Source organism: Puma concolor, chromosome C1 (genome assembly GCF_028749965.1).
Source record: "Puma concolor isolate L17-30 chromosome C1, mPumCon1.1.hap2, whole genome shotgun sequence".
Taxonomy (NCBI): domain Eukaryota; kingdom Metazoa; phylum Chordata; class Mammalia; order Carnivora; family Felidae; genus Puma; species Puma concolor.
In genome coordinates, this window is record NC_141674.1 from 209274718 (window position 1) to 209396613 (window position 121896).

The 121896-nt window shown below is 39.2% G+C and overlaps 1 protein-coding gene and 1 pseudogene across 3 annotated transcripts; both read right to left on the reverse strand.

Annotated features, from left to right (window-relative positions):
- Positions 1 to 16848: 16848 nt before the first annotated feature.
- On the reverse strand, positions 16849 to 113869 carry CUL3 (cullin 3). Of its 3 annotated transcripts, XM_086719773.1 has the most exons (16): positions 113389 to 113869; positions 91053 to 91250; positions 70347 to 70460; positions 48765 to 48925; positions 47400 to 47514; positions 45188 to 45416; positions 40426 to 40571; positions 39265 to 39441; positions 37900 to 38070; positions 37156 to 37263; positions 33215 to 33339; positions 32663 to 32759; positions 31045 to 31179; positions 24458 to 24644; positions 19944 to 20089; positions 16849 to 17316 (listed from the first exon to the last, which is right to left on the reverse strand). In XM_086719773.1, the coding sequence occupies exons 1-16, from the start codon at positions 113452 to 113454 to the stop codon at positions 17185 to 17187; spliced, it is 2307 nt and encodes a 768-aa protein (XP_086575899.1). In that variant the 5' UTR covers positions 113455 to 113869; the 3' UTR covers positions 16849 to 17184. The 3 variants fall into 3 exon arrangements, with proteins under 3 accessions (XP_086575899.1, XP_086575900.1, XP_086575901.1); XM_086719774.1 differs by lacking the exon at positions 91053 to 91250; XM_086719775.1 differs by lacking the exons at positions 91053 to 91250; positions 113389 to 113869 and adding an exon at positions 89713 to 89863.
- Positions 50228 to 51846, reverse strand: LOC112862284 (small ribosomal subunit protein uS5 pseudogene; annotated as a pseudogene).
- Positions 113870 to 121896: the final 8027 nt, after the last annotated feature.

The following is a 121896-nucleotide window of genomic DNA, read 5'->3' on the forward strand; positions in this document are numbered from 1 at the left end:
CAGTCTGTGGGTTCAAGCCCTGCCTCGGGCTCTGTGCTGACAGCTTGGAGCCTGGAGCCTGCTTCAGATTCCGTGTCTCCCTCTCTCTCTGCCCCTCCGTCACTCACGCTCTGTCTCTCTCAAAGATAATAAATCGACATTAAAAATTTTTTTAAAATTTTGAGAGGGAAGGTTATCTGGGGTCATTAGTATAGGCCTGATAGGATTACAGGGTCCCTGTAAGAGGGAAGCAGAGGCATCAGAGTCTGAGACAAAGGGGTGACATGATAGGGAAGTGGGGTGGGGGGAGGAGGAGAGAGTTTTGAGGAACTTCCATGCTGGCCTTGAGGGTGGGGGACTGTGAGCCCCCCAAAAGAATGTAAGAATTTCAAAGACCACCACGGGAACGTAGGCATCCTTCAGAAGCTAGTGAAGACAAATAAATGGATTCTCTTTCCTAGTGGAGACAAGGACACAACCCTGCTGATGCAATGGCCTTACACCAGTGACACTGATTTTGGATTCCTGACCTCCAGACTATAAGGTAGTAAATTTGAGCCACTATATTGTGGTAATTTATCATAGCAGCCATAGGAAACTCATACCTCCAGGCAAACACAACCCACTTAGTAGTAGTTTTCACTCTGGAACAAATGGATTTGAAATGAAGAAAACAACAATAAACAACAACAAAGGATGTGTTATGTGTGCACGCGAGCATGCACATGAAAATACATGCAGTCGATCCGGGGACTCCAAGAAATTGAAGGTCTACTAGGGAAGGACTAGAAGATATCTAGGAATCTTGGATTCTACATCAGGAAAGAACTCAGATCCAACCAAAAAGAGTTGATTTATAATGACTGGACTTAGATCAAAATCAAGAAAAATGCAAATATTTGTGATTCTTTGTAGATCAGACTTTTTATTTTTTATTTTATTTTTTTTTCAACGTTTATTTATTTTTGGGACAGAGAGAGACAGAGCATGAACGGGGGAGGGGCAGAGAGAGAGGGAGACACAGAATCGGAAGCAGGCTCCAGGCTCCGAGCCATCAGCCCAGAGCCTGACGCGGGGCTCGAACTCACGGACCGCGAGATCGTGACCTGGCTGAAGTCGGACGCTTAACCGACTGCGCCACCCAGGCGCCCCTAGATCAGACTTTTTAAATGTATTATTATTATTTTTATTTGAGAGAGAGAGAGAGACAGTGGGAATGTGGGAGAGGGGCAGAAGGAGAGAGAGAAGCTTAAGCAGGCTCCACACTCAGTGCAGAGCCCAATGCCGGGCTCAAACTCACGACCCTGGGATCATGACCTGAGCTGAAATCAAGAGTCGGACACTCAACAGAGTGACCCAGGTGCCTGTAGAGCAGAATTTTTAAAGGACAGTGCCAATTATTGGAAGAATTAAATGTGACTGAGACATCAGATCCCACAGCTGGAGGCCAGGAGACTACATTTGACAGCTGTCCCCTTCACACTGTAGTCAAGTCTCAATTTCGTTTTTGAATGGTGAGAATGGACATATCCAGCCTGCAGAAGACGTCTTGTCAGGGAGCTCACTCCCTCAAAAGGCACCAATTTCTTCTTCTGGTTGGAGACAAAAGAAATATACCTGACCTCAAGTTCAGTAGGTAGGAGAAAGGAGAGAAGCAGCAAGAGAAAGTTTCGGTGTGGAAACTGTACCGGGAGGGTTACAGTAGGTGTGTGATAGAAGCAAGCAGAACCTTGTAAGATGAAAGGGTGCGTCGGACTCGGACAAGGAATTGAAGGATCCAAGCTGGAGTCAGGCTGGGGTGAACCCCAGACACTCCTTCACTTAGGGCTCTGCCTCCAGGTGACAAGTTGCTTCCAGACATCAGCAGACTCGGAACTAATTTTCTTGGTTCTGCTTTGCTTCCGTGTATGGTGTGGCCACACCCCAAGACAAGGTAATTGGTGAAGGCTTTTGCTACCGAGGAGGGAGGTTGGAGAAGGTTGGAAAGAAAAGCAGGACTCCTTTTCAAAGAACGAACATAAAAAGGAGAGAGCCCTCTAACTTTTAAGAACTTGATTTGCTGGTATCGATTTTCGCAAAATACAGTTAAGTGTGTGAATCATTAGTAAGATGCACACTGTATGTGTAGCTCATAAGCAAATTCTTTTTACGATAAAAATTAAAAGGACACACGTGGGTTAACCATTTTTCCAAATACAATTAGTACACCATGAAAGACAACGAGCTCGCGGTAGAGTTTGAATGTCAGAATCTTGGGGGTACTAAGATGTTTGGGGAGATAAGAGAACTCAAGGTGTGAAAGGAGGGTCAATTGCTGAAGATCGACACAGTGAAATTATCTTATTTAATCTCCTTACTGATTATAGTGAGTGCAACTGCCATTCAAAATGCCTCCTCACTGATGTTTTAATTTTGCTCCAACATAATTTTAAGTATCTTCTGGGAACAGGAATGATGTAAGACTTCACAATGATCTACACTACACTAGATCTAAAAGAGGAATCTTCCATTTACACAGCTGTCAATTGTCGAAATGCTGGTTTCTCTCTCAAAGCTTTAGTAGACCACAGAGAGAGTGAACTTCTCTCATTGCCAAGTTAGGAACGTCTGTATTCAACTACAATAACAAAAGGAGCGTGTATATAAAACATTATCATTTATCTGGCATACACAGAGCAAATCAGACAAAATTTGGCTTTCACCTTCTGGACTTGGCCTTCCCCTGGTCTTTCCCATCGCAGTAAAGAGCATCATCACCCTCCTCCTGGTCCAAGCCCTTAAAATACTGTCTAGTTCCATCCTTGGCTTCCATATCCAATCAGCAAGAGTGCTCGATCTACCTCAAAAACATATGGCCAATCCACCTTATCATCTGAGTTCAAAGCCACCATTATCTCTTAAGGAGAATACTGTAAAACCCTTTAAATTAGGCTCTTGTCCCTCATTCACCACACTACTGTTTAAATTGCCACTTAAAATTTCAAGTTATCCCTTCCCTGATTAAAACTCTTCATTGGCTTCCCGCTGATTACATATATATATATTTTAACATTTATTTATTTTTGAGAGACAGAGCATAAGCGGGAGAGGGGCAGAGAGAGAGGGAGGCACAGAATCCAAAGCAGGCTCCAGACTCTGAGCTTTCCTCACAGAGCCCAATGTGGGGCTCGAACTCACAAACCGTGAGATCATGACCTGAGCCAAAGTCGGATGTTTAACCCACTGAGCCACCCAGGCACACCCCGCCCCCCCATCCCCTGCTGATTATGTTTAAAATGCAAGCAAGCCAAACTCTTTATCAAAGGCTGAAAGACGTTGAACTAGCCCTTTACCTAATGTATTTGGAAAAATTAGCTTCATTGAAGCCCAATTTACATACAATAAAACTTACCAATTTTAACAGTACACTTCAATGAGCTTTGACAAATATACATAATTATGTAATGTCTACCACACTCATGATATAGAACAATACCATCAACCCAAAAAGTTCTCTCCTGGTCCTTTTACAGTTAATCTTCTCTTCCAATCCCCTGGCAATTTTTCTCTGGAAAGGGCTAGACAGTTAAAGAATTTAGGCTTTGCACCCCATATAGCTTCTATTACAACTACTCAAAAGCAACCATGATATGCAAATAGTGCATAAATGAGCATAGCTGTGTTCCAACAAAATTTTATTTATAAAAGTAGTCATCAGGACAGATTTGGCCCACAAGGTGATAGTTTTCCAACCACCGATTTATAGTCACGAGATTTTGAAAAATGTAGTTGATTATTTCTTCGGTATAGTTTCAGTTCCTCTCCCTGGCTCTCCTACTGGGACGTCAATTACACATATTTTAGATCATTTAAAATTGTGCTGAAAGTCATTGATGCTTTGTTCTTGTTTTGTCTTGTTTTGTTTTTAATGTCTCCATGCTTCCTGGATAGCTCCTACCCCTATGTATTCAAAGTTGAGCTTTTCTGCTTTAATCTCACCCAATGTGTTTTTCATTTCAGATGCTGTATTTTTCATCTCTAAAAGTTCCATTAGGGTCTTTTTCACATCATCTGTTTCTCTCCCCTTTAGGATCTTCTTTTTCTCTCCTTTCTGAATACGTGGACTGGATTTATAAGAGCTGTTCAAAAGTACTTGGCTGCTACCTGCATCATCCCCACATTACAGGTCTGTTTCTTTTATTTTTCTACTGATTATGGGTCAATATTCTATTTCTTGGCCTGTCTGGTAATTTTTTTAAGATTTTATTTTTGGGGCACGTGGGTGGCTCAATCAGTTAAGTGTCTGACTTCAGCTCAGGTCATGATCTCATGGTTTGGGAGTTCGAGCCCCGCGTCAGGCTCTGTGCTGACAGCTCGGAGCCTGGAACCTGCTTCGGATTCTGTGTCTCCCTCTCTCTCTCCCCCTCTCCCCCTCACACTCTATCTCTCTCAAAAATAAACATTGAAAAAAAATAGAAAAAGATTTTATTTTTAAGTGGGCACCTGGGTTAAATGTTCAACTTCTGGTTTAGGCTGAGGTCATGATCTCACAGTTCATGAGTTCAAGACTCGCATCAGGCTCTGTGCTGACAGTGTGGAGCCTGCTTAGAATTCTCTCTCTTTCTCTCTCTCTCTGCCCCTCCCATTCTCTCTCTCTCTCTCTTTCTCTCTCTCTCTCTCAAAATAAATAAATAAACTTTAAAGACTTTATTTTTAAGTAATCTCTACACCCAATGTGGGGCTTGAATTTACAACTCTGAGATCAAGAGTTGCATGCTCCGCTGATTGAGCTAACCAGGCGCTGCTCTAGTTATGTTTTTTATTGGATGCCAGATATTGGGAATTCCATGTATTGATTGCAGAATTTTGTTGTATTCCTTTACACACTGGTTCATAGTTAAGGTACTTGGACTTAGTTGGTAAACTTTGAGGTTTACTTTTGATCCTTGTTGGTGTTGGTCCAGAGCAGCCGTTAGTCTACAGCTAATTTTGCTTTTCCTTTAAGTTGACATCCTTCTGAGGATTCTATCCAATGCCTTTGTTTTGTGAGACTCTTCCATTTGGCTGATGGGGCACAGATGATTCCCAATCTGTATGGGCTCTGAGAATCTTCTACATTCTCCTTTCTGGTGGATCTTTCCTTGGCTTTGGGTAATCTCCTCTCATGAATGCTCAGGTCAATACTCAGCCAAAGACTTGAGAGGACACCTCTGCAGGTGTCCAGGGCTTTCTCCTCTGGACCAGGACCCACAAATTCCATCCAATCTTTGACCACCCTAAACTTTGATCTTGGACTCTTCAACTTAGCAAAACTCCCAGGGTCTGTTGGGGTTCCCCCGTCCCTGTACTTAAGCCTGGAAACTGCCACCCCATCGTGACCTAGCGCAATCGTAGGGATCACCTTATTTTTCCCCTTTTCTCAAGGAACACAGTTATAAATACATGTTTTCCAAAATCTGAAAACCAATGTCTTACATATAATTTGCCTAGTTCTCTAATTGCTTAGGGCTGGAGTGTTAATCTCACCCCTGTTGCTCCATCGTGATGGAAACTAGAATTCCCCCTGCCTGTCTTTTGACCTTATCTTCTACTTATTTCCCAGACTCCACACTGCTTGAGGTCTTGCTCTCCTTTGGCCCCTTGAATCCACATCCTTCTCTCTTTCTATTTGTCACACACTCTATCCAGCATGCTTTTGGTGTAGATTTTTGTTCACCACTCTCTTCGTATTTAGATCTTAGCTCAAATGCTACTTCCTTGGAGAGGATTTGTCTAACCACTGATACAATTCGTACTCCTCTGGCACTCTGCTCTATTTCCTTCATTGCACGTATCGCTCTGAAAACACCCTAGTTTATGTACTTGTTCACTAGCTTACTACCCGTGTCTCCCATCAAAATGGAAACTTCATGATGGCAGGCTCTTTGCTTTGCTATTTCACTATCCTATCCCAGTTCCTAGACCAATACCTGAAATGCAGTAGACACTCAATAAATATTAGTTAAAATAATACACATAAGGAAGCACTGGAGTACATCTCAATATCCTACGCTTTCTACATAATAACTGATGCCTCCGATTATTTGAAAACAACAGAAAGCCCTAAAGTTCATAAGTAGAATAATGTAAGTAAATAGTGATACTGTAAGCAAATTAGGATGTTTATCAGGTAGAAGATCTGTCAAGGGCACCTCAAAAGCAGTCTCGCCTTGGGCAGCAGGTTGATAGACTCTCTAGATTCCGTCTAATGTTTCTGCTTTTGTGAAGGCAGCTGGTGATGTTCATGTTGCTACATCCTGATTGTCATGCTCATTGCTCGTCATACATGACTTACAGTTTTTTTACATAGTCAGTAATTTCCTTCTTTGTAAATACGTTCTTTGCGTGGCTCCGGTGATACAATGCCACATTCTTTTGATGGTCCTCCCTTGGAAGCAGGCCACTTGCTTACCCTGACTCATCTGAGTCCCTTTCCCAACCTCTGAATGGCGAGGTGCCCCCAGAGCTCAAACCTCTTGACCTTTTCTTCTCTCTCTTTACTATCAGCTCTTCTCTCTCAGTCTGGGTCCACTCAGGTGATGGATACCATACAGTAATATAAGTGAAAGAAGTTTAAAATAAGGAATTAGAAAGCCATCTTGGAAGACTATGGAGATTTCAAGGGAACTCTAATGGGCACCTTAGCCCAAGGGAGAGTGCTTGAAGAAGGACAGGCTTGGCAGGGGTTCGGCCCTCACCGAGGAAGGCGAGGCTGAGGCCCACTGGAAGGAGGAGAAATTTGCTGGCCCACTGTCACCGGACAAGCAGGAACAGCCCTCTGGGATGCAGGTGAGCTGAGGCTGACGGGTAGGTGTGCTTTGGGGGCTGGGTGTCTATGTTGGGAAGGTCAAGGGAAACAAGACCCCCAGGTGCAGGAGAGCTGTGGTTGATGATGGGATAACAGGGAATCAGTAGGACAAAGGGGGTTACAGGTGCAGAGCGGGTTGGGCCACCAGGCACTGTGGGGGCCGGGAGCTGGAGAGGCCTGGCTCTGCTGGGACCCGGTGCACTTCTGTGCCAGGCGCAACCCCGACGGGCTGGACTATGGCACAGGAAGGCTGTCATGTCTCCCAGCACGTGTGCATGGGGCCGGGTAGGCTGAGGAGGGTGTGAGGTAGCCGTGATCCGTGCTGCAGTATCGGCCCAGTGTCTGGGGGTCTCAGCCAAGCTGCCACACCTAGGTCAAGGGCTTAAGAAAGCACTGGAGCCGGGGTGGGGCAAATGCTGGGGAGAAAGAAGTAGGCCCTGGGGCACCAAGCACCGGAAAGACCACGCAAGCAGCATGAAATGGTGGATGAAAAACACAAAAAGTGCCCTCCCCAAACCCGGTGGTGAACTCCAGGCCCGGGACAGGAAACCACTCCTCCCGCGCTGTGTCATCAGTACCTCTAGGGACAAAGCTCCACACCGTGTCAGCCGGCAGAGGAAGACCATCCAAGGACCCAGATCCGATGGCAGAGATGGAACGGGGTGTTGGTAACTGGCCGCGACCTTGGTGAGTTCTTCCAGTCTCACCGCTAAAAATACCATCTACAGACTCACAACTCCGAAATTCGTCTTTCCAGCCACACCCCTGCCCTAAACCCCTGCCAGGCGGATCCAGGTCCTGATTGATGTCCACACTTGCTTGTCTACTAGACTGACACTTAAGTCTCTAAACAGAACTCAACTTACCCCTTCCTCAAGATGAAATGACCAATTCTGCCGTGAACCTAAACTTGCTCTAAAAATGACTATTAATAACTAATAAACTAAGTCAAAAACCTAAAAAAAAAAAAAAAAGAAAAGAAACAAAACCGCCTTACTCACCCTGACTAGGTAATGGTACATCTGTCTTGTCAGTTCCTCAGACTAAGAGCCTCGGTGACGTCTCTTTCTCTCAGATCCCACACACTATTCATCAGATGCTACGGGTGAAATACAGAAATACATGCAGAATCTGGTCACTCAACAGCCCGACCATGTCCACCATCCTGGTCCACGCGCTCATCGTCCTCACCTTGGGACTGTTGCAATAGCCATAAAACACAGTGGCTAGAGCAATCTTGGGAGGGAGGGAGGTCTGTGTCATTGCCATGCTGATGTCCCTGCGACGGTTCTCCAATCCCCTCAAGTAGAAGTCAGGCTGACAAGTCCTGCAGAGCCCTCCAGGTTCCCGTCCCCTTGGGCTCCCACATCTACTTCTCCCCCCTTCCTCCTCTACCCCCCGCCCCCCCATACCAGTGATGTCAGCCTCCTCTCTGTTGAACATTCTGGGCAGGTCTTTGAACTGTCCTACTTCTTGGCCTGGAACTTCCTTTCCTGACCATGGCATGGCTTGCTTGTTCCTTTGCTTCCTTCAGGCCCTATCTAGCTCAGCTGTAACCTTTGGAAGAAGGCCTGGCTGATCATCCTAGTTAGGACTGCAACGTTACCTCTCCTCCACCATACCATTCCTCATGCCCTTGAGCTGCTTTATTTTTTCTCAAAGTACGCATAGTCTGCACATTATATAATTTATCATATTTGGCAATTCTCCCCAACGTATTCTTCTTTAGGGCAAATCTGTGTGTCTATTTTTGTTCACTGCTGAGTCTCCAGTGCCTAAAACGCTGTCTAGCATATAGAAGGTATATAGATAAATACATATGAAGATACATATTAAATACGGTTAAATATTTAAAGATATATAATAAATGGTTACCCAAACGAATTCCATGAAAAAACATTATTCAATATAGTTTAAACATTTCATTACCTTCACATTCTTTGAACATAGTAGGTTATACGTAATATACAGACTATGGAACAGATGGGGAATGTTCATTTAGCAACGACATTCCAACTCCACCTGCGGATGAATGGGAATTCCCACCACAAATATCATTCACTGCTGAAAAGATGTGTATCTTATAAATTGCACACACTGTGTCTTGAGTAAATCAAGGAATAAACTAGAATTCTTTGTGGGATTTAGTATTGTCACCCTATCCTCCATGGTCCCTTTTCAATGCCTTTACTTCTTTGTAAAGAAGTCTTTTGTTTGTTTTCTTAGTAAAGCTGGAATGACTGAAATTTGAGGAATCGGAGCGCAGGGTACAGAGGCAATTTCACACTACACGCTTACGCGTTGTTATTCTGGAGGTTAACCCAAACCCACATTGCCTCCCAACATCTAAGCAAACTGTCACAAAGTCAGGTCCTTTACTCCTCCCCAACTTGTGTCTTAGCCTCATTCACTCCTCGACAGCAAATGGGCTCTGCAATTGTTTTGTTTCCTCTCCAGTACAGGGGAAGCAAGGGGGCTATTAGAGGTGGGCACCCTGAATAAGGAGGCAACTCACAGCCAGACTGGGAGAGAGGCCAGACGATCCAAAAGGCACAGAACTTGAACTACTGTAGTTGATGCCCATGGATCCAGTCATTAGATAGATCAGTTGGGCATGCACCCAACTCTTTTCAAAAAGTTGTAGACATGTGTAACACTTGCAGAAAGCTGACATCTGAAATTATAAAAAGAATATAAATCACGTATTTGGTTGCGCTAGATAAATATAGCATTTTTGTATATACTGTAGACATCTCTATACATGTATTTGCTTCTAGTACATTTTTTACCAAAGAAGGAAGTTATTCACATCATTATATCTGACAATGACACACTTAACCATGGGGAATTAACTTATAAATACAACTTTATTTCTTAGTCAACAAACTTTCTAAAGAGTTCCATCTATGTAGGCTTGCATGTACGTGTACATTTTTTTTGGCCTAACATAGTTTTAGTGATATTTAATAATACACTGTTTCTCAGCAAAGGTAATGAAATAAAACAAGCTTAACTCATTTTATTACTATGTCGTTTCCCATTTGATAAACTATGTATCTAGTAATTTCTAACAGAAGTTATCAATCTACACATCAGCCATCTCCTACTTCTAAGATCTAACGTCACTCACCATGCATACACAAATGTGCACACACACGTGCACATGTACACCCGTATCCATATGCACACATACATGTGCAGATCATTTGCACAAAACTGGATTTCAACAATGTGATCGGATTGTAACTGTTTTAGTAACTCACTTTTTGGTCATATTGATTGCAAAAAATAAATAGGAAAAATGGGCCTTTTAAAGAAGGGCTGCAGGAAGTTCATAATGAGTAAGCATTATATTTTTAGTTATACGGGATCAAAGGAGAGGGAGAATAGTATGAACTAATTTAGTTTATAAACGAAAGTTTCTAGGCAAAAAACTCAGTTGATCAGAATATGATGCATTTAATAAGGTTAATGTAACAGCTTGGGTTAATATGCAAGGCTATTAACTACAGAAGGGGGAATGCTGTTACTGCCGGGTTGGAATGAAGTTAGCATTTATTGAGAGCGAAGTTAACAGGCATGCTACCAGCTGCTCCTTCGCTCGATTCAAGCTCCAAATCTTCCAAGAGACCCTACCGAGGCAAATCCCCCTCAGGAACAGCAATGCTGTTTGTCACCCAGATCTACCCCTGGATTCATAGTTGAGGCCTACGGAGAAGTAAGAGTAACAAAGACAAGCGAACACTGATGGAGTGCATCTGCACTCGGGTCGAAGCAGCAATAATCGTGGCCAGGGTCATGAGCACAACAGCGATAGTGAGTAATCTCCAGAGGGCACCTTCAGAGACCCAAGCACCGGCTGGAAGGGGGCCCTCCCTGTTTTACTAACCTTGAAAATTGGATTTGCCTGTGGAGGAGCTTGTGGGTTTCCTTACATACTTAAGTCTTGCTGAGTCTACACACCAATCTGACGGAGCTATTTTTACGGGTCTTAATTTGGTTTTCAATAATGAGCAAAACAAGCAAACACACGTATCTTGCTTAATTACTAATACGGGAAGAAGAGGATGCGGATGATTCTATGAAAGCTCATTACTGAGAAATTAACCCCAAAGTCAGATTTGGGCAACAGGGAATTGGGAGCATTGTGTTTTTAAGGGAGTCACCTCAGGTCAGATTGAGTGGATGATCATCAGACCAAAGACTGAACTTCACCAGGAGCACCTCACACCATCGGGATCACACCGATGACAACCAAGACTACGGCTTTGTGACCTCACGAAGTTGCCAGCACAGACACACCGATTTTTGTTACCCAGATCTCACTACCTGCTTCACAATCAATGGTTCTTAGACTAGAGGCATAAAGGCCCCTGAACTTTGAATACTTGGTTTCTGGATTCAATTTCTCCCGGGGGGGGGGGGGGGGGGAAGGGGGGAAGGCCTGATTATAAAACCTTTAAGACCGCAGGCTGCTCTTCAACTATGAGGACACTATTACTGACTCATCCTCCCCCCCCCCCCCCCCCCGCAACCCCCACTCCTAGGAAGATCCACTGATGACCTGGCAGGCTGTGATTAGTACTATGATCTGTGACCATGACTACCTTGAAATTAAGCAGCTCGACTTTGTGATCAAACCTCTTGGCTCGACCAACATGTTACCTTAACCAGCTGAGGTGTTAATTATGTGTAAGACGTTAAAGAAAACCTCACAACTTGCGTATCAAGTGAACTCAAACTGGGAATTTATAAGCTTTAATACGTATCTATAATCAAAAGTAACAGTTCCCAAATTTAGCTGAACAAAAGAAATCACCTCAGACCTACTAAGTAAAAATCTACAAGAGGCATCAGTTTTGTTGTGAAGCTTCCCTAGAAAGTCCTGGTGTGCAATTAGGTTTTAAAACACCAGGGAACTTGCGGCTCCTCTTCTGGTGACAGTTTTTGGAATTCTGTGGCACTCCTCCTGTGTAACCTTAATGATTACAACCCTTCATTTCTTTGAGAATGGACTGCATTATTTTTTAATTGGCTCAAGTCAGTTGTGGTGAATATGGATGCCTTATTACAAATTTGGATAATACCAATTCTGGTTAAAAAAATCATTAAGAATGCTTTTCTTAGGAGTATTGGAAAATGGGTTTGCAGGCAAACTTAAGAAGATTTTTAAATGGGATGAACACAGTGTGCCTAGATTTCTTACTTTGAAGGCCATTCATTCCCCTTCCTTCCACTTCTTGGTTTAGATGTTTAAGTTACAGGTTTTCAACAGACTTACTTGATAGTTACACACACTACACTGGGTGCCTATTGCGAGAGCTACACGGGAACAGGATGCACATTCTGTCCTACTCCCCACCGGATCCCATGCCCTTCAGATAAACCTTCTGTCTCTTTTGGCCTACAAACCCATTCCATTTAAAAATTAGTCCAGTGGTTATTTTTTAATACAGAGGATAGCATCATATAGGAAATAAGATTAATTCTACAGATATTGGTATCTGACATCAGTTATATCAACTTAGTATAAACACAGTAATTTGCATATACCATATATACCAATACACACAGCTAGTAATACTGATTTTTCTCTTACGCACAGTCTATGTTTCACGAGATCAAATTCTCCAAGGAACACTTTCTAATAAATCAACACAAACTGTCACCAAAATACACACACAAAAAATCTACTTTCAGATTCCAGTTCAGTTTATAAAGTTCTGTCCATAGTTTACCAAATCAACCAGTTACTGGGAACACATGAACACTCATTAAAGCGTAGGTTTTGGAATCAGACAGATTTGGGGCCAAATCCCCACACCCTATTAACTATTAGTAGGATCTTAAATGGGTTTTTATATCACTAAGTGTGAGTTTTTTCATAGCGTGTTGTGGGAGTCGAGAGGGCTTTAAAATCAGTGTTAAATACCATCTGAACCAACAATTAGTCTACATTTTCCACTTTTTCCCTAGTTGAAAACCAAGGATGAAATCCTTTCCATTTATAGAAGTAAAAAATATAATGCTTATACCATGGATATTGTCATGCCTCCAATAATGCAGTACAAATTTCAATTTATTAAGTTCTTTTAAAACTTTCTTCTAAGACACTTAGTGATCATTAAGCACATTCATCTGCGACTCACCGAGTGCCTACACCCACCGCATGCCAGACGTGCTGAGGCGAAGAATTGTAACTGCAGGAAGTTTTGAGACTTAGATTTTTAATTTTCTCACACTGCAAGAATTCTTGGTTTCATGTATTATTCGAACTATACTTTGTTACCCAACTATTCAAATTTGAGAATTTAAGTTACTAAAAAAGATACAAGCCTACCTGGAGCTCCTCAGATCATTACAAGGCCACTTTTGCATGGTTCACTGGAGGTTCAACTTAAGACCCTAATATTGGACGATCAAACATTTAAATGACACGATCACAAATTTGCTACTTGTCAACTTTTTCAATGACTTTCCAGGACTTTCTAGCTATTCATGTTCTCCTGAGAGCTAGCTTCGTGATGGACCTCTGCACTCCCACTTGCTAAATTCACGGTCTCTCTTAGGTCTCGCCTTACTTCTGGCTGATTTGGTTCAGGGAAGGCACACAATAAAGAAAATGTTCTTTAGAACGCAGGATTTGATTTTGAGTTAAGCATCTATCGTCAACCACTAAAGTATGTAAAAGTTTCACTAAGATTCCAGAATAGGAGGCATTACCTCCTGTTTCCCTTCCTACCCAAACTGATTATCAGTAAAATATGAAGATGAACTACCTCAAGTTCCACTTTGAGATGTTTCATGTATTATCTTTTAAGTTTAGTTTGTCACACATCATTCTCTAACCTTCCTTCATGTGAATAAGATACGAAGAAAAATAGTGAGTTTATAAACAGAAAGCCATGTCAATCTACAACACGGAATTCAGGCTCAGCAGTCAGAACACAGGATCAAACCCAGGTCCAACTTCACGGCTCTGCCATCTCCCGGCAGTAACCTTGGGCAATGCTGATACAACGAACAGTTCTCATCTCTTAGAGCTGATGTGACAACTAAGTTAAATAATGCACAGAAAGCGCTCAGAACAGTGCCTGGCACATGGTAATAAGGACTTAAATGTTTTTAACTGTTTGCTTAACACTAATTACCCCTGCTTCAGAGAATGGAAATAATTCATAATAATTTTGCTAACCTGGCACGTCCTATCCATGGAGTACAAAATACCAGACTATATGCACCGTATAAATAAAGTGTATGCTCTTCAATTTTGACACCTAACAGTTTTCTTCCCAGTAAATACCAGACAGCTTATATAAAATTAGGCTTTAAAAATTGTCTTAAGTGACAGTAGACAGGCAAAAATAATACCCTGTATATTCGAAGGGAGTCTCTAAAACTGTGAACAAAAGTAGCATTATCTGGATCTAACTTATCAGAATTATTTTCCAGACTGAGGAACTAAGTAACATTTCGAAGGCTGAGACGATGCCAACCCAACAGCTTCCTAGGGATGTAGGTGTAATCTTAAGATCACTGGTTGTCTCCTAAGCCTTTCCTGTTACTTACACAAACACTGTGGGGAGTGGACCATCAACAGGGCTTTACTATGACAAGGATTCTTACCCAGAAGGTGTATCAGCATCTTGGGGGTTTGGGAGTGGTACGTGTCTGTGTGTACGAGTCTACACAGGTGATTCTCATATCCTTTACAGACAGACATCTCTTCTGCCATCCCCTTTTAAAATTCACTGACATAAAAGAAATCCTTGCATTCACAACCACATTTTATTTTGTGAGGCTGTGTTCCCTAGTTGCAACGAATGTTCAATCTTATTAAATAATATAGCTATATAATAACAGTTCAAAAGAAACACCGTCCTGGGTTTCAAAATGATAGCAGAGAATTACAACTCAGCAAGTGAACACAGATTACATCATTTTTGTAGTTAGAAAACTATGTATCCACCCTCAAAATTCTTCAAGTCAGTCATCAAAATTTATTCACATCAACAGGATTAGTGGTTAGGATGTGTTCCTCTTTAAAATTAAGACATTAAAAACCAGAAATTAACAGCATGAATAACCTCTTGCTGAAAAGAAGGTAATGTCAGTATGTACCGTTATGAGCTAAAATAATACGAGTTAAAACATAAAACTGTTAGGGGACCCAATTTTGTTTTTCAATGCAGTACCATTCTGCAGCCATTCAATTCAACTGTAGCTCAGAAATGTGTTTCAACGTATTTGTAAGCATTTAGAGTATCAAGCCGGTGCTCCCAAACTGACAAGTGTCTCTAAGCTCTAGATTTGATCTGTACATCCATTCTTGAGAAAAAAACATAAATTTAACTCCACTGATTTTTAGTACTTTAAGATGGCACTTCAACTTTTGCTTACTGAGATTTCAAATGAAGTTTTTACCCCTTTCGTATTTATTAACTTGACCATCTGAGCTGTTCTATTTCCCGAGGTGTTATAATTATTTAATTAGGAATTGAGAGCAGTAAGAAAAGCGGTGGCATCTCAAGTACCAGTATCTTTCCGCAGACAAACACCTTCCCATTACAGAAATCCAGTTATGTAAACATCAGAAGGCTGAGCCCGCCAGCTTTCCATTTTACACCTGCCCTACTGTCACTCAAGTGTGGTAACAGTACCCTGAGAATAATGCTCATGGTAGTTTTCATCTGCATCTTAACTGCATCATGTAAAAGTGGAAAATGTAGAGATTAAGAGCATGAGGCTTGCGATTCTACAGTCCAAAAGGAGACAGAATTCAATGCATTGCCAACTCTAAAAGGAAAATTATAACCCAAGACGCACGGGGAAAAATATTTACGTGGAGTTTTTAATCCATATTAGAATTCAGTTGTTGTAACTTGACCATAAATTTAAACAGAAACCATCTTCCGAGACATACATTCTAATAAATGTATCAACAGTACTGATAGTCAACCAAGAGTCTGTTATTTGAACTCATTAGTAACATTTCGCTTTTCTATCAGACAGAAACCTATAGTGGTTTGCCCCGATTACACAGCTGAAACATTGTCTTATGAAAACAAAATGAGACAAAATTAAATAAAATTGAAGATAAAAATACTCTGAAGTTAAAGCAAACTATAATCCTTGGCGGATCAATCAGGTAAAAAACATCGGTGAAAGTTGGAAGCACAGGATAACTGACATGAATCTTCAGCACAAAGTACATCTTTGAGAACATGAAACGATGACTCTTTGGAGGACAATAGCTGAATACCCAAGAATCATCAGGTTTGAAAAATATTGCTTATCACTTCCCAAAACACAGCTGCAAGAACTGAAGATCTCATTAAAAAATATTAAGGTAATCATATTTATTGCATCTTGAGAATGCGTTTCAAAACAGAAAATTAACAGTGCACCCCAGCTTCACCAAAATATATATTTAAGAGAGGGGCAACCTAAGATATTTATAAACAAAGTATAGGCTGCATGTGCTTTTCAAAGGGTCTGAATTAAATACAACCAGCTGCCAACTTTGTGCTCTGACATACTTGAGTTAGTGGGTGTGTGTATACGAAATCATTTATTTTTGTCTACAATAAATGAAATAAAAACACTGCCCTATACAATCCACTATTAGTGAGTACAACAGCAAAAAATTATTGTACAATTTATACATACTAAAATATTTTCTCTCTCTAGAGATAATGCAGAACAAAACCTAATCATTATGACTTAATGTGGGAAATCTCAAATTACAATAGGGAAAAACGAAATCAGGGAGTGTATGGAGCCCAAAATAAAGGTTCCTGGTCATAAGGCTATAAGATTAGTAAGTGCAAGTGGTAGAATAAAGCATGCTCAAATGTATGCTTGGGTCTTTGTATATCAAACCTTTAAATTAAACAAGACTAGCCGAAGAAATGTCTTAAGCAGAGCAAGATAACTGGGGACTGTTGTCATTTCTTTTACCATTTTTGTTACCCAACTTATACAATGCGCAAAGTGCTAAGCAACACTACAAAACACATTTACGTCAACACTGAAGACCTGGGGAAATGAAATCCAACAATTTTATTTTAATGAGCTGTATTTTCTAAATTTTTGTTTTATTTTTTCCTGTTTTCATACAGTATTGAAAACAAAACGCAGCACATTCACATTTTCCCGAGGAACTGTAAAGATGATCTCTACAGGGATAAACGTAAAGCCTGAAGCTCAATCAATTGATGTTGAAAACTCTCAAAGGGAGTAAAGGCTTGATCTGAATGGTCTAGAACATGTACTGTAATTTAATAGCAGAGATGGCCGTCTTAATATTTAATGATTTAAAAGAACTTCTCAGTCCATGCGAAAAGTACAGTCCAATAAATCAAATTTCTGAACGCATTTTATGCTACATATGTGTATACTTTGCGATCCTCAGGTGTTCGTGCCAAATATTCTCTCTCAATAAGTCCTTCAATACGTTTCTTAATAACAACTGGACTTGGTAAGAATCGAGCCTTCAACTGCTGAGTTACCTAGAAGAGAAAGTAGAACAACAAATTCCTACCAGAAATTTTAAAAAATATTTAACATTTCCATGTAAACACACAAAAATTCTTACCTTTGAACAGAACTGATGTGTCATTTTAAGATTCGTATCAAACTCTACTAATGTGATTACTGAAGTCAAAAATTGACTTTGAAAATCAAAATAGGTTTTATTTGAAAATGTGATGTATGGGTTAGAATATACCTCATCAGAACATGAATGTTAAGGTGGGTCAGTAGTTGAATTAGGTGGAATATATTAGCATGAATGTATACCACACCATGGCTTAACCATTTTGATGCTATCATCTAAACTTCTGGGTTATTCTCCCATTCACAGAATTTCGGAATCATGACGTCTTTAAAAGCACAGACTCTGAACCCAGAGTATCTAGATTCAAATCCCAGCTCTTCCATTTACTAGCACTGGGACCCTGGAAAAGTTAACTTAACCTCATGAAACTGAAGGCAATGTCTGGTCCGTTGTAAGGGCTACTGCTGTTGTTCTTTTCTCCAACTGCTGTCAGGATTCTAGGTATTGTCACATCGCTAATAATAAAACAGTAACGACAGCAGCAGCCGAGGTCTGACTGTGCACTACGTATCAGTCACTCTGTATATGTTAACTTATTTAATGCTCTTAACCCTGCAAAGTGAGGAAAATAGCCAGGCAGCAAGACTGACATAAAGTGAAAGTAAACCGAACCAACAGTTAGAGATGAGAATCTAAACGTTTCCGACCCAAAGTTCATGCTTTCCCCACTGATCTACCCTGCCTCCCTGCCTCTCTTGCAGAACACCTATCCACCCACAAGCCAGTTTCCTTTTTTTACTCCTGTTGGATCATTTCCCCAAGACTACAATGGATTGACAATTCTTTGAAATCTGAAACTTCAGTACTTTCCCCCTCCAACTAAAATCTATCTCCTTTCTAGTATTATCACTCCACTATCAACACACTTGTTCCCAACCCACCTGAGATCTCTCACCCTCTGACCCTTCCTTATGAGCTACTAGTAATTTCTTCTGACCTTACCTCCTTCTTGACAGGGTCTGGATCACTTCAGCTATACTGTCAACAGTACCCTCAACTCCCAGATTCCTTTGGTTCTCTTCCACAAACATCCGTTCCACGTTTACGACATCATTCAAAATCTACTACTCAGTTCCCTGCAGGGTAAAGTTGTTTTTACACCTTTTGGGCAGACCAGGAATCAACGAGATGTAGCCCACAGGCCAAATACAGCCCCACTGCCTGTTTTTCTAAATTCTTCCCGGAACACAGCCACACTTAACTGTTACTGGTGGCTGCTTTCGCACTACAACTGGCCATTGAAAAAAAAGTCTGCCAATCTCTGGTACAGACTGATAACACACATTTAATGTGTTCTAATTCAGCAAGTTCCTGAGCACCATCCCCTCACATCCTGTTTCACGCAGGGAAGAGAGACCACTTCAGCATACAGTTCCTTCGACTCCCACCTCCTTCCACATACACATTTATTCACGCTCGTATCCACCCTTGATTAGCACACACCCTGCATCCTGCCCTGGGTCCCAAGAGGGGCACATTCAGTAGCATCGTTGTTAACACATCTACCATCCGCCTGTACTCTTTACACAGCTCGCTCTCCTTTGCTCTCCTGGACTCTGTGCGTCAACTGTCCCTCAATCCCATCTTCTTTCCCTTCCTTCCTTCACCTCAGCGTTTAGACGCGGGGAGTATCTTCCCGCCAGAAAAACAAAATCCAGGACGCCTCAACTCAACACCCAGTCCTCCAGGTTTGCTCTGCGCCCTTCTCCCATGAGCCAACATCTTGAAGGACAAGGCACTCTCCTGGTTTCCCCTCCACTTCCTTCCTCTGGCCCGGGCAGCAGATGTCCACTCTACCAGAGCAATGCAAATGCCCGGGAAAACCCACGAGTTACCTAATTGCCAACAGGTCTTAAGTGTTTGACTTTTTTCACTTTTTGAAAATTCCTGACTGATCGCTCTTGTAATTTTCTTCCTTTGCCATGTGATATAAACTCAGCTTGTGCAAAATTCTGCTCACGGACATGAAGAACACAGCGGCACACGGTCCCTCCTCCTCCTTAGCCAGAAACCGACGTGCACTCGACTCCTCTCATTTCCCACGGACGGCGAGTCGGGAAATGGTGACTTCCCATTTGTCTTCACACAGCTCTCCCCCCTCTACCAATATTTATTCAGCCCTAATCATTTCAATGGCCTTTCAAGGAGGCTTCCCCTTCTTTATTTCCAGATTTATAATATGTAAGCACTCAATAAATGGTAAGTTTATTTATTTTTGGAAATAAAAGTAGACTGTTTAACATCAAAGCATTAAGTAGCAGCAAAATTTTTTTATTCTTCAAGTGACAATATTCTATTACTTGTATTACAAGGACATTAGTTCTCAAAGTGCACACGTATCTGGATGTACCCCTGTGCTCAGTTATCAAGTAAGTGCCATACTTTATAAGTGTTACCTGACTATGGTTTCCTTATTCTAAAATTAGATTTTAAATAACGTGAATATAGTTCTTTCCTAAATTTGAACCGTTAGTATTATTTTGCCTTTTCGACCCTGATCTAGCCCCGCAGCGCCCTTACCTCTGCTACTAATACATTGTGCTGCATCTTCTTTCTGGACTTCATTATCCGCACTATAGCAGCTTCTATCTCATGTTTTCTGTCGTCGTCTACTTTCTGCCTCGTTTCTTTCCTTTCTGGGTCAGATTCACCTTGTTTGGCAGCAACTAAAAGACAAAGACATTTACCACGTAATTACCACGTAATGCAAAAAATGTAGTTTAGAGACAAAGATAATTTAGTATTATCCACAAAGACCCATTTCAACCTGAGTATACACATACACTTATTAATTCTAGAGAACACTGAAGAGAACATTCAAGAAGAACATTCAAAGGGGCCTACTTCAACGTTTATTTTCACAAATATTTAAATAAGTAACGATCACTGATATAAAAATTCTGCTTATTCTTTTTAAGTATTAGGAATTTAATTTTACAGAGATAATAAAACCAATTTTGTTTTTATTAAATACAATGATTCCTCTCCTGGAAGAAAAATGGTAGCTGGATGTATTTAATAGAAAAATTATCAGTAAATAATTTTCATTGCTGTGACTTCCAGAGGTCAGCTCGTACTTTACCAACATAATGCCAAGATATCTTAAGAGGAGGAAAGAGTTCTATATTGCCAAGATGTAGTTAGCTCAATTTAAATAATGAGAAAGCACCACTGGCATGTCAGCTGAAAGAACTCCAGAACAAGTACTTTATTTGTTCCTCTCACAGATTATCTAAACAATTTATCGTATGTCTTAATTTTTCTTTATGTGTGATCACAATCTCGCTATCACTAATGCATAGTACATTCCAACCTTTCGGAGAAGAGAAGTCTTACTCTGTTATTGCCTACTGTCTTCAAGGCAACTACTCAGGAATAAATACAGAAGTCCCTTTCTCTTAAAACTTTGCTCTCACTGAAGTAGCAGAAAAAGAAAAGTAACAGATTTTTTGTTTATCTGGTCATCAATAAGAGATAATGAAGTTTTGGGAGGCAGAAACTGGAAAATTACAAAGAACCGCCTAAGACACTGCTGGCTTAGGCACGGGCACATCCACAAGAGAGCGGACTGTACAGTTCAGAAGATCATTCTGGTGTGTATGTCCACTCAGCGGTTTCTAATTAGAATCCCTTGGTTAAGAATTCTTTCAGTACCTTTTTCCAAGTTAAAGATAATCAGTATCTTAAGAAGAGAAGAATTAGATTAAAATGACCTCCTAAGAAAGAATAATGCTTTTACTCAAAAAAAGCCAACGTCATTAAAAAAGAGAGAGAGGGGGAAGGAGAGAGAGAGAGAGGGGGAGGGAGAGAGAGACACTTAGAGTAAATAAAAATCAATGTAATGGGGAAACCTTAACTGAATCCTGGACCTAAAGAGTAAGATATGAAAGGCATTTTATTTTATTTTATTTTTTAATGTTTATTTTGGAGAGAGAGAGAGTGTTGAGCAGGGGAGGAGGAGGAGGTGGGGGGGGAGAGAGAGAGAGAGCTGGATGCAGAATCTGAAGCAGGCTGCAGGCTCTGAGCTGGCAGTACAGAGCTTGGCACAGGGCTCAAACTCATGGACATGAGCTGCGAGATCATGACATGAGCCGAAGTCAGACGCTTAACGGACGAAGCCACCCAGGTGCCCCTAGAAAGGCATTTTTGAGGCAACTGTGGACAAGTAAGTGGAGGTGGTATAAAATATTTATTTATACAAATAAGTATTATGGAATTATTAATTTTCTTGGGTGTGATACAGTATTACAATTATTTTGGAAAATACCTTATTCTAAGGAGATAAAATGTATGCTTAAGTATTAGGGTGGGGGAGTCTAATGTTTGCAGATTAATTTAAAATGCTGTAGCAAATATATACACATATGAAGGGGGAGGGTGGGGTCAAGGGCACCGGAGCAAATGGGACAAAAAATTTAATGACTCATAAATACAGGTGACGGCCATACATACCTTTGTCCATTATCGTGTTTCTCACTTTTTCTATGGATTTGAAAATATTTAAAATAAAAAGGTGGAGAAAAGAATTTTTTAATTTTTTTTTTAACGTTTATTTATTTTTGAGACAGAGAGAGATAAGAGCATGAACGGGGGAGGGTCAGAGAGACAGGGAGACACAGAATCTGAAACAGGCTCAAGGCTCTGAGCGGTCAGCACAGAGCCCGACACGGGGCTCGAACCCATGGACCGCAAGACCATGACCTGAGCTGAAGTCGGACGCTTAACCAACTGAGCCACCCAGGCGCCCCAAGAATTTTTTAAAAAACAATCTATTGTGTTCTGCTAGATGTGACCACCTAAATAGGTATATTCCAAGATAAATGGGAAGGCTGTGGTGATACACACTGGATTAGGAGGTTTTTTAAAACGTGAGGGCAGAAGCTCACTCTCAGTCTCACACAATACCCTTCCCTTAAGAAGAACGTAACAGAGGCACATGCTTGTGTAAGGGGGTACAGATGTATCTAGCTATATCTGGGAAAGGGTTGGGGAAAAGTGGGATGCAGTGGTGGGGAAAACTGTTAACTATGGAAATTGCTGTAGATTACAGTGAAATCTAATTTTTTTTTTTTTTTAACGGTTATTTATTTTTGAGAGAGAGACAGAACACCAGCGGGGGAGAGGCAGAGAGAGCAGGAGACCCAGAATTCAAAGCAGGTTCCAGGCCCTGAGCTGTCAGCACAGAGCCTGACGTGGGGCTTGAACTCACAAACCATGAGATCACGACCTGAGCTGAAGTCGGACGCTTAACTGACTGAGCCAACCAGGGGCCCAGTGAAATCTAATTCTTCTCAAAGGTTGTGTTGAGTAATATTTTTAACTCCTTTGTCTAAACTTCGATTCCTGACTATAGTAAGAGCAGAATAATTAGGTTAGGACAGAGTCTTTGCATCTTCGATTATGAGCCAAGAGGCAAGGATGTATTTTGACAACTTAGGAAAAACCCATGTGGTCACATACTTATCACCAGAAAGAAAATTTTAACTTCTACAAAATATATTTAAGAGCCATGATAATTTAAGTGCCATTCCTAAATGAAAACATTATTTCTTCCTAGAATTTTATAGCTGAAAAGAACTTTGAGAGATCTAGCTGAATTCCTTACCATACAGAACTGTACTCCTATTTTAATTAAAGTGTTATATACGCACATTTAACATCAAAAATAAAAAATTCTATTTTCATCAGATCTAAAATTCTACACACACACACACACACACACACACCACTGCCACCCCAAATTAAAAATCCAGAGAGAAGACTATTTTTTTTTTTTGAGAACAAAAATAGTATCTGGAATTATTGCTGGACATAATGGAATCTAGGATTATAAAGAGTTACTTATTTAGGGTAAAGCAGGGTGAGGTTTGGTAATTCACATTATGTATAACCATACATCTTCCTCTAAATCTAGAATACAAACAAGTCCTGAAATCCAAAACCTGTATCTACCTAAACCTGTAAAGTCTTATGCCCTGCACTGGGGAAAAAAAGATATTTTATTCCATGACTTTTTAAGCATAGTTCTGTTTTTATTTTCAATTTACATCTGTGTCCAAACATGAGGCTATTTTTGGTGATGAAGGTACAATGATACGGTCTGCAAATAAGGGACAAATTAGGCAATGCTTTAAAAGAGACACCACCCTGCTTCAGAAGGCATACAAATCCAATCAGGGTCATAAAGGTCAGTAGAAGTGTGTATACAATGTTTTTTTAATGTATCCTGGTAATCAGTTACAGATTTAACATTAAAATAATTTTTAAAAGACTCATAATATAAACACAATTTTTTAAAGTTAAAGAAACTATAGGCATTTTAAACTTATTTTAAAATACTATTTTTCTACAAAGACTACAGAGCTGTAATGGATGAGTCAGTCCTGTGAAGCTTATCTAATAGTAATTTTGAAATCAGGGAACAAACTATGTTAGAGGTTTAAACATGAGCAAAGGTAAAGTGCTTTTTTCCCCTTAAATACATAGAAAACACGTTGTACACTATGTTAAGTATATAATAAACAGGATGCTCATTATTAATTAAAAATAAACACATTAAAAATTGTTCACAATAGGGTCATTTCTAAGCTTTTAAATGAGAGATAATATGGGTTTTTAAGGTTTTGCAATTTAAAAAATACCCATCAAAACATAAATAGCTGCATCTAAAAATCAAACTTTAGATAAACAACCCCCAACTCTGACAAATTTGTAAATCAGTTTAAAAAAGATGTCCATCATTAGTTAACTCAACCAATTAAAAACAATTATTTTATAAATACTAATCTATAACAAAATTGTATTTACCTGTTGAAAACCAAATGGAAATAAATACCTTGTTCACACTACAAATTACTTTTTAAAACGCTCACCGTACTTGGATTCAACTGTATTTTGACAGGAACACATATGAATAGAGCTGCTTTAGTCCTTAAACCTACGTGTCACATAGCATCAGAAACGCAGTACTGCTTTTGAAGAAAGAAATCCAACAGATAATAATTTTTTCAGAGGAAAAATATAATTCCAGATACCTGTTTGAATCTTGACTCTGTGTAGTTTGGATGTGAACTGATCATTAACTGTAAATATGTGACCATTTTCTATTTCCTTTGACTTGGGTTCTTTTGTGAGAACCCGCTGGGTTGGTTTACCACAGGCGAGGGACTGCAAGGCTCGAACAAGCTCTCTTTCAGGAATATCGGTCTCTTGTTGAATTTCCTGAAATTTCACCAGATTGACAGAATTAGACTTTTTGAAAGATTAAAGCAGATCAGTTAATTACTAAGTAAAATCAACCGAACAGGAGAGAGAGATAATTACATGAAAGAAATAATTTACAACAAAGAATTCCCTGATTAGGACACTTCACTAAAATCTCACTTATTTGAACAAACTAGAGGAAAAGGTGATTCAAATCACAAAATATTGAAAAGACATGTACTTTTTTATTTCAGGAGATATAAGGCCTAGTCTAAAAATGTCATCCAGCAGAGATTATTTGGGACCTGCTCTACTACTTAAGTAAAAAAAACCGAAACAAAGTGTTAACAAACACGATTGCTTTGGAAAAGCTCTACGATCCTACAAGTGGACCCACACTACTTCTGCTCAGCAACTTCTTTTATAGAAAGAAGCAAAGTCAGCCCAAAGCTAAGGCACTCTACCATACAATCAAAATTCACAATCCGTGCTGACCATTTACTGCCTGTATGACCAAATGAAAAAAACGTTAAGTTCCTGGTAATTAACATTAAACATGAAAAAAAGTAAGAAATGTTTTCAATCCAGGTGATAATTTTTGCTTCTTACCATGGTATGAATAAAATGCAATAGTAAAAACAAAAGCAGTTTAGAGAAGAATGAATGTGTAATGTCTTGATTCATCATGCTCCTCTTTGGTCCACGGGACAGTAAGGGAATTGCACATGTACACGATGTAGTTCCTACATGTCTACAGATGTATGATGCCACCCAGTCTTCACAGCAGGGCAGATCGCTTTGATTTACTGTGTAAAAGCTATTCTTTCTCAAGAGCAGCTCAGGAAGAATAGGCATATTGATCGTGTAACTGATCTGGAGAGAGTCATTCTCTCTTTCACAGGAGTCTGAGCACCAGCGTGGGTTTCTCTAAAGGACTATCAGTGAGGAGTGAAAGAAATGCAAATTTTAGTGATGATGAAGCACACTCCTTTGCCTCAAATGATCTCTGTATGTCTCCATACTTTAGCCATTTCAAATACTATAAATGTTAAATCCTGGCAAATTAAATAGGTGTTATTATTACAATGTTGATTATAATTATTATTATGTGTGACAAATGACTTACTCACATATTCTATTGTTTACTCATACTGAGAGAAAACTAGAAACCCCTTCTTAGGTGATATTTTACAATTACAGATCATTCCCAGAGGTGACTATTGCAATTCAGTGTGCATCCTTTAGGACTTTTCCTATACATCTACATATCCACACAGGAATACAAATCCATACACACATGCGTATGTACAGGAACATGCCCACTAATACACCAGTATTAATGTTAAATATAAATGGGATACCTCCTCTGTAACATGTACTTTTCCCATTCCGGCACATGTACCCTTTCATTTTCTTTTGCTTTATTACCTTTTTGGTAGAAGTCTTCTACCTTTCTCGCTAGAATGAGTCCTAGGAAACGATTATGATTCTTATTAAAATATTGCTTTCCTCAAGTTATTTTCTGATTAACTGATTTTTATATAAAAGTTAATTTTTCATCTGAACTCTTCTATAAGAATGTTCTCAGGTGATTATCATAGTTGACAATCACCCTGCCTACAAATTTTGTCAACTCCTGGTATTTTATAAATTTCACTTTTTCTTAGTGTTAGGACAGGACCTGCAGAACAATGCTGAATAATAGTAATAATTAGGCAGATATCCTAAAATCTGTTCCTACCTTTCATGGGCAGAGGTCTAATATTTTACTACTAACTACTGCTTGCTTATTAGGTCTCTCGTTAGATATAACCTTATGACATTAAGGGGATTTCGTTCTATTCTTAGGTGGCTGAGAGTCCCCCATATCCTGGAAATATGAAATGGAGACTGACTACTACAAATGCTTTTTGTGTATCTATAGAAATCATTAATTGATTTTCTCCTTGAAATGTCTGGCAATACAGCAAATGCTCAGTTAACTTTATGATGATGATGATGATGGAGGAGGAGAAGAAACCTTAATTATGTTAACAAATTCCTTCTTTGTATTCCAGGGATAAATCCTATTTGGACACATGGAATCATTCTTTCAATATGCTGTGGAGTATGACTTGCCAATATTTTATTTAAGATTTGTGCATCTTTTTTTAAGTTTACTTATTTATTTTCAGAGAGAGCACAAGCGAGTTGGGGAGGGGCAGAGAGAGAGAGAATGCCAAGGAGGCTATTCACACAGAGCCTGATGTGGGGCTTGATCCCACGAACCATGAGATCATGACCTGAGCCAAAATCAAGAGTCAGACACTTAATTGACTGAGCCACTTCAAGCGTCCCAAGATTTGTGCATTTAAAGTTGAATAACCTATAGCTTTTTCTTTTTTGTATTCTCCTTGTTCACTTTTAGTAATAAGGTTATGTCAACCTCACATATTTCCAAGAGCAACAGGTGTATTTTGCTTTCTGAGGTGAAAGTGCTCTGTATGGCTTTCAATTTTAATTTGCTAATTATATTATTCAAATCTTCTAGAAGATCTTTTTTATTGTCTTGTCAGGACATTTGTGAAGGATTTCTGTGATTGCAAATTGTCTATTTCACCTTGTATTCCCAAACACTTTCCTTTATATGATGTGAAATTATGTTATTAATGATGTTAGCACTTCTTCATGCGATACCAATTATCACTGGTTTTTAACCGATTTCTATTTAAGTGCTACTGCCTAACATTAATTTTGCTATTATCCATAACTAGTTTTTATATTTCAGACTCACTCTCAAGAAAATTTAACAAGTATAATATCAGAAATATATATATTAATTAATATCTACATGCCTTTCAAAAACCAAATGCTAGTTACTATAATCTAGGGTAGAAACTACCACTTTATGTATTTCCTGATTTTAGCTGTTTTAAACCATAACAAACTTCTATTCATTAAAAAAAATACATAAAAAGAGAAAAAGCTTCAGCAGCTTGACTATCATGGATGAAATGGGACACAACATATAAATGCCACCTTTTGCAGGCAGCTTCTGAGATGGCCCATAATGATCCTGGTATGTTTTAGCCTTGTGTGATCCCCTCACAGTATTGGGGCTAACTTGGGTGATCAAGAAAATAAGAAGTGACCGTATGCGACTTCAAAGGCTAGCGTCATAAAGGCATGCCAGGTTCTGCCCGGGGCTCTTGGATGGCTCGGGTTAGGGAGAGTTTCCCACTGGTATGCAAGGACAACTGAACAGCTATGTGGTAAGGGCCACGTGAAGAGACACGGAGACCTCTTTTATCAAGAGCTGAAATGAACTTGCCAGCTACGTGGAAGGAAGAATATTCCAACAGCTTAGAAGTGTATTTTCCAGGCACAAACATTAGATGACTGAAGCCCCAGGTGACATCTTCACAACCTCATGAGAACCTGTGAGCAAAAACTCACCAAATGAGCCCCTCCTAAACCTCTAACCCACAGAAACCAGGAAAGATGATAAATTGTTAGAGGTTGTTTTAAACTTAAGTTTTGAGATATGTTATGTAGCATTAAATAACACATACACCATTTTACTGAACTTATAAAGAGTACTCAGAGTTAAAAAATCAGCCTCCTTTTAAAGTATTACTTTCAACTATCCTCTCTAATTTGTGGAGGTGAGTTGTGTAAAAGAGCCGGCTAATAACGCTTACACAGCAGACTAGAATGCAACATATGGTGTGAGTAGAAACTTCAAGTGCCTTCTCACAATGCCCCCTGTTCAAGATGCAAGCAGCCAGAAGGCTTTGGAGCCACAGGAATGGCATTCTACATATGCCATTTATGCTCAGGCATCTGGTTTGTTACTTAGCTAACATTTGAAATATTAGAGGAATCTTCTGCCTAATTTTACCCTCTACTTAATGATGCTCATTAGTATCAGTGATCCCAAGTCGGATGGGAAAGAGAAGAGTAAGCCTTGAACCACTAAAATTACTAGCAATTCTAATAATGGCTTTAGAAAATGAGTTTATGTTTTTGTCTCATTATTTTCACCAGCTCTTTATAAAGTAGGACTGAAAACCAACATTAATTAGCATTTATCAGCAGTTTATTTTGCTTAAAATATATTACCCATGGTAGCTGCAGATTAAAACAGTCAAGCTGTTAGAGATCATTTAATTCCACCTCTGTTTGAAAAGGCTTACAACTTGAGCAAGGTACTCAATACTTGCTTAATTAATATCCTTGGGACTAAATCATATGTAACTTGCGCTGGACAGTTGAGGTTACTCCCCTAGGTAAGACACACCTGGAAATAGATAAGACCAAGACCTCTTGACTTAGCCACCAGACCTACAACACTTGGGTTTCAAAGCATTTCCTTTAGGTGTATCCCATAAAAACAATAATCTCTTAAATGCAAACATGAAGGTAGGTATAAAATAGGCCTACAGGGGTGCCTGGGTGGCTCACCTGACTCTTGATTTTGGCTCGGGTCATGGTCCCACGCTCACGCGACTGACCCGTGTCAGGCTCAGTGCTGGGACACTGGGCGTGGAGCCTTCTTAAGCTTTCTCTCTCTGTCCAAAATATCTACAATTCAATTCTGCCCTAAATTTCAACTGAACTTATTTCTATGTTCACGGTATCTGAAAATTAGCTTTCAATTAAGAATAAATATGGCAATAATTTTACAGCTTTTATCTTAAATTTACACTTAAGAATCACATGATCTTGGGGCACGTGGTTGGCTCAATCGGTTAACTGTCCGACTTCAGCTCAGGTCATGATCTCACGGCTACTGAATTCAAGCCCCGCATCAGGCTCTGTGCTGACAGTTCAGAGCCTGGAGGCTGCTTCAGATTCTGTGTCTTCCTCTCACTCTGTCTCTCTCTCAAAAATAAACAAACATTTAAAAAAAAGTTAGGAAGAATCACATGATCTTTATTTCCACTCAACGTACCTATTAAAGGCATGGGAAAAGACTAATTGCATTTAACGTAATCAAAGGTCTTGGTGGAGGAAAGAAAAAAAAAGATGGGTATAAAAAAGAAATTTGACACTACCAAGATAGTGTAAAACTAGCACTAGACATAGAAAGCGATCAGATTTGATTGCTCAGAGTGCAGAAACAGACCTACACATATATGGTCAATTGATTTTTTTCATAAAGGTGCCAGGTAATTCAAAGGGAAAAGAACAATGCTTTGGACAAAGAACAATGGAATGAACAACTGAATATCTGTGTGTGGGGGGAAATAATTCTTAATTTTTACTTTATTTTTTGTAAGTAAATTCTAACATTTCTTAGACAGGATATCAAAAGCCATGAACTATAAAAGGAAAGTGGCAACTGGACTTTTTCAATATTAAAAGCTACTGCTCTTCAAAAAATATCATTTAAGGAAAATGAAAAGGCAAGTGACAGTGTGAGAAAATATTCATACCACGCAGATCTGACAAAGGATTTGTATCCAAAATTTGTAAAAAAGCTTTCCAAACAACCCAATAAAGACAGGAAGAGGCGCTTCACCAAACAAGACATGTAAGTGGCCCAGGAACACACCCAGGAGGATTCTCTGCGTCTTGATCGCCATCAAGGAAAGGCAAGTTAAATCCACAGTCACATACAATTACACGCCAAATAAAACAGCTACAATTTAAAAGTATTAAATTCTGTAGACGATATGGGGCAACTGGAACTCTCCTACACTGCTGGCAGGAATGTGAAAGAGCACAACACTTTGGGACATCGTTTGGCTGTCTCTTAAAAAGTTCAACCCATCTTTCTCTTCCTAACAGCCTAAATCTGAGAATGACTCAAATGCCTATCGCTAGGTAAGTGGCTAAAGAAAACGTAGTAAATCCGTATAATAGAATATCATTCAGCAATAAAAAGGAACGAACTACTGAAACCATACACACACCAACATGGATGACTCAAAAATACGTGATGGACAAGCACAACACATATTCTATGATCCCATTTACAGGAAATTTTAGCAAGGCGAAACTCATCTATACTGATACACAGCAGATCACTGGCAACGTTGGGACAGTGAGCTGGAACACACTGCAAAGGAGTATACACATTTAGGGGGTAATATTCTAGATCGTGATTGTGATGGCACTTATACAAGTTCACAGATCTGTTAAAACTCCTAAAATTATGCACTTAGATGGGGTATGCTTTATCATGTAACACTCATGCTACAATAAAGCTGTTTTTTAAAAAAATGAAATAAAATGTGAGCCAATAAGTATGTGATGGTCAGATAGTTCCATTGCCCAATGTTACGTTGTTTTCTCTAATGGTACTCAAAGGTTACTTAATAAAAATAATACTCAAATGATAATAACTTTAAAGGTTATTCAAATAAAGACCCCTGGTAACTGGGGAGAATCAGAAACAATACAATTGCTTAAAATTTATATAAGCGACACATACCTCAAACGTGTATTTTTCTCTATTGTTAAAGAGCATTAAAATGGTCATCTGGAAAGTGGAGACCTGCAGTATGTGCTTCCGTGTATTAGAGCCAGTTACTTGGGCCCCTCCAACACCAACTTCGGACCCATCTTCCTGTTTCATTTTTTAAAAAATACAAACAACATAGAATTATCTCGTGGTAACTTTAACAGTATGTTTGAAAGATAAGCACTGTAATATCCAACTGTAATATCCCATAATAAAACTACCTAACTTATTCCTACATAAAAAAGGAAACAGAACTTAAAAAAAAAACAGGTACGTGTATATGTACGTATGCGCACACACGCACACACACACACGCACACTCATTCATTATTTAGGACTGTCCTTTTTTTTTTTCCCATTATGAACATTTTAATATATCTGAGCAAGTAATGAATCAACAATTCCTTATAGTGATAGCTAAAATTATTTTAACAGTTCAGGATGGAATAAAAGACTTAAAAGACAACACTGTCATCATACTCCTACCAAAAGTAATAGGGGTTTCTTTCTGTGTGGTCTAAGATCAAATAACAGCATAGGATGAGGGAAAAAATCTCTGCCATCCTTAAGCCTGTTTCTGCTCTATGATTTAAGTACAAAGTAGAAAGTTAAGCCTTCAGCAATTAACATGCGAATTGTTTTTTAAAACCCACTATCTATTTAACCCAACTTCAAAAGAAAACATGATTATTTAGGAAAAAACCCTCTCCTTTAAAACAAAAGCAAGCAATAATTAAAAGCTGAGTTCGTTAGTATCCATAACCTTACTACTTACGCTCAAATATTTAACAGTGTCAAACATGAACTGTAAAGAATATTTTCCATTTCATTTAAGCATAAAAATTAGAACAGGTGTAGACATTCACAATATTTAAAAAAAGTGGGGGGGGGAGTTAGAGTAACTTATATAAAACCATTAAGGACTATTCTTAAAATACGGAATAAAACTGTTATTTGCTGCCTAGATGACAGTTCAGGTATTTTTCTTTTAATGTTTTTCTAAAAGATTTATTATTTATTACTTTCTTATTTGAAGGCAAATGATTTTGATTTGAATGATATCCAAGCAATGCAAGCAAGTTATTAGTCTAAACTTCACAACGTTGGATGTAAAAAAGCTATTACGTTTTTTAAACAAAAGCAATTCACTTAGTGCCTTGCTAATTTTTAAAGTAAATACTTTGGTAGTATTTTGTACATCTCACAAATGCCATGTTAATTTTCCTGGTTTTGATTTACTGGAAACAAAGATTATAGGAGATGTGAGAATTCTGAAAAGGGACTAACAGCTTTGTATGCTCTTAAATAAGCTTTTATTAGCTTATGCAATACTGTCTCAAATCTAATCTTATACATAAAATGCATAATTATATTATTATATATTCCTGAAGGAAGGCTACCGAGTCTTCATAGTGTCCAATAAAGAACAGAAGGAAGGAAGTTAAAGCCAGTTTCCCCTTGTGAATATTTCAAACAGGTAGGAAAATAAGAGGAATACATAAATTACCCAGGTCAACAAAAATCAGAAATCAATTCCATAAACTAATTTCCAGTTACTTAATGTAAGTATGTTCCAACTGTCAGTTACCTTTTTAACTGGTCCGTAAAAGGTGGCATTGAGATCTGCAGAACCCATATGATGCTGGAGCGTGAGCTGTCGACCACTGTGTTTGGCTAAGTAAAACCTTTAGCAAATCAAACCAGGTTTTAGAGAGTCATGTAACTTCCATATTTGAAATTATAAACTACAGGATAATAACCCTTAACAAGTGTCTATGTGTAAGGGCAGTATTAATTGCTATTAGTACACTTTGCCCCTGGCCTGCAGATCAGCTGCTACTGTCCCTAAGACCACTTTTCTCCACAGTAACCCAACAATCCGTTTGTTCTAAGCCATGGGCAGACGTCCACAATACAAAATACACTAAGGATGAAGACATTAGTAAACTGGCCCTTTGAAAAGAGTTTACACAACTCATTCTCACACATTAAAAAGCATGAAGAATACATTTGCCTTTTGAACATTAGGTAAAACATGAAGTACAGTCATCCTCAATCAGGAACACCACTAATGCTCAAGTTCATTTCAACTTTGGACAATTACGTGTACTTACAAGTACAAAGTTTGATCTATGTTTACCTTCTGAATATCTCAAAAGCATGTCTTGGTGCTGGTGGGATGTTGCACTTTGGTGTGGCTGACTGAGTGGGCCAATATCCTGTTGTGAGCACCCGGACTGTGAGATCAACACCACCTAACGATACCTGTGTAAAAGATAACAAGATGTCCCCCACAAATTAACTAGGATTTGTTTTCCGTTCCATATAGACACTGTGTTAGAGTTATCCAAGTAGTTCGCTCCTTGTCCAATATCTAGCAAATAAAACTTAACTTCTTAAAGGCTACATCCATCAGTGTTTTCCAAATTTTAATTATCCTGGCAAATATTTGCAATGACTGCGTAAGATGCTGGCTTTAAAATAATGACCAAGAGAGAATTCTTACTATATAAACAAAAGTGTTAACGGTATCACTGAGAAGTATAAAGTTTTGGCTGTTATGTCCTTTTAAATTTTTTTTTTTTTTCAACGTTTATTTATTTTTGGGACAGAGAGAGACAGAGCATGAACGGGGGAGGGGCAGAGAGAGAAGGAGACAGAATCGGAAACAGGCTCCAGGCTCCGAGCCATCAGCCCAGAGCCTGACGCGGGGCTCGAACTCACGGACCCCGAGATCGTGACCTGGCTGAAGTCGGACGCTTAACCGACTGCGCCACCCAGGCGCCCCGGCCGTTATGTCTTTTTAGATACAACGTCAAGGTGTCATGAAGTATCATTTTAGAGAAAATTCTAAATCTTTCATCTTAAGGGTATCCACTTTTCATCTCAGCTTTTAAATATTTTTACCATCTTAACACACAACCTATTTCTAATATCTCATTCACATTTCCACTACATTAATCAAAACTTTCATGTTTTCACACGTAGTTCTTATTTTAACAGCCTCTGCAGAAGGCGCTGCAGATCCAGTTCTACAAAGTGCGCTCCACAAATACTGTAAAATGGGTAACTATCTCTACAAAATAGATGCTAGTATTACTGTCACAGTGAGGTATTTTCTTCTTTATCAACAAATTTCTAAGAAAACAAGAAAGCACATTAACAGTAACTTTTAAAGTTTCTATTTATTTTGAGAGAGAGAGCGAGCGAGCGCGCACGTGTGAGAGCGAGAGCGAGTACGGGGGAGGGGCAGAGACAGAGGGAGAGAGAGAATCCCCAGCAGGCTCCATACTGTCAACACGGAGCCTGATGCAGGGCCCAAACTCACAAACTGCGAGATCATGACCTGAGCAGAAACCAAGAGTCGGACGCTTGACTGACTGAGCCACTCAGGGGCCCCAACAGGAACTCTTAAGCGCAAATGAAATATTGTTATTGATATTCACAACTTGTTTTAAACCATTATTCCATATTTATCTAACCTGGATGATTAGTGATTCAGATTTTTTTTTTTTTTTGTCTTTATTTTTTTGAGAGAGAGACAGAGCGTGAGCAGGGGAGGGGCAGAGAGAGAGGGAGAAACAGAATCTGAAGGAGGCTCCAGGCTCTGAGCTGTCAGCACAGAGCCCGACGCGGGGCTCGAACCCACGGACTGTGAGATCGTGACCTGAGCAGAAGTCAGACGCCTAACCGACTGAGCCACCCAGGCGCCCCAGTGATAGATTTTTTTTTTAAGGAGATAAATTTCATAAATATCAAGAAGTATGCCCCACTCAGATCTCCTGAAGAACTACTCAAGCAGCTGAAGCTAATAATCTTAGACAATGCACAGGAGAGATGACCACAGGAGACTCTTAGATGACGAACAGAGGTGGGCAGTGGCAGCGGTACATTTCCAAGTGGCAGTAATGGCGCCACAACTTGGTTCAATCCCTTCTCCCACATACCCATACATCTTGCTAATTTTCAAATCTTTCCTCAGAATGTAATTTTTTAAAGGAGGCCTTCCCTGACCACTCTGCCACTACAGATTTCCTATTACCTGTCACCTGCTAAGGTGCTATGTGCTTGTTTATCTCGTTCTCATCTGTGACCCAGATTAGAATGTAAGTTCCATCGTGGGAGGGAATTTTGTCTGTTCCATTCTCTGCTGTATACCCAGTGCCCAGAACAGTGCTTGGCATAGAAGGCACTTAATGAATTATTCATTAAGTGAGGGGAAAAAAAGGAAGAACCTCAAAGAAATATTCCTTTAGTGGTCTGCATCTCCTCTTCCTAGCTGTCTTAGTAAGTAATATTTTGAAGACATTCACCATATATTCAAAGGCAGTACATGACAAGGGCAAGTGTACTGAGACTGAAGTAACAGAAACGGCTATCGAGTTAGGATACAACCTGCTGATACAAACAAATAGAAATATAATAGCAAGTCTGTTTTTCCTGCCCCTCTCTCAGTTTTTAAAATAAAAACACAAGAGAAGTGCCTGAGTGGCTCAGGCTGTTGAGCATCTGACTCCTGATTTTGGGTCAGGTATTGATCCCAGAATTGTGGGATCGAGCCCTACGCTGGGCTCTGCGCTAGGCATGAAGCCTGCTTAAGATTCTCTCTCTTCCCCTCTGCCCGCCCCCTACTCAAAAATAAACAAACTCTCTCTCAAAAATAAGCAAACGTTTAAAAAAATATATGTGTAAGATTAGTGGAAGAAAAAAAAAAAACAGGAAAAATAATTATATCTCATGAAAATATATTAGTGTATCAGAATTAAGTATAAATCTCTAAATAATCTAAAAAAGAAAAAACTACCTAGGATAATCATATTATTCAGTTCCTGCCCAACCAAATTTCTATTTGTCACAGACTTGTATCTTTCCTACTCTCAACCCTTCTCCACAATCAACTTTGAGGCAAATCCTACAACTATATATAATGGGGAGAGACCAGAAGTCCCTCTAAGTCAGAATGCCTTAATATATATAAATGTCCATTTCTATAGAATTAGGTATTTTCACATAATTTGGCTTGTGATGACCAACAGAAGTGAGAGTCTCATATCTAAATGTCAGAGGGAATGACCTCCAAATTTTTTAAATGGCTGTTATGTCTTTTTTTCTTTTTTTAATGTTTATTTAATTTTGAGAGAGTGAGACACAGAATCTGAAACAGGCTCCAGGCTCTGAGCTGTCAGCACAGAGCCCAATGCGGGGCTGGAACTCACGAACCATGAGAACATGACCTGAGCTGAAGCCGGACAATTAACCGACTGAGCCACCCAGGTGCCCCGGCTGTCATAGGTCTGAATTACGAAGTTGTATAAGGTCACTCGAGAAAAAAGGGAAAACCTGTGGAGTTCTCTAAACGGAAAGTTTAAGGTGAAGCTGAAAAACAGAGGGGAGGAGAGGGAAGGGGAAGGGAGGGAAGGGGAGGGAAGGGGAGGGGAGGGGAGAGGAGAGAAGAGAATAAAAAGAAAATTCTGAACTTCATTAAACCCTCACAAAAACCCCATCAGACTCCAAAGCTGTTTAAAGCTGCAGCTTTACTGTCTTCCAGGAGGCACAATACAAAACCACATTTACAACACATTAATGTCAGCATTTTTATACTCTTGATCGTTCCCTAGGGGCTCTGAGAATGTCAGACTCCCTTTATGCTGATCTTATGGTTGAGAATACTGAGGTATAGGAAGGTCAGGCAACGATTCTAAGATAGCACAATCCTGGGGGTAAGGTGAGAGGAAGAGTGTAAAACTCAGCAAGATTGCCCAGGCCCCATATTCTTTCCACAATCTGTAATGGTTACGACAGTGAAATCATTCTATCAAAGTTTCAGAACACTCCTTCAAGGAGAGAGGATAAACTAAATTTTAGAAGAGAAAGAAAAACCTACTTTAACAGTAATAGTTAAAACAATGCTTATATGGCAGAAAATGATCTTTAAAGTATGCAAAGACAATACAAATGTTGCCACTAACAACATTTGAAGAAATGACACCAGCAGTTATCTGATACATGGATGAAAATGCCCATTACAAAAGACTTCACACAGATACACACATACAAGTAGAAATTAATGGAGAATCTTACCCCAGTTGCCTGTAGATGCTGCCTGAATTCATCCATAGTTGTGTTTGAGATGCTCATATCCCGAAACATTCCTTCCAGTTTTGATGTGAACTGACATCCGCATTCAGTCTGTGGAAGAAAAACACAAATATGCACAAATAAACCATGGATGTTTCTATCAGCAAATGTGCAAAGAAATACGTTAACCATGGAGTTTTCTATGAGCGAACGTACAAAGAAATGCTTCCACGTTACTGACATCCTTTCTAAACCTTTCCAATAGTTGCTCTATGCCTGTGGGCACCCAACTTTAGCGGATTTAAGAACAGTGTATTTAAGAATAACCCACGAATAAAATGCAGGCTCCCAGACTCTTTCGGAGATTCCAATACACCTCATCAAAGGTAGGGACCAGTACTCTACGTTTTTAACTGGCACCCCAGGCGATATGAGTACAGGTGGTCTATGAACCGCACTTTGTGAAAATGAAACTACACAGTGATACTCTTCTTAGTACTTCCCTTGCACTAATCCTCCCCCAAATCTCCACGAATGTATCCTGCCACACCAAGAGAAATTTCAGCAAACTCGGAATGTCTCAGAACCTAAGCAAATCTAAGTGCAATCTGCTGTAAAACATCTAGCTTTATTAATTTATAGAAATATTCTACATCAACTAAACGTTTTCTAACTGCATGTTGGCATTCAATCACATAACAAACATTAGTTAGGTGCACATCATTCCAGTTTATATATACACCTTACCTTTAACTTAGATATCATATTTTTTTCAGAGTCATCAGAAACACTTTTATTTGTGAGAAGTCTCCTTGCCAAGTGTTGTTTATAATAACGTTCAAATACATCTTTTTCTTGCATAAACCTAAAAAGGACCATTGCCTTATCCAATATTGTTTCTACTTCCTGTTCTGTTAGCTGCAAAATCAATTAAAAGACAATTTAGTAATTATAAATTTTAGTTCTACAAAAATCGCACCACAGTTCATCTGCAGTTATAAGACTGATAAAAAATGTAGGCTGGTTGAGAGATGTCAGAAGGAGGGACCCAGCTGGAGAATGTGCCTCCTCCTTCAGAGCAGCCCCATTCTTAAATCCTCATCTAGTGTAGCACAGTTCAGGGGCCAGGGCAGAGTTCTTTCCCCTCCCTAGAGGGCTACCACTGAATGCAGCAATGAGGTGATAATGGCTGCAGTAAAGGATGACTGAGAACAAATGAAATGAAATTCTAATCACAAAAAAGAATATTACAATGATTTTCCATAGTATTTAGGCAGAGATTTATATGGGCAAAAGACAGGTATTTTGATGCAAGCTCATTCAAAATCTCAATTGTGCAAGCAGAAGGGTAAGAATAATTGGCTGTAGCTCAAAAACTAAAAAGGCCCCTGCCCTCATCTTTTAAGTAAGGGTAAGATGCTATTATAGCCAATTAAGCATATATTTAAAAAATATGGAAGACGAAATGCTCTTTCCTATGGTGATCTTCCTCTTGTCTGTTCTTCTGTTATAGCTGCTTGGAAAACCTGCATTTATTGCTTTTCCCTTTTGCCTCACAAATTCTAAGAAGAAGTTAAAAAGACCAACGTATAGGTGACAACAATATGCTTAATATAATAAGCATATAGAATTATATATAATATAATACGCCTGATATATAATAAAGGCTCTCAAACTACTTTCTGATAGCTATTCTAATCTACTCCTCAAATTCTAGGCATCCAAGAGTTGTTGGATACACAACACCCAGGACAAGGTGACAACAGCAACATCCCAAGCTATGAATAGTGTGGTCTTCTAGTCGCCTCTCATCTCTACAGCATATCTAACCCTCATAGTCTATACAGACTGTTTAACAACTGTGACTGTGTAGTTCCTTGGTTTTGGTATAAATTATACATTAAGTGAAATGTCAAAGGACTTTGGACCATTTCAAATACCTTAAGCAATCCTTTCCAAAGATCACAGCACACATTTAAGCACAGCAAAGGGCTAGGCTTAATTTTATGTCTACAGAATTCCCTAATTTTCTATTTTGTAGTTCCTAATTTTGTATACAATTTTAAATCTAGAAATAAAATTTCATGTGTTTACAAATGCATTCATACTTACCCCTTTGACTCCCTTTTTCAGCTTATCATCAATAAATAATGAGAGGTATTCAGGGGACCTGGAGTTGAGGTTGAGAAAATACTCAAAGTCACCCGCAATAGTTTGTTTAAAGAGCCGGTCATTATTGAACGATTCCTGGAGGAAGCGATCAAACCTGCTCTTCAGATCCAATAAGCCCTTCCAAATAAAAACAAAGAAATCAGGATACATCATAATAATTTTTTTCTATAAACAAGACACATACGATCAGGTATGTGTGCCTTAAGTTTGCGGGCTACAAATGTGTGCGCTCAGTGTTAAACTTACAGGTTCCATATTATTATTTTCAAGCCTAGATCTAAGCCTGTATTCAAAATGTCAGCCATGAGGGAGCAGCCTGTTTGCTATTCACGTATCACTCTACCAAAGACGTCTAAGAGCTTCTGCACCGCTTCTCCTCATCCTTCCCTGTCCTGACTGAATGGATACAGCCCAAGAAAATCAGCTTTAAAAACGCACAAAAAAAAGCTGGTTATTTATACTGAAACATGAAAAACCTGAGGCATAATTTATTCACAGTATTGCTTAAAAGAAAACAATTTTAGAACAAAAAGGATTTAATTGAGAAGTTATTTTTTCTAATACCCGGAGTGTGAACACTGAAGCATAGGAAAAAGTAGTAACTTTCATTCTTGAGACCATGTAAATAAGATCTTCAACAAGCAGGTTAATTAATAAATGAAAAGCAGCCGCTGAGTTCGGTTCCCAGATATAAATATACACACTTTGCAAAATTCTAAACTATTTAGGAGAAGTAGACATACTTTTCCACTGGGACAATGAAGGTAAAAAAACACGTGATACATACAGCTTAGTAAAAGTGACCTTTCTTTTTTAATTTTTTTTTTAATGTTTATTTATTTTTTTGACAGAAAGAGAGAGCATGAGCAGGGGACGGGCAGAGAGAGAGGGAGACACAGAATCCGAAGCAGGCTCCAGGCTCTGAGCTGTCAGCACAGAGCCCGACACGGGGCTTGAACTCCTAGATTGTGAGATCATGACCTGAGCCGAAGTCAGACGCCTAACCGACTGAGCCACCCAGGCGCACCAGTAAAAGTGACCTTTCTATTAGCAGGTGTCAAGTTACTACAAACATACCGAGATTCTGCTGTATTCACTCACCTGGATATAGTCAACAGGATTCTTTCCTTCTCCTTCCTCAGAAACAAGGGCTTTACCCTGCTCCCTCAAATAGGAACTCATACACTCACACATTGTTTTCAAGCCATTTGGCACGCGACTAAATAACTTGTACATGCAAGCGAGGTCTGCAATCAGAAAGAACATAAAAATCGACTACATTAAAGATTAAGGGAAAAAATGTGAATCTCTGTTCATTCTGATTTGTGAAACTTAAAGAAGCTTATCACTACTACTCGCTGACCATGAGAAAAATTACTAGAAAACATCCAGCAAAATAGACAAAAGGAAAAAAAAAATAGGCTGGCTAATGGTTATTATTGCAATTTATGAAATACAGCTTTCAGATAAGATGCTTTGAGAGCATTAATAAGATGTCTCAGCAAATTTCAGTTTACGTGGAATATGCCTATACAGTGTAATAAGAAAGCCACAAAAAAAAGAAAACTGTAATTTTGAGTTCCTATACAATTCTAATCTAGAACCCAATCATATACTATGAAATGTCTATCAAAAGGATAACTTTAAGGATAACTTTATGGATTAATTAGTAGTCAATATAATAAGAACCAATGAAAAGTCTTACAGATATTTTTAGGTATGTCTATCTCAAAGTTCAAACAGTAACATGATAAAATAAAATAAAACAAAATAAAATAAAATAAACTATACTAGGATTTATTTCATTACACACCATGGTAAAGTGTATATGATATTTATGATATTTATAGTTTTATATGTTCCTATTCCTTAGTATTTTCCTCAAAACAATCCCTAACATTTTCCAGGGGATGTCCTAGGCCAATACTTGTATTTTAAAACTTGGTGTCTCACTATATTGTTTTTATTTAGAATGAAAGTTCTGGACTCTGTCCATTTTGTATATCATTTTTCACAAGATCAAAATGTGGAGGTAGGGGCGCCTGGGTGGCTCAGTCTTGGTTAAGTGCCCAACTTTGGCTCAGGTCATGATCTCACGGCTATTGAGTTCAAGCCCCACATCAGGCTCAGTGCTGACAGCTCAGAGCCTGGAGCCTGCTTCGGATTCTGTGTCTCCCTCTCTCTCTGCCCCTCCCCTGCTCGTGCTCTCTCAAAAATAAACAAACATTAAAAAAAATTTTTTTAATGTGGAGGTAAAATGCTTTGTTTCCCGTTATGTCTGGGGTTTCTCTGAAACTTACTGGGAGACTCTAAGTGTAAGGACTGTACAATAATATAAAAAAAGTTTTATCATCAAGAACTTTTGAAATGGAAGTTAGAATAGCAGCTTCTAGATCGGGGGCTGGGAAATTTTTTTCTGGAAAGTGCCAGACAGTAAATATTTTATAGACTTGTGGGCCATATGGTCTCTCTTGCAACTACTTCAGTTCTGCCACTGTAACAAGAAAGAAGCCACATATAACACATAAATAAATGGGCATGACTGTGTTGCCATAAAACTTTATTTATGGACACTGATATCTAAAAACTTATGTAGTTTTCATAAGCAATAAAACGTTATTTTTCTTTTGATGGGGGGGCTCTAATCAAACTGCTGGTGGGCCAAGCTTGACAGACAGGCTATAATTCAGATCCTAATACTGAAGTTTTTTGTATTTGAGAAATACTTAGAAGCAAATGTTAGAAAAAAAGGGCTTCTAAAATTTGTTTCAGAGACTTTCAAAATCAAGTTTTATTAAACACTAAGTTTTCAGCAATAATACACGTCCAAAGTCATCTCCACACAGCAAATCTTACAGTTTCTCACATTTGGCATAAATTACATCCAAATTTCCCATGTTAAAAACAGGTATTAAAAATGCAACAGTTGGGGCGCCTGGGTGGCTCAGTCAGTTGAGCGTCTGACTTTGGCTCAGGTCATGATCTCATGGTTTGTAAGTTCAAGCCCCACGTTGGGCTCTGTGCTGACAACTCAGAGCCTGGAGCCTGCTTTGGATTCTCATTCTCTCTCTCTCTCTCTCTCTCTCTCTCTGCCCCTCCCCCAACTAGTGCTCTGTCTCTCAAAAATAAATAAATGTAAAAAAAATTTTTTTAAATTAAAAAATAAAAACGCACAGTAATTTATGGAGATTTACTATAGTAAATTTGGCATATCAAACCCATCTCTAACAAAATGGTTCCCAACTTGTCTATTTTGTTCCTCTGTTGTTACAGTTTTGCTCAATCATATGTTGCATATTTAACTATATGGAAATTAATACAATTTCATTGTATTGAATTCACCATATATAAATGTATGGTGTAGTGGGTAACGTGAAAGAGAAAATTAAAAATACTTGGGCATTCAAAAATCAAACGTTTTTGTACAAACTTAGTAAAATGAAGTGCTATTTGAATTTAAATTTCATAGAGCTATCTGCATCTAATAGCCAATCCAATTCAGCCTCCATTCATGGTCAGAAAGCTGTTTCACTTTCTGATTTATGAGACGCTTGGCTTCATAACGGTTAAGTTGTGCCTCCGACATATTCTTGACTTACTGCTCCAGAGCAGGGCCTAACACAATGAAGACATTTTGCGATTAGGTTCCTAGTGGGAAGCTGAAAAAATTGAAGCCAGCGTTTTAAAATTTAATTTACAATCACAGATAGCTGTTTACTTGCTAAAAACATTAAGTACTAGAGAACTATGGTTAGTATTCTGCTATTTCTTCATTTATGTACTTATTAAGCACTTGCCATGTTGTCAGGCATACTTAATGCCTTTAACACAAGTCTCCATGCAGATTTCAGAGATACTGTAATTTAGGTATGCCCAACAACCTCTCCATCAAACACTTCCTAAGCTCTACTCTCCAGCCAATTTAATTCACCCTCTCCCACCTTCCCCCAGGGTAGACAAGAAAACACTAACTCTGGATGAGCATTTAGATCAGGGTTTGTCGAACTACAGCCCCTGAACCAAATACAGCCCACTGTCCATTTTTTGTGCATCTCATGAACTAAAAATGGTTTCTACATTTTTAAGTGCTTGGAAAAAAAAAAAAATCAGTGTTTCATAGGAACACAGTCAAGTTAACCCATTTGTGTTACTGTCTGTCTATGCCTACTTTCTCACTATTACAACAGAGAGGAGTAGTTTACTGTATGGGCCTTTTACAAAAAAGTTTGCCAGCCCTTGACTTAGACTTTAGACATCCAGGGATAGCTTAGTTTAGAAAACATGACACACATAATTTAAAAATGATTTTTTTTTTTTTTTTGGCTTTTACAAAAGAAAAGGTTTACCAGAAGCATCTTTTCTCTGGTTTAATAAAAACAACAAATTTACATACAACTTTCAGAAAGAAATATAAGCATCTCAAAACAGAAAGCAAGAATCACACTTGAAGGCAGCACAGAAAATAAGTTCCTTTCCTACCATCTTACTTTTCTCTCCTCTTATATCTACCTCTTTTTTAAGTGATTCACTTAACTACTGTTCTCATTCCCTGCAAACTTACAACCTTGAGGCAGTATGTGTTTCTTTTGTAATAAGTAAGCTGGCTAAAATACTGCTAAGAGGTCATCTAAGAAACAGGAAAACACCAAGAGTTCCATGTTTATTTTTTTTAACGTTTATTTTTGAGAGAGAGGGCAAGCGAGTGCAAGTGGGGGAGGGGCAGAGAGGGAGACAAAGATTCTGAAGCCGGCTCCAGGCTCTGAGCTGTCAGTACAGTACAGAGCCCAACGCGGGGCTCGAACTCACGGACCACAAGAGCAAGACCTGAGCTGAAGTTGGACGTTTAGCCGACTGAGCCACCCAGGCACCCCTATTTTTTAACAGCATATTAGTGATTCCTAAAGTCATAGTTTTAAGTAAAACTTCAGAAATTAAGAATAAGGACAACATGACTGTTATTCTTTTATTTATGATTTCTCCTAAGGTGCTTATCACAAAATATTGTTTTCAGGAAAAAAAGGGTAGAGGCACCTGGGTGGCTCAGTTGGTTGAACGTCTGACTTCAGCTCAGGTCATGAGCTCGTGGTTCGTGAGTTCGAGCCCCACGTCGGGCTCTGTGCTGACAGCTCAGAGCCTGCTTCAGAGTCTTTACTTCCGTCTCTCTCTGCCCGCCCCCCCACAACTCCTGCTCTGTCTCTGTCTCTCAAAAATGAATAAACATTTAAAAATTTTGAAAAAAAAAGGGGGGTAAATAGCCAACAAGAATAAATGCTACAGTTATCTCAAAACTGTGCTTTCACTTTTATGCAATTTTCCTTTCTCTGAAGTCTGTAACTCTGGAGTTCTCAAAACCAGTCTACTAATTCATCTAAAATGTCACATGAAAGACACATAATTTTTGCATTTTCAACACCCTTATCACAACTAACTCCCAAAGGAAAGCCTATACAAATTTTATGATTGGAATGTCAGATTTTAAAAGAATCACAAAAACGAGAGAGTACATGGCAATGAAGACAGTCCAACTCCCTTGTATATAAAAAGGACAGTAACAGAGGACCTCATTGGTCTCACCAATAACACAGACTTCTGGGTTAAGAAAAACACAAAAAATGAGGGAGACTAAGATGAAAGAGAGGGGAAAAAAAGCCATTTAATTAAGAGACACCAAAAATTCACATTAATAAGTGTGGAGCTTTCCTGTTAAATCCTATCAAAGTAACAGCAGTTGATACATTAATGACACACACAACTTGAAAACTGACATGCATAATCTATTTTCATTATAGTAAAATAAAAAAAAATTACTAAGATCCTGGTAGAACTATAAACATTTAATTCTTTTTCAATTGCTGATACTTACCTTCTGTCTTTCCATTTTTCAGCATATGTACTAGCCCAGAATTCTCCATTTCTACTATAGTTTTCATGTGCTTGGAAATGAGTTCCCTCTCAACCACCTTTACTATTGGCTCTTCGGTTGATTTGTCAAGGCAGTGCATCACCCGTTCTATTTCTTCATTAATTCTAGCTTCTACTTTCTTTATATATACTGAAGCACTGTTTTCTGCTAAAAATTTCTGGCTTTCCATCTGCAAATAAGAAACATGACTTTTTTGTTTTTAAATGTAGAAGCAAAATGTGTTTCTGCTTTTAAGTGGGTTTCTACAATCTAAATATCATTAGCACTATTAACATTTTATGTAGTTTCTTATCACACATACCCACATGGCTGAATTACATCCTTTAAAGCACTGATTACAGAAGAAAAATCAATACATTATCCTTAATCAGTGTTTTCAAACTTTGCCCAATATACCTCCAATAACAGGAAAAGTGAGCAAATGCTAGTAAGGGTCAAAAGTACAGAACGGAGCATCTGACCCCAAGTCAGAGTAGGAAATTCTTCTTTGATTTGTTTTAATGTGTATAAATTATGCCTATAAGGATTTTTCATGTTTATCATACAGTTTTGCTCACACACTGCTAGTTACTAAAGTCCAACTGCCACCCACTCCCAGTCTCAAAGGAGTGTGTGTGTTATATACGTGTGTGTGTGCGCGCGTATGTCTATAAACTTATGATTGAGAAACAGAGCTTTTATGTAACTCTTAATCTTGTCTGCTAACACCAGCCTTACCAAAGTTCCACTAAATTATAAATGTTAACCCAGGTGATTTTAACCTATTTGATAGGAGGATTAACAAACACATCTAAGAATCACAAATCAGAAGACATGCTGATATAAACCATGTATAAAATTCAGTAACACGTTCCACTTTTTGACAACAAGTAGTTTTAATCCTTGAAAACAATCAAGTTTCTAAGAATAGACATTAACACACCAAATGAAACTCCAGGTAAGACCATCTTTCCACTCACTGTTAACAACAGTATGTACTATGTATATACATACACGCATACACATTACTGCAGCACATCTGGGAATCTTGATGATTAATCTTCTCTTGGTATGTCGACAATGTAACGAAGGGAATTAAAACGAATGCACAGGTCAAAAATATCTAGAATGAGTTGCTGCATTCTTAGAAAATAGAAACTGTTTCCTACATTATGAAATTACTAGTTCATAAAGCACGGTCCAGGCTCACCAGTGCAGGCCACAAAGGTCTTCTTGATGGGCTACACACTAACTTAAACAAACAAACAAAAAAGGCAGCAAGTCTATTCTTTATGTGTAAAGGACGCCAAAATTCACCATGTTCCATCTTTGTATACATCTCATGGCTCTTATGAATGACCTACTGAACTATTAAGAATTATTGTAACTTTGTATTCATTTATTTTTTAAAAAGCCTCCTACTGAAGTAAAAACTTTTAGTTAGTATTCAGCTAAATCTGTTTTAACAACAGACTTAAAGCTCCTACTAGCAATGAGGGTTTCAGGAGGATGCATGGTTATCACGATCTTATAAATACGCCTTCCATTTTGTAACTTCATTACAAATTAGTACTAGTTTAACTTCACTTTTAGCAATTCAGTTGGTTTTGGGTGGTATATACTGCTGCAAGTTTCTATCAATTATACTTATGACCTCATCATACTCATATACTAATTTCCTCATCAATAGTTTTTAAGATATAGATATACACAGATATATAGATATATATATATGTGTGTGTGTGTGTGTGTGCGCGCGCGCCATGAGATCATGCGTATTTCTACACTTATTTTACCAGTAACTTATATTCACAAAAGACTGAATAATGGGACTTCATTAGTGATGCACTGCCTGTGAATTTATGGTAAATAATTTGTAACATATAAACATAATAAAATATTAAGGTTATGTCTAAGTTTGTATGTTTCATTACACATAATTTAAAAAATCATGTGTCTGAGTCCAAACTCTTCAATTTTTCTTTAATAGGTTCCTTCCCTGGAACGTGAGAATGGGGAGTAGGTGGGGAGTAAGTGCGCTAAAGGGTATTTTTTGTACCCTCTTTCCCAAAAGGGCCTCAGTAGAAAAAGGTCAAATATTCAAATCAGTAACTGTACTCAGTAACTTTGAGAACATCTTCAAAGAGCATTTATTTAGATCTTCACTGATTACCTGAAAAAATTCTGCAGACATTTCCAAAAAAGGAGCTTCAAAATCTTCTTCATAGACGGATCGTCCTTCGAGACCTAAAATCATTAACATCTGGCAAGCATTTCTTATTGCGCCCCTGTCAAAAGAAGTTAAACCACTTGATCACCAAATTCCATTAAATATTCATGTAAAAAAACTTAACAGAACTTGTTAGACTTTGAGAACATGCATTAAATCAAAGTGACCCGTCTCCCATAAGCAACTTATTATACGTAAGGATGTGGAGTCATTTTAATTGGAAAGCATATCTTGACTGTACAGCTACTGATCTCAGGTTGTTCTCAACATTGTTATCACCTTAAAATCTGCAAGAAAACATGTCTAAAATGTCTAAACATTCCTGTTTATGTTAAAATACAGAATATAAAAGGACTATGAGAAAGCAGGCAGGAGAAGTTACTTGACTCGGGCACAACACACAGCTACTCACAGGCATTGCAATTTCTTTGTACCAAATGGCTTCCGGGCAATTCTGATCAAGCACCCGAGCCGAAATAAAAAAGAACTTTACAAGTCTTCCTCTAATAGCTTCTCTGAATACAGAGAAATAGGGAACGCAATCTTGTATGTTTCAAGCCACTCTTAACTGCAGTGTCACAAAAACTGGGCTGCAATCATGTAAGAAAGGGGGAGGGAATGTGACTTAACAGAAGGAGTACAGTATTTCTTAGTCATTGTAGACTATGTTCAACATTTTTCTTCAAATATGTTAAGAATGAAAGCTAGAGAGCCTTTTAAAGATAAAGACAAAGAGAAGAAACAAAAAAGTTATCACACAGCAAAAAAGAACCAAATGCCAGCATGAAAAAAAATAAATGAAAAATAAAAAGAGAAGACTAATGGCTGATTTGCTTTTTTAAAAGTAAATTAGGGGCGCCTGGGTGGCGCAGTCGGTTAAGCGTCCGACTTCAGCCAGGTCACGATCTCGCGGTCCGTGAGTTCGAGCCCCGCGTCGGGCTCTGGGCTGATGGCTCGGAGCCTGGAGCCTGTTTCCGATTCTGTGTCTCCCTCTCTCTCTGCCCCTCCCCCGTTCATGCTCTGTCTCTCTCTGTCCCAAAAATAAATAAAAAACGTTGGAAAAAAAAAATTTAAAAAAAAAAAAAAAAAAGTAAATTAAATAGAAGCTTAGGGTGGACTCTTCTAAAAATAGATATGTGCTTTAAGTTAAAATCTAGGTAACTTCGTTAATTGTGAAAAGGTTTTTGAGGATTTTCACAATGTGCTGGACAATAAAACTTTTATTTCAATAGGATTACGAGAGCACATTGATTCCCAAGACACAACCACTAAAAAACTAAACACTGAAGTAGAAAGAGATGATTATACCGATCTACAACTTCTCCTTTCCGCTCTCTTGCGATCATGTCCAATAGTGTTTGTCGTAGATGATCCCTAATACACCCATAACGTACAACTTGATCTCGAAAAATAATTAATCCCAAATTGTAGACATTCTCCACATTATTTTGTTGTACATATACACGGTCCTGCAGTTGAAACAAAATAACAGAAACACTGAGCACAACTCTTGCAAACATAAAAATAATCACCGTGAGCTACAATAATACAGGACCTAAAATTATAAAAGCGGTCCATTTTTTAGGTGAGAAACATTTCACACTATCTTAAGCAACACAGAATTTTCTAGCACCTCCCAACTTACATAAAAGTTGGTCTTTACAATTTACAAACAATTGGTTATATATAGTTGGTCGCCCATTTCACCTTAAGCAAAAAGGGGGTGGGGGAAGAAGGCACCAGCCGCAGGGAGAATCAGGTAAGCAGAAAGCAGGGGAGAAAGGGAGGCAGCAAGGTAGGCACATGCACATCTCCCTTTCTCTCCGAAGCCATACCATGCCCAAACATGGTTCTTCCTTTCTTAAATACCATACTTGAAGATCATATTCTCTGAAGAGCCAAAAGAAATACCGATCCATGTAACTGAAGTTGACTGCTTACTGGTAAATATTAAAAGGCTCTAATGCTTATAATACAGCAGCATTAAGTATTACATAATTAAAACGCTTCTAGTTACCGTCCTTTCAAACAGATTACTTGCAGTCCTCTTATTTTCAAGTTCTTGCCAACTTGATTACAAGTGTCTCACTCTATAGAGCACATACAACCAGAATTATTGGCTATAGAAGTCCTATTTTGTGCATTATTTGAAAATCCACATTTACACCGAAACACACCGGAATACTGTTTTAATTCACAAAGGATTAACAAGAGAATTCCTTTCTGTTCTTAACCAGGATCTCTCTGGGCTTTGGTGAGTCTCTGAAGAACTAAAAATTGTAAAATTACTGTGTGTTTGCTGGTACATAAGTATTTTAGAAATGGAGCCCATAGCTTTCACCAGGTTCTTAAAGTCATTTGCAATCCAAAACCAGTTAAAAACCACTGCAAACTGTGATCCTGGAACTTTTAAAAGGCACACTATCATTGCAAGCAACACCAAACAAAGCTACCAGGTGAACATTAACAGAAGTTGGACCACTATCAGCGATGCAACTAAAATGGCACTGACCACATCCTATCCTCCCGACAGTTTTAACTCAATTCTCCAGGAGTAGCACTCTCTTCACGTGACCGCACTCCTCCGACCTTATTTCATTCAGCTCCCCCAAGGGTACACACCTAATGGCTACAAGGAAAGCCACTCTTTGATCAGTATCTTCGCCGCTCACATTTCTACATTCCATACCATCTCGGCACAAGCTCACGTTTTCAAAACTGTGCATCCAAGTTAGTACGTCCAAAATTTTCACTGATGACTCTCCAGTAAATTCTTTCTTTCCAACAGGCTTGGACCTTTTTTCCCTTGTATAAAACTATGTGGTGCCCACAGCTGGAGCCTGGGTCCTCTGCATGGAGACCCTGGTGTGAGTCTTTCCAAGATGTCAGTGAATTCCTGACAGGGAATTGGTGAACACAGTCTTTCCAGACATCAGGGGTGAGGCAGCTGTAGGTCTTGGAAATGGATCAAATGTGGCCTTGGCAAAGCTGCCCAGGGTGGCAGTGCAGCCCCTAGCTGAGGGGCAGCAGTCGTCAATACGAGCCACCATCAGTAGCTTCTTGGGCACAGGGGCTGAGACAATGGCAGTGCCTCTGGAGGCAGGGATGAAGAGCCACGGTGGCCGGTCATCTTGCACGGAACAGTGTGGGGCTTGTTGATCTTGTTCCCCCCAGGAACCCTGCCACACAGGGACACTAGAAAAGCTTGGCCAGGATGATGACCCCAAGGATGGCAGTGGCTACCTCCCTGGACTTAACACCCGGACCAACGTGTCCAATGATAATCTCGGATGGCAACGAACACCTTGAACCTGGCCTGCGGGCCAGCGCAGGTCTGCTGCTGCACAGGTATTATCTTCAAAACCTCATTCTTAAGGGATGCTCCCAGGAAAAAGTCAATGACCTTGGATTCTTTGATGGGCAGGGAAGAGCGCGAGATCTCCTCCAGGGACTTCACCTTCACGTCCTTGATCAGGTGGCTCAGCTTGGTGATGGGGATCCGTTCCCTGTTTTCCGCCTTGCCTCTGCAAGCTCCGTGGCTCTGGCCTCACCCCAACCACCAACCACCGTCGTGACCCCAAGCCCCGATGGCACTGCCAAAGCCAACGAGGGAGACTCTGTGGCCTCCTAATCCAGGGCCACGGGCCCTCTGGCAGCACCAGTGTCTTCTCTCATTTGGTGTTTTCTTTCTCTGGTAGATACTTTTTAATGTTACTTAAAAACATTTTTTTAACGTTTTATTCTGAGGGAGGGAGAGAGAGAGAGAGAGAGAGAGAGCACACACACACACACACACACACACTCGTTGAGCGGGGGAGGGGAAGAGAGGGAGGGAGACAGAATCCGAATCAGACTCCAGGCTCTGAGATGTCAGCACAGAGCCTGACGCGGGGCCTGAACCCGGGAACCTTGAAATCAGTGTCCTGAGCCGAAGTCGGACTCTCAACTGACTGAGCCCTGCAGGTGTCCCATCTCTCTGGGAGATTCTTAAACTTCACACTTCCATCTCAAGATCTTAAATTCTGAGTGTCTCCTGACTGCACCCTTCCTCCTTTCTGACGGCCTTGTTTTGTAGGTACTGAAGCCACTCTCTACTCCCCTGCAGGCTTAGTCCTCTCCTACTATCATCCTGACTTTGGCTTACTTTTCTGCATAAAATGAGACACATTCGGGGTGCCTGGTGGCTCAGTTGGCTGAGCATCCGAACGTGGCTCAGGTCATGATCTCACAATTCATGAGTTCGAGTCCCTGTGTCGTGCTCTCTGCTGTCAGCACGACTGCTGCTTCGGATCCTCTGTCCCCTTCCCTTGCCTCCCCCCACTCTCTCTCTCAAAAATAAACATTAATAAAATAAAACAAGATACATTCAATAAAAACAGTCATAAATCTAAAAAATTTTAAAACAAGAATCCTTTTTATTATCAAAATATTCTATCACATAAGTTATTTATAAATTTGATGTTTATATAGTTTTGAATAATACCATATACAGAATCACTCTCACCCTATGGGATCAAAACCAATAACTGGCTGCTTAATTGCAGACAGGTGGTAAAAGAAAAACAAGCATACACACACGTCTGCATCTTCAAATTTTTAATTTAAAACATAATACATGTTCATAGAGATATCAAGACTTTGGTCTTTGAACATGAATCCTGTGATTAGAGTTCAGTGTTACCTTTCTTACACACACCCTCACCTAATAAACTTTTCTATTTTGTTTCATTAAGACGGAGCATGAACTAGAGACATTTGTGAAGCAATATGAATGTAAAAACAGTCCTTCTAGATTTTTACAATCCCCACTCCAGTCTTTTAAATTACCCACACTTAATTCGAACCAATATTTAGTGATTAGCCTTTGTCAAGTCTTTCTAAAACATCCAATCTGTTTACCAAGAAATTCTACTGCTTCTAACACCATTTTATTGGTTTACACCATATTAAATTATGTAATAACAGGTACAAGTGGCATAAACCGGTTTGAAAATGAATGCAAAAAACTCTCAGTGAACACAAAGCTCGACTGGTGAGAGCAAAATAGAGAAGATATACTAAAAGTAGTGAAATAGCAGTGAGAGAGTTTTTACTCAGGCTGTTTTACAGTGAGAATAGAAAACACTGGTAATTGTGGCAAGCACAGGAAGCTCCAACTCTACTTCAAGCCCAAGGGACTTGTAGGGTGTGTGGGGGTCATATATGTATATACCATATATGATGTATATATGACATTAACAAGTTTAACCTCTTTAAGAAATCAAATGTTCTTAATTAAGAGAAAGTTCTAGAGAATCAGGTCAGATTTTATCGTTTTTGGCAAAAGGCGCAATACCAGTAAGAATTATAAAACAAAAGGCACATACAGCATAATCTTCAGAATAAATTATGAGTTTTAGAGTGGAGTTTTTTCAGAGTGAAATTTTTTAATGTTCCCCTTTTTTGGCTTTACTGCAGTATAATTTGCATGCCATAAAATTTACCTATTTTGAGAGTACCCTTCAATAATTTACAGTAAATTTCTATAGTTGTCTAACCATTGCCACAATCTAGTTCTAGACTATTTCCATCACCCAAAAAAGTCCCTTAAGCCCGTTTGTAGTCAATCCCACTTTCAGCACACCTGCTTTCTCTTTCTACAGATTTCCTTTTCAGGTCATTTAAATGTAACTGAATTATATATAATCTTTTGTATCTGATTTTTCACTAAGCATAAAGTTGCTAAGGTTCATTAATGATATAACATTTATCAGTATTTCATTCCTTTGTAGTGCTGAATAGTACTTCATTGTATGGATATGCCACATTTAGTTTATTTTACCAGCTGATGGATATTTCGGGCTCTTTCCAGTTTTTGTCTACTATGAGTAATGTTGCTAGGCACGTTTGGGTACAATCCTTTGGTGGATACATGCTTTCATTCTGCTTGGACCAGATTTCTAGAAGTGGAAGTGTTGGATCATATGGAAATTGCTAAACTGTTGTCTAAAGTGGACTTATCAGTTACAGCAGATTTTTAAATGGAAAAATACTAGATGTGGAGTTAGGAATTTTTCATATGAGCTCTGGCTGTATCACTATTAACCGGCTGGGTGACCCTGAGTAAGTCATTTATCCACTCTGGTTCTGGGTAACACAAAAGGTAGTAAAGATAATCTCAAACTCTAATATGATTTCTTATGAAGCTTTACTCTCTGATCAAAAGTTAACATATATGAAGGACCAAAACAGACTTCAATATTACTTATTCCCTTTCTATTTGTTACCAGTATCCCTGGCCTGGGTTTCCTTCTTCTCATTCCCACGCACAGTGATGTGGGTGAATCAATAACCTTATGGCCTATAATGCCATCTAGCTCAAGTCCTCTGAGAAAAGCCAAAAGCCAAAAAAAAAAAAAAGTCAGGTGCAGCTGATGGAATTCTCCAGGTATACTCTGTATGGGGAGAAACAATGCTTCAGTAAAGGAAGCCAGGTATGATGGGAACACATGGTTAGAGTGTTTGAGGGTACGCAACATTTAAGTCCATGGAAGGTGACTGGAGACAAAAGAAATACAGATGTTAGTGTTAAGACCTCAAAGTTTGTCTTTTAATGTGAGACTGTCAAGGTGTATATGATGATTATAATTAAATGACATATAATATTAAAACCTGTCAACCCCAAAATTTGATTCTCGATAACAGAGCTAATAAATGGAGAAGAGAAAACCCACAAAATTGAGTGTGGCTGTTTAAATCAGTAATACTAAAGAGTCATTTATATTAAATGTTTGGTATGTATGATTAATTACCATCAATCAAAATTAAGAGTGATGCATACATACACTCAAGTGTTTATAATAAGTGTACATGTTAAATGGAAACGCATGCACACGTTCACAAACTTATGATCTGTGCATAATATATATTAAAGTACTTGCTAAATAAACATGCTGAATCTTGTTTACTGCTTACTAGTACTATCTGAAGGAATTCAGGCTGTGGGTACACAATAGCATTTTCCTAACAGATTCTAACAGGAATGTCTCTGTCAAAAAAATTAGTGCCTGGGGGGCCCCTGGCAGGATCAGTTAATGGAACATGCAACTCTTGACTTCAGGGCCGTATACACTGGGTATACAGATTACTTTAAAAAAAAAACAAAAACCAAAAAACAGTTTTTTAAATTAATTAAGTGGCTAGATTTATGCAATATAATATTAATGCAGCTCTAACTGTTTAAATCACTGTAGGACTTTCATTTTGTATACGTTTCTATGTGAATATTTAATTTAAAAGATCTATTTAAAAATCCCACCACTAGTTAACCTCTAACTAAGAGAATACAACCTCAAAGTAAGGACAGATATAAACTCATACCAAAAATGAAAAAAAAATGTTTAAAAAAACCTAAAACTATTATTTTCATAATCTCAGGCTTTTTGACCAAAATATAGTTTGTATCAGTTCACAATTAGGCATTGATCTATTGAGGAAAGCTAAGTACAGATAGAAAGTTGGTGGCTGCTTCCATTCGCCTTTTTAAGCCAAAACAGTGTTTTAAATATAAAATGTTCTAAAAAACATGTTTGAAAGCTTAATGTCTGAGTCAAACATTACATTTACTAAAGGGATATGAGCTTCAACACCACAGAGATAAATTACATTTTAAATCTTTATTTATGGTTCTGTCTCAGAGGTTGCTATTTTTGGCCAAGCAAATCTACAACCAGCAAGACTCTTCACAAGCTAGATGAACCCAAGGGTGAGGAGGAGGAAATAATGATGGGACCATCTCTTTGTCTTTCGTTTTATAGACCTGGGAAAAAGCCAGACTGCTTTTCCATCTGACTTCAACTGCAACACAACACCTACCTCACAATGCTATCGCACTTATTTCCATGTCTAGTCTTGAAAGAATAGCTTTTGGAAGGCCAAGTTCCCTGCCAAGAACAACTATAAAACCTAGATCAGAAATTAAAAAGTACTGGGGCACCCGGGTGGCTCTGTCGGTTAAGCATCGGACTCTTGAATTCAGCTCAGGTCATGATTTCGTGGTCTGTGAGATCGAGCCCCATGTGGGGCTCTTCACTGACAGTGCAGAGCCTGCTTGCGAGGCTCTCTGCCCCTCCCCCACTCGCGCGTGCTCTCTCAAAATAAATAAACTTAAAAAAACAAACAACTGACAATGAAGTTCAAAAAATAACATTAACTCTTACTAGTTAATTTACTTGCAAGAAGTAGTTCAAGTATCTTTAACCAGCTGAACATTTTTTGTTTATTTTTTAAAAACAGGAGGATGAGGAATATAAACAGGTTTAAAAATCTTTACAAATAGTAAATATTTGTCCTGCTCATAAACTAGAGATAAACCCTAAAAAGTTTAACTTATTAAAAAAAAAAAAAAAGTAAATGACTCTGTAACAAGTAGCTATTGTCTGTTAGAACATGCTTGAACCTGCTTTCCCAAGCTTAATCACTAGGCAATCTTCTATCAACAAGCAATAAATATAAGTGTTTTCAAATAGGGTTCACTTTCAAGCCATGAAATAAATACAAGAAGACTTAACACTATGAAAACAGAAACAGAAAATTCAAAAGCAAAACAAAACCCAGAAAAATAACAAAAAGTTTCTAGTGCAGAGTTATGGTAAAAAAAAAAAAAAAAAAAAAAAAAGTCTAATTACAGCAAATTTTACAGAACTGTCCCAATATTTTCCGCAATGCTGGTGTCTGACTATACTGCTGAAAGGGCACTAGTAAGAGATGATATAGTAAATTGCAGACAAATTAACATTTCTGGACTTAACAATGTTACTGGGTAAAGTACATGGAAAAAAGCACAGAATACGGTTGGCTTGAAAATTTAGCTCCATGACTAAATCAAAGTCATAGTTTCCACCACTGTAAAATTAGTTCAAAATCTCTCATGGCTGTCACAGTTTTAAAAAATATACATAGTTTTAAGGAATTTTATTTAAAAATAACATTTGGGGCTCAGTTAAGTGTCCTGAGTCTTGACTTCGACTCAGACCATGATCGTGCAGTTCATGGGATCAAGCCCCACATCAGGCTCTGTGCTGGGCATGAAGCCTGCCTGAGATTCTCAATCTCTCTCTCTCTCTCTCTCTCTCTCTGCCCCTCCTCAACTTGTGTATACACCTGCTCTCTCTCTCTCTCTCAAAAAAATAATACATATGATATATATATTATATATATAACTTCCATTTATTTTAAGAATTGTATCCTAGTCAATCCAACAAATCAAAACCCTAGTCATGTTTTTCTAAAGCTGTGTTAATTGTACCAAATCATAAAATAAACACAATGTTCCCGATTCTAAATTTTGACAATCTTAACAGTGTGGGAGAAAAAAGCATCAACACTAGAAAACAATCCCTATTAGAACCATACGAGTAATCACCCTCAAGGTCTTGGAACAATGAGATTGTAAGACTTTAGGAAAGAAGACCTGTATCAGAGTAGCAACATAATTCAGTGGTTAAGAACTCAGATTTAAGGGGTGTCTGGGGCTCAGTCAGTTAAGTGGCCGACTCTTGATTTCAGCTCAGGTCAGGATCTTGCGGTTCGTGGGACCAAGCCCTGCAATGGGCTGTCAGCAAAAAGCCTGCTTGGGATTCGTGCTCTCCTTCTCTCTCTCTCTCTCTCTGCCCCTCCCTCAACACGTTCTCTCTCCCTCTCTCTCTAAAGATAAACAAATAAACTTAAAAAGAAAAAAAGAGCTCAGATTTAAGAACCAGATGGGTTATTTCATTCCTATCACAGCCATTTACTAGGTGTGACTTTAACATCTTCGTAATAACATCTACTTTAAAATGCTATTTCACTTCCACTTCTAATATTGAAAGAAAGGCTTTTACAAAACCAATTCTTCAGGCAAGAACAACTATAAAAACTGTATGAAAATAAAAAGCTACACCCCCTCACACCCATCAAAACAGCTACTATTAGAACACAAAACAAAAAACAGAAAATAACAAGCGCTGACAAATATGTGAAGAAATTGGAACACTTGAGCATTGCTGGTAGGAATATAAAATGGTGCCATCGCTATGGTAAACAATATGGAGGTTACTCAAAAATTAAAAATGGATGCCACATGATCTAGCAATTCCACCATCCAGGTATATTCTTAAAATAACTGAGAATAGGGTCTTAGTGAAATATTTGTATACCCATGTTCATAGAAGCAGTATTCAAAATAGCCGAAAGATGAAAACAACCCAAGTGTTCACTGACAAATGAATGGATAAGCAAAATGGGGTACACACATGCAACAGAATATTATTCAGCCTTAAGAAGGAAGGGAATTTGCGGGGAGCCTGGCTGGCTCACTCGGTTGGGCATCCGACTTCTCAGGTCATGATCTCACGGTTCGTGAGTTTGAGCCCCGCATCGGGCTCTGTGCTGGCAGCTCAGAGCCTGGAGCCTGCTTCGGATTCTGTGTCTCCCTCTCTCTCTGCCCCTCCCCCGCTCACACTCTGTCTCTCAAAAATGAGTATGTGTAAACAAAAAAAAGTTAAAAAAAAAAAAAAGGGAAGGGAATTCTGAGACACGCTACAACCGACATGAACCCTGAGTCACAAAAAGACAGACACTCTGATTCCATTTATATGAGGTATCTAGAGTGGTCAAGTTCATATAAACAGAAAGTACAATGATGGTGCAAAGGTTCAAAGGAGAGTGGAAAGGGGAGTTACTGTTTAACAGGTACAGAATTTTAGTTTTGCAAGATGAAAAGTTCTGGAGGTGATGGAGGTGATGGAGGTGACAGGTGCACATCAGTATGAACATACTTAGTATCACCCAACTGTACACTTAAAGTTGATGAAGATAATAAATTGTACATTATGTGCATTTTATAACAATTTAAACAAAGAAACACCAACTGTTTAAAAGCATCAAACAACAACAAAGGCAACCTGGATTTGTGGGGCCAAGATTCGGGACAAAAAGCAAGTACACTGACAGGAGGCCGACATTCGCCTTCAATCATTTGTTTTATTTGGAGGACTGGAAATGGGAGGCTAAGAAGAATGTCACAGGTAGGCTGGCTATCAAGCAGCTAGGACTTATGAAGCCAAAGTCTGCAAAGGAAAGAAATGCAAAGAAGAACCAGAAATTCCGCAAGTAATTTTCATCAAGACGTTTCCTGACCTACTACCTAAGCGCGGGCAAGACACCAATACACTAGAGACAAAGCAGCCCTGGGAGGCTACAGAGTGCAACAGACACCACGGGTAGACCTGCAGGGGTGAGGAGACAGAAGATGGAATTGAAGGTACAGTAACATGAAGAGCAAACTGGTAAACACCTCAGGCTTCTAGACCCCAGCCAGCTATTCCCTACGAGCAAAGAGATGCCCTGGAATAAAGACAAAGTCAAACAGAGGAACCTTAACAAAGCCTAAAGTCAGCTCCAACTAGACCATGGTAATCTGCCCATGCTGTACCTGCCTGCCAGAACTACATGTCCTTTGAAGAAAGATACTACCATCCAGTGCCTCCCCAATTTTTTATATACCATGTTAGAAAAATTACCAGGCCTGTCCCACACACCAAAACAAACACCCCAGGATTAAGTATCTAAAAGCCAAGGGGGAAAAAAACTCCAGGAAGTCAAAGTATTCTGAAATTCTTATCCAGGAAGTGGTTTAAAATATACACATATGTAAGGTAACTGTAAGTCGGGAATCTATGTTATAATCTCTAAAGTAGCCACTACAATAATAATAAAGGAATAAATAAATAACAGCTAATGGGGAAGGGGTATGGATAATAAAACATACTTGATTCACACAAAAAAGGCAAGCAAGCTGGGAAAATCAATAAAGAACAGGTGAGACAAATAGAAAAAAAAACAACATAATGGCAAATTTAACCCCAAATATATTAACAATTAAATAAACATAAATAAACCATATGCTTCCATTTAAAAACAAAGATTATCAGATGGGGTTAAAAAGCGTGTTACTGTATGGTGTTCACAAGTGACACACCTTAAATACAAGGACACAAAAGCGTGAGAAGGAAAGAAAGCTGCCATACAAACATAAACTGAAAGACAGCTCATAGAACAATACTAGACAAAGTAGACTTTAAGGCAAGAAGTATTACAGGGAATAAAGAAGGATATTTCATAAAAAGAGTCTTTTCAACAGGAAAATAAAATAGCCCTAAATTTTTATTTTATAGCAAAACCTCAAAATACATAAACTAAAAGAAAAAGACAAATCCATAATCAAATCTAAAATTTTAACATTTCTCAGGAGCTAATAGGACAGACAACAATATTTAGTAAAGACGTGGAAAATCTGAACATGGTTAATAAATTTGACCAAACAGGTATTTATGCACTTTACTGAACAACTACAGTTTAAAAACTATAATTAATGTAAATTTAAAACTTCTCTTCGGGGAGCACCTGAGTGGCTCAGTCAGCTGAGCGTCTGACTTCAGCCCAGGTGATGATGTCGGGCTCTGTGCTGACAGCTCAGAGCCTGGAGCCTGCTTTAGATTCTGTATCTCCCTCTTTCTCTCTGCCCCTCTCCAAAATAAAAAAAAATAAATAATAATTAAAAAAAAAAACACACACACACATTTTAAAACTTCTCTTCAGGGTGCCTGGGTGGCTGAGTTGGTTGAACATCTGAATTCCGCTCAGGTCATGATCTCACAGTTTGTGGGTTCAAGCCCCGCGTCGGGCTCTGTGCTGACAGCTCAGAGCCTGGAACCTGCTTTGGATTCTGTGTCTCCTTCTCTCTCTCTGTCCCTCTTCCACTCACACACTCTCTCCCTCTCTCTCTTTCAAAAATAAACATTAAAAAACAAAACTTTAAAAACTTCTCTTCAAACACATCATAAAGAGAGAAAAGGCAGGCCCAGAGTGGAAGACAATATCTTATAAAACATGTATCTACAAAGAACTTTTATCCAGGATCCATAAAAGGCTCTTACAAGTGACTAAAAAGCAAACAAAAATCCTAGAAAACTCACATTAAAGAAAAATGGATAAAAAAAGGCTTGTGCACTTTTATTTACATTATATATCAACAAAAATGTCAAAAAAAATTAGAAGAGAAAAATCAGACAGTACACTGTAGGGCTAGTGTACTACCAAGTGGATGAAATAACCACTAGGGTATCTAATATTTTGGGTGAGTTTCTAAGTATTCCAGTATTTCTGGTTTTAAGTAACTTCTGATGACAATTAGGAATCTTAAGATCATACACCAAGTTACTTCTTCAAGGAGAATTTTAGTATCAGGTGCAAACAAAAAAATGAGAAAAGAAACACAGAATACTATTCTAATATGCTTCAATAGCTTACACTGGGGGCGCCTGGGTGGCTCAGTCAGTTAAGCATCCGACTTCAGCTCAGGTCATGATCTCAGGGTTCCTGAGTTTGAGCCCCATGTCAGGCTCTGTGCTGACAGCTCAAAGCCTGGAGCCTGCTTCAGATTCTGTGTCTCCCTCTCTCTCTGCCCCTCTCCCGCTCACATTCTCTCTCTCTCTCTCTCTCCCCAAAATAAACAAACTTTAAGACAAAAAATTAAAAAAAAAAAAAAAAAAAAAAAAGCTTATGCTTAGATCATGGAAAAAGTCACTATTCTTCGATTAGGTTTAGGGAACCAGGATTATCTGCCCAAATGGAGGTCCACAGCATACAACTGCCCAATGACAGAACTTGGAAAAAGGAACCACAATTGTTTAGAGCAATGCTTAATACATAATACACACTTGCTGCATACTTGGTGAACGAATGAATTTATCCTCATAAGCACAAAGGTGAATGAATGTTAGCTCAACCCTGGGTAAATAACCATAAATTCTGTTAAGCAGAGTTAATATACATAATTTTGCACTGAGGTAGTACACACAAGTGGTAAAGACCATGGGCTTTTGACTCAAAAAAGACCTGGATTCACAATTCCAGTAACATAGTTAACTGTGTGATCTTGGCACGTTAGTTAATCTCTCTAACTTTGGTTTATTCATTCGTGAATTGGACAGTATAATAACACCTGGAAGGTCAGGTATTTAAAACATTTAGCACAGGGAGACAGCCATGTAGTAAATAGTATGTGTTACATATTCAGAAAAATATTTTTATTTTTTTATAATTTTTTTAAATCTTTATTTATTTTTGAGAGAGAGAGAGAGAGAGAGAGAGAGAGAGAGAGAGAGAGACAGAGTGCGAGTGGGGAGGGGCAGAGAGACAGGGAGACACAGAATCTGAAGCAGGATCCAGGCTCCGAGCTGTCAGCACAGAGCCCGATGCGGGGCTGGCACTCATGAACTGTGAGATCATAACCTGAGCTGAAGTTGGACGCTTAACCAACTAAGCCAGCCAGGTGCCCCAAAATATTTTTACTTTTTTTTTTTTTAATTTTTTTTTTCAACGTTTTTATTTATTTTTGGGACAGAGAGAGACAGAGCATGAACGGGGGAGGGGCAGAGAGAGAGGGAGACACAGAATCGGAACAGGCTCCAGGCTCTGAGCCATCAGCCCAGAGCCTGACGCGGGGCTCGAACTCACGGACCGCGAGATCGTGACCTGGCTGAAGTCGGACGCTTAACCGACTACGCCACCCAGGCGCCCCAAAATATTTTTACTTTTTAAAAGGAATTAAAAATGCAAATTTTCTTAATAAAAAAATAAAAATTTTATTGCTTTCCCAAACTACTGCTTAAAAACAACAATCAAAAGGTATTTTAAGGATTAAATGAAATATATTTAAATATGCTTAAAACAGTGCCTGGCACACGCTAAGGGCTTTGAAAGTGTTATGTGCTAGTATAAGGAATAGTACTGGGGAGACTCCTAGCCAACCAAGGCTTCATGAACCCACTTTAAGAGTTCCTAAAGAAACTGTCATCAACTTAATACTTCTCTACTCACACCTCCTGTTTTTTCCTTCATTACAGACAACACAGGTAGCTGTTCACTTTCGGTTTTAAAATAGTATAGGGGCACCTGGGTGGCTCTGTTGGTTCAGCGTCTGATTGTGGCTCCGGTCATGATCTCACAGTTAGTGGGTTTGAGCCCCGCAATGGACTCTGTGCTGATAGCTCAGCCTGGAGCCTGCTTCAGATTATGTCTCCCTCCCTCTCCCTGTCCCTCCCCTACTTATGTGCTCTCTTTCTCTCTCTCTCTCTCTCAGAAAGTGAATAAACATCAGTAAAAATTTTAATGGTATTAAAAACACCTTCAGAGTCCAAAGAACTTGAAAACTTAAAAATGATCTAACCAACACATCCTCCACCCATAGACAGGCCCATAGACAGACAGGCCACAAGGAACCCATAAACCACTTGAAACTGTATATAAAAGTGTATGTTGTGTGGTGTGCAGATGCACAGATGTCTACTTTTAGTAGACGGTCCATGACTCTTGACCATTCTTTCAAGGGGTCTAAAATCCCAAAAAGATAAAAACCAGAGTTCTTACGCAACAAATCTATTTTACTTACAAATAAGGAAACAAGAGTTTTACCCAGAGAAGTTAAATAACTTAGGCAAACAATGACAACACAGGAACTGACAACATAGGGACAACATAGGAACAACATAGGAAGTGGAGGACCTCTTAATTCATCATTAAATATTTTTTCTCCAGTTCTCCAAATTTCCTGGACCCACACACACAAAATATGGAAGCAGTCCCCTTTATGAACAAAAGTTTCATTTCCAGGGAGCCTCGGTGGCTCAGTTAAGCATCCAACTCTTGATATCAGCTCAGGTCATGATCGCGTGGTCGTGTGGTGTGATCAAGCCCTGCGTTGGGCTCATGCTGAGCATGGAGCTTACTTAGGATTCTCCCTCAGTCTCAGTCTCTCTTCCCACGCCTAGCCCTCTCCCGGCTCGCGCTCTCCCTCTCTTAAAAAAAAAAAAAAAAAAAAAAGGTTTAATATCCTTTACTACCTCAAGAAATATGTGCTGTATTTCTGACTGCACCACTTTATGCTGAATAAATACTCGCCTCCCTAAAGTCAACGTCATGCACTGCTACATCACCACTGCATAAACACAGAAAACAGTTCACAGGGCATGGTAATCAAGGCGTTTATGAGTCTATTAATTTGTTAGAAACAGGAACTGAGATGGAAGGCAAGGAAGAAATCCTAATTACCAAGCACAACACTCTTGACCTTTACAGTATTTATGATGATGCCCTGGTTTTTTTTTTTTTTTATATAACACAAAGGCCTGGTACTTGGATTGTAATCTAAACAGAAAAGGATGCCTCAGTATTTATATTGTCAGTCGCAAATGTGAAAACTACAGTACATATGGGTAAAATGTGTCTTTCCTGGGTCAGAAAAAATACTGAACAGGTGTGAAGCTCAATAATCTCAAAGCCACTGGATCCGATTTTCTATTATTTTGAACTTAAGATGTCATTTTAAAGGCAGAGAAGGTGCCAAAAGACTCCTAAGCAACCTGCGCTCTTCCAGAATATAGCTATTTTCAAACTTCTCTAAATGTGCAATCTAGAATATCGTAAAGAAGAAATGTTTTTTGGACCTAAAGCATTAGAACCTAGCAGAAAATACATGAACACAAATTCCATCATCTCCATATTCTCATTCTATCATCTGACCTCCCAAAACACATAAATCCTTGGTAGCTTCAGCAAACAGCTTACTTATTTCTCTCAAGGCGGTTCCCTGCCACCTCTTGTCATTGGTAACTCCAACACTGACAATAATGACCAATCTGACACACTCTACGGGTGCCTAAATTTTCACCCCCCACCTTATTTTATTCCCTTCACCCATATGTTGATATGGGTAAACCCTGAGCCTCATCATTAACAAGACACCAAATATCTCTGGTGCCAAAGATCTTCTTTTTCCTCCTACCTTTCCTACTCTGTTACACTGAAAGGAACCTGCTCCTCACTCTCACTAGGTCTCCAGCTTTACTGATCCCTAATAGCTAATACTGCTATTTTCTAGGATCTTATGATTCAGTTGCCTACTTCTTAAACACCACAGACTCACAATCAACCATTTCAATAATGCTACTACCCTTAGAATTCTCCCCCATACCCAATAAGGCTAATTCCATCAGTAGGTATTCCTGATTTTGAACATTCTTGTCTGAAACTGCCAAGTATACCTGGAAAAAGTACACTCTGCTGACCGCCTCCACTATGCAAACGTTGTGCCAACTCAACTAAATTATCCCCTCACAACTACAGATGACCCATTTATTTACAGATGGCAGACCCCAGCACAGGGGATATTCCAAACTTTGTCCTTGTGTGAGATTCCTATCACTGCTGAATAAATGACCATAAATTTAGTAGCTTGCTTACTTTCTCATGGTTCCAGAGTTCAGAAGAGTAAAATTAGTTTCCCTGGACTAAAGTCAAGATGTCAGCAGGGCTGGTTCCTTTTAGAGGATCTGAGGGGGAGCCCAGTTCCTTGCCTTTTTCAGCTTCTAGTGGTTACCTGTATTCCTTAGCTGTAGCCCCTCTTCCATCTTCAGAGCACATCACTCTAATCCCTGCCTCAGTCATCACATCACCTCTGTCACCTACTGACCCTCCTTTTGTAATGACCCTGTGATTCCACTGGGCCCACTGGGGTAACTTAGGACAATCTCCTCACCTCAAGATCCTTAATCTAGTCACATTTACAAAGTTCCTTCTGCCCTATAACGTAACAATCCCTAAGTTCCAGATACCAGTCATGGGCATATTGGGGCGGGGCGGGAGGGAGGGCAGGTTACTCGGCCTACCACTTGACCTTTAACACCTCACATACTGCAGTTCCCCTAAGCCAATGGTCCCACCTTCTACTTTACTAAGGAGACTAAGAGCATCAGAAGCTCCTCAGCTTCTCTCTTCACAAAGTTGCGGCTACATTTTGCTTGATCTCTTTACTCATCCTTAGCGACTTTCCAAATAAATAGCTTAAAGAAGCAGTGAGACCCTCCTTTCCAGGGTGAACTCTCTCCCTATGCCTATGAATTTACAGCCTCGATCTAACCTTTCAGGAAAACCTGCACTACTACCATAGCTCTATTTGTGAAAATGACTGGAAATATGGACAAATTCAAGTAAAAATATGCAAATAATTTCACCATAGAGTTTTATGCAGAAAATTTCTCTATTAACCTTCCAGTAACCCTATGTATCACAATAGGAAATGCTTTTCTATTTCCTTTGGCATTAACTCTAACTGCTCAAAAGTAGCCTACAGAATACCATCCGTGTATTTACTTTCCCTTCTTATGACATTCATTTTTATAGTTTAAAAAGAAAAATCAACTGAGTAGTAATATATACTTATAGTTTATATTCACAAAGTGATTACAGAACTAGGACAGATTTTCTCCATAACATGCTCAACTCTTTCCCCAATCACTAATCTTTTAAACAATGAAAACTGACAATGGAACTTTTACTAAGCAGCCTCAAACCAATCTTACAAGCTCAACATGGCAAGTTTCAGACACTAGGAAGGGGTGGAGTGGCAGAAACCAGAAGTCATGTACATTTAGAGACATGTACATTTTTCTTTTTGAAACACTGCACCTGCCAAACAGCAAAGTTACATGAAACAAACTGTGACCAGTGGCTGCCTCCATGTAACCAGTGATTCCATTTTCCAGAGTCAGTGTGTCCCATAGTATCTACACATCCAGTCTGCAGCATGACATTTTATATCCAGACGCCTCCTTGTTAAAAGTCAGCCAGCTGTAAGTAGGTGGTAGGGTGGGTAGACAGTGAAGCATCTTCTCTCCTCCCTCTCTGAGCCTGAGATCTCAAATTCCACCAGTTAGAGTCAGTATTCATAGGAAGAAAATATGTGTCTAAGATCCATGATGGTACAGTCAGTATACTTCAGGTATATGCACTATCTAGCAGGTAGTCGCCCAAGAAGTCTGGAATGAGGGTAAAAATCTTCAAGGAAAATAATGTAAACATCAACAGAAAAAAAAAAAAAAAAACTTTGTATTTTTGGAAAATTAAAAGCATTTCTACTTCTTAACCAAAGTATTGGGTTACATAAATGCACATTTGTCAAAAATAATTTATACATGCCAGTTCTGCACATTTCAATGTATAAACATTACCTTAATCTTAAAAATCACTTATTTAATAAGCTCAGACACTAAACATAAAAAGACAAAACAAAGAAAATGAAGTCTATGAAAATGAAAGAATTCTATTTTGTAGGATGTGAAGATATCTTATCAATACTTTACTTTCTTTCCAAATCGACAGCAGCATATTTTTAAAAAGCATTTTGCAAAAGTGTATCTATAATCTGTTAAAAACCAATCTGTGTGAATTTATTTAAACTACATGTGAATGCCTGGTTTGTTCCAAGAGATGTGCTGCGTGTCGGGGACACTGGCCCCTCCTCCTAAAATTCAGTCTGGCATGGGCACCTGGATGGCTCAGTCGGCTGAGCATCCAACTCTTGATTTGGGCTCAGGTTATGATCTCACGGTTCATGGGATCAAGCCCGAAGTCGGGCTCCGAGCTGACAGCATGGGATTCTCTCTCCCCACTATGTTCTGCCCCTCCCCCTGCTTGCCCGTGCTCTCTCTCTCAAAAGTAAATAAACATTAATAAAAAAAAAAAAAAAAAAAGTTTGGTCTGGCAGAGAAATGAGGCCCTAAACAGTTAATGATGATTATGGCGAATGCCGCAAAGGAACAGCACCGGGTACGGTGAGACAACTGCAGTCGGCGGGCAGTACACGGCACAGCTCAGGGAAAGCTGCCCAGAAATTGAAGCTAAGACTTAAAAGGATAAGTAGGAGCAAATCACGTAAAGAGAGGAAACATTCTGGAAACATTTCCAGACAGAAGACATATGTGAAAATTTCAAGATGAGCCACACAAATTTCAGCAGGGCAGTAACTTGATCATGTGGCTTTCAGATAATAACTCCAAGAGCAATACGGAAAAGAAAATAGCAAAGGACACAGTGAATGTTCTAAGACTAGTTACTGAATACTCCGAGAGAGAAACGAAGGTGCTTTCATCCTGGGTAGTGAGGAAAGTGGAAAAACTGCAGAACGTAGACATCCGTGAAGTAGAGAGAACGGGGAAGATACTGACAAGAATAATTCCCAGGTTTCTGGCATAGAAAATGGAATGATCAACAGGTTCATTTGAAAATGCCTATTCCGAAGTAGCTCTCAGACAACAAATACAAAGGTAGCCATCAACTTGACAAACGAATGTACCAAATCTCAATCTCACAGAACGAGGCTAGAGATAAAATGTGGGAATCATCTGCACAGAGGCACTAACCGAAGCTATGGTAGCAAACGAGGTATGCCAGGAGGAGGAAAAGTCTGGGTTACTACACCCCAAGAAGGCCTCCATTTAAAGGGCTGAGGAGAAAGAAGAGAAAGTACTTGAAAAGAAACAGAAAGGTAGGAGGCACACCAAAGGAGTGCTAGGTCACCGGAATTAAGGACCCAGCACACGAGAGGAAGAAAAGAGTAGCCACCTGTGCCAAAGGCCGCTGCAAACAGTCAAAGGGCAAGAGCAGTATTCACAGTGATCTCTGCCTTCAGAGATGTGCAGACCTGGTGATTCTAGTGAGAGCAAGACGGAACAGCACAGTTGAGGAAGCAGGTGGAACTGGAACATACCCAAAGTGATGAAAGATGAGAGAAGGGAGACAGCAAGTGGCGACATGTCTTACGAGACACTTGGCTGTGGATGGCAATGGAGACCCTGAGAGGCAGTGCAGGAGTCCAACAGAAAATTTAGTAGAATTTTATTTTGAGGATGTGAGTAGCCTGAACATGTCTCATGCTGATGAGTAAGACTCAGTAAAAAGGCAGAGCCCTGAAAATACTTTAGGTTTTTGACAAGGTAGAAAGGAATGGGATGCTTAGCACAGGAGGAACACTGGCCTTTAACAGGAGAGGAGACACTGCCCTCCATTAAAACGGGAGGGAAAGAAAAAAACACAGAAGGGGAGAAAATACAGACAAAACTGTAGGTAGAACGGTAAGAACCGAACACGGGTTCTACCCGATGCTTCTTGCTCTTTCCCCTGGGAAGTGGAAGGCAAGATCATTTATTTATCAAGAGTGAGGAGGCCAGCAGGAGAGCTGAACGTCTGAGGAGAAGTGGAGGGAAAAGACGACCGCTGGACAGTGTGAAGGGTCAACTGGAGGTCCGTGACAAAGGACAGACAGTGGCACTGATCCACCCCGTGTGGGGTTTCCTCCAGCAGAGGCCCAGGAAAGGGAGCTTGCTGGGTTTAACCAGGGTTGAGGCACTATCAGACGGGTCTGATGAAAGAAGAAGGGACAAGAAATACTCATCCTAGTAAGTTGTGACGGAGCACATGACGCTACGGTCCAGGTGCTGTAAGTGCTATGCATGAATGGCAGCTTCTAGCCTCGTGGCTACCCTACCCGCTGAGTACAACAGTATGCTCGTTTCATGAATGAGGAAGCTGAGGAATAAACTAATTAGTTTCTGGACTATGGTCACATAACAGGATTCAGGCTTGAGATTTCACTTGGGAACCCTCTCCCCGCTCCCCCCTACCCCAAAAGGGAACTGAAAGAAAACAGAAGTTTTTAAAATTATGTCAGAGTGGGGGGTGTGTATAATATTAAAATATTCTTTTATCAATAGAGTAATGGACCATGAAATTACAAGTGGTTTTCTAGCTTAGTGTTTGTGTTAAAATTTAAAGACTCCTCAAATCCAGAACTTAATGAGACTGTGCAGTACAAGCTAACTTGTTTCACATTTATATCCCAGGCAGTAGGATGGATGTTTTCACAGGTGATGTCATTTACCTCAAACTGTCAGCACAAGATGAATCTATATCCTGAAGAGGAAAATGAGGCTCAGAAAGGCTAAACGATACGTTATACCTTTTAGCAAAGCCCTGAAAAGTGAAGTGGCCTTTCCCTGCCCGTCTTGCCACTGAGCCCCAGGAAACCAGGGCTCACAGGCCTGACTGGACTCTGCGCAGAACGAAACACTCCACGGCTGTTTGCTCTCGTGGGAACTTCTTTCCAACCATCGCTTTACTCTATCAAGTGAAAGAAACTAGGCCATGCTCTCACCACTATAGCTAAAATCAAACTAAAGAAGCTGAAAATAAAAATTTGAAAAGCAGAGTAAAACCTGAGAAGAAAATCTTATGTCCAATTCCCAAATATAAACACTAAAGCAACAAGAAAAGTCATCAGACTTGATCATTCTGCGGTGACACAATAATTAAGCTTGATGAATGCAGCTCCCTACCATGAACACACACCAAGGTAAGAAAAAACTTGGTTGTTTAATCTCTTTGAAAGTTATTAAACAGCTCAAGTCGATGTTTTCCAAATTGTCTTGCTGAACAAGATATTTTTCTTGACTCATAAAAACATAAAACAGTCGCAACAGATAAAAAATGGAATATATATCTGAATAACATATATACAGCAAAGATTTACTATGAAGTCAGAAGCTATTAGAGTGCACTTATTACAAAAATATTTGTATAAAACGACATCCTCATCACTGAAGATGTAAGGACATTAAGTTTTAAAAACTTGTAAGAGAATACTAAGCTTTCATCTGTCTGCTCGCATTCAACCAGTTACTCAAAAAGAGATGTCAGTAAGGTTTTCAGTATTTTCCATTTTGAAACACAAAGTGCTAGATACTGAGAAAACAAAATTAAATCTTTCTCTTTCAGTTTTCCATTCTAATCATTAAATATAAACAAGTAAGATTTTAGTTCACACGAGCTAAGGTAGGTCCTTGCAAAGGAAATATGGTTTATTTAAAACAACAACACATTCCACACTGACCTGTAGCATCCAACTAAATGTGACAGAAAGACACCGTGTTTTGAAATGGCTAACTTCTAAAGGAAAAACAAAAAAGCTCTACTTACCATATACATCAGTATGTCTCTAATCATCACCATAGCTGTTTGATGATCATTCCAAGCTTGATTTAGCGTTTGAAGAAAGTTGTTATTCAATGAATTTAGTACATCTTCTCGCACCTATTGACAGAAGAGTTCATTACAGTTTGTTGACACGCCTACACGCTCTTGTACGTACACATGTACATATCTGTTCAATAAAACAAAGTGTAAATCTCCAATTTTCAATCAAAGAAACACATATTAGACCAGTGGAATTATTTTAAGCTCTAATATTACCTCTATACAGACAATTAACAAATGTGTCATGTAGTCCAGACCCATCTCCTCACCTCCAGAATCAGAAAGCCACCTCCTGGGCATTTCTCAACCCTCCAACAACTTAACATCACAGTAAGAATAAAATGCTAAATACTGGTAAGAACTACAGGGCCCCACATAACTGGCCCCAGGCTACTGCTCCAACTAAATTTCCTACGACGCCTCCCTTTCCCCATCTTTATAGAATGGTTGAGAATGTTGACTTTGGAGTCAAACTACCCGGGCTCAAATCCCAGCGCCCTGACTAGCTGTGTCACCTTGTGTTAAAGTTATTTCAACTCTGTGCTTCAGTTTCCTTATATGTGAAATAGTAGCAACACACTTAGAACAGTGCTTGGCACTCTGAACACTGAATGAGCATCAACTATTAACGCAGTGTGCTCCAGCTACAACGGAGCCGCACACAGCAACCGTGCTCTGCCCCTTTCTTCTGCAGGCTTCACAGAGCTCACGCCCTCACTTCTTTCTGCTCAAGTTTAACCTCCACACAGAGGTCTTCCCCGACCGCCCTATTTCAAACAACAGCCTCTATCTCCACTCTTAACCCTAAATTTTTCCTCACAGTACTTGTCACTACCTACTCTGTCACATATTTATCCGTTTACCGTCGCTCTCACTAAAACGTAAGAACGACGGCAGCACGGATTCTGACTTCTCTGTGTGCCTCCCACACCTCACAGTGCCTGGCATCTGTAAGACCCTTTACTTCATTCACCCTGCCCTTGAACACCATGATCCACCTCCAACACCGTAAGCTTTTTCAGGATATCAGCCTTTGCACATCAAGTTGCCCGGAGTCTGAAATGCCGTCCTAATGCAATCCTGCTAAGACAACTCAGCCGTCAAGAATTCCTTCCCACCGTCTACAAGCATACTGCCACCTTCTCTAGTAAGAGGTTCCGGACCACTATTTCCTGCCGTGTGATCAGTCCAATGGGAAGACTGCGGACTAGAAAACGGAATGCAGACTCTGGTTCTAGCTTTATCATGAAGAACCAGTGCGCCTGTTCTCTAAGTTCCTACAACACTTTGGGACCACACTGCCAACCTCTCAATCATTCACACCCAACCAGTCCTCTGTGGTCTAGCTCAACTCCCAACTCCAGTGTCAGCAGACATGTTGTATCCCCAAACATCTGCAGTAGTGGTTAAACATTTCTAGGTTGGGGAGAATCTGAAGTCATGGTGGTCTGTGAGAAATGATTTCATGTGTGTTGACATATACAGAGATCTATCAACTTGAATTATAAACAGTAAATAAAATTCCATTGTGTGTTAGCACTAGTATAAACAAGTATAAGCAAGTGGTTGGAAGTACCAAAGACTGAAAAAAAATACACGAAACACACTATTCCCAACAGACGAGAAAATAAGTTCAAACTGAGAAAAATGCATCTATCTTTTCTTCTATGTTAGAGGAAAAATGGTCATTAAGAGGTTTTAGTGAGGAGACAGTATGTCTGTTCTACTCTACGTATCTTATGAAAACCACTAGCCTATATGACGTTAATTTAGAATTTTATTTTATATATAATCTTTTCTTCATAAGACTAAGTTCCTTGACTTCAACACATATCACCCATCAATATTTGGACTATATCAAAAGCGATAAACACTCATGTAGGTTCGTAGACAGTACTGTGTTAAATAAATACATTTTTGTAAAGTGGGTAATGTATCATTTATTTCAACTCATTAAGTCTACCACTTGTCAGATGCAAATTCCCAAGGTAGCTAACGGTAGAAAAACTACAAAATGAAAATACACCTATTTATAACATTTTTCACCAAGCTTCATATTCGTTCACTGAAACACTAAATTCTGAGTAGCAATTAAATTAAAATCATGACAATGCCAGAGAAATCGTACTATATGACAAAAATAAAATGTCTGTATTCCAAACATCAGAATATCTAGCAATTAATTATTCTTAAGGACTTAAATGAACTTTGGTATGACCCTTTGTTATAAAATCAAGTTACACTTAAACTGTATTAACGTCACCCTAATTTTGGAATGCAAAAATGTGCTTGGTATATCTGTTAGATGAATGAAAAACTTGCCAATTAAAAATTTTAAGGTTATTTAAAAAAAGATGTTTCCTAAAATCACTAACTTATATACACTTTAAAATAAAACATACCAAGTACTTAAGTAATATTCGTATTTCTTGCTGCCTTTCAACAAAATGAAAAATGTGATCAATGAGCACAATGTGTCATAAATTATAAAACTGCTTTATTTGCATACTTCAAAAACTTATCCTGACATATCAGTAACAATGAATTTTACTTAGCAGAAAATATCTGCTATTAAGTTAATTTTGTTGTATTTCATTTGTCTGTCTACTGTTGAAGTGAGATGTGGCCATGGATCTGCTTTGGCCAATGACATAAGCAGAAATGATTCATCACTTCCACATGATGTAAACTTTACCAGCTTAATTTTTAAGTGTAAAGTTCGGCGGTATTAAATACATTCACAATTAGCTTTTATAACGGGACATGGGAGTTCTAAGAGGTGTCCCAGAAGATGTTTTTCAGACATACTCTTACATTTATTTTTGAATGACTATGTACACACAAATACAGATATGTGACTGGAAGACATAAAATAAATGCCTTAGATACACTTGCTGCATTCTCCTCTTATTCAGATCACTCTGTGAGCAAAAAAATTCTTCTAATGCTGCCTCAGAAAAATCTTTTTCTACTCGGAGACATGAAGAGTGAGCAAGTATTTGTTCAAATACATACCATCAAAAGGAGGAAGGAGATGAAAATTCAACCGTTATGAGGATTAAAATGGGGTTCTTAAAAGAAGGTATGTTCGTACATAAGTCAAAAAACACATTAAGTGGGGAAAAAAAGACTTAACCCTTATTTTACAAATCGTTAACAGAATACAGAAAATTTGAAATAAAAAGTGGGGTCAGTTTGTGTGTGAAATAACACTGTTCATCTCGCCCCCTAACACACCCTGCACTGGTTTTTGCACCAGCGAAGGCAAGCAGGAAGGAAGCCTGCCGTAGAGGTGGTCCAGTCCAAAGTGGACCTGCAGATCAGGTATGTGCAACATTGTTATGTAAGAAAAGCTACATGAAGGTTGTCCAGATGAAGACCTGGAATTTGAAGTGTGAGACAAGGAAAAACAAGTAACAAAGTCATGAAAACAGAGAGTAGGATGGGACCAGCTGACAAGGCTAAAATGAGCAGTTGAAACCTGATGGCTGTTCATGGCCCTTGGCCTTGCAAAAAGCAAGATACAGACAGCAGTCGAGAGCAGCAGATCACAAACCTGACAGAGGATTAGAATCACTTGAAGAGCAACAGATTTTGCTGAAGAGAATGAGATGACAAGACACATACTGGGAGAAAATATCTGCAAAAGGCCTATCTGGCAAAGGACTATTATACAAAATATACAAAGAATTCATAAGACTCAACAAGAGAACCCAATCTAAAATACTGGCAAAAGACCTGGCCACCTCACCAAAAAGATAACCAGATGGCATACTGAGAGATATTCAATCTCTGATTAAGAAATTGCAAGTTGAGGGGCCATCTGGCTGGCTCAGTTGGTGGAGAGTGAGACTCTTGATCTTGGGGTTGTGTGTTCAAGCCCCAGAGATTACTTAAAAATAAAATCTTAAAAAAAAAAAGAAAGAAATTGCAAATTAAAACAACAATGGGACATCCTTTACGCATCTATCAGAATGGCCAAAATCCAAAACACTGACTACACTAAATGCTGAGGTGGATGTAGTGAACAAGCTCTTCTACTCATTACTGGTGGGAATGCAAAATGATACACAGTCTGGCAATTTCTTACAAAATTACATGTACTCCAACCATACGATCCAGCCATGATGCTCCTTGGCAGAAGTACCAAAGGAGTTAACAATTTATGTCCACACAAAATCCCAGGTTCAGATGTTTACAGTAGCTTTATTCATAAAGTCCAAAACTTGGAAGCCATCAAAATGTCCTTCAGTAGGTGAAACAATAAACTGTGGTGCATCCAAACAATAGAATATTCTTCAGTACTAAAAAGAAATGAGGCATTAAAGCCATGAAAAGAGACGGAGGCACCTTAAATGCATATTATGAAGTGCAAAAACACAATCTGAAAAGGCTATCTAACGGTATCACTCCAACTACATGACATTCTGGAAAAGGCAAAACTAAGGAGACAATAGAAAGATCAGTGGGCATTAGGGTGGAGGGAGAGATGAACAGGCAGAGCACAGAGGATTTTTAGGAGAGTGAAACTGTTCCGTATGGCACTACAATAGTGGATACATTTCATTATACATTCACTAAAATCCACAGAATGTACAACACCACGAGTGACCTCTAATATAAAATATGGACGTTGGGTGATAATGATAAATCACTGTGGGTTAATCATAATAACAAATGTACCACTCTGGTATGGGATGCTGATAGTGGGGGAGACAGTGGGAAATATACAAAATGTCTGCACCTTCTCCTTAATTCTGCTATGAACCTAAAACTGATTTCAAACAATAATAATAAACTGAACTTCATCAAAATTAAAAACTTCTGTTCTGAAGACTGTTTAAACAGTAAACAAGCTACAGAATGGGAGAAAATACCAAATAATTTGTATCCAGAATAAATCTCTCACATCTGTCTCTATATAGAGATACACAGGGAGAGAAGAACTCTTACAACTCTGTAAAGAAAGCAAACAATTAAGAAATGGGCAAAAGACCTGAACAGACACTTCACCAAAGACGTTATATAAAGCAATTCTGCACGTGAAAAGAGATGTCCGACAACACTGGCCATTAAGGAAATGAAACTTTTAAACATGAGACACCACTACACACCCATTACGATAATGGCTAAAACAATTAACAATACCAAGTATTTGCAAAGATGCCAAGCAACTAGAACTCTTCTTATATACATTCCTAGCGGGAATACAAAATGGTACAGCCTGACAGGAAAACAGTTTGGCAGTATCTTATGAAGTTAAATATTCACTTGCCATATGACTCAGCAATCCCACTCCTAGATATTTATTCTTGAGAAATGAAAACTTCTCTTCACACAAAATCTATATGTGCATGTTTACAACAGCTCTCTTCATAATCATAAAACACTACATACAACACGTAAATGGATATGTAAACTGTGGTACATTCATACAATAGGATATACCATTCAGCAATGAAAACGAACAAACTACTGATACATACAACACCTTGGTTCAATCTCAAAATAATTATGTTGAATGAAAGACATTGGTCTCAAAAGGTTATAGACTGTGTTGTTCCATTTACGTGATATTCTTGAGAAAACAAAACTATAGTGACGAAACAGATCAGTGGTTGCCAGGTACTGGGGTGGGAGGACGATGTGATTATAAATGAATAGGAGTGTTTGGGGTGAAGAAATGTTCTGTACTGATCATGACAGCATTTACATGAATCTATACATAAGCTAAAATTCATAAAACTGTACATAAAAATAAAAGGCTACTTTTATTGATACTGGCTTTTTAAGAACTTGCAACAATTATGATTCTCAAGTTAGACCATTTTATTATTATATATCCTAAACATAAGCTATGATGCCACAATGCTTATTTTTAAAACTAACTTGAGAGGTGCCTGGGTGGCTCAGTCAGTTGAGTATCCGACTCTTGATTTCAGCCCAGGGTCATGGTATCGAGCCCAATGTTGGGCTCTGTGCTGAGCATGGGGCCTGCTTAGGATTCTCTCTCTCCCTCTGCCCCTCTCCCCCACTAGCATGCTCTCTCTAAAATAAAAATAAAAAATCATCTCTTAAAAAAAAAAAAAAAAAAACCAACTTGAATGCCAAACAATGAAAGAATTATTATTTTGAGAGTGTAAACCTATGAATGACTCTGGAATAATTCATGTTGGCATACTACATTCTTCATTTCTGTGAACATAGCTTTTCCTGTCCTTTTAATTATATCCTTAGCAAAGATTAAAGTGGAATTACTAAGTCAAAAGAAAATGTTTATTTTTCAACATTGTGATAAAATCTGTTCACTGATAAATTAATGTCCAAGTTGCAGGAAACACATTCTCAAATCAATCAAATTACTGGCAAAAGGAAGAGAAGGATGGAAAGGAGGATGACAGGAGAGGCCAGCAGGCATGAGCAAGACCTCTAAACTCCCAGTCTTTGCCTTGAGTTTTCTTAACCAAATACCTTCATGGATTGACAAGGAGGCCAACCCTGGGCCAGCAACTCTTGGCTAGTTGGAGAATCAAAGGACATTAATGATCTCACAGTTCCCCCCACCCTCTAACAGCACTAGTACCCGGCGGGGGAGGGGGGCGGGCGCACACGCACGCACACACACACAAATTAAATCATTAATTAAGATTTTTTTGCCCTCTGTAAGTTTCAATGTCTGGGCAAAATCCAAGCCAGCCAATCCTAATTAAATATTTAGGTGACACAAAGAAATTCATCAGCTAACACTAATTATAAAGATTTTGGCTGTGAAGTCCGCTGAAACTAGAACTGAGCCATATCATTAACGATGATATGAACTACTGAAAATGAATGACTTCCTTCTTAAAAGTCTCAAAATGCAGGACAATTTCAAATACAGACAAATCTCTGAAGTACGGAAAATTGTATTTAGCACTATCTTGCATTGAAATACACACTGTGTATTAGAAACACAAAATGGGTCATGGAGCACATGTTAATTACACAAAGAACATTCTAAAAATATCACAGAGAAACTCTAACTTTAAAAGCTGTAACCTCCTAGAAATCTGTCAGATTTTAACAGTCACCCAAGAGTTAAAACAATCAAATTAGTATTTGAAAACAACTTTCCAGGGAAGTTAGTAACTAGGACTTTGAATAAGTTACTTAACCTATCTGGTCTAGAGCTCCTCTCACCTGTTATATCACTGGGGTTGACAAGAACAATGGCATTCACATCCTGCTCCACTAAGATGTCTTAGTACCACTGCAGGGCAGGCTCCATTTCACTGAGCAAATATGATTTATATTGGTTTCGTATGATTTTAAAAGTGGGGCTTCCCACTGTTTGGAAAAGAAAAAAAAACCTGAGAGCCACAGGACCTGCTAAAAAGTACCTCTCTGGCTCTAAATTCTAAAACAAATATTGCTTATCTCATCTGACTGAACTATTTACATAAGTGCACAACATTTACATGATCACAAAATAGCGTTTAAGTTCCCACTTAACAACATTTGAACTTTTTCAGAGTCCCGCACACATGATTTGAGGGCTTGTCACTTTACAAATTTTACCAGTTAGGGAAACCCTATTTTTCCAAGGAATGTCATTAAAGAGTTATTCTTGAAGATCTCAAAAACCTTTCAACCACACCAGAGTGATGTGATATAAACCTGCAATAAAAGTGGCTACCTACAGGAGTGATCTCCAGAGAAGCCAAACCATGGAGTATAGAAGACATGTCTCTTAATCGGACAGTTTTTAAAAAGCTCCTGGGGCGCCTGGGTGGCGCAGTCGGTTAAGCGTCCGACTTCAGCCAGGTCACGATCTCGCGGTCCGTGAGTTCGAGCCCCGCGTCGGGCTCTGGACTGGTGGCTCAGAGCCTGGAGCCTGTTTCCGATTCTGTGTCTCCCTCTCTCTCTGCCCCTCCCCCGTTCATGCTCTGTCTCTCTCTGTCCCAAAAATAAATAAAAAACGTTGAAAAAAAAATTTTAAAAAGCTCCACAGCTCTTCCCTTTCTCCTGAGAATTCCTGAATTAAAAGATTAAAAATAGCGTTATGTTTTGCTATTTTTATGCAACAGTTCCACAGAGCGAATAGTGGCAACACCGGAGTGCAGAGGCTGGAAAGCATGCCTGCCTGATGCAAATTACAGATCCAACACTTAATAGATACGTGACCGTGAGTAACTTAATTTCTTTGTGCATCAAGTTTTTACAAAAAAGGAACAGTAACAGCACCTGCTGCAAGGAGCTGTTGTGTGGATAAAATCAGTTAATATACAAATAATGCTTATAACAAGGCCCAGCCCACAGTAAATGCCATATAAGCATTTGCGAATATCAAAATGTTACTTGTATTACATATTCATATTATTAGCACAGATATTTGATCTTGCTACTCTATAAATGTCCACAGAGCACTGTCATCGTCAAGATTCATCATCATCATCACCTGGGCACTTATTAGAAATGCACAATCTCAGGGGTGCCTGGGCGGCTCAGTCGGTTAAGTATCCGACTCTTGGTTTCGGCTCAGGTCATGATCTCACGGTTCGTGAGTTCAAGCCCTGCATCAGGCTCCGCACTGACAGCACAGAGCCTGCCTGGGATTCTCTCTCTCCCCCTCTCTCTGCCCCTCCTCTGCTCTGTCTCTCAAAATAAATAAACATTAAAAAAGAGAGAGAAATGCACAATCTCAGATCCTATGTTAGCCCTATTGAATCAGAATCTGCATTTTCAAGTGCTTGAGATTTTGAAAGCATGGAACATAAAACATACATACATACATATGTTTAAATACTTTATACAATTATTTCCTAAGCCTCAATTCCCACTTGATTCTTGCTTTCCTTTCTTCTAAAACAGTTATTTCTCCCTGTAACTGGAAGGTTTCCTTTTATTTTACAGGTTGAGGAACTTGTAATACAGCTAATATCCTATTATTTGTGTATTCAATATATGGCTGGTGAACAGATGTTGCTCTCTCTCAAAATACATATAACCACCTCAGAATTTTGTATTTCAAAGCAAACTTCTACCAAGGTTGGGAGAATTCATCTTAACTTTTGTAGAGATCTTAAACTTTCCAAGCATTGACTAATGACAAGAGATTCCTGAATGATCTAAAGATCACTGACCTTTCAATATTTCCTAGACAGTGTTGTTTCTCATTTTTTCCACTAACTTTTAGAATAAAGGTGGCCGTCTTGATCAGAGGAATCATACCAGTATCACTGACCAAACAGTCAGATAGTGACTACAGGGAAAACTTGTTTCTTGACTGCTATCAGAAGACTTTTCTTAAGTAATTTTACTAATGTATACGTAGTTAGTAATAAAAGTTTAACCATTTTACAAAGAGCACATTACTTGTAATCTTAACATAAAACTCATTCCTAGTGGCAATATTCCCTCACTTGCTCTTTAAGTGTCAAAACAAAGCTCTTAACTCAAAAGGGTAACATAAAAATCTTTCTTCGAACTATCAGTTCAAGTATTTAATGATTACTTCCGACAGACAAACCAGGGTGCTAGCCACTATGGGGGATACAAAATGCATTCAGCCACTTTACAGTCTCTATGGGGGAAGGGAGAAAAGAGGAGCCTAACATTAGCATTCATATGACCTTAATACAAAGTACAGTATGATGGGAAGCACTAGAGAATCACGAGAGGCTCAAAGTAGGGGCACAGAGTGGGAATTAGGACAACATACTTTTTAATTTCATGCATGAAGAATATCTGCTACATATTTAAGTAACTAACTGTCTAAATTTGGCTTCATTTTTAAAAAATAAATTCACAGTATTATTAACTTAAAAAAATAATACACCTTAGAAAAAGCCTGATTTCTGAGTACAAAGTAGTACCATGAAAACTGGTACCTTTTTACTTAATGGAGCCTAAGTGTACCACAGAAGGACATGAATTATCTAACATTTGTAGAGTATTCCATTCACAATGGTTAAAACAAAAGATATGCATAAAAAACCATTATAGCACTATCATAAACTTTGAACAACAGGGCCACTCACAGAATAACTAGTAAGACATATACAAAGCATGGCAATATGGCAATCAGTCTTTTCGTTTCTTGAGTTAACGTGGAGGAAAAAAGTCCACGGTTCCACAGGATCACACGATCTGGCTGCCAGCAGAATCATCTCAAAAAATGAGAGATATACAACCCAGAAATTACACTGTGCTTTTAAATGGTGAAATACACTCTGCTTAAACAGGGTTTGGATTCAGCAATTAACTTGGGTAGGTGTAAGTATCACTGCACATGTGGAAGACAAAACAGAATTTGGCAGTTCGTGGATATAAAGCATGGTTTCCATTTGACTGCTAGTATTCTCAGGGATTCATTTCAATCGACAATTACTGAGTGCCAACTATATGAAGGAGAAGGAGACACGAACATGAATAAAACAGGTCTTACCCTTGGCTCATGTGCTTATTTTATAATTAAAAAAAACATCACTAGACATTACAACAAGACAAGAAAGCAGAAAAGGTAGGTACCTGCCCTCACAGTGCTTACAGGCTACTTAACAATTTAAGCGGGAATAGCTGATACGTAACACATGGGTGAATTTACCAAATAACCTAGGCCAAGCTTTAAGCCTGGCGCTCCCCCAACATCATTTCTCTGCCAGTCCTTTCAAAGTAGTAGCTACTCAAGTTCCTATTCCCCTCATATCCCATGGTTGCTATCTTCCTGACTCTCTAATGGTTTCTGTTCCCTACGCTATCCCCAGTAATCTCTTCCTCTTTGGGGATTACGCTATTCCTATTCAAGCCACCCTTCCAAAACATATCCATTAAGGGTTTGTACCTCTAGCTCAGAGCCTTCTTTCTCATCATCACCCCAAGCAAATTTCAATGAAATGGATTGTTTCTTTCAACAACTTTTCAGTTAGAAAAAAAGGACAAGACAAGATGGCAGGCGAACGAAAGATGCCCAGCAATGAAGCACTGAAGAAGGAATGCCTACTACATCTTTCACTCCATCTCCACTCTGGTCAGTCTCTTTTAGAAGGTTAAAACCAATGGTTCCCACCACCCACAGGATAAAACCCAAGTCCCCTACCATGTTTTTCAAAAACGAGTCCAACTAACTTTAACACTCTCATTCCCAAAAAATGCCATCAGACGCCTTTTATATTCCACCTACACTGACCATACCTGACTGTGCTCATCGTACCTACCTGCCTTTTTTAACTCACACCATTTTCTGGACTATCGCCTTTGGTCACACGATGAATCTTTAATAATTATTTAAGGCTTGTCGAAAATGACCTCCTCTTTCTACTCTGCCCTGAATTCTTCAGGCAAAATAATTCTCCTTCAAATCTGATTACCTCCACTAAAATTGGGAGAGTCTTGCTGACAGGCATAGTGTCTTAATTATTTTTTTGGCAGATGAAACAAGAGACTCAGTATCTGTGGGCCTCTGAAATGAAATGTCTTTGCTAAGGAAAATCTTATTCCCGAGTGTTTCTATCAATGTCCTCTTGTAATTCACTGCAATCACTGTATTTATATTTTGAACATAAATGCCATTTTAAAAAAAAACCTACATTCATCCACATTTGCCTAGAAAGAAAATCACTAAAAAGCTTTCTTATAAAAAGTCAAGTCTGTTTAAATAACTGACTTATAAAATAGTCCAGAGCTTACTGGGAAATACCAACTTCATTTTCACATGCAATTAGTACCCTCACAGAAACACTTTAATTTACTGGTGAATACACAGTATTTAAAATTCTGGCTCTTCTCATTCTCTCTTTAAAAATGGGAAGAAAAATCAATATATTGAAAGAATAGTTTACCCAGAGATACCATTTTCAGCAAAGGAAACCCTACATACAAAAAATAAACAGTAGTGTGTTACTTTACAGAAAGACTTTTCAATTTACCAAACATACAAACAAAACAAAAAACTCAAACAAGAAAGCCATTTAAAAATTCAAACCCTTCTTCAAAGCTTCAGTTTTTCAAGTGCTTACGTCCAAAACTTAAGTTCCCCAAAGGCAAGGGCAAGGACCTTTGATATAACGTAAATGCTTATTAGAGGAGTGCCTGGCACATGATAGGTCCTTAGTAGTTTTCTAAATGAATGAAAAGTGAGCGGGAGGAACCTCTAATCTGACTAATCTGCCTTCCTTCCAAAGTAAGATATTATTTGAAAAACACAGGTTATATGGATGGATTTTTTTTCATTGTGTGGATATAATTCCATTTATTGAACAGTCTATTAGTTAACATTTAGAGAGTTTTCAGCCTTTTTGGCATTTAAATACAATACTACAATAAACAGTAGCATATTCTTTATATACATATTTAAATATATCTACAGGACGAATCCTTTTTTCTTTTTCTTTTCTTTTTTTAATTTAAATTCCAGTTATTTAACATAGAGTGTAATATTCGTTTCAGGAGTATTTAGTGACTCCTCACTTACATATAATACCCAGTGCTCACAGAAAGACTTTAAATAATTGTTCTTTTTAGCAGTAAGAAGTTGTTTCTAGTAGAGCTAAAAAGTGAATATCTTTTTTGTTCAAACTTTCAAAGCACAAGAATTAGCTCATTTATGAGGCTCCCACATTACTCAATTCTTACTACAGAGTTAATAAGTTGAGAGAAAGAGGGGAAATTAAGCATAAGGCTAATTTAAGAAACCATTAAGCATCACGAAATTAGAATAAAAATTTTCCCACATTAAAATAAGAGTTTCTCCCCTGATTTTAAGAAACAATTAAAAATGTTTTTCTCGGGGCGCCTGGGTGGCTCAGTCGGTTAAGTGTCCGACTTCGGCTCAGGTCATGATCTCACGGTCCGTGAGTTCGAGCCCCGCGTCGGGCTCTGTGCTGCCAGCTCAGAGCCTGGAGCCTGTTTCAGATTCTGTGTCTCCCTCTCTCTGACCCTCCCCCATTCATGCTCTGTCTCTCTCTGTCTCAGAAATAAATAAACATTAAAAAATTTTTTTTAAAAAATAAAAATGTTTTTCTCTCTCAAAAATAAACAAACATTTTAAAAAGGAGGGAAGGGCGCCCGGGTGGCTCAGCTGGTTAAGTGTCCAACTCTTGATTTTGGCTCAGGTCACGATCTCACGGTTTATGAGTTCGAGCCCCATGTTGGGCTTTGCGCTGACAGTGCAGATCCTGCTTGGGACTTTTCTCTCTCCTTCCCAAATATAAATAAATATTTTTGAAAAAGAAAATGTTTTTATTCTAAATACTTATTATGGCACAGGAAAGAACAATGGTAAACTTTAAAACTATAATCTTCCTAAGTCTTAATAAACCAAAATTATCAAGACACACAAGCCATTATACAATTTTATTTTTTTTATTTATTTATTTTTTTATTTTTATTTATTTATTTTTTTCAACGTTTATTTATTTTTGGGACAGAGAGAGACAGAGCATGAACGGGGGAGGAGCAGAGAGAGAGGGAGACACAGAATCGGAAACAGGCTCCAGGCTCTGAGCCATCAGCCCAGAGCCTGACGCGGGGCTCGAACTCACGGACCGTGAGATCGTGACCTGGCTGAAGTCGGACGCTTAACCGACTGCGCCACCCAGGCGCCCCGCCATTATACAATTTTAAAGCTCACTGAGATTATTAACAAAAACAATCCCAATCTCATTTTATAAATTAATAATCTGAAATCCAGGAGAACGTCTAGTAATTTGTTCAAGACTGTTAGTGGTGGAATTAGGCCTAAAGCCCAGTTCTCCCTTCTTTCTACCCAGTACTTTTTCCACTGCAGCTACTTCTAGGTTATTTATTATTAAATATGGAGTGTTCAGTAGTGGATAAAGAAGAAAAAGAAGTCCTCAGTTACTTTACTATGAGCTTAAATTAAAGGCTTTCTGTCAAGTTTAAATCCCAAACAGCAATCTTCTAAAAGATGATTCCAAAAAAACCCAAACACGTTAATATCTTAACAATTTTGTCAGCTACACCTCAATAAAGCTGAAGGAGGGGAAAAAAATTTAAAAACAGGATGGTTCTAACCTTACCTAACCCTGCCCACAAGTAACAGAACTGACTGGCACTACACTGAAATTTAAAGTAGTCTTTAGGGGCGCCTGGGTGGCTCAGTCGGTTGGGCATCTGACTTCAGCTCAGGTCATGATCTCACGGTTTGTGAGTTCGAGCCCCGCATTGGGCTCTGTGCTGACGGCTCAGAGGCTGGAGCCTGCTTCGGATTCTGTGTCTCCTCCTCTCTCTGCCCCTCCCCTGCTCATGCTCAGTTTCTATCTCTCAGTAATGAATAAATGTTAAAAAAAGTAAATTAATTAAAAAAAATAGTCTTTAGCCATTACACACACACACACACACGCACACATATATACACACAGACAAAGTGATTATGAAAACCAAAACTGCTAAATAAATGTTGACATTAAATGATTTTATAACTTAAGGTGAGAGCTGAGTCTTAAAGTACCTGGCTATTTTTCAGTTTCCATTGCAATCCTTAAATCTACATGAAACATTTAAATTCCTCAGGGTTAAATCTGAAGTCCCCATTCGTTTTCTTCTGTGTGAATTTATCTACTTCCAAAGCTTTATGTAGCATCTACATGCTCACAATTCCCAAATTTACATTTCCAGTCAAAATTTCTCAGAGAACTAGACTTGCGTATCCAATTTCACTGGCATCTTAAGATTAATATATTCAAATGGAAACTCCTTTTTCTACCCCAAACCTATGTTGAAAAAAATAGAAACACCTTGCTGTTCAAGAACCAAAAACCTAGAAGTCATCTTGGATTCCTCCTCCTCATTCCCTACACAATCTATTCAGGGGTAACAATCTTTCTATATTCAAAGTATCCTGAATCTGAAATGTCTCTATCCCCAATGTCACTACACTCGTGTAAATCACCACTATCGCTCACCTGAATTACTAGATTACTCCTTCCTGCTCTGCTCACTTCAACTCTTGGGCCCTCTGATTTAGTCACCACATAGCAACCAGAGTAGTATTTTAAAAATCTGCATCAGATCACGTCTCTGTCTTGCTTAAAATTCTTGAAGGACTTCCTAATGCACATATAATTAAGTATGAAACCTTTACACCATGGTTTCAATGCCTCTCTCCAAACCTCATCCCGTCCCGTTCTTCCCCACTGCCAATACTTAATTCCCCATTCACAACAGGCTTTGTTTTCAATTTCTCTATTCCAGGGATTGGCAAAGGATGGCCTGCTGTCTTTCTAAAATAAAGTTGTACTGGAAAACTGCCACATCCATTCATTACATATGGTCTACTGCTCCTCCGGTGTTACAACAGGAGAGGGCTGAGGGACTGCCGACGGAGAACATACGGCTCAGGAAGTTGAAAATATTGACTATCTGGTCCTATAAAGAAAAAATATTCTACAGCCATCCCCTTTGCCTGGAATGCTCTTCAACCCACTTTTGTCACGAGCACCTTCTCACTCTTCAAGTCCCAGTCTAAACATCGTTACAAGTATTACTTACTCAGAGACCCCCTTCTTGGCCTACATAGTTACCCTCTTCTTTATCGTCACAGCCCATTTTCTTCACTATGTTTTATAACTAAACATTTGTTTACTTGTTAATCTGTTCCATGTGTGCAGGGATCAAATGCATCCCAACTAATTTTTTACACCTAAGTCAGAGGTAGCAAATAACATACAGTTTTGAATGCTGAATTCTGTACTGATAAACCTTATGTGGATATTTTTGAGGCTTTAACAAAATGATCTACAATTTAAAAATCCTTAAAATTAGAAAGTAGCAGAACTTTTTTTCTCTAGTATAACCATGAATTTAAAGTTATTTTATTTAGAAATAAACGTTAAAGAAAAGCCAATCCCTGTGAATTCTGAAATGTTTTCATATTTTCTAAAATAAGACCAGAGTTTTTTCCTATGGCAAGGCACAAGAGCCATATCACACCCTAAGTTTTGCTTTGTGGTCTAGAGAAATCTACTGAATTCCTTTGGATCTCAGTTTCCTCAAAGGGACCATTCTTCCAGACCTAGGAAGAATATACTAACCAAGTAAGAGAAAAGCATTTAGCTTTTCTATGTCGGCTTCAATTTTGAGAAATTACTTCTAAAGCCAATAATCAGTTACTTTCATCTCAAAGAAGTTCCTCCATTCATGTGCTCTGATAGTTTACTTATGCCACTCTGCTTTACCAAAGATATTGCCCAGATGTTTACTATTCTCATCTTAAATCCAGGGTACTAGCAACTATGATAAACCAGCCCCAATTCTCCATAAAAATGTATTTCATCTGAAACCTTCAACATTAAAAAAAAAAATAGGTTCTGGCTGCCTATACCATAGCACTGAAATGTTCACTTGAGTAGGAAATAACTTTGCTTTAAAAAAAAAAAAATGTTACTGCTTACGCAGTTCGGCAAACTGCTAAAAGCACAGTGAACAAAAAAACCCCTGATGACTAGACCACACAGTAAGGCTTTCAGAACCACAAAAAGGAACACATTCTGTGAGACTGAAGATGGTTACTTTGATCCCACAGAACCCTAAACCATTCTCTCACCTTCCTGTCAGAGAATTCAACGTACAAACAGGTAATAGCAATTTTCGTGCAAACTACACTTTTGCACATTATGTTAGTAACATTCCTAAGTCCCATTTGGTAGAAAAAACTGAGATTTCCTGCACCAGGGCACATTAAGACTACTGTATAATGGCCCTGTTCGTGTCCCCTTCATATAGTAGTACTATATTTGTGTGGTTAAGAGTAAAAATGAAATAAGTTAAGTAGAAAACCCAAAAATGAGCACAGATACTAGCAGAGGTTAAAAGACTTAATTCAGCTGAAATAAAGAAATGAATTCTGAGATAAACTAGTATTGGTACATCTCCTAGTCAGAAATTGCCTAGTTTAAACTTGTCAAATGAGTGTTTGTCAAAGAAAAAAAAAAAAAATCGACGAACAAGTTGAGATGCTGGTGATGTATCATTAATGCCTATGTAAGAGAAATAAAAAGAACGTGGCATATATAATTTCTTCAGCACAATTAACTTGACTACATGTTCTCTGAAACATATTACAGGGAACTAACTGCCTATATTTCGAAGTAACAATTAACCTTAGGTATGGGACCACCTTAAGCAACTCAAAAATATGCTGAAACTCTTACAGTTAGCACAGAGTAATGTTCACATGACTTCAATTTCTACCTAACCATGGTTCAGAGTTGAAAAATCACTTAAACACGGATTTTCCACTCCGGTCTCCCCTCCTCTCCTTGCTTTTTGGAGGAGCCAATTCTCAACACAGCACATAACTACAGATGTTTTTTCCGCATCTGTGCCCAAGCTGCAAAGCAGCACTTCAAGACAAACAAAAACGGCAAATCGCACATTCAGGCCAACTCCTACTGAGCTATCTTTTTCCTCACTTGCCAATTTCTTAGTATATACCCAAAAAGGGCTACTCCGAGTCTCTTCTTCACGTTTCCAGAAGATGCCCAGTTTAATTATTAGATTTGTAATAGTTTTAGAACTAAAGAATCTCAGGAGATATTACTGCCAGCTCCTTCATTTTAATTATAAATAAAGCAAGAGCTAGAATTTAAAGGACTATGGCTTTACAAACACTGAGGCAATTTACTTGAATCCCCTCATTTTCAATGTGTTTACTGCCTCTTGATCCATTCATTATGCCTCAGGAGCAGATCTACAGAGAAGTCAAGGGCTCAGCCTGAAGCCACACTGCCTGACTACTGTTCCAGCTAGGCCACTTACTAGCTATGTTCATCTGGACAAATCACTTAAGTCTCTGTGCCTTGGTTTCCCCACTTGTAAAACAGAGGAGAATCGTAGTATCTGGCTCATTAGTTTGTGACCAAGAACTAAAACATGTAAATGCACGAGAACTGAACCAAGCACACAGTCACTACCATCATTCACCATGGAATCTCTGGCAAATGAGAACGTGCCTCTATTCTACCGTTAATTCTCAGTCGTTCTCAATTCCGCACTCTCTCCATATCCAAGAACTCCGATGCTCCAGTCTTCTCCCCTTCAACAGCTTGAAGCAAAATTCTCCCACTCCACATTTCTTCTTTCTTTTGATGCCAAGTTTCTTAAATTAGACTTCTTCATTTCCCACACCTACGTACCAGTTTGTTTTTGAAGACTTGTCCTTTGGCTCTGGGATTTTTGTTCTCTGGACTCCAACACTTAATCCTCAGTACGTGCTACCACACGTCCAATCTCGATCTCCAGTTCGGAGTTCCTGCTCAAGCTCTAAACCTGTATATCTCTAAACACAATTCTGTGATGATCTCACACTCAATTTCCCTCACATGTGAAATGATCTCTAAGGCTGCTTCCAACTATAAAAATCTCTAATATTACCGAAAACAAAATTTGTCACCTCCTCAATCTATTCATTTCTAGCCTATCGCTTTACTCAAAAATTTCCAGGTTCTCCCTTGCTTCTAGCAAACAACCTCCCAATTCTACATTTATATATCATTTTCATTCTAATCTTCTTAAAATATTCTGTCACATTATCATCCACTTAAAAATTTCCAAAAAACTCCACTGTTAAGTCCAAATTCCTTAGCTTGACATTCAAGTCTTTCTCCAATCTGTTCCCAAACCACCTTTGCAACATTACAATCTATTAATCCCCACAAATTATTATATACCTCAAATTCTTATTTACCACCTTTAGTACACATTAGGTATACCAAATTTATTATTTCTGTATAATCACATGACATCTGCCATCCTGGAATGCCTTCCACATTGTTCACTTATATCCCAAATTTTTCACGGCTCAGTTCAATTTGGTATCTTCCCATGAAATCTTACAGCCCAGGATAATCTCTCCCTCATATGAATTCCTAAGCCATTTACTGCTCATTCAATTCATTTCCCACTTAATTATATAACGCCTCACACTGGTATCCAAATGTCTGCATCATCTCTTACATCACAGTAAAGACAAGGGTATCATAACCCTTCGCACCCACTGCATTTTCCTAGAAAGCTGTGGAGAGCAGGCACTAAAAAAACCTGTTGATTGCATGAACGCCACAATCACTTTGCTTCTTGAAACACTAGCTACCTGCTTACATAATCCCATTTAAGAGAAAGAAATTATGGAAGGAATAGTAGAAACAGAAGGTGACTATTTTGTAACCACCATAGTTATAATGATTCATGCAAGAATCATCAATGGATGCTAAAACCATCACATGAAAGTTTCTTGGGGAACAGGATATTTATACAGTCTCAAAATATATCTGAACAAATTACTTATGAATTACAAAGGGAAAAAAGGTACCTTCACAGTGGAGAAATCTGGCGGACACCAAGTGATCAAAGTTAACATCACCAATAATGGGATAAACTGACATCATGTGCCTCCTGATGTGATGCACTGAGGACACAACATCACTTATGTATTATTCCTGCCAAAAATGCATAACCTGAAACTAGTCATGAGGAAACAATCAGACAAACCAAAAACCGAGGGACAATCTACAAAACAACTGGCCTATACTCGTCAAAAATGTCAATGTGCTGAAAAACAAAAAGCTGAGGAACGGAGTGTATGATCCTGGATTGGATCCTGGATCAGAAAATGAACTGCTCTAAGGACATCACTGCTACAGAGGACAACTGATGAATATGAATGTGGACTGTATTTGGTAACAGTATTATAGTAATGTTAAACTGCCTAATTTTGAACATTGTTCTCTGGTTAAGTGAGAGAATTTCCTTGTTCTCAGGACAAACATCCCAGAGTATTTGAGGGTAAATGATCTTAAAACTTATTCACTAATTGTTCAGTAATAGTAATATCAATAATAGTAATAATAACAAATATCAACAGCAAGATTGGCAAAATGTTAGCAACTGTTGAATCTACAAGAGATCACTGTACTATTTGGTGCAACTTTTCCATTTCTTTTCAAAATAAAATTTAAAAAACGAACACCCTACTACCACACAAAAACTTTGAGAAGTTTTTATTTATCTGTGGTATTTTACATTTCATCAGACAATCTTAAAAGCAAGACATACTTGCAATAGAAAACTTTGCTTTATATAAAGATTTATTCTAAAAAAACAAAAACATCATTTTAGAACCAAAGAAACATTTTCTAATTTTAATAGCCCAACACTAATTTATGTTTTTTTTAAAAAAAATTCATGTTTGCTATGGAACTTGGTTAAAACAGAGTCAATTTCAACTGGTGAAAAGTCTTAGAGGATATTTTTTAAACATTGTAGCTTTATTCCTTTCAAGTATACAGAAAGCAAGTATAGAGAAAGCTAAAATGGGCTGACTGATTAAGCATTTCAAGGAAAAAATAATGATCTGTAAATCACACATTAATAAACAAGCATTTATAAGTTAATCAAAGTCTGTTTCCTTAATAATGATTACAAAGAATGTATTTATCATAAATCACAAATTTCATCTTCCCTCAATTATCAAAAATTGTGACTTAGCTGGTTAGAAATTCTGAGTGAGGTTTTAGAATACAGCCACTAATTATTATTTCTCTAGGCTTCCTACAGCCTTTAAAGCTAACACTGCTAGTCACAGTACTATATAGTATATCAAGGATTTTCTAGATTCCAAAGAATTAGCAATAGTCCTTTAAGGTTGGATACCTTATTTATGAGATGTTCGGTAACAACTTCTCTTAGTCCAGTGTAGAGCTTTTCTCCGTGTTTATGCAAAACCATTGTATAAGCATTTCTATAGAGCTCCTCAAAACTAAGACCACTGTTATTCTTACGCTGGATTTCTTGAATTGCATTTTTCAGAAGGTCCCAAATGCTGTTTACATATTTTTCATCCATGGTCATCTGTAATATCCAAGAGAGACAAAAAGACAAAAAAAAACACCAATGGTTGAAAATCTTTCTGTATTTGTCCACAGAGTAATTATTTTATTATATGGCTATGACTATAAATCTGCATTACTTAATAAGGATGTTAACAGTCTGTTCTAACAAAAATTAAAAAATACACATAAGAATAGTTTTTAGAGCTGACAAAAGCCAATTTTTTAAAAAATCCTTAAGGCTTTCCTCCTTTCTTACATGCATCAAAACCCTCCAATTTAAATGAAATCATAATCCCCGATGTTAATACCTGGCTTTAGCCAAAAGTGTTAAGACATCCTTCCCTTAGTTTATTTAGTGGAATACAAGCTCAGAGAGATGCTGAGACAGAAAGAGTTCCCTAATTAAAAACAAAAAAAACGAAACTGAGGACATGAACACTATTTTCCTCTCCTGAAGATTTACAGAGCTCCTTAGCAAATTAAAGATTGGAAGAAGACGTGCAATTAAAAACAAAACAAAAACCCCACATTTTCTGTTTAACCTAGGATTCTCTTATTTTCTTTCCTTTCCCAGTTCAGATTCCACAGTCCCATCATTTGTAGCTACCTTGTATACACCCATGAATCACTTGCCCCTCTCCCCTCCAAAATACTTACCATTCTAAACCACATCTACCCACCAACTCCTCACACTCACCCATGTGTGTAGCTGAAAGTAAATGAGTAACACACACACACCCATATTCAATAGGTCTTGGTTTAAATACATAACCACTAACCACAAGTGGGCCCAGAGTACAACCCCACCATCCTACATTCTAGACTGTTAACTCTACCAAACAGCTGATTTTACACCATCTCCTTCATCCTCACTCTAGGATAATGACTTGCTTCCTGTTCTACTGAGAAAACAGAAACAATCTGAAGACACAATGCACAAACCCCAACCATATCCACCGATCTATAGGATTATGAATCAATATACCCTGCTAGTCCTGGTTCTCAAAGTACCAAGTTCTTCTGCTCAAATTATAGCACAGGGACTAGCAACACAGACATCATCAAGGACTTACCACAGAAATGCAGAATTTCAGGCTCCACCCCAGACCTACAGAACCCTAGTCAGCATTTTGAACCCAGGTGATACCTATACAGAATGAAGTTTAGTTCCATGCCAACTCACCTATAAAGAACCTCCCTTTATCAATCTCCCTTCTCCTCATCATCACCACATTCTTTCCTTTCTGCTAGATAATTTCCACCCACATTCAAAATCATCAGTTTCCCATGTTAAAAAGAAATCCTCACAAACCCTCATACTTCTCCAGTACCATCAAATTTCTCTTTTCCATTTACAGAGAAATCACAAGACTTAAGAGATTTCTACATTCACTGACTCCAAGCCCCACTTCCCCCACTGTATCTTGACTCTACTCCAATAAGGCTTTCATTTCTACTGTTTCACTGAAACTACTTGAGAAAGTCATCAGCGACTTCCATCCTGCTAAATGTAAACGGTCAGAGTTTTAGTTCTCATCATACCTGACCCATCTGGCAGTTAATGAAAAAGCTGATCATGCCTACTCCTTGAAACAGATTCCTTGCTTTGCCTTCCAAGCATTACAATCTCTTGTTTTTCTTCCTATTTCTCTAGCTTCTATTTGTCAGTCTGCTTACTGGTTCCTTCTCACAGCAAACTCCCACCCTAAACCCCTCTGGCCACAACTCAGTTTTCAGGTGAAGCTGGTCTCATCTATGTTCACGGCTTTAAGTTAACCTCAAATTTATAGACCTCGTTTGGCCTTCTGCCCTTGATGCCAGAGTCCTACATTCAGCACCTTTTCAATGTTTCCACTTGAATACCTACGAAGCATCTCAAATTTACCGTGTCCAAAACAGAAATCCTAATCTTTGCCCCCAAAGTCTGCTTCCCCTGCAGCCTTCTCCAAATGAGCAAATGTCCACACCATCCTTTCGGTTGCTAAGGCCAAAAGTTTGTAATCCCTTGTATTCCCTCATCTTGATTCTAATCCAACAGGAAATTCTGTTGTTTCTACCTCCAAAATGTACCCAGAATCTAACTCCTGCTCACCTCTTCCACTACTACTAGCCTTATCCAAACCACCATCAACTCTCAGACCATCCCAACAGCCCCCTAACTGGTCTGTTTCTGCTCTTGCCCCACTATCATGCCACTCTTCTGCTCACAACCCTCCAGGGACTTTTCATTGCTCTTGGAGTTATAAGTCAAAGTCCTTATACAAACTACAAAATGTGACTCAATCTGATCATCTGACTTCATCTATTCCTCCTTGCTCACTCTGCTCCAGCACACCAGCCTCTTTGCTATTCTTCGGAAGGTGTCAAACAAGTTCACTTTGAGGTGTTTGTATTTGCCACTCTCTATTGTCTCTCAACTGTTCTTCCCTAAGGCATCTCCATAGCTCAATCACTTTGTCAACCTCACAAACGCTGCTCATCACCACAAAATAAAGCTTTAACTGCTCACTCCCTTTAAAATAGCAGTCTACTCTTACTAGTGACCCCCCAAATTCCAATACTACATTCCATACTTCTTTTCCTGGCCTCCCTCTTCCAGCCCATGAAGTCCACTCCATGAAGGCAGGGATTTTTTTCACTGTGGAATCCCTCACCAACTAAAGTAATACATGGCATATAACAGACATTCATACTTGTTGACAGAATGATTTCCTACTAATCTCTAAGGACCTGTTATTATGCCACATATAACCCACATGTTCTGCATTCACAACCTGGGAAACATGGCAACAATTACTCATCAGCTCCGCAAATATTTCTGACCTGAACTGAATAGAAATTACTGAGCTAATGGAATCCTCTCCAAAGAGGGTAGGAAGAAACTTTTGGAGGTGATGATGAGTGTGTTTATTGCACAGGTTATGTTGAAGGCCTCACAGGTGAATACTTACCTATAAATCCATCAAGTTGCACACCTCAATGAAGTGGTTTATGGAAAAAAAAAACAAAAACAAAAAAAAACACAATCCTTTCCAAGCTATGTCCAATGGGTATGAATGTGGAAGAGTAAGGAACATAGGCAAAATAGTTCTTTCTGTCACCCTAGCAATAAAGTATCAGTTCAACCCTCAATCATAGAGGATTCTTAAGCAGAGGACTCAAACTGAGTCTTATTATTCTAATCTTTTCTGGGGTGCTTAAAAAGGAACTCTTTAACAGAACAACTTTTTTATTACTCAAATCGTATTCAAATCCCAGGTCTACCAGAAACTTTTCCAAAATGGCCTTTAAAGAATTTACCCCAACATCAAAACTACTATCTATTTTTATCACATATCCTGACACATAGGATGCCATCCATATAATGTATTTTAAGATGTAGCTGGTCGTAGGTTCCCATAAATAAAATATACAAGTCCATGTGATAATGACGGCCTCAAGTACTCCATGTATGTGTGCAATGTGGTTTTAGTTTGCTGGCAGCATATACAGAGATTAAAAAGCAGACTAAAAACATCTCTTGACATTAAATAACAAATGAATAAAGCAAAACAATTCCAGAGAAAAACCAAGTTAATGTGGACTATAAACTCCAGTGATAACTATATTGCTAATAGTTGAGCAAATCTGCAAATGATCTTTCCAGGCTCTAAATAAGTTCCCATGAAAGCTAGAAAATGTACAAAAATATCTCTACCCATCATGAATTACTAAATTTGCTATTAGAAACTAAAGAATTTTAAAAAACATAAATCAGAGACTTTGACAATTATAGGAATTTCCTTTACATTATAATAAATCATTTCTTACATATATAAACCAAGAGTCATTTTATAATCCAAGACTGTATGTAGTATTTTCTTCAGTATTCATGTTTTATGGACAGAGTAGAGATGGAGCAAAAGGATAACAATGTTTAGGTGCAGAAATTTTCAAGTAAATAAAAATAGACCCAGAGAGACTGAATGACTTACCCCAAATCACAGAAATTAGGATTTATATATCCCCAAATCTAGTCCAAACTACTGGAATCACATTACATTCCACTGTGCTAATATGGTATAGTAATATCACAGTGTCAGTCACTGATTTTCCTGGGAAACATAGTGTGGAATATTAGTAGAGTATCTAACTTTTGCTGTCCAAAAGGCCTGGATTTGTGTCATGGTTTTGCTAAATTGACAACCCAAGTGACCTTGGAAAAATTACTTAAATCTTCATTTCCTCACTTGTTAAGGAGGTTTAGTGACAGTATCCAGCTCAAAGGACTAACATGAAGATTAAAGAAGGTCAGAAGAATTTAGCCCAGCCCAGGACACAGCACAATCCCTCACATGTCGACTAACAAAAGTTTCCAGTGATAGAATCTCTTGAACTCTCATCAATGGGAATAACTGTCACAAAGAAAAAAACAAAACAAAACAAAACTTTTCAAGCTTAATAAAAAAAAAAAACAAAAAAAAAAACATGAGCTAAAACAACAATACTTAAGGGTACAACTATGCTAAATGCAAGTCAATATAATGAAGCCTTCTTTCAGAAACAGTATTCCCTACTTCATATCTCCTATTCTTCCAGTGCCATTTTAAATGGCATTTTAATCCCCAGGGCTCTGTCTTTAGCTGTTTTCATTCTCTACTGGGTCACTATGCATTTCCATCCATTATCATGATTACAATTATTACCCACACATCTAAAGTTCAAAAAACTGTAAGACACCAGATTAGCAAGGGATTCTGAAGCTTCCTAAAACTGCACACAAAATTTTGCCAAATAATGTTGTGTGCATTTTCTTTTTCTGGATGATGAGTCTTGAGCTCTTTCAGATTTCCCACGAAGTTTGGCCCACATCTCAAAGAATAAGTTACTGGCTTGTGTGTTAATTGCTCCCAAATCTGTACTGCCAGCCCAGATGTTCCTCCAAAACATGAAACTACCGTATTCAATTGCCTGCTGGACATCTCAAACTAAATGCTCCAGAAACAGATCAAACTTACCATGTCCAAAAGCCCTGTTAAACTAACCCTCCTCCTATATTCTTTAATTCACAAACCAGCTAGTTTAGAAGCATGTATAACTAGCTAGTTTGTGAATTATTTATGTATAACTTTTCTTCTTCCTCTCTCATCCCCATCTCATCCAATCATCAGGTGCTGCTAACAGTAGGACCAAAATATTTCTCAAATATGCTCCCATTCTTTCATCCTGCATACTACTGTCCTAAAACTTTCCTCTAGATCACTATGACAGCATTCCAACTATCATGAACTCGAATACCTCTCAGAATCTATCTTCCTCAGAATCACCATTTAAAAAATAAATATGAGCATCATGCCCCTGTTCAAAACCTAGTTCTCATTAATAACAGGGTGGAAGGATGTACTTTAAAAGTGTACTGTAATCATATTCAAAATCTAGTCTATTCCTACTTCTCTAACTTCATCTTTCACTCACTACTACATTTATTCCTAACAACATTAAATCAGTGGTTATTCCCATCCAGTGAGACACCTCCCCCTCATTCACCACCCTCCCATGTCGCCTTTTTTTTTCATTAAAAAAAAATTTTTTTTTTTTTACTTTTTCTTATTTTGAGAGAGACAGAGACAGCTTGAGCGGGGGAGGGAGAGAGAAAGAGAGAAAGAATGAATCCCAAGCAGGCTCCATGCTACCAGCTGCAGAGCCCAATGTGGGGCTTGAACCCACAAACTGTGAGATCATGACCTGAGCCGAAACCAAGGGTCAGGCGCTCAACCGACTGAGCCACCCAGGCGCCCCATCTTCCCATGTTTTCTTAAAATCCTCTCCTCTGCCTCTTCTATATCTGATTCTTTACAAAGATTCTGAACACAGCTCTGATGTCCTCTATCCCCCAGGAATCCTTCCCTGACCTTCTATCGCAGAGTGGACTCCTTCTCAGCTCTTTCATAATACTCAGGTCATATCTATCACTACACTCCATACTGCTTCATAATTATCTGTGCATCTTTTTCCTCCAGTAGACTACAAGATACTTAAGGAGTTATATATTTTTCTTCAATGTCACTTAGAAGGCCGTAAACAAATGTCTGGTGAAAGTACCTTGATTTATCTGTATTACACTAATGCAATTTTGAAAACACGAACACCTGAATTAGTAAGCATAAAGATATGGAAATATATTTTAAGGTGCTTATCTACTGCAATTAACGTAATTTTAAAATAATCAAATGTCCTTTTCAAATAAAATATAATCATGTGCAAGCAAGCAATAAACCCTTAAATTTCATTTATCAAGTAGTATTTTCAGATTTTCCTATTCACTTAACTACTTAATCATTAATTTTATTAATAAATATTAACTAGGAAGAAAATCACAGGCAGAAAAGCCCCTTCAGGAGAGGATCCATAAGCTACAATCTTTCCCCTAAATCAAAAAACTGAAAACAAAGGAAATGGGCTTCAAAAGCAGATTCTTCTATATGCATGCTTTTGGTCTTAGAATCTACTGAACATGTCAGTAACAGTGCTAAAATAATTATGTTATTGATGAACTTCAATTTCTCACCCATCCTTGGTACAGAATACAACATTAACTGCCAATGAAAGTTAAAAGAACTAAATGTTAACCTCTAATCTCATCAATATTTTTTAAAATTTTTTTTAATGTTTACTTATTTTTGAGAGCCAGAGTGTGAGCAGGGAAGAGGTAGAGAGAGTGGGAGACAAAGAATCCGAAACAAGCTCCAAGCTCCGAGTTGTCAGCACAGAGCCCCACATGGAGTTCAAACTTGCAAACTACGAGATCATGACCTGAGGTGAAGTCTGATGCTTAACCCACTGAGCCACCCAGGCGCCCCAAATTTCATCAATATGTTAGCCACAAAAACATCAGTCTATATACTTCACTCAGAGTCATAAAACTTAAAGGCCTTAACGTTGTGTACTTTTTTAAAAAGAGTAGTAACATTTTTTTTAAAGTGATATTCTAAATTATTTGAGCAGGATTTTGATCTCATTGATGAAATTGCTTTACTTAGGATCCATTAATTACAAATACACTCAGGAAGGAATGTAATGCCTCCACAAAACAATAAAATAATGGAATGCATACACACACGTAATGTTTGCTCATTATTAGGCATATACAGTATTCTGCTCCAACAAGTTCAAGTTATAAAGTGATCAGCAAGGAAGGTAAATTCATTTAGCAAGAAAACAAAAGTTCTTTTTAAAAGGAAAGCTATAATTAAGTATTCTTAAATGCTTATGGTTTAATGAGACTTTTAAAAAACAAATCAAGAGTTTAATTTTTAAAAATGACCTCCACCCTCTTGTATCTTCCTAATCCAGGATTACAATTCCCTCATTAGTAAGTATCAATAGCAAAAATAACCTTAAGTGTTTATTTTCTTTCACAAATATCTTTGGTTATTCATCTACACTATTTCAAATGATGTAAAAACATAACCTTTAAAATGTCTGAATTTGAAAGGATGTCGGTCTGTTATATACTTACACATCTTGAAGGTTCTGTAATTACCAAGAGTTGGAGAGAACTACAGCATGAGCCAATTAAACTAAAATGAAGAGAACTGTATTCTTCACATCCACTGTATACAAAGCACAAGAAGTCTTTAGTCCCCTGTGAATAATTTTCAACAAGAAATTTAGAACAGGGTGGGTGGGGGAAAAGGGTGAGAATTTGAAATTCCAAGCAATTCAGAATGACACAGCTAGAAAAAAATAAACAAGGAAAAATGCTTAATCTTAATTTTGAGCTTCAGCCTCAAAAAAAAATTGCTCTGGTACAAATATCTGAGGAATGACAGTATTCTAGTGAGACACAACTAAGCCATAAATTATGTAAGGAAGCTGCCTTCCAGATTATAAGCAACTTAGAGTAATATAAAGTCTCCCTCCCTTTATTTTATTTTATCCTTTATAATACATGGGACAATGCCGAGGTGACTCTCAAAAACTATGATCTGAATGTAGTCCAGTTACAGTTAATGATGATGATGAGTCTTATCTGATGACCAATGACTATACAACGGCTTATGACATCTGCAATAATCCCATTTATCCATCAGTTAATCTTTAACCAACCTCAACCATCAAAAATACAACCAAAGACTCAAGTATTAAGGAAAACAGTACAATGCTATACATTCATATTTTGGAGAAGTTATTTAACTTTGCAGAGTTTACTTTCTTCACACACTTGTGGCAGGAGAAATGGGAGATGATGTACTGTGTGGCAATTAAGAAAGTTTGTGAAAGCATCTGGCACACAGCACTTACTCAATACATTCGCTTCTTTATTACACAAAACTGACGTACAGCCTCACTTAATGACTTAAACCTGCATGTAAAGTTGAGACTGATGTTTCTTTAACCAGTTTCTCTGTGGTTACAGTGGAGATCAGATGAGTGCAGAACCATGCTGCCGAAAGTAGGAACTGATGTCAAGGGAGCAGAGAAAAAGATGATCAATTAGAAAGGCACAGGATCCTGGGACAATTCTGTGAAATCACAACCTAAACCCGATCCACATTCAGCTGGCCTCTAATACCATTATAGAACAGTATGTTTATTTATTTATTTTTTAATGTTTTTATTTATTTTTGAGACAGAGAGAGACAGAGCATGAATGGGGGAGGGGCAGAGAGAGAGGGAGACACAGGATCGGAAGCAGGCTCCAGGCTCTGGGCCATCAGCCCAGAGCCCGACGCGGGGCTCGAACTCACAGACCGCGAGATCATGACCTGAGCCGAAGTCGGCCGCTTAACCGACTGAGCCACCCAGGCGCCCGTAGAACAGTATGTTTATAATGAGAAAGCTAAATCATCAATAGAAGGTTCAATTATAATCTGCATTTCAGCACTCAGCAGTAGGAGGCTGTTCAAAAAATCAATATGGAAATTTGGAACAATTTTTTTTTCTTTCAAATACCAAAGGTCAAACTTCCAGATTAGCCTATTAAAGTCCATGTAAGTCACAAATGACTTGACTACGACTAATATATTTCAAATATATCTCTCCATGAATGACTTTTGCATATATGAGAAAGGATATGTGTGACATTTCATGGTCTGATAATAATCACAGTAAGATGCAATTTTAAGTATTCTCACTGAGCCAAGAAGTTTGTCACTGTCCTACTGTGCTGTCCTCACTGAATAAAAGAAAAAAAGGGGGGGAGGGGGAGGGGGAGGCAGGCTACATGCCTGGTACACTGAAACACATTTTATCCAAAGAATACAACATTCATTGTAACTGGAACTCCTCAAACATCATAGAGACCTTCCCCCATTAAGAAAATTACTTATAGGGGCGCCTGGGTGGCTCAGTCGGTTAAGCGTCCGACTTCAGCTCAGGTCACGATCTCGCGGTCCGTGAGTTCGAGCCCCGCGTCGGGCTCTGGGCTGACAGCTCAGAGCCTGGAGCCTGCTTCCGATTCTGTGTCTCCCTCTCTCTCTGCCCCTGCCCCGTTCATGCTCTGTCTCTCTCTGTCTCAAAAATAAATAAAACGTTAAAAAAAAAAAAAAAAAAGAAAATTACTTATACTTTTTTTTTAAATGTTTATTCATTTTTGAGAGAGAGAGAGAGAGAGAGAGAGAGAGAGAGAGAGAGAGAGAGAGACAGGGCGTGAGCAGGTGAGGGGCAGAGCAAGAGAGGGAGACACACAATCTGAAGCAGGCTCCAGGCTCCAAGCTGTCAGCATAGAGTCCAACGCAGGACTCGAACTAGGAGCCGTGAGATCATGACCTGAGGCAAAGTCCGACACTTACCTGACAAAGCCACCCAAGGGCCCCAAGAAAATTACTTATACTTTATATCTGAGCATATGTTTGAGTTCCATATTTCCATTCTAACAATCTAAAAGTATTAATTTTAATCAAAAGTGACAATATTTTCTTCTCTTTAGCCTAGGTCACTAAGTGGTTTTGAAACGGGTAAACCTTGTTTTTTAAAACTATGATAATGTGTCAAAAGCCCTATAAATTGTAAGTTAGTTTACCCTGAAATCAGCGATACACAGTCCAACGGATGAGGAAAAAAATGTGAAAAAGTATAAATTACCTGTTAGCTTTGTCTTTGAATGAATCTAAACTGTAATCAAATGAGACAGGATACCAAAAGTCCATCAAAAAAATTACTACAAAAACCTGGGATCAAATCTGCTCAAAAATTCCTTGAAGCTACCAATTCACACAAAGTATGCCAAAAAAAAAAAGCAAAAAACCAGAGCTAATTTCCCACTGCTTCGTATTACTATTTAAGCATCATCACTGAAATAATACCGTTCTTTTTTTTTTTTTTTTTAATTTTTTTTTAATGTTTGTTTATTTTTGAGAGAGCAAGAGACAGAGTGAGAGCCAGGGAGGGCAGAGAGGGAGGGAGACACAGAATCCGAAGCAAGCTCCAGGCTCTGAGCTATCACACACAGCCTGGCCCAGGCTCAAACTCATGAACCACGAGATCATGACCTGAGCCGAAGTCAGAAGCTTAACCGACAGAGCCACCCAGGCGCCCCTTAACACCACTCTGATTTTAAAGAACATTCTAAATCCAAAAGATAGGTAGGTGACTACTGCACCATCACAGAAAATGTTTTAAACCATGGGAGAACACACCAGCATTCAGCAACTAGACTGGTGTATAAATGCAACGCCTTTTACTGAAAGTTTTAGAGCTGGAATGAGCATAAGATAACCACAAATTAAAATCTCACTTTACAAATAAGGAAACTGAGGCCATGTGGCTTATTCAAGATCACACAGCTAATCAGAGCAATGAAGAAATCCCAGGGTCCTAAACTAAGTGTGCTTCTGTTGTTACCTCCATGTCAACTCAAATCACCTGGGTGCACAATTTTAAGACAACATTTAGTAACTGAATAGGCTAATGTTAACACTCAATTATTATGGCTATATGATTGTTTCAGTCTGGTCTAGAGAAAAGACCTTTACCTGGAAATCAGGCTTCCAGTCATGGTTCTTCCATAAATTCAAGTCATGAGAGTATCCCCTTGGGTAAATCATCCTCTCTAGTCCTCCCTTTCCCCATCTATTAAGGAAGACTGGCACAGATTCTCTCTAAAATCCCTTTTAGCTTTTAAAAATTAAAATATGAATATAAACAAGAGCAAATAAATGACTTGTTTAGTTGGCTAGGGATAGCTTCATCAAAAAAAACCAAAACAAAACACTTTTTTCATGTCTCATTTGCATGTACCATGAGGAAAAGTGAATTATTTTAAAGTATCTGCTCTTTGTGCTTCAAAATTGATTTTACTGTTTAACCTACTTCTTAGTATATTCTCAAAGACAAAAATTAAGGATTATATTAAAGTATCATAACATGTTAATTTCAAAGAATCACTTTTTTCTAAACCTATACTTAAGATGAATGCTAATTGGAAAAAGTTTATAAAAAATTGTGCTATCAGTCTTCTAGTTTAAAAAGGAAAGTGTTAACTCACAAATGTATCAACTAATGTCTTTCTTCTAAGTTATGACTTTGCTTAATTCAAGTCAGTACATATAAGGATACCCTTAACTTATCGACACAAATTTTACTGAATATACACTTCCATTGATTTCAAGTTTTTAGTAACTTTTATTCTCTTATGAGAGATGCATTTTATCTTCAATCTAGCAAGGTTTATACTTTCAAAGGCTCCTTCCAATGACCAAAAACTAATTTCAATTTTTTTTCATCAGGAGTACTGCACTGTATAAATTTTAGGGCCCCTGGACCTGCCCCTGGTTAATAATTTGAACAGCAATCTTAGAATTAATTTTCCAATATATTCCTATTGAGAAAGTAAATATTTCAGAACCTAGCAAATGCTTAAAAGAATACACCCGGGGCGCCTGGGTGGCGCAGTCGGTTAAGCGTCCGACTTCAGCCAGGTCATGATCTCGCGGTCTGTGAGTTCGAGCCCCGCGTCGGGCTCTGGGCTGATGGCTCAGAGCCTGAAGCCTGTTTCCGATTCTGTGTCTCCCTCTCTCTCTGCCCCTCGCCCGTTCATGCTCTGTCTCTCTCTGTCCCAAAAATAAATAAACGTTGAAAAAAAAAAAATTAAAAAAAAAAAAAAAAGAATACACCCAAGCAGTGTGGTACAGCGGGACGAACATGAATTTCTGAATCAGATCTGGGATCTAAATCCCGGCTCTGCCCTTTCTTAGATGTACATGTGATATTATGCATACCTTACCAGGTATCTCTCAGACCTAAACAGATTTAAAACAGTAACATCTAAAGGATTTGAGATAATTATAGTTCCAAGTACCTAAAACACAGCCTAACATAAAATAGACATTCAACAAGTTGTAGTAATAATCTTATAAAGCAATTTCTCATACTATCTATAAATTGAAAATAAAAAAAGAAAAAGAATTTATCATGATTACTGTCAAGAAGATAGAGCAAATAGGAGAGGTTAAGGGTTGCTCAGTTCAGAGTTGCTTCAGAAAAGAATGACGTGCAATCATTACGTTAAAGAATTCCTCTTACGATTGCTTTTATAGAAAAATATCTCCAAAAAAGCTTGTATTTTCTTAAAGTAGTTAAAGACATTCCTTTGAAGTCTTCTTCATTTGCTTAGCAGTAACCTTTGTCACTTAAGGAGTAAATCTGGGTCCATTCCTTTCTCGATTGCAAGTATTAAACGAATGAAAATCAAATTTAAGAAGTTTTACTTAACTACATTTTCAATTTGAAACTGACTTAAAAAAATAAAGGAATGCTTTCTAGTAGCAAAACCTCCGGATAAGGGGTTAAGGCCAACGAAAGGAATCCGTTCTCAATTTGTTAGTAATTGTCCCAACTTGGGCAAGTAGGGCTCTCCTTGGCTTTAAAAAGGCTGGATTAACGACTAGTGATTTTAAAGCAGTGGTTAATAGAACTTTTTAAAATGAAATCTTTTGTACAAATGACAACTACAGATGGCTTTAAATAACAAGAGAAGGAGATTTTTGAAGATACACCTACTCCACTCCTCCTATGCCTCCTAGGTCTTGGAGACCCTGTAAGTATTTGAAAACGACTGTCCTCCATCAAATGTATTACTTTTGTTTGGAAACTCTGCCTTATGATTAAAAAATTCTTGGGGCGCCTGGGTGGCGCAGTCGGTTAAGCATCCGACTTCAGCCAGGTCACGATCTCGCGGTCTGTGAGTTCGAGCCCCGCGTCGGGCTCTGGACTGGTGGCTCAGAGCCTGGAGCCTGTTTCCGATTCTGTGTCTCCCTCTCTCTCTGCCCCTCCCCCGTTCATGCTCTGTCTCTCTCTGTCCCAAAAATAAATAAACGTTGAAAAAAAAAAATTAAAAAAAAAAATTCTTTTATATGTCTCATTGATGCCACTGTTTCTCAGAAAGCACTTTCTCATAACTAACCTGTGAGAAAGACTGCTGTAGTTTTCCATCTTAAAGACAATAAAACAAGAGTGTATTTATTCACTGATTCATGCAACATTGCTGGATACTATGGTGCTACACTGACAAAGATCAGTACAAAAAGACTTAACGCCTCCTCTAAAGAAAATCATGTTCTAATAAAGGAGATACAGACTATATACTTTGAAGACTTTTGAAAATAAAGAATAATAGTATGATAGCCAGTTACCATGATAAAACAAGAAAAGAACATCTTCCTTCTCTGAGCCCTGAGGAAAGGGGCAAAGAATGAGTAAAGACAGAGGTTAAAGGCTATAACTGAAAGGAAAGAAAGCTGAAGGAACTTATACAAGATAACATTAGTTTTCACAGTGAAGCAGTGGTTAAATTTCTGGAAGACAGATAAAAGAATTCTCAATAAAGAGCTTAAAGACAGTGATTAAAGTTCGGAATAGCTTGCACAGGAAAAGGAAGCAGGAGCTTACCAGGGACACACAAAAAAAAAACCTGCCCAGAGGCCCTGGGAGTCCGGCTTAGATATCACCATCGTCCAATTTTCCCCAGGAGTGCACAACAGCCTAAAAAATATAAGCAGTGAAGGCAGATGGGTGGAATGATCCAAGACACTCTGTGCTATTTCTGGCCTTGCTCTGGGGAGGTAGTATGAAAGAAGAGGCAACTAGTAACTAGCAACTAGTTAACTAATAAGGAGGCACCACGGCTTAAAAGAATGAAAGGGATCTTCTTGAGATCCAAGAGCACATTAATGTCAGAAGGAAAACAAGCAACAAGTACAATAGAATAATGAAATAATAACAACCTGCATTTATTTAGAACGCTTACGTTGTGCCACACACTATCCTAAGAGCTTTACATGTATTAACTATTCTGAAGAAGTAGGTACTGTTTTCTCTTCTTACAAAAGAGGAAACAAGTGATTTGCTCACTACACCTAACAAATGGAGAAGCTAAGATAGAACGTAGTATCAAAGTTTAAGATTTCTAAAGCAACAAAAGGACAAGCTCTAAGACAGAGGGAAGACCACTGTAATAAGAAGAGGCCAGGTCTGTCTGATCATCCTGTTTGATCCTGACCCCCAGGAGGAACACATAATAACTGATTTTAAATTGAATAAATGAATGACTATGCCACATGTATTGGATGAAATTAAGATCTGAACTGGAAAGAATGTGAGGAAGGTATGAAAGTCTTCAGTGACTAAAGGAACACGTTTAAGAAGTTAGGACACAGTCACAGGGAGTGCAAAAAAGAACAGTTCACAATGGCCCAGGCCACAAAAGGTGACAGATGTGGTTAATAAATGGTTTCTGGGCCTAATGATTTAAGAATTACAAGGAAAACAGACACACCAACTTAAGAAGATAAGCCTGAATTCCCAGGGTAAAGCCAGGTTTCAGATGCAAAGAAGGCAAAGAACTCTGAGAACAGGCTGAAGATACAGAAGAGTCAATCTGCAATGAAAATGGGGGATCACAGTGGACAGCTCAACAGGCTGAGAAGAAAAAATCATGGAGAAGGGAGTCAATTGCAGAGTACAGCTAGTGAACAAAAAAGACCGAACTACAGGTTTGGTCTTCAAAAGCTCAAGCCAAGGTTACTACCAATGCATCATACTAGCTCAACTTTCAAATCATTATTGTTTCAGGAGACTAGGCTGACTACCCTTCAAAGGAAGTGCCACAAGATCATTAATGACCTACTACATCTTAAGACTTCACTTACAGTCGCAAAGAGAGTTCAAACATTTCAGAGCGGTACTTGCATCAACTCATCCAATTAATCAATTACTATGGTTTAGCTTAAAGGCCTAGTTTCTCATTTAATCAATCATTCACTAACCATCCACACACTGTGTCTAACACTAAGCTAAGTGCTTCGTGGTTCAAAAGGGTGTCTGGTATAAGCTTTGGGCAGGGTCCACAACCTAGTTCATGAGAGAAACAAAAAAAGAAGGGAACGGAAAAGAAAGGGAAGAAATGAAGAGAAGCAAAACGTATTTTTAGATAAATATTTGGCGTGTACTTTCTATTACGTACATCACACTCCCTCAACAAAGTTATCTAAGATGTGACATACTTATTCCAATGATTATGCAAGAATCATTATCACAACTTTTCTGAATCTACCCCCAAGAGCCAGTAGCATTCTTTGCAAGTGTCCCAACGGTACCAAACCTATATCCTTTGGGACTGATTTTTAGTGTGGTTCAAACTGGCCATGCAGGCTTTTCAAAATGTAAGCTCTAAAAATTGTACCAAAAAAAATGGCAGCATCACTAAAATGAGCATTTAGTATTACAATATAACAACCTGTAAAAATAACATTCAATCTTAACATTTAACTTGTGGCATAACCATGGCTAAATAGTGGTACAAACCGCACCTTTGAGCTAGGTAGTGTTCTAATGCTTTATTCTATTTCACAACAACCCTGTAAGGTAGGTCCTATTAGTATTTTCATTTCAGAGGGGGAAACTGAAGCTAGAAGAAGTTAAGTAACTTGTTAAAGATGATGCAGCTAGAATAAGGTAGAAATGACACTCAAAACCTGGCAGTCCAAAGCCTACACTCTATTATATTCTCAGTCTATTTTTTAGTCAGACTCCCAACACACATGTTGAATAAGGTAAAACTAAAGGAAAATTCCCTACAGACTATCCATAGTTTTACTCTTAGGAGTCGTCAAAGACATGCAAATTAAACTATTAAAGTACTATTTTTTCACCTATGAAATTAAAGATATAGGGGCGCCTGGGTGGCGCAGTCGGTTAAGCGTCCGACTTCAGCCAGGTCACGATCTCGCGGTCCGTGAGTTCGAGCCCCGCGTCGGGCTCTGGGCTGATGGCTCAGAGCCTGGAGCCTGTTTCCGATTCTGTGTCTCCCTCTCTCTCTGCCCCTCCCCCGTTCATGCTCTGTCTCTCTCTGTCCCAAAAATAAATAAACCTTGAAAAAAAAAAAATTTTAAAGATATAAAATGCTGGCTAAGGCACTGCTACACAATAGAAATACACTAATATAACCTTGACTTGTATAATTAATTCTGAAGAGCATTCCCTTTAGAGCCAGAGGGTCTGCATTAGGATCCTAGTTCTGCCACTTACGAGCACAGTGACCTTAAGAAAATTTCTTAGGTTTTCAAGGCTTCTTTTGTAAAACAAATGATAGTACTCCATACAGTTGTGCAAATGAAATGAGTTTACACACGCAAAGCACAGTAAAAGACAAAGAACAGTGTGTGTGGCACATGATAAGCATTCATTAAGTGTTAGCTATTATTAATTCCTACCTTTCTGGAGGTCAATTTGGCAACATATACCAATTCTGTCTGGCTCAGTAATTCCATAATCATGGATAGGTTCAGTATTTATGTGCCTAAATAATCACAGTTGCATTATCTGTAGCAGAGGAAATATGAACTAACTGGAATTAATCAAAATACCTGGCAGTAGGGAAATGGTTAAGCAAACTGAGGTACCGTAGAGTGTTACTCTGTACAAGTCATATTGATATATTTAACATGAAAATACTGTATTTTATTAAAAAAATTTTTTTTTCAAGGTTTATTTATTTTTGGGACAGAGAGAGACAGAGCATGAACGGGGGAGGGGCAGAGAGAGAGGGAGACACAGAATCGGAAACAGGCTCCAGGCTCTGAGCCATCAGCCCAGAGCCCGACGCAGGGCTCGAACTCACGGACCGCGAGATCGTGACCTGGCTGAAGTCGGACGCTTAACCGACTGCGCCACCCAGGCGTCCCGAAAATACTGTATTTTAAAAAAAGTTTATAACATGACATAGTACCTCAATTTTACTAAGGGTTCAGAAGTATATGAAAAATTAAAAGAAAACACATCAAAATGTAAATATTGCTTATGTCCAAGCAGTAGAACTAGAGGTGATTTAAAAAATTTTTTTAACATTTATTTTTGAAAGATAGAGACAGAGCACAAGCGGGGAAGGGGCAGAGAGAGAGGGAGACAGAATCTGAAGCAGGCTCCAGGCTCAGGGCTGTCAGCACAGAGCCCGATGTGGGCTCACGACTGTGAGATCATGACCTGGACGCTTAACCAACTGAGCCACCCAGGTGCCCCTAGAGGTGATTTTTATTTCCTTATTTATAAATTTAGATACTTAACGTTTTCTATCATGAATATGCATCACTTTTATAATTAGAAAATCTACTAAAATGAATTCACTGCTTTGACAGATTATGACTGGTTTTCACAATACACTGACAGACACTAATTGCAATTCCTATTATAGCTCAAGGATTTGTGCTTACTAGTAACACCTTTACTTTTTTGTTGCATTTACAATGAACAAACGAGAACTACTTTCAAAATTGGATTACTCAAAACTACAAATTGTCGAGTAACTTTTACAAAAATTTAACAAAACTGCTAACGAACATCAGATGATCTTGAAAGTAACAGCAAAAAGTTATCTCAAAGGGACAGCTGGGAGCAACTTAGAATACAAAGGGAAGGCATACTACTTTCTCTAGTCTTAAACATATCATCTTCATAAACTGGAAAAGTGCTGTTATTACTTAGCTACATTTAATGAATGAATAACGTACAAACAAATGAAGCTTTCTCTATTTTGTCTCAATGAACTGACCTTGTGACTGAAGTCTTATTTAGAAGGTCAATTTGTACAGTATTTTCTACACTCTAAAATACTTGCAAATTTAATATTGATACTAATAATTTTCCAGGCTCCTGTGAAGGGTTATCTAGGAAGATAATGCAAATATACACATCTTATAGATACCTACTTTATGCTTTTGTTTTTTAACTTCTAAAGCCAGAGAGGTACTAACAGCTACAACACAACTGGCTGTCCTGGAACTATTAGAAAGAATCAGTCTAAGTTTAAGTGACACTTCAATGAATCTGTTACACCTTACTCCTTAATTTCTCTACACTAGAGAACAAAAAATAGTTAATTCCCCACCCTGTGTGATTTGTCAGACTGTCATTCAGCTTTCCCGTCTATACACTCCAGTAGTCCTAGACAACAACTATGTTCTCTAAGGAAGGGACATCTATTATGAACATCAAGCTATTCCCCCAAATTTAGCAAATTTTACTATAGCCAGGAAAAACAAAAACCTTAACTGTCTCCGTTTGTTATTAAACTCTTGTGCTCGCAGGTATATCACAGATGATCTTAAAACTCATCTCTCTCTAATGTTACTCTGTGCTTTCCACCTAACAATAACCTCCACGTCACTTACTGCTCATGCCACACAGACAGGAGCTCTGTGAAGCTCATCTGGAAGTGTGGACATCACAACCTGAGACTCTTCATCATGATTTAGCATGCGTCTATGAACTAACAATTGAAACCATTTCCAGACCACACTCTAAAGACCATCACTTTCATAACATGGTTCCTACTCTGACGGCTAAGCCAAAAAAGACATACCAGAAGAGAGGCCAGTATTTTCATTCAAACGTATCTCCTCCAATCCAATCCAATCCAATCCAATCCAATCCAATCTCTCAAGCCCATGTGGACAGAACCCATGTGGAAAGTACAGATGGTGAGGAATGGCTTTTCAAACGTAAGAACAAAAGGTTCACCTGACAGCAACTAATCTACATAGCGGAACAAAAGCTCAGGGGTGAGACAGACGGCAACAGCAAGGAAAGAAGTGCAGAACTTCTTGGGGCAGCACTCTGATCCAAATCCATAGAGCTTCCAGGAGTTTCACAACTCCAGGCTCCTTTCTTAAAAATGTTTTGTGGCCCTTGCTGTTATTTAGGGTACCAAAAAAAAAAAAAAAGAATGTGAAATGCCATATATTTTAGTGCACTGCAGGAAAGCTAACAAACTGGGATAAACTTTAACTCCATCAACAATTTATAAATCCAAAAAGTCCTTTATTGTTTCCCATCTTAAAAAGAACTCATTTCTCTTAAAATCTTATGAAAAGCTCTACTTAAAATGCAAATTGTGTATAAAACTGTGGTATGCCATAACTTTTACTCTTGTGAACAAGGATGAAGGCACACTTACAGTATGCCCTCAAAACGCTAAAAGGAACTTGACTTTACTGATGGGACTGTATCTGCAGTAGGCTTAGACATCTATCAAATACCTGGAAGTCCACCTACCACTCTATTCTGCAACGAAAACAAAACAATCTCAATACATATTTTACACTTTCTGCATCAATTTATAAAACAGAATCTGAAATGAGCACTTGAGACCTCTGGTAAACTACAATTTTCTTAGACTACAGTACCTACAGTATATATCCAAACAGTAATGTAAGTACTATACATATGTATACACATAAATACTATTTTTTCTTTATGGAATACTATGTATTTGCTACTAGAAGACTGCTAACCTGAAAGAAAAAATTTGAAGGTCTAGGAAGTACTCAAACATTTACCAAAGGATAAGTCAGTGAAATACCATACCACCAACGCATGTATCTTAGTGAAGGCTCAAAGAACTATGACTTAAAAATATATGTATTAAAAAACAGGATTCTTTTCAGTGGAAACTACTTAGGAGTATGAAGACTTATGAAATAATGAAAAATTATGCTTTTAAAAATTAGCAGATATTAAACCACTGAATATCAAACACCTGTCATTTACAAAGTTCAATAAAGGATTTTAGAAAATCTTAGATGGCAACAAGTTATGGACAGAAAAGGTCCAAATGAGATCACAACCATAACACTACGTAAAAAAAAAAAAAAAAAAAAAATTGGTTTCGGTACTCAGCGCTAACGTTATCATATATTATAGTCCTCTGCTAAAGGAATAATGAAATTCTCTCCTGCCTCTTCCAATAACACAACATCCAGAAAGAAGGGGTCTTGATTCTTCAAGCTATACTGACATATTCCAAGCCCCTAGAACAGTGTCTGGCACACAGTAGTATTTATTGAATGAATGAGGGAATGAAGACCAGGTAGGAACGGGTAAACCTAAAGAGACGAAAAAACTGATCACACTTAAAAGTACAAGTGGTTACTCACAGTATTAACAAAAACGAGTTAACGTCAAACGTGAGCTATTACAGATTTTACTAACAAATCTGATTTAGAAGAACTCAAGACTTCAAGAATAGCAAATTTTCCTAGAAAACTTACTGTATAAAACTATTTAAGATTCTTTTTAATTCTAAGTTCTGCTAAAAATGTTCACAACTGATTTAGTAGCAAAACACTACCTAACCCATTACAAACCCAGCTCACTTCATTATAAGGGAAAACATGCTGATCGACTTCATGAGTTCTCTTCTGTCAACATTTCTCACTTTCTTTTTCTTTCTCGTATTTACTGGGGGGAAAAACTTCAAAAACTCAAAATCCCTTTAATTGGTGTATCAAAACACTCAATTTTCCTGAGCATATCCTATCTTTACATAAAGCCTGGAGTCTCTATGCAGTGACATCACCACTCAGGTTAGTACAATTTCAGAACTCTGCATCAGGTCCATTTTTTTTTTCTTAAACGTTTTAAGAATTGAGAGCAGTCCTCAAGTTCTCTGGGTGGGCTTCTTACTCAATTGGGACAACTGTATTAGTAAGTCTCCCCTCACTGCAAATTGCCCTTGTGCAAAAGCATGCTCTAAGAAGCACATACAAACCACACCTTTCCCCCTTCGCAAGTTACGGGTCTATGATGCTAAGACACTGGAGATCTTTCTCCAGTTTTGGTGCTTTACAATCTTCCGTCCAACTGCTAGTTTGTCTATCTTGACGTAGACCTGTTACTGTAGCGACATGAGCAAGTAGGTCCAGTTTCTCTGTTACAACAGTACATTTTAATTGCTTGCCATTGGCTACCTGGATCAGATCTGACATCCAAAGTTATACCCCGTATACTGAACGCTGCAAGCGCCTGTAATGCAACGTAAGGCTCAGAAAGAAAAGTTTCTAGGCAGAACCCGTTGGCGGTCACTAAAACCTACAGAGACGAGCAACTCGGGGCGGTGACCACTCGTTCTTTTGGGCTTCCAAGGCTAAAGAAGGGGCGAAACAACTGTCCAGTGCGTTTTCTCTGGCTTCCCCTTGACCCTCCTACGAGTGGCGAGGCAATTCCTGCGCAAGAGAGTTTGTAAAGTGCTTCGGCAGCCTGTGGACGAAAGACGCTATCAATACACCTGATGTTGTTAGTCCACAACTAGCGAGCGTTACGTGGAACCACTGTCACTGCGTCGGGGGGCAGGTCGGTGGCAAAAGCCTCCCCGAGGAGAGGAAGGGAGAGGGAGAGGACAGTCCCCTTCATCATCCGACAGGTCTTGGTTGGCCATCTTTGAGGCCAGGGGATTTGTGAAACGGCAGCGAGCCCACACGTGAAAAGTTACACGCACGCCCCACACACGGAGGACTTCCACGGTCCCCGTACCTGCGGGTCCGGTGGTCCCGGGAAGCGGGCCGGGAGGGGAGCGCCAGGGGCCGGGCCTACACCCCCAGGGACGTGGGAAGGTGCCAAGGGGCCCCGGCCAAGGGGCCCCAGCCGCGGCCGCCGCCCGCGGCTCGGCTGGAGGAGCAGCCCCCGGCTGGGTGCGCGGCGCCGGGCGCGGGGAACGGCCCGGGAGGGCGGCCGCGCAGGGGCCCCGCGCCGCCCCGTTGCCGGGAAGGCTCGCGCCCCGCGGCCGGCGGCGTGGGGGAGGGGAGGCCGGGCCTGCGGCCTGTTGGGGGGAGTTCAGCCCGGGCCTCGCGTGCGGCTCTCCGCCAGGCCCCCGGCCCCGGGGTCCCAGGCGCCGACGAGAGACTCACCGGAAAGGCCCGGATCCGCATCTTGGTGTCCTTCCGGCTGCCCGTGCCTTTGCTCAGATTCGACATGGTGCTCGTCCCCTCCCCGGCGGCGGCTTCGGGTCGCACTCCGAGGCGCCGGTGTCACATTTAAGGCGGGCGGGCAGGCGAGGGGCTACGCTGGGGGCGGCGGCGCGGCCCCCGGGCTGGGATGAGGAGCTGGCCGGCCCCTGGGCGGCCGCGGCGGCGGCTCGGGCTCCGGCGGCTCGGGCTCGGCTGAGGGGGGGCTGCGCTGGCGCGGCGGCTCCGCGGGGTCCCCCTCACGCCCGGCTCGGCTCCCTTTATCGCGCTCCTCCGCGATGGCGGCGGCGGCGGCGACGGACAAACATCTCACTGCGCAGGCCGAACGTCCTCCTCCTCCTTCTCCTCCTCCGCCTCAGCGAGACGAGATCCGGCCCAGAGGGTGGAGGGGGGAGGAGGGAGGGAGGAGAGCCGGAGAGTGGAGAGATTGGGGGGAGGGGGGTGGGAGGACGGGAGGGGGAGGCGGGCGGCCGCGGCGGGGACGCTCAGATCTCGCGAGAAGAGGGCGAGCGCGCGGCCCCGAGTGGGGCGGGACGAAGCTTGGGAGCGGGAGGGGTCAACGGGAGGGGAGGAAGGGGCCGGGGACTTAGAGAAGTGGGAGGGACCAGCAGGACGGGGAGGTGGGGAAAGGGGCGGGGCTGAGGGCGGGAGGAGAAAGCTGCCTTTTTGAAAGGGGAACGTCGCGGACGGGGCCATGGACAGGGGTGGTTGCTAATTGGTGGAGCGCGGAGCCGGGGGGGGGGCGTGGTCACGTGAACGAAGTGGGCGGGGGAGGTTCAGAGAGCCGGAGCGGGACTGTAGTGGGCTGGGTCTTCCTGGTCAGGGCAGGGCTGCGACGGGCCGGGCCGGGGCCGGACCTGGGTTGGGCGGGGCCGGGGCCGCCGGACGGTAGTCTCGGGGAGGAGCGTAGGGGTGCCAGGTGGATAACCAAGTCCTGGAACTGGTTCCTGTGCTTTTCTAGGGCATGTGGACTAGGGAGGTGTACTTGAGCAGAAGCCAGAAAGTTGAAAGAAGAGTTTGTGCAGGAGTCACCTGTAGTGTTAGAAATTAGAGGCCTGTATGCCTTAGGAGGTATTGTGTTTGGATTCGCCGACCCCACTTCTCAGCCCTGAGGGATGGGAGATGGTTAATCCATAAAATTTCCCTGAACTCCAAAAGTTCCAGGGCCTCTTGATTCATTGATACTTCCTAGGGGAACCCAGGACTTAATAGCGTTAAAACCTCTTTTTTCATTATCATTGAAATAAAGTGACAACTCCCTTGATGTAGTGCAATATTTTGGTAAGTGGTGAAAAATAGGCGATAGGATGATAGAAACCGGCTTTAACCTGCCAAATCATTTTTACCATTACCAAAGAGGATTGTCGGCTTTGAAAGACAAAATTATTGTCCTTTATTCCAGTTTTCTGTAATTTGGGGAGTTATTGTAGTCAAAAGGTCTAGTTGGATTCATCAGTTTTGCTTTTTATCGTTTATTTATTATGAATTTTACTTCCTAACTTCTGTCTTTACCCAAATTAATATTATATTTAGACTTCTGACAGCAAAGTAATGTATGAGTTTTCACTAAACTTTGCAATCTCCTTTTAAATAAGAACCTATTATTGGGATGGGTGTCTACATTTGGAGGCTGAGGGTTTAATACTTCATTCACTTAATACTTTTTGATACCTTTTATAAGTTAGGCTTTTAATACTTTTTATAGCATTTGGAAACTGGTTTTTATACTCTTAAGATAAGGAAACAGAAATATACTTTTTAATTTGTGTGCTATAAGGTTGAATTTGCCCTAAGTTAACTTAATTGTGATGACTAAATTTAGGAATGTTGTGCTTTCATCCGCTGTTCAGATGAAGGCCCCTTTGAAAATATATTTTCTTGCTTTGTTTTCTGGTATTTACTAATTAAAACTTGAGTTCAAAAATTAAGGATATTGCTTGATGCAACACCTCTGTAAATACTGAAGCTAAAAATAGGTCATCAAGAACTGGGTTGATAAGGTAAGATTGGGAAGGGCTCTGATTTAAATATAAGATAATAGGAGTCTTGGATAGGAGTTTATAATGTGTATGTTGATTGGACCTCTATTTCCATAGTCATTAGAATATAATAACAACTGATGTTTTCTCTTGGTTGCACTGTCATTTGGCCCAGTTTCTTTGTAATTTAAGACTGTAAGTTCTAGAGCCAGCACTACCACTTTACTAGCTATATTTTGTGTCTTTTGGGGAAAGAGTCCTCATCTGTAAATCGGGATAAAAATAATACTTCCTTCTTGGGCTACTGTGAAATTTAGATGATTAACACATTTTTTTTTCTTTTTTTTTTCAACGTTTATTTATTTTTGGGACAGAGAGAGGCAGAGCATGAACGGGGGAGGGGCAGAGAGAGAGGGAGACACAGAATCGGAAACAGGCTCCAGGCTCCGAGCCATCAGCCCAGAGCCTGACGCGGGGCTCGAACTCCCGGACCGCGAGATCGTGACCTGGCTGAAGTCGGACGCTTAACCGACTGCGCCACCCAGGTGCCCCGATGATTAACACATTTTTAAAAGCCCTGAGAGCAGTGCTCAGCACAGAGTAGCCACTCAACACCTGTTGGCTATTATTATCATGGGTAATTAAGGCCAAGGGTGTGCTATCTTCCCTTATTCAATATGTAGGTTTCAAAAAAAAAATACTTGCATGCTTTTTAAATGAGTCTTGTTTTATTTAATTTTTTTTAAGTTTATTTATTTCTGAGAAAGAGACAGAGCACGTAGGGTAGAGGCAGAGAGAGGGAGAAAGAATCCCCAGCAGGCTCTGTGCTGACACAACCCAACACGGGTCTCAAACTCACGAACTGTGAGATCATGACCTGGGCCGAAATCCAGAGTTGGTCGCTCAACTGACTGAGCCACCCAGGCGCCTCTGGATGAGCCAGTCTTCAACACTTGGATTTCACAAACCAATAAGATATTTTTCAAAAAGCTGAGGAGCTAATATAGGACTTGGCAACTTTGTTTTGGCAAGTAGGGCATTAGAAAGGAGTAACTAGCATAGACTAGCCCCGTTATCTAATTTTTAAAAGTATTTTTTAAAGTATTTTAACCACAGAAACAGGAGAAGGTAATTTTTGAATGAAGGACAGTTCTTTAAATTGATTAACTTAGCCTAATGAAGAATGATACATTGACCCGGTTTTTCTTATTTCATCATGAGCCTGAGAAAATATCATGGGCCAGCATTTAGGAACCTTCTGAATTAAGGCATGTTTCCATGTAATTGTGAAGCATATCATCACCCTTTAATTTACAGTATTTGTTTTGTGAACCCACATTTTCATATGTTGGTTTTGCCTAAGCAAAATTTGGCTGCATTTTAAAAGAACCACTATCAACGGCATCTTTTTGTTAGGCCACGAAAAACCCTTCAAAATGAATATGCCACTGACATTACTGCTAACCTATTTGTTCATTTATTCATTCACTCATTCAAGAAATGTTTATTTAAGGCTGCTATATGTCAGTCACTAAAGGTGAATAAGACAGACGAGACCTGCCATCACAGAACGTACACTCTTTTCCACATCTCAAAATTTGGAAACCACAGACCCAAGTAGGATTTGGCAATAACTTCCTATACACTGCAGTCCAGAAATCAGAGATTTTCTTTGTTAGAAAACCAGCAATCTCTCCTGTCAGGGTACCTGGAATCTCGCCTTCTTGCTTATGGACAAATGTCCCAAATTACTTGGAAGACTTGTATGGGAACATAGGAAATAGGTGCTTTATGATCTGAAATAGTGACGGACAGAAAACAGGATGCATCTAGAAGTTTCCTCAGAAGCAACCCGTTGAAGATAAAGAGGAAAAGACTGGAGAAAAATGCATCAGATTAAGCAAAAGCACTTTATTATCATAAAGCCTTTTCCATAGGTCTTGGAATCCGTGAATCAAGCCAAGCCCTCTGAAAATGGGATTTAGCACATCCTTAGAGGGAAGATATGAGGCGAGACTCCAACATTCCAAATATCAATTTCCATCACACATCCCCTGTTTTACTATTCCATCATGACTCATTCAGGACAAAAGTTTGGTTCAAACTTACAAACTGCCTATCTATAAAACACGGTTTAGAATCCTCGAAAGAAAAAAAAAAAAAAACCAGCAATCTCAAAATGAGTATGAAATATTCTCTAAAGCAGCATGAGTATGAAATATTCGCTAAAGCAGGTATTCTTCTGTACCCAGTGGTATTCCCTGATTTGCAAATAGCAAATGAACTTAGAAAATATTAGTTTTTCTGCCAACTGCCACCTGATCTAGCAGAGAAAGCAGTCCTGGGATAGGAACTCACTAGATGCTGCGTGCCTGCCGTTTGGTATTCTTACTTATGCTGACCATGTCCTGACACAGGAGAATAGTGGCCCCATTTCCATTTATTCGTATGGACCACGTGCAGTCAGAGAACCCAGGAGGCTGAGTGGGCCAGCCCCTTTTTGACATCCCTGTCTAAAACAATGGCACAGACTGTGAGAAACCGGTGACAGGGAATGGCCCCCTTCTTGACCATGAGTTTCTAGGTAGCCAGAATACCAACCCACTTTAATCACTGTATCAGACCTGATTTGACTGTGGAGATACTCGTTATTAAAACAGCTGACAGCCTACCAATTCAATGAGAAAGACCAGTTCTAGGGTTTTGAATAGACCAGGGAAAGATGTATTTTCAAATGGGAAGGGGAAGATCTATAGATGTTATCACTTCTTTGGAGATAAGGGCTAGCTCTGCTTTCTTCCTTGTCTCCTTGTAGTCCATTAGGTTTGTACGTATTTAGAGCAGTAGCATTCGTATGTGCCTTATAAGAGGATGTGTTATAGGAGTATCCCATTGAGAACACAGACACAGACACTAACATGTATGAAAGCTGCAGGTTCATTCTGTGTACGTTTCCCACTATGTCCTTTCTATTTTCCAAATAAGAATCACATAAGATGTGAGAGCGTATGAGACAAGTTACACCATGAATTTAAAAAAAAGTCTTAAATATCTGTTATATCATAAAAACCCATCTCCATTTTTCATCACGTCATGCTAAATAAAATCCTCTCACTGGAAGCTCTGGAAACTTTCCGCTTAGCCTGGACAGTGTTGTGTCTATTCCCCATTTATCAAGTAAGTTAATATTTTGGAATGAAAATATCTATCCATACAACCAAATTTAACGGATTATGAATTCTCGATTGAAAATTACAGGTGTGGGCAGTGCATGTGATTTTGTGATTTTATTTCGAAGAAAAAGAATTTATTTTGAGGAAAAGGAATTTGCTCTCACTGATAGCAGTAACTGTGTCAAGAAACCTCCAGGGGACAATTATGAATATGTATTTTTCATGATGAGGAAAGTATATGTTGAATTTTATAACTCATCAGTTCTTTGTGAAGTAGGTTAGTTTTGGAGTTGAGATCATAAAGCATGGTTCCAAAGAGCTATAAAAATAAATAGTTTAAATTTTATGCTAGATGTAGTAATCGTGTGAATTATAAATACAATAGTCAACAGTCAACAAATGTAATAAGATGGCACTTTCAGACTTCTTCAAAAAGTTTCTTTAGTTCATCGTTACACTGTATTCTTTACTATATCTTGAACTAGTAAAAATCAAAATATGGATAAAGCAAAAGAGTGCTCGTAGAGGTGAAGAATAAACTAAAAGACTAAGAAAAAGTGGTGGGGCCAATTTCTAGCTGCAAACTGATACCGTGAATTAATTCCTAGAGACACGTTGATTTGAAATTACTGGTTTCTGAATCTTCTGCTTGTTGAGTGGCTGGGGATTGGGCAGAAGACCCAATCAATGGGCAATTTTTAAAGAATTTTATTTTAATGTTTATTTACTTTTGAGAGAGAGAGAATGCAAGCAGGGGAGGGGCAGAGAGAGAGGGAGACACAGAATCCGAAGCAGGCTCCAGGCTCTGAGCTGTCAGCACAGAGCCCGATGCAGGGCTCAAACCCACGAACCCGTGAGTTCATGACCTGAGTTGAAGTCGGACGCTTAACTGACTGAGCCACCCAGGCGCCCCATCAATGGGCAATTTTGAGAAAGGGGACATGGACATCTTGTTAAGATGAAACCAGCAACTAACTTTCTTTCTTTCTTTCTTTCTTTCTTTCTTTCTTTCTTTCTTTCTTTCTTTCTTTCTTTCTTTCGAGAGATTGAGAGCATGAGCAGGGGAGGGGCAGAAGGAGAGAGAGAGAAAGAGAGAGAGAAAGAAAGAATTCCAAGCAGGCTCCATGCTCAGCACGGTGCCTAACTTGGGGCTTGATCCCACAATCCTGAGATTGTGACCTGAGCCGAAATCAAGATTCGGACCCTCAACAGACTGAGCCACCCAGGCACCTCAGTAGCAACTGTATTTCTAATCCAGCTGAAAGTCTTTTAAAGAATTTGCTTTTATGAGACCTTTAGAAATAGTATTTCTGTACTCCTGAAATCCTTGTTGAGGGTGGCCTATCTCCACATGAACCTTTATCCTTTGGGAAAAGTTGCTTTAGATGCTTGGATTGTCAAGCCACTGCCACATGTTTTAAATTAATTTTTGTAATGTTGTGTGTCCTTTTGGGGGAGGGCGGTTGCTTTCTATTACCTTCCTGATTTCTTGTTTCCAAGGATTCGCCCATTAGGTGGGGTCTTAGTCGGTGGTACTGTTCACTTCCTGCCACAACGGCCTAAAGGCCCGATCACACTTCTCCGCTTCCCAGCTCGGCCTGGGGATGTATAATGTACACCCAGCAGTCAGACCATCTCTCCCAGAAACTCTTGAGTAGGTGACTGAAGAACACAGGGACAGTTGGTGAACATGCGGGCAGTGGCAGGTGGCCTGGCTCTTCCTGCTGCATGACTCATTGTCTTTCCTGCTCTTCGGCTTTCCACCAGTCCCCTGGTTCCTGCTTGTTTTCCAGCCCGGGTCCTCCCACCTTCCCTCATGTCTTTATTCTCATTATTATACATTTTTAAGTTGAAGTATAACACACAATGTCACACGAGCTTCCAGTGCACCACATAGTGACTGATTTAACAAGTCTCTAGGTTACACCGTACTCACCACAAGTGTGCTACCGTCCGTCACCATAAAATGCTATTATTACAGTATCATTGACTCTACTCCACGTGTGGCACCTTTTATCCCCACGACTTACTCACTTTAGCTGGAGGCCCGTGTCTCCTACTCCCCTTCACCCATTTGCCCAGCCCTCACCCTCCCCCGCGCTCTGGCAACCACGGTTCGTCCTCGGTATTTATGGCTCTGTTGCTGCCTTTTGTATGTTTATTCATTTGTTTTTTTTACCGCCTCCCTTCATTTCTGTGACTCCAAACACGCCTCCCCCAAATTCCATATTTGCTTAAAATAGTCAAAATTTGTTTCCGCTGCGTATCAGTCAGGGTCCTGACAGGAAACAGATGGCTCAGTCGAACAGGGAAATTGAGGCGAGTTTAATTCAGGGACTATTTACAGAAGTGTGGGCAGAGACAGCGAGTGATCGAGGGCTGATGAAGCATCTCGGGATTAGCAGCAGTCAGGAACCCTGCAGCCCTTCTGGGTTAGAAGGGCTAAGGGAAGAAGTGGCCACCGGACTGGAGAGAGGATTCTCTCTGTAGCTATGGGAGGGAACTGCCTAACAAGCTGAGGCCCCGGGAGAGGACCCAAGGTACGGACTCGGTAGGGAGACAGCCATAGGAAAAAACACCGCAGACTCAGTCTCCTCTTTCCCCTGGACTTCTGGCTGGTGGCTTCCATTCGATGAACTCACCTGGAAGCCAGAAGGCAAGGCAGCCCATTGGTGGAGCCCATAAAGGCCAGCCGTCCAAGGCGCAGAGCAGAGTGAAGAAGGGTGGAGAATAGATCTGGAGAGGCCAACAAGATCCGTGTAGATTGCTTGCAAACAAAAACTCTTGCTTGACGAAGTCAAATAGACCTATACACTATTTTTTTTTTAAAGCCCCCTCATGTAGTTGTGGAATCTGTGCACCAAACGAAGGTGCTTTGCTGAGGATGTAAATGGAAGCTGATATCCAAGGCACGTGTCCCGGCAAGTGCCGTCATTGCCCGAAGGAAGGAGCTCCTGTTTCCTTATCAAAGATGCCACTGCCCTCTACGCTGTGAAGCTACGGGGCTGGGTTTCTCTGGGTGGCGGCCGGGGTTCTTTGGCCTTGTCTAACTCTCATGAAAACCGTCATATACACTCACAGAGCCTGCATATTGCCAGTATTTGAAACCGTGAGATAATACAGCACCATGGGTCAGAGTGCCAGCTCTGAAGTAGAACCACCTGGATTCTAATCTGAGCTCTGCCGCCTATCAAATGAGTCCCATGGATTCTCAGCGGTAAGATGAGGTCGTTAGTAGTGCCAACCTCACGAGGCTAATGTGAAGATCAAATGAAGTACTGTAGATAAAGTATTTTATA

Excerpts from the sequence above, each read along its gene's own strand:
- CUL3 (XM_086719773.1), bottom strand. The coding sequence starts at position 113,454 with ATGTCGAATCTGAGCAAAGGCACGGGCAGCCGGAAGGACACCAAGATG. Across the intron at positions 48,926-70,346 it reads GAGACATACTGATGTATATG|GACCGTGTATATGTACAACA; the intron begins GTAAGTAGAGCT and ends TTTCAACTGCAG. Across the intron at positions 32,760-33,214 it reads GCTTTTGAGATATTCAGAAG|GTTTTACTTAGCCAAACACA; the intron begins GTAAACATAGAT and ends GATTTGCTAAAG.